Genomic DNA, 144179 nt, shown 5'->3' with positions numbered 1-144179 from the left:
GTGCACCGGTGTCCACTAAAGCCTTATATTCCTGTGGGTCTGATGTGCCAGGCCATCTAATCCACACAGTCCAATAAACTCGATTGTCCCTCTCCTCCGCCTGGCTGGAGGCAGGGCCCCTCTAATCCTGCTCATAGTACTCGTTACCCACTTCTTGTAAATAGGAATCAGAAGTCCCTTCAAGAGGATCAGAGGTGAGATCAGCTCTTCTATTCTTTCTGGGAAGCTGCCCACTGGAAAGTGGAGCGACGATTTTCCTCGAGGAACCTGAACCCCCTTTTGTAATTGTTTTTCCTTGCAGCTCGCGTACTCGTGCCTCTAGGGTCGAGGTAGGTTTTCCATCCCACCTTCTCATGTCCTCTCCGTAGTCACGCAATTGAAACCACAGGGTGGCTCGTGGTGTGTATCCTCTATATCTTCTCTCTTGAACAGAAGAGCGCTTACTCCTAATGGCTGAGACACTGGTCCGTATGGGTGGAGGGTAGGGCATATCCTCTTTGAATTGCCGGAACTCTCGGGACAGTTTCTCTATAGCAGAGACGCAGGCCCGTAGGGAGGAAGAGAGACTTTCTTCGTATTGCCGGAGTTGGCCAGCCAATTCATCCACCGTTGGTCTCTCTCCGTCCTTCCAGGCCATTACTGCTAATGAGTTGGCATATGATGATGGTGCACTCCGTACAAACTTCCGCCACATAGGTTGCGTGCAATTGACTTCATCTGGATCTTTGGATGATTGTCCATTGTCCAAGTCACCATAAATCACTTCCAGCACCGCTAGCTCCCTCAGGTACTGGATACCTTTCTCCATGGTGGTCCACTTGCCTGGGTGACATAGAACATCTTCCTTGAAGGGATACCTTTCCTTCACACCCGACAGGAGTCGTCTCCAGAGGCTGAGGACTCGTGCACCTTTTCCAATTGCTTTGTCAATGCCCCCTTCCCTAGAAAGGGATCCCAGCTGCTTGGCTTCCCTACCCTCTAATTCCAGGCTACTGGCCCCATTATCCCAGCATCGGAGCAGCCAGGTGACAATGTGCTCACCTGGACGACGGCTGAAATCCTTTCGCATATCTCGCAATTCACTCAGGGATAGAGATCGGGTAGTTACCGTCTCTTTTATAAGTTCTTCCTCTTCCTCCTCTTCAAGCGATGACTCGCTCTCTTCCCTCTTCCGTGCTTGTGATGGCCCTGCTTCAGAGCACTCTGCCTCCTCACTCTCTTCCTCTGGCTCCTTCTTAGCAGGATCTTCCTCCTCCCTTACTAAACGAGCTGACTTCCGCTTCCAAGATTTCTTCTTTTGTACAGGGGCAACTGATACCGGGATGGGCTGGTCCTCTGGTTCAGCTGCAACAGTCTGAGTAGCTACAGTGCCCGCCGTGGGGGTTGGAGTAGTGGCAGTGCCCGCCGTGGGGGTTGGAGTAGTGACAGTGCCTGCTACAGACGTTGGAGTAGTCACAGTGCCTGCCACATTGCCATCAGACCCAGAGAGCCCCTCTCCCCTTTGCACAGTGTTAAATAGGGTTCGGTAGGCATGGGCCAGGCCCCAGCACATGGCAATGATTTGTGTCTCCTTGGAGCTGCCAGGCTGACAGCATACTTCTTCCAGATATTCTGCTAGTTTATCAGGATTCTGCACTTGTTCGGGAGTGAAGCTCCAAAACACCGGAGGTGCCCACCGCCCCAGGCATTTGCCCATGCTGTTCCACACACCCTGCCATTCATAACTATCCAGCCTTGGGGCAGATCTCCGGGTGATATTCTTAAATTGCTTGCTAACCTTAGACAAAACTGAAACCATGTTCCCCAGAAGTAGCAATAGAGGTATTTTAACCAGCCAAGGGTGTTCAAAATACTGAAAAATTATTGTGATGAAGGAGGAAATGTTATGATAGAGGGTATCAAAGGTACCATTCTGCATTTCCTCCATAAAAAACCTTTCAGAGGCAGAAGTATAATTGCTAATCGTCTCCACAAGACTGTAGCCAAAATACAGTAACGGCTTTAGTACAGAGCTCAGATGATACCACATTAAGCTCAAGGTCACTGCTCTAAAAACAAAATTCACAGGCAAGACATTACTAATCATTGCAGAGTACAGCAGCCCGCAGAAACCAACACCGATCCTTAACATGTACAGCAAAGACGAGAGCATGATGCAAATCAAACTGATATTGTGACCTGCAACCGTTATTATCTCAAGCCTCGGGCCCCACGTTGGGCGCCAAAAAGGACTGTCGTGGTTTAGCCCCAGCCGGCAACTAAGCACCACGCAGCCGCTCGCTCACTCTCCCTCCCACAGCGGGACGGGGGAGAGAATTAGGAAAAACCTCGTGGGTTGAGATAAACACGGTTTAATAGGACAGAAAGAAAGAAGGGAACAATAATGATAATACCAACAAAGGAATGTACAAGAACAAGTGAGGCCCAATACAGAAATTGCTCACCACCCCGTGATCGACAGCCCGTCCCCGAGCAGCGATTTTCGCCCCCCCGGCCAACTCCAGTTTATGTACTGGGCATGACGTCGTATGGTAGGGAATATCTCTTTGGCCAGTCTGGGTCAGCTGTCCCGGCTGTGTCCCCTCCCAGCTCCCCGTGCACCCCCAGCCTGCTCGCTGGCAGGCCAGCACAAGAAGCTGGACTGTCCTTGACGGCTCAGCAACAACCCAAAACATCAGCACATTATCAACAGTTCCTCATCCCAAATCCAAAACACAGTCTCACACTAGCCTCTGTGAGGAAAACCAGCTCTATCCTGGCTGAAACCAGGACAGATGGGGAAAATGCCAAGTTGAACAAGCATTCTGAAGGAAAGAATTAGATGATATTCTTAAAAAGGGTCTCAATTTGATCAGAGTTTTCAAAATTAACTAAACACATATTCAGTTATAGACCATAAACATTTTTAAATGGCACAAACACACCAAGTATTTGTAACCTCAAGTCTTGCTTTATCATTGCTTTGTTCTCAGATGAATTTCTGGACACTAACACCTTTGAGAGCTTTGCAGACTATATAGAAATGTTCTATGGTCTGCCTGAGCTTGTGCTCTCAGAGTTGACATCCTTTCAAAAGACAGCAGAAAACATGGAAAGTGGCAGTAGACATTCAGATGTGAAATACTGAACTCATATTTCTGCTCACATAACAAATGGAAATGAAAAAAGTGGGTTCTTTCCAGTCCTAGCTGGTTATACGTCTTATAACAAACTGTCAAACAATTTGACTTATATGTCAGATTTTGCTTAGGTATAGTTCTCAGTTTCTTCCAAGTTGAACGGGTACCCTTCACTAACAGGCAATAGAATGAAGAGGTTTACCTGCACTTGGACCTTTCAGCTGTATAGGTTACTGTTCCAAAGTTCTACATATATGTAAATATATACACAAAGCTTTTTTTTTTTTTGCCCGCAATACACTTACTCTGAAACACTTCCTGCCAGTTAAATATCTCTTTCTGCCACCTTTTGGATCTGCATCCTGATCAGCATGGTCAGTGTGCCCTATGTTTAAAATGGCTTTCTGAAGTTACTCTTGTGATTCCGCCTGTATTTCCTGTCAATCCAGAGTCACCCCATGTTGCATCTCTTCCTCTCCTTTACTATTCTACACTATCTTGGAGAATTAAGTGTCAGCAGGTGTAAACAGGAAAAAGGAGACAAGTGGCGCCATTATAGCACTGCTGTCACTTGAGAGGGGCTACTTTTAGAAAAGAAAGCACTTGCAGCAACTCGTACTTGATTGGCATCATTGTCTAGTGAAGCTGGCACACCATCTTGTGAGCAGGCACAATGCCATCCTAACAGATGGGCATCTGGATAGGAAGCCAAAAGATAATGTATGAGTACCAAATGTGTGTATTGGAGGGCAAGTTTCCCAGTCAGGAACATCAGAATGGCAGTTTATAAGCTTCTGCACCTATGTTTAAGGGAGATAACGTACACATTGCATCGCTACAATAGATGCGTGGGTAACACGCTCTGAAACAGTAGACCCGTGAGCATGGAATTCAGTGACTGCAGAAGGAATTATCAAAATTGGAACTTCATGCAAGTAACAGAGCCATGTAAAACCCAAAGACGGTATCTTTATAGTTGCAAACGAGGATACTGTTTCTGGCTGTGACATTGACCGCGAGGGGATAACCGAAGACCAGGAACCAGGGACTGTAGGGAGGGACCCTCTCCAAGGTATACCTCCCAAGTAAAACTTTCTGAGCTGAAGTTTTTGTGTGGACCATCGTATTTAATAACAGCTGGACTTAATTCCTTGACTTTGTGTTACATCTTTATGAATCTGTTTATACTTTTTTGGCTTCCACAATATCTTAACGAGTTCTAAAAGTGGATTACTCGGCATAAAATGAGCGAGCACTCACTTTGATTTCTGTTAAACTTGCTACTTGATCCATGTTATGGGGTAGCAGCATAGTTCTTACATTGTCAAAACTAACTTCTCCTTATTCCTCTTTCCTATATTGCCTGTGAATATATGGACTTCTACAATAGTCCCCTACTGCACTAAGTTATGTTCGTATTTCACGGCTATCATTTCAGGCCTCCCAGAGTTCTCAAAATGGAAACAAGCATAGGCAATTTTTAAGATTTGGTCTGAAATCTTGTTTTGGCTAGGATTTGGTCTTTAGTTACTTTTGTCCTCACACCCACCGCCATAGCTAATCTGGTCAGCAGCAATGTTATGTGGAATACATGTATGGAAGAAACCAAATCAGTGGCATGATACATATTCATGGGTGACACCACTCAATTCAAGCTTGGCAGTATTACACGTCTTTAAATGGGCTTGAATCACAAGAAACAACAGGTCACATCAAATAATGACATATTGTACTTCAGTACAAAACCACACTCTTTGGTTCCCCAATAGCTCATGTGCTTCATGAAGCTTTAAAGCGTAGCAGTAGAATATAAAGGTAACAATGGACCAAGGAGATAGGACTTATACCAAGACCTGAGAACGTGTACTTCTCAGCAGACAGACACCACATCCTTCCCTCTCAGCCCATTGCATACCAACAGAACTACACAAAAGTATCCATTCATATTCTCAACTCATTGCTAAATACTCTCTTAACTGTAGCCTTTTTTTGCCCTATTACTAACCAAAGGATAAACAAGGATGTGATTATAATCTAGCTGTTTTCATACCACCATGGGCAATTTTAATACTTCTAACAGGTACACCCCTAGACACCTAAGGCAGGACACAGCAACGTTCCCTTTTATTCCCAAGGACAAGAAAAAAAAGGGATAACTGCTCTAAGTCTAAATGCTTAGTGTTTTCTACTAGTAAAACTTCAATGACCTCATACAGCACAATTTTTTTTTAATACAGATAGCATGTAACTGATACTCGCTTACCTGTACAAAAAGGACATCTCTCTGTCAATGTAGCATCGCTGTAGGATATTGCAACACAATAAGATCAAACTGAAAACCTAAACTTCATTTTTTTTACTCTTGTGTAATATTTTCTCCAGTAATGCCATTGGATTTAAAGACTCACAGCGTACTCACGTTATTACTTCAGTACTGCTGAATACATGCATACGAAAACTCTTTGTTTTAATACCTCCGACTTTTTTCAACACCTCTTTATCATACATTAAGACATTTAAGAGAAACATTATTAGGCTTCATCTCCTAAGCTTTTTTCCCTGAGACTAAATCCAGCCTGTTCCATTCCCTTTCTTTTATACATATTTCCATACAAACACACTGAAGCACATTTTATTCCCAGTCACAAAAACCTCAGAGAGAAAATCTATGATCCTTTTTGATATATGTTGGAACATTTTGCTATCTTCTTTAGTACTCACAGTACAATAAGCGATAATCAATAGTGATATTTGCTTGAATCTAGATGGTTTGATGGAAGTGCTTTTGAAACACATCATGGTGCCCGATTTGCTGTAACTTGGTCAGATCTTCCTACTCTGTAGCAGCACTGTATCTAAATTATACCAATTGTTAGTTGAAATCTATTAAAGGTTATTATTAGCATTTCAAAATGCAATTGTACCTAGCTGGTTTCTCTCTTGTTAAAATTGGCCAGCTGGTTTAGGTCTTTTAGCTTCAAATCTGAAACAAACCATCCGCAGAGGCCAGATGTAGGAGTCAATAGCAACACATGCAGCTACTGTTAACGTTTTCTTTCTGGGTTTTCACTGTAGGGAGACTCCCTCTGCTCACAGACTCTGCCAAACAGCCATGCGAGTCAGAGAAGTAAATTACAATTATGTTTGCATCAAATTATGCCAGAACACAGAGTTCTCCTCCAAGCCTGAAACAGGACCCGAACCCCGTGGTCCTTGCACTTACTTAGCTTGTTTGAATAGGATGCCTCCGAGACTATAGCTTATCATATATATTTCATTAGTCCTGGGTCTCTATGTTAGGAGGTGATTTTGATCACAGTTTAATGATACGAGATTTCACAAACTCACTAGGATGGTATTTCACTCTCTGGCCTAAAGATTGTAACAACTTTCTGACCCATTTTGTGTGCAGACACATTATTTTACCACTAAATCTACCAAACCCACTTCAAGAGTTTCTGAAAAAGAAGAAAAAAGGTTATTGCAGTAGCGATTTTACATGATTTATATATACAAATGCTTACATAATGCCCTTAGAAACATGTCAAATGTTGGCATATTTTAAAGCTCAGTGATCTAGTATACGTACGCAAAACACGGTTTCTGTCTGCTTCTCTTCTGCAATAGGTTCGCTTCTGCTGGAACACAGGAGTATTAATTAAAAATATTTTTAGCACTATTTTTTCCCCAGAAAAAGCCATATGTGAAATATAAAAACTGTTGGTTTTAGAGTTCTCATTTTGTTCCAAATTTATCACAGAGTATTCTTTTGTAATAATTCTAATTCTAATGCTTTTATGGGGAACCTGCTTGTAGCTAAGTCAATTTTAATTTAATGAGTATTTGGATCTAGGTAAAATGCTGCTTACAGACTATATCTGCCAGAGTATAAATTGCTCAGTACTAAAATGCCCACCCCCTAGAGAACAACTTCTGCAGGTACTTTATAAACAACTGCTGAGGTTACTCAACCTGTTAATTACCATTGAAAATGCAGCCTGGTATCCAAATTATGTACGTTACAAAGAATGCTTATGCCAGAGTTGTCAGCAGCAAGCTGCCTTCCACATCCCACCCCCACTGCCACTCTGAAATGCCCTTGAAACTAAGCAGATACAGTGTCAGTGAAGAATAAAACGAGGAATTCATGGGAACACTCGTATACTGTAGGTACACGCTCTGTAACGACACACTCCTGCTCTGTAAGCAGTTCTTTTACGTCAGATACTCACAACCTAAGTTACACACCTAAAAATAACTGCTTATGTCAGGAGGTTGTAAAGCAGGAGGAACAAGTACTACTTGCACCCAAGTCCCTAAAACCAAATAGACAAATACTCTAGCTTTAATAGTCGCAACAAGGACCGTTTCAGAGCACAATTACAATTGATCTCCTGATGAGATTGGGTTCAGAAAAGGCTATTGACAAAAATCCACACCTCAGGATAAAGTTAATGAGGCTGTCGAGGGAGCAGCAGGGCCAGATTTAGTGCCAAAAATGCACCAGTCATACTAGAGAGCTGAGGAGGGCGAAGAAAAAGCAGTGCTATGTGATAAGGAACAGTGCAGCTCAGTGACAGATAGATTTAGACCCCTTAAGTCCAATAAACAGATGACAAAGATTGTTAAATCAATTCATACGAATTATGTTGAATCCTGACCAAGATGCACCTCGGACAAATAGCACGGCATTTAGAGGTGGGAAATATAAGAAGCCAAGAAGGCAATCTATGTGTCACATGAAATATGAACAAGGAAAGGGCTCTCTTGGACTCCTTGTAAGCAGTTCAGTGCCTTCTTGCTGAGCTATAGAAATTTCCACCATCATGATGATGAAGACACCCTGGCATCCTTTCCCTGGCATTTCAAAGGCAAAATACAGAAACAACTGCAAAGGATCTTGAACTCAGAAAGGACCTTTAATCAGGACGCACTCAAAGCTCAACACAAAATCTCCAGTTGTGTTTCTTTGGGGTTTTGAATAAAATTTGCCAGCTGGGGTGGGTGGGGGGAGAATAAATCTTTCAGAATGTACAATAAATCACTAAGTTATAATGGCTTATTTATGTTACATGTAGTTCAGAAGTAAAGTCCACTCTAAGGTTATTCCATGAAATGGAAGATATGATGGCAGTGGACGACTGCTTACAAGCCTTCAGTCCGCTCCGAGTTAGCCAAACAAGATTGGAAAGTCCATCTTGGGATCTCGTCAGCATAATGCCAGGGAGAGATCTTTCATTTAGTCCCAAAATGCACGAGTCCAAATACCACGAAAGATTTCATTGTGTGCTTCAGTTAAACAGTTATGAATGAATGGAGATTTTTTCATAATTCTATCAAGCTTCAAATCTGTTTGGACTTCTTATTTTGACAAAACACTAATGGTGCCCAAGGATGACAAAATCTGGTGTTTGGTATGCTTAATGAACCAAAAATAAACAAGGCAGTAAAAGTTACAGAGAATAAAGTCATTTAGGTTTCTCAAGTCTTGTGGTAACTATAAGTATCTTTCAAACAGCTTGATAATCTAGGTCAAAGCCACTGCAGAAAAAATTCAATATTGATAAATGAAAACTAATGTACATTGTGGCAATAATGGAAATTAGTCAATCATCTTAGCATGTTCTGAGCTGCTATATTATGGGAGAGGCACCTAACAATATTATGAAGACCTGAAGGATGGCCTGGTGCAGGAACAAGAGCTCGTAAAAAGAAAAGAGTTTTACTATCTAAGGAAGTGAATGAAATAACGTGGACTAAGAAATCTATAGATTTTCTGCATCTCATAAGGGATATTGAAGAAATGGGGTTCACAGAAGCAGACATATATGATGGAAGCAAAGAAAAACTCTTAGATAAGGATAAATTGCTTTTTAAACTCTCATTTTGTTTATTTTCTTGAAAAGAAGACAAATAGGAACAGGCATGACAAAAAGTGTATTAAGAAGTAATGAAAGCTACAAAGAAGGTCAACTGGGAGCTTTTCTTCTTCTCTTCCATAATACAATAAAATGAGGTAGTTATTAAATTGAAATGGGGCAAATTAGGAACTGATAAAAGGAAAATAATTTTTCTCACACAACACATAATTAGATTTTGGAACTCCTTGCCACAGCATTTTGCTAAGGCCATAAATTTAACAAGATTCACAGAGGGATTAGATTTCACACAGATAAATTCTTGAGATACACAGTGGCTGAAACTAGGCATTTTACTTAATGTTGACAAAGAACTACTTGAAGTGATTTAAATCTTCATGTTTCAGATATTAAGACAAACTTAATGAGCGCTTCACAGATGACCCCTATTAGTCAGAATGTTGGACTAAGCCGTACTAGAGCTCTCCTTCAGGACAGTAATTCCCAGGTACTTATGTTTCAAACATTACTCTTCATGGCCGTAAAGCTGAAGGTATGAGTTTACGCTGCCAGGCAGATACAGACGAGTTTGGGGTCAGGGAGGTGAAGGGAAGGGGATAACTCAGGGAGCAAGCTAAGGGGCTTCCCAGTTACTCCTGTTTGAGGTTTACAGCCATGTAAACCACAGCTGAGGAGAGATTCCACATGGAAGAAACCTGCAGAGGTTTTTGTCTCTTCCATCTTTACCAGCTATTTTTACTGCCATAGGATCATTTTTTAAATGTGGAGCATAAAACAGTCCAATATGGCAGTTGTCATACTAGAAAGTACAGTATTTGCTTAGTTAAACACCTGGGAAAACGTGATCCTACGCATAAAGAGCCGAAGTAATTTCTTCCCCTAAACATGTTACATTTCTTCCCTAAATGTTGAAGTCACAGGGCCCAGAAATGTGACCGGATATCTCTCTTTTTCAGTGTCAGTGGTGCTCAAGAATGATATTTGGCCACTCTAACCAAATAATATGCACAATTTACATTGGTTAACCTAACAGAGCATTTTTCTGCTGAGTGGAAAAATAAAACACTACTCTATATAGAAGAGGCAGAAAGCGGCTTCTTGATCAATTTATCACAAAATATAAAAATGTTTGAATCAAAGTATTTCAGGTACTGAGAAGAATTCAGCCATTTATGAGGTCAACGGCAAGAGAATCGCATGAAAAATAAATGGAACGGAATCAGGAGAAGAAGAAAAAGGAAGAAGGTTGAGAATTTCAAGAACAGATCCAAAACTGGAGAGGAGAACCTGCAATTGACAGTTCGCCCTCGCAGGAACACAGAACTTCCACAAAATAAAAGAAACGTCTCCTCACGAGTGTACAGAATCTGTGTATTAGAAAACCTTTTCTGGCCTATACTCAGTCATAAGGTATATGTCAGGTGTTTTGGTCCATGGAATTTCATTTCTTTTTGCTCTTCTAACTTACAATTCTTTATTGAACTTCAGTATTGATTTACTTCCAAATCACATACTGTACCTTCTTGCACTATTGCTTTTTAGGTAAACACTAACAACACTACAAGATGGAGCTGATCCAAAGTGTTTGCTAATTCATCAGTAGTGGGAAACCTACGTGTTTTCAAGCAATGCAAATTGGTCTGGCTTCTGCACAGCTCCGACTTTTTTCAAACACTGATGGCAGAGAACATTTCCCAGGATTCATATCAAGTATTCATTTTAACAGCATTAATTTATGATGTGTGTTATTCCATTCTACCCTGTGCAACATAAGTTATTCAAAAAGCAAGCAATTTTCCAATGTAAATACTCATTTTCCATTCTAACAGTGATGCTCTTTGTCGATTTTAAGAGAAAGGGGCATAGTCTGGAAAATACCTTTTCTACACTGCTTGCTTGGGTACTGTTAGGGTATTTTAAATATCTATCCCTTCCTGCATAATTTTAAAATTGCCTGTCCCGCTGTATCTATCGTAAAAGTGGAATTACGAAGTAAAATTATGACTTTCCAAAAGAAAGCTCTTCATTTATTTTTACTGTTATTATTTTTGTCTGCTTCTCTAACCTCAAAACACTGTAGATAGATCATTATAGGATCACTCAGCTTAAAAAGAATAGTATTTATCAATACAATGTTGAAGTAATTGTCAGCAAGTCACTTAACCTCCCTAATGACTCAGGGAACACGTCAATGCGACTGTGTCCTTTGTGCAAGAGTGAACTTGTCTCCCCAATAGCCTTACTGTGATGTCGGTTAACTATACCTACTGTGCTCGCAGAGCTGCTGGGACTCTGGTTTTTGGTCCACGTACTCCCTTTTCTTCATGGTGTTAACAGGGAGGGCTGTCAAAAACCAACACTGACTAACTGGTAGAATTGATAGGAAGCCTGAGCTTTGTTGAAAGTCATGACACAGATACATGTTCACAGACCGGCATGCCCAGGCTAACATTAATACTGCAAGCCAGTTTTTCATTGTGATTATGATATATAATACAGGCGGTGGGATTTCTGGCCAAATTTGAAGTTCTAGACTTAAGCTCTGTCACTTGAAAGACCATTTAATTAAAATACATGCAACAATATTGGAATAAAATCACTAACTTGGGCAGGCTCTCAAAGACGCCGCGGATTTTGAGTGTAACACCGCAGGTTCAAGAACTGCTCAGACAATTAAACCTGGACAGGTGAAGATGCTGGGATGGCAAAGCAGAGCGTCTGAGGACAAATACAGTTGTGTTTTAGAAAACATGTTCTATGAAAATCTTCAGAAAAAAATGTTTATACTTCATTCCTGAAAAATCCTTTCAAAAATACCTTTTATCCCTAAATTGAACTTTTATCTCAAAATTATTAACTGCCAAAGAGAAGGTAAAATACAGTAATTCTGTAGTCACCAATACTCATTTTATACTGCTTTGATAACTAATAATGTAAGATCAGCTAATTAAACATCCTCTTAAATTGAAATTTGCATGAATTTTTAATTCACTGTTACTAGCATGGTTCTTAACAGAGCAGTGCTCTGTAGTTTGTATCTAAATGCAATTTTCAGAAACTGAGTCAAAATTATGCCTTCTATCAGGTAACAGGTAAAAACATGCGTGCATATGCATGTGTGTGAGTGAGGGGGAGGGAGCTCAGTATCAAATTGGTGCCTGTAAATTATCACCAAAACACATCTCAAAAATAAAGCAAGAATTTCAAGAAACTAACGATTTTTTCCTAGCTCATTGATAACACAAGATAATATGAGTATTTCTACTTAATATTTTATGCTAAAGAACTTCAAATACTAGGCAAGATAATTACATACATGAGCAGTGAAAACGTATTATCGTGACATGATGAGAAGCAAATCGTGCAGCTGCGGAAAGGCAGACGCCAGCATACCTCGACACATAAGAGAAACCAAGCAGGTGACAACGTCAAGCTCTGCTATCACACAGGCTATAGCGGGTAATGCTGTGGTAGCTGGCGTTATACGATAATTCTTCACACGAATGACGTCTTAAAATTGGAACACTTAAGCCTCCACTGCAGTTGCCACTGAAAAGAATTTCTGATTTTCTAATTTATTAACATAAATAGCATGCTAACAGAAACCAGTGAAGAAAAGCCTTGGCATGATTCGCATTTTGTGCGATAACACAGTGACGAAAGATACACTCCGCACAAGGAGGGGTAAAAATGTACTATAGGCATGAGGAATGAGTATGTTGTTACAACCGTTCTACTAAATCTGGAAGTAACTGATCACCTATGAGGCTTTTACAAAGATTAAGCCATTTACCATTTCTCTAACCTCATCGGTGAGGTCATAGCCATTAATACTACTGTGTTAGGAGTACTTGTCCATTAGGACCGAATACTCGGAAACATTCATGCTGCACTGCTACTACAAACTTACTCAGCGGTCCCGCAGGCCAACTGCCCGCATCTGTCAGCAATGCGGTCTGCAAACCTGAACCCCCACATGGGCAGCCTCTGTCTGAACTAACTAAACTGACAAAAAAAAACCCAACAAAAAAACCCTAAACACCAACACTAAAGGCATTTGGGATGGCAAAAATACGAATAAAAGACTACAAAAAAATCCAGAAAGGTCAGCAGATTAGAACATAGCGCTCCGTTTCAGTGCCACAGTAACTACGGCTTGTGTGAAGCTAACGATATTCAGCGCAAATAACGCTTGGAAAATTTCAGAAGGCAAACTGCTTCCTGCAATGTGACATCAAGGTGGTGTAATGAATTTCATATACAAATTTTACTTCTTCAAAATATATTTGAGGTGTAGGCCTGAATAGATACAGGAGATTTGTACTCAAAAGCAAAATCAAACTGAGCTTATGCATGAAATTATATATACATAAGATGAAGTTTTTGAGTGAAAGTGACGTTTCTTAATGACTACATAATCTTCTACTGATAAGTCAATTAGTGTGTCATGTATAAATAAATATCATGTGTAGTTTTAAATTATACTCCTTAGTCAAAAATTTAATTTCTGGACAATCCATACACGATAGCATTTTCAAATATTAATGGCAGCACCTTTCAATAGGTGTTCCTACTTTCTACTCGGCAAGAACAAATCTCTCAATATAAAAATTCTTTTCAACACAAACAACATCTATTTCATTCATTTCCAGTAAAAGAAAGATCAGACTAAGCAGCTTACAACTTTTTTGTTCTGTATACTTATTTTTCTGCTTTTAAAAATACTGTTTTAATTCTATAAAACAGAAGTAGATTTTGCTCAGCAGTGTTTGCAAAAGCGCACGCTGAAGGAACTGGTTTGGTTTTTGTCAGCTCTTAGCTTGTTTATCAAAAAAACTAAATGAGAAATGTACTGTTATCTTTCCTTTCAGAGCAAAATCTGAACTATTTAATAAAAAGTATTTTCAGTATTTTGAGTTATGTACAGATAGTATTTCAAACCACTTAGATGATCACCTTTTGAAATAACATCTAAGAAAAATCTCACTCTCTAGATATTTTTCTCTTTAGATTCAACCCCGACCTTGAAATAAACTGAATAAATTCTGTGCGGATCAAAAGGTTACTAAAATAACCCATTTATAAAGAGAAAGGTACATAGCCATAGAAATATTTATAAATAGATGGTGTATATAGAAATACAAAAACCGATTTTGCAGAAAAAGCATGATTTTAAGAGATCTGCAGCTGTTCTCAACCTTTAGCATTGCCTATGTGCGCCAAGAGATTTTTGTGTAGTACTGAAGCTAAATTAACTTCATGGCTTGTTTTTTATCCCCTTGGGTAAACCCCTGACGTACACAGTACTAGGCAAAAAGCTTACCCTCAATTTCATTTTCCCAAAATTGATATGCTTTAAAAAATAAGCATAAATGTATTTCAAAATCCAATTGCTTTGGCCCTAAATCTAGCTCTTCTTGGCAGAGTGCACTCGTTTTTAATCTGAATGCTAATATTTTGCAATGTGGCATCAGATATAAAATATGAATTTATATTGTGCCAGAGATGTATAGTATTTCAGTACTAGTCAATCAATAAATGATTAGTGGTTTTTTGTTTCAAGGGAACATCAAACTATAACATAATACTGCAAATTATTCTATAGATGATATGTACCAAAATGTCTAGAGCAGAACAACTGAATTTATTAAAACTGTTTCAAAGATATGGGAAGCAGGGTAGAAGAAAGAATTGGGTGATTTTAGATCAATCTGCTAAATACGTGTGAGATACGTTATGTGCAAAGGCTATACTGAAGGAGGACAAATTTCATGAAATTCTGAAATAAGATTCAGATCTTCATAAATACTTTGAAAAACTTTGATAATTGGAAGTATTTGTTGACTTGGACCTTCAATTCCAACTTTTATTCCTGCCAGCATACCTTGCTGTAAGTAGGGAAACAATTTAACTTGTTTCACTATTGTATGAAACGTATTATTTGTAAAGGTTGTCCATTTTTTATATGTAGACATAGGCAGAACTCCTAACTGGACTTTTTTTTTTTGTAAAACAAGCTGTAGTATTAGTTCTGGGTTGTTGGTTGTTTTTCTTTAATATATTGGATTGTATTTGATTTATCAGAAATACGTAACCCAACGTTACATATTACGCTAATAAGCCCTATGCAGTCAAAACTACAACCTGTGAAAACTAGAGAAATCGTCCCACTTACATCAGGTAAAAGTACAACTTCTAACCAGGCTTTTAGCTTCCTTACTAGGTGAGAAAAAGTAATGAGAAAGCTGAAGTTTTCTTGTATTTAAGCAAAATGGTTTTCCACACACTAACAGAATATTTGCACGTGTTTGAATCGCCAGTTAAGAAAATAACTTTGAGAAAATATTTGAGATCATTTTATACAAGGAAACCCTTTTAAAAGGGTTTACTGCCAATTTTTAAGCAGGTAAAAAATTTTAGCCGAGAAAGAGATATATAGTTGCAGTTTTTCAGCCAATAGGTTTTCTCCGAGTCCTTTAGGTTTTTGAATGCGGTGGAGAGACTTGTCTTTCACAGTGACCTAGCTGAACTACTGTGTAAGTGAACTGATACACCACTGCTTGGAGAAAGCTTTTTTTAAAAAAAAAATTAAACATTTTTCCTTCTTTCACTAGCGTAAGTATGATATTCCCAGCTACATTCTTTCATAAAATAATCAGCTGGGTACTTCCCCACTCTACTGGACAGGTGCATTTCCTGCCAATATAGATTTCCACCCCGCATCCTCCAGAACTAGTCTAGCCCAAAAAGATTCATTATTCCAAGCCAAAGCCTTTATTTTGTATTAATCCAAGTCTACTGCCTTTCCTATTATTATTTACCCCAATACATCCTCTGAGTTGGTACAGAGTTTCCACGAGATGTTTCATGGATCTGCCACACTGCTCATGAAGCCAGACCGCAACAATCTTTCGGGGCAAGTAAGGAGACTCATTTTTGCTGTTCCAAACCCTTCCTTTGCCTTGCCAAAAGCATGAGGCCCCACTCACCCATTCACAAAATGAGGTTGGTCAAGGGAGGATGTAGCTGAGGGAACGCTGAAGATAATACTCCAAGGGTTACATGACTCTCCTGTGTCCACCCAGGCAGTGAAGGAAAGGCGTCAGCTGAAGTCTGTAACAGAGAAAACACAGAAAGTAGTTCTTTCACAGAAGGGTATCCTCTTCCCTTTCAAATATTTTAGGTATTGGGAATAGCCAGCTCATGCTTTATAGAGAGAAAAGGGCCAAAGGGCTGTATTAAATACTGGTGTTACAGCATGGAAACACAAGATCAGCACAAACTGCACCTTTCCTTGACATCTACAACCATCATTATTTAAGAAACCTACTGAAAGGGGTGGGGGGGGGGGGTGTGTCTTAGTGGCTATGAAGCGTTTAAACATTTAACACTGCTACTGGACCCGAAGACCAAATTCCTCCAGAAGTAGGGGCTTGTTTTCTGTAAGTTCGATGGATAGCAGTTGTGCAGGCTTGAGGAATGGCTATTACATATGGATACAAATTTTAATACCAGAATATACATATTTTCCTATTTCAAGTATTATATTTGAATTTTTCTATTTATGTAGTCTTTCCATTTTGCTATGTAGGGATTGATTTACAGCATACTTTATAGTTACGATGACAGTGCTAGCTTACTGGATGTGTTTTATATGAAGTTTTAGAAAGCAGAAGCTTGTTTACTTCACGTCTTTTTACTGTGGTTTTTTATTTTAATACTGGGATTTGGTTTAAAAAAAACTAATGATCTTGTAAGCCCAAGTAGCTGACCAAGGATTACCGAGCACAGAAAGAAGAATATTATCAGTTCAGCGCAGGATCACAACTGAACAGGAAAAAATCTCTGGTTTAAAGTTTTAAAAGCTGTCTAATGCTATAACCATGAATCCACAAGCAAATACATCTTGCTGCACTCCATCTGTAGAATGCGCACAGAGAAACAGTTTTTTCAGTGGTTCTTTCATAAAAAAAGCCTTGCTAGTTTTAGTAGCGCAAGGAGTTAGCTTAACTTAGATTCCTATTTCTTCCTGCGGTATGTACACGTATCCAGCAAGCTGGTGTAGTTTTAATTCAAGCGCACAGCGAAACATCAGTAATATCTGGAGCCTTGCTTAGCTCCCTGTATTCTCTCTGCCCAGTATTCTTGTATTTGATATGTAGTTTGCTGATCATATGTTTAAACACCTGATTTACTTGAGTCTGAAAAGCAGTAGAAAAAGATGTGGATCGGTGATAGGTCAGGGGCCTGCCTCACTCGCCCTCCCACCATGGAGGAATAGCTGGTATCTTCTTGATAGCTGGGGTCTTTTTCTCTTCAAAATAGCACAGACATGGAGGATCAGGGACAAGATAGAGCGCACCTCTTGTGAGGTGTTTTGTAATGGAGTTGGAATTCCAGTTATTGATGGAAAGATCAAATCCCGAATCAGGGGAAATTTAAATAGCAAGACAATAATTTTTTACGTTATTTTTAGCTCCTATACCCAAAGCGTTTTTCTCTTTATTGACACAATTCTCAGGACAGCCCCAAGGAACAGCACCAACCACCGGGGCATAAAAGTTGGGAAACACAGTAGTCCTCGGAGAAACTTCAGCTGGAATGTTAAGGAGTATAACAGAATTTCTCCATGAAGCAGTGGCACTTTCCTCCCTGAGTTGTTTTTGATTCAGTTCTCCATTTGCTACTTTGACGATAAAAGTAGCTATTGGATCGAGCAATTGCTTTACCTGTATCTTTTACTTATTCTTTATTATTCATTCTGTTAGGATATGTATTATATAACATGTAAGTCGTCTCCATTCATAATTACATGCAGCACATGTTAGCATATGCTTAAGTTTTCCGTATATATCTCAGATAACAATAAACTCAAAGCCATTGTATATACGGAAAATCAAGGACGTGAAACAAAAACATAAGCTAAAAAAAGACATAGAAAATAGATTAAGCATCAATACTGCAAAATGGAGTGAGGTGTAAAAGCAGTCAAGCAAAATAAAGGTGGAAAATAAAAAGTGTTGTAACAGCAGTTGAGATAAATTATGACATTTTTAAGTACAAAGAAACCAGAGGTTATTATAGAAAACAGTATGACTTCTAATGGCACGGGTATCCTGGTGACAGAAGTAAACATACAGTAGACACTACTTCTAGAAAATGATATGAACCATTCCGTGAAGAAAGAATAAAATCTGCAGGAAATCAGGAGCACTGCAAAAACCGAACATCTGAAGACTGACAAAAATGACAACATCAGAAGGCTTCTGAAGAAAAATACTTCACAATCTTGGAATGATTTAATTTTAAGTGGCAAGTAACAGAAGAAACATTAAGAAATATCCTTGAAAGAAAGAAGACAGGTGACAATTTCTGGCTGATAATAATCATCTCTCAATTATCACATGCCGCCATAAATTACTTCTATTTCCTAATGAAGGTTTGTTTTAATATAAATAAAAGCAAAACCACTACTGCAGTGGATTATATATGCAAAACACTGTACAATCCACAATCAAGATAAATTAGTATTAGATTATCAAGATGATATGCAAGTTATCTCAGACCAATCGCTAAGTCAGTAGTGGAAACGAAAAATTCAAGAACTGATAGTTCATTTCTTCCAGTCAGTGAAGTTTAGCCTTCTCCATATGGTACCACCATCTTGCAACAAAGAAAATGTAGTATCTTGGTATAAACCATTGGAAGTAATTGCAATCTCCAAGTTACTATCCTATACTGTAAAGCTGATGAGCATTTTGGACCAGTATTCATAATGAGCAACTTAAACCGGCAGGAAGTGTGGAGAGGCTTGAATGCATACTCCAAACCTAAAGGCAGACCTATAGCTTACCTGTGGCAAGATCTTCCTATAAACCATGTTGCTGTAACAGAAAGGAAGCTAAACTGAAAAAAAAGTGGATTTTTATATACCTTTTGCTTTTATACTGCATTCTTATGCTCCAGCTGGTTTCTCTTACCACCTGCATCCTTAATGACAATTGACAGTTCAGGAATTTTATGATCTTGATTCTCATTTTTATAACGGACTTCTTGAGGAAAAAAAAAATGTTGTTTTGGGACAATCTAACTTGCCAAAGCATGGCAGACCCAATGTCTGAATCAAGCATTCCCTACATGCGATTTGTGTAATGTTATTACCAGTCAAGAGAATATTCTTCATACTTTCAGGCAAGACAGCACTTAAAGACTGCTTTCTGTGTTTAGAAAGAGAAGGATACCCTCTTTTTTGACCATCATTTATTCTATTGCATTAAAAACCTAAATCGGTGCCTCTCTCACTATTTGAATGCAGTGATTTCTGAACCACGTATGAACAAACCCCTCCTACATTCTTGCGACTTCATCGTAACCTATCTTACAGGCAAAAATAAGTCCGGCTCGTCGTTGTCATCTTGCTTGGGATATAGACATTAGCTATTCTCACATATCACTCGTAGAATTTAGTTTTTCATTGTCACATCTGGATATTTCCTGAACCAGCTTTCATCCTGCCTCTACTTATGATTTCATTCAGTGTTAAAAATCACCTTGATACAGAAAATATGCAGTTCCCTGCAGACCTAGTGCCCAAAATAAGGCGCAAATACATCCTTTTTATTGCTCCCACCTTTTGCTGTTACCTCACTGGAGACACCTAGAGCCGGAGCAAATCAGTTCCACCCTCGCTGAATTAGGCCCTTGCTTTGGCTCTACTACACTCATAATCAGTTTGTTGCCATTAATTACACAAAGCTAGGATTAGAAACCAACACATCTCAAGGTGCTTAAATATTTATAAAGCTCTATACCCAAAGATACACATGCTGTTCGCCCTACGTATAGGCAACGGAAATAGGTGCAGAGAACAGTCTGAGCTCACTAGGCATCTGAAAAGTAATGCGTTTTGTTTGTTTGTATTTTCTAAAAAAATCTATTGCATTATGTTAAATAACCTGAGGGCTTAGCATAAAACGTGACTGGAATGCACATAAAGAAACAAACTTTCTGTCTCATTAGATGGTCTTAGTTTCAAAATCTGTTCTAAAAGTGTTGTAAAGTGTGTAGTGTTTTAGATTAATGCACTGAATACATTTCCACAGTGCTTGATGTGTTTCATAAAAGGTCCATTTCAGAAGTGTGCTGTATTATAGGCGAACAGTCGCAGTAAATAATCTTGTTACAGAAACCTAAGCAATTTTTACAAGGCGTATTTCTGGCTGACTGAACAATTTATTCTCCAGATGTCACATTGTATTTTTCCAATATAAAATGAAACAGCTTTTTTTTCCCCCCCTTTTTTTTTAAGGCAGACTCTTTTGTTTGGTGAGACTGGATCAAAGGTACCTCCTTAAACGGAAAAATCTATTATTAAAAGCTGTTGTGGTATAAAATTTACACTGTATGTGATTATTAGATGTAATTTATAATTTAATTTGATTTAGAGGTATAAAAGACTGCATCAAAGTGTGAACATTGCTGAGGATAGCTGTGTGCATTTCAAAAATAGGAATTGTTAGCTCTCAGTCTGATCATCCATGTTGATCCTAAAGGTTGCAAGCATCTTGACTAGCTCTGTGTATACTTAAATCTGTGTCACTTCAGATGTTACGCACTAATAAACCCATATGCCATATTACAGGCCCTGGAAGATTACACGATAATGTGATATGATAAGCACTGCCTATCAGAAGGCAAGGGTAATTAAAAACATTTTCACTAGGCAGACATCATCAGTAGAGATAAACAGGGTAGTTTTTCCAGCATGTATTTACTTGGCTTCAGAAAGAAAATACTTTCACAGGAAGCTCTCACCCAGGAAAATTCAGAGAATATCAGCAACCTATTTTAGTGATGAAAAAAATCGGAAAAATAATCCTATGCACTACTGAGTATCACACATTTCTATTTTCTTGTCCTGTTTTCTTGATTATACACATGGAAAATTAGTATCAAGTGATAAATTGCTAGATTTAAAAAAAAAATTCCCCTTTTTACTCTTGTCTTTTAATTATATGTTTCTGTTTCTCTTTCTACCCACAAAGCTGTGTATATAGACCTGCATAAGAGTGCCAAACAGCTGAATCCTCGAAGTGTTTGTCTATTAATATGTGTGCTTTGAGAAAGCTGTGTCAGAACCAGCAGACACTAGCTCTAAAGGGCAATGGAGTTCCAAAAGTTTCTTCTTTAAACAAAGCTGGATTTTACAGGAAACAGACCTGAGATGAAAAGTCTGTGTTGGATTCAATCCCGTCTTCGGTACGTCAGTGCCTTTTTAGGAACACTACAGACATATCTGTCGTTCTGCTACGTCCAGGGTCACACTAGAAAAATACTATCTGACTTGTATCAAATGTTTTTCTGCCCTCCCACCCCATCCAACCTTTGGTGAACTATCCTTATTTAAAGCCTGCCAGTAGGCAACAACCCTAAAAAGCAAAGAAATGCCCAAAGGCATGTATAGATATAATACTTAAGCAAGCCGTTGGTGAAGTCTCTCTCTCTTTGAATAAAGTGTGTTGCATTGGTCTAATGTCCTTCCGTCCACATGTGCTTCAACGAGTCATTAAAAAACCTCTTTATGTAAAGATAGATAGATAGATAGAGTATATGTAACTAACATAAAAGTACAGCTAGGGATGAACGAATTCTGGATACAACAAACCTTTTAAATACAAATTTTGCCTACGGTATACTTCTGTGCCTAGCTCCTTGGCTAACACATTGTGTGTTTCTGTTTGAAAGTAGCAGTGATCTTTGTGCTCCCATGCTAGTCTTCCACACGTTCTGTATGTGCACGCATCTCCTAGGTGTTACACCGCTTTCATCTCCTAGGTGTGTAACACCACTTTCAGGAACTTGTGTTAAAACTAGTTTTAACCGAAGATTCTTGAAGATTTTAAAGGTTATTACAATAATTTTTACATGTAAATGGATGGCTAATAGAATTTTTAGAGACACTTACACATGTATTTACCTTCCAATTCCTGACATTGCTTTAAAAAATCAGGTCTTCCATGAAAAAATGCAGGTGGATTTTACCATTACCTAAATCCAATTCCACCAAAAATTTAGGCTATTGATTTTCCGGTGAGTGATTTCTTTGATCTGAGACCTAAAGCTCTATTCTGCATTTAGGTTTTTGAGGGGTATGGGCCTCACAGCTATGAATTTTAGATGGTGCAGAGGCAATAGATATCTGGCTTTCATAAGGGCCTTTACATGTGGTAACAGTAAAAATTGTTAGTTGTGATTGTGAACAAAGATTTAACTTGTAAATAATAAAATAAAAATTCTTGTCTGAAACTGCATGGACGTGTCAGACTTGCAAGACCTTGATTCTGGGTTCTTACCTCACAGCACTTAAGCAATACCTTAAATTGCAGCCCAAATGATTTAAAGGGGAAAAGAAGCAATCTGCAACATAATAGACCAGTACCGAAATCTGCTTGTAAAGAAAATTAATTTGTCTCTCTGTAGATTTTTCTATTATCAGAGGACCCTCCAGTGATACATTAAAATGCAACTAAACTTACTTCAGAAAATAATTGTTCATTGAGTCTTGATTTTTGTGCTCTCTGTTACTTCGTGAAGTTAAGGTCAAAAAACAATGTACCTTGCACTCTGGGTCGGTGGTAGGAGGTCTGGGCTAGTTTTTTTGCTTTGAGAGAGTTCACAGCATAGTGCAGACTAGCTCTTGAGAAAATGCAATCTTCTCCAACCGTCTACTTTAATCCTGATTGTGGAAAGTCCATCTGTTAAAGAAACATGGCACTGAAGACTTCAACTATATTCCTGCAATTCAGCTAAAAGGTGACAAAAGTATTGTAAGCCAAGGCAAGGTTTTTATATTCCAGGATAGGGTGGACTTTGGCTAACCAGTGATGACAGAAATGTTTCTGGAGCTGCTGCTCAGGGAAGAATCTAAGACCAAACTATGGACTGAGCTAGTTTGCTCTTGTGCACAACTGTGAACTCTTGCAGCTGCTCTTTTCTGCCATGGATCGCTTTTGGACCACTTAAGATAGTGCAGACACAGGATTTGGTATCAAGGACGTACTGAAAAGGATGAAATACAGGATCAATTTTTGAGGCCTCCACAGTTAAGAAATGTAGGGAAAGATGTGACCAGTTGCATCAAAGTTTGCGAGAAAGTATGTTTCCCACAGTTTGGAGCCCTATATCCTATATGATAGGGTTTCAGTTCCACAGCCCAGCGTAAAACAACGCATGCCAGGCTTGGGATATTTGCTTTAGTTATATCAGGTTAACTAGCTTCTCTCTAAGATTATTCAAAAATAGATTTAAAACTGGGTAGTAGTCAATTTGTAATGCTACCTCAGTATAGCCACTGGAGAAGGAATTCTTTGTTTAATCTGACTCCCACTAATTGTGTTTTTTCTTATTGTCACTTGAATTCCTACTCCTGCTTCTCATCTGGCAACAGGTCAGAAAAATTGAGAGAATCTATACAATATGGAGAGGATATTCATTTGAGAGCCAGAGTGTCGATCATAGTACTTATTGAGGGCCAGCGTGTGCGAAGGCCCATGTACAATGACGATGGCTCACTAACTCCTCAGCTTCTCTTTCACTTCTAGTGTCCTTTAACAGACTTTGGAATTCCAGTCAAGTCCATGCATTGTTGGGGCTCAATCGGGATAATTGGTCTGGACTCTCTTCTAGCCCGAGAGCTGAAAGGTCTCTGATAGTCATCTTATTAAGTTGATAACCCGTCAAACATGAATGTGCTACGATATCCTCAGCCTTGACAGACAGTCAAGTCCCCTTTGGGCTACAGTGGGGGTTGTATCAGAGTTTCCCCAAGTCCAAGGGAGATGAATGAGGAAAGGAGTTTGAGGCTTCTCCACACATGACCCATTCATTATTCATTTTCAGATAGCGCTAAACACCATGAAGAATCCTTTCACTGATAGCAAGCTATGAATGACTACAGAATTGGTATTTTGACTTTTGCTTTTTACATAAGTTCAAGTGGATTTGCATGAGTTTTTCTCACCTAAGACAGACCCAATTCATGATCAGAGGAAAGCAAAGCGGTACCTGCAAGATCTTTCCTGCTTAGGTGTTCAGTATGAATATCAGCACCAGCTGTGTGGCTTTGTATTCCCTGCTGCTGGTTTATCCCACATCTATCGGATATCTCAGATACAGTTACTTCGGATGGAATCCTTTTTTTTCTAAGGATACTCCCCTACACTGAGAACAGCACAGCTGAAGGAATCCTTTGGCCGAGGAAGGTGAGGTATCCAGCATGCTGCATGAAAGGAAGACCTGGACCCTGTGGGTCCTGAAACGAGGCAGAGCTTTGGAAGCCATGAAAGGCGCCAGAAACACAGGAGTTACACAGTAATGGACAGGACATCACAACAACACTCCCAAAGCACAAGCCAATGAAATTAAACATTCTTATCCTTAAAAGAGGCTCTCTGGGTTGTCTTCGCATGCCTTGCCTTCTTACTTGCTTTAGAATAGGTGTGGAAAAGAAGGCAGAAAGGCAAAATTATATCTGTAAAGTATACTACTCGCTAGCAGATGGCACAGAGGCCAAAAAGAGCAGCATTGTACAGCTGAGGGATCCAGGGACCAATATAGTGGTCTCACTTCAAAAAGCTTTTCGCTCTGCTTCCACGTTTTCAAGCATGAAAAAAATGAACCTGAGGCTCCTTCACTGCTGTTTCAGAAGCCCAAGAAACTGGGTGGACCACAAGGAACATGTTCCACCACTACTGCCATATCCCACTGGGGAGATGAATGTGCCAATGTGAGGGAGAGAATGCCAGTAAGAGACGGGGAACATGAGGATCAGGAAAAACCAGGTTTTTAAAACTTTAAAGTAATTAGCATCTTCTTGCCTTAAAAGTTTGCAATGAGCAATTACTGAAGCACAAATCAAGAGACTGCAATGTAAGATATAGTGGCACAAGTACTGAAACATACTTATTAATTAGTATGTCTAAGAGTATTCTTAAGGTACCAGCGAGCTTATAAAATAATAGAAAGCTTCACATTCAGGCAAATTGGAAGGGAAGCCTTTCACAAAAATACCTTTAATTGGCCATCATTTCCCATGCTCCCGTTTTCTTCAACTAAAGACACTTGTATTCCTGTTAACTCTACCTCCCCCACAGTCCAGTCTTTCTTTTCCCTGATCCTACAGTGAGGCAATAACACTGTGCTCATCAACTATCCTATTACCATAGAAATGATAGTAACGTCACAAATTCAGCAGTCTGATTCCTCGACAGGGTTGATTAGGAACAGATGATGAGCTGGAGAAAAGCTGAACCCTTGATTAAGCACAAATAGCTCTTATAATGAACAAATACAGGAATAAAATATACTTAAAATTGTATAAAGAATTAGTGTCGTCTTATTCTAGATGAGAAATATTTTTTGCATTTCATTGATTTTTTGCCAACAAATTCAAAAATGCTAAGTTCACTAATTTATTTTTAAATCCCACATATACATGTAATTAGTAATCATATGTGCTCCAGAATTCACTGAAAAATCAATGCAGGCACAGCTTATAAAACACTACTTAGGATTTTCCATTTCTTTCACAATAAATATGTTTAGTATTACAAATGCACTATAGCCAAGTATTCACATCCACATAAATACAGCTAAACCATACGCTTTTATTATTTTCAAGTAGATCTGGTTGAATTCAAAGGACGTGTTATTTAGAGGCCTTTCCGGTAAGTTCTGACCATTGCCTTAATAAAAACACCTCCCATGAGGTGCTCTGCATCTTGCATGAGTGTCAGAAAACCACTTTTCCTTATTCCCAGTGAAGACCTTGGCTCAGTAGGACACTGACACGCTCCTCTCCCACTGCTTCAATACCTTAATGAATGAATCAAAGCTAGATACTTTATTGTCTTCTGAATCAAGACCTGTATTGAGCCCGCAGCCACTAGAGATGGAAAAGGACTATTTGTATCGTTCAAACCATTCATCCCAAAGGAAGAAATATCTTATACGAAAATAGAAGTGTTCCAATACAGTTCATGTTCCAGAGACTGTCTTTTCATTTTAAATTCTCACACTAAGCCTAAGTGCTAAATCCTCAATTCATACTTTACCAGAGACTTGACAACTCCGATTTCAACCACAGTTTATTTTACCAGTAAAAGCGTGCAGTAGGGTGTGCATCCCCATTCCAGGCCAGCTCTATTCTCAGGCCTGCTGTAGCGCTGCTTCTACTTCAGACTATTTAGTCAATGCCATTAATCAAAATCCTATAGCAGAAAATGCATGCATAAGTCCTACACATTTATTGCCATGGCAACAATTCAGGCTCTTGTTCATATGTCAAGCTACATCAGTGGAGATAAATTCTATTGTTTTCACACTGACAGTTCTCTCTGTGTTGGACTTAATCCATGGAAAAATATAGCTTTGCCTCTTATTAAAATAAAACACAGACCACCCAACTCTCCAAATTCTCATTCTTCACATAACTGAACAACTGAATAGTTATAAAATTATAGTTTGATATTTAGGTTTATGATAGTAATTAAAGGGTAAAAAATGGCCCAGTCCTCATGATTGTTTTAATCTATGGGATTGGTTAGGAATTTAATTCTTCATGAAAAGATGAGCTCATTGCTTTGAAACTAAATAGCTACAATACCAGAGTACTGTGTTCTTCAATTAGACTGCAGTATTCTAAAATAAATGCCTTTAAGCTTTGAGTGAAGTTGGTGTCATTCATTTTCCAACTTAGCTGTAGATACTGTATTTTCATAACATAAAAATTAATGATTAATGCATAATATCCAGAGAAAGATTTTATATTTCATTTAGCTCGTGACAAAATACACTCTCATGTGGGTGATTCATAAGCGCGAAAGATAAGCATCATTTTTTGTGCGTAAGCCTCTGTAGATTTACTCCTATGTGCTGTATTATGAGTAAGTCTTAACGCCTGACATAGTTTTACAGGATTTTACTGTGTACCAGACCACAGTTTTGATCCCTATTATTTCCACAGCCACATCATCTTTCTCATTATCACAGACTAACGAGAAAACAGTCTCTCGTTGATAAAATACTTCTACTGCTTCACGCTCTCACTATTTCCCGTGTGCGGTGCATCACGCTTCCTGGGAAGGCACAAGCCTCCCATCACCACAAAGAGACACAGCCTTTGCGGTCTGGCCCTTTTTTCGCTTCCCCATGCAGATTTAAGTCCCTGCTTTTACAGCATGCCTCATATTGACAAAGCCTATTACCATGATATACTATACTGGAGTTCATTTCAACTAATATCCACCGCTACATCTGTTACTGTCAGTGCCCAATCTAAGTTCCTCTGCCAATGAAGATGAAGACAACCATTATATTTACTCCTTGTCACGCCGTGTTGTGCCAGTACCAGAAACTGCTTCACATACGCGCTGCGTGTGACTTGCATCAAATATATATATTTTTAAATGGGGGGCTTTGTGTAATTTGTAAATATCCTGCGAACTTCATTCATATTAATGAAGCAGCGTTTGCACTTTACTGGCATTTTTATGCAAATGACAGTAACTCCTTGCGTGCCGTGCCTCTATACGTGACGCAGGCCACAGCTTCTAAAGCAAGGCTGTTACTTCCCCGGCGGAGCAGCACGGGCCGGGTACAGAGCATGCCTTCTCTGGTCCCCCGAAAGAGGGAACCTGGGGATCTGAGGCGGTTAAGCACAGAATGTGTCAAATAACTTGTCAAAAATAAATTATTTGACACTTGCCACGTTCTTAAGGAGAAAGACTAAGAGAGTATCTTTCAGGGTGTGAGCAATTGAGAGCAAAATCTCTTTTTCTGAACTCCAACAAGTAATGTTTTATGGGTTTTTTCCTTGCTCCAATTAAAAGTGTCATGTTGCTCATTGCTTCTAAAACCAGACATACACTAGTTTCAATAAAATAAACGCATTTTTAAACAGCAATATTTGAAGCAGAACAAAAGCAGCTTTTTTCCATACACACGAATTAGACATTAAAATAAAATTTTAGTTCCCAGTTTAGCACTGCCCTCTGGTGATGCATATCTTGGATATGTATGTGACCCATTTCATCATAGGCCCAGATCTGGACAAGAACTAAAGGAAAACGTAGGTATTTAAATCTAAGACAGGGATTCTAAAAAGCCTTGTTTAACCCCTTTGGCTGGTAACATCTCAAAGACGCTGTATTTCTGTCCACCAAGTTCCCCAACCTGAAGCTTGCTTTGTGCACAGGCAGAATTACTGCCGTCCCGGTGGCTTTGGAACGGTTCTGCTATCTTGCAGATTCATCCTGTCGTCTCCTTCAGGAGACCCACAGAAGTAGGTCCTCAGCTTCCTAACATACATCCGCAGGAGTACTGACAAGCTCAGCTGTGCTTTGTCTTTGAAAGACTTAGGTATCTACTATCAAACAAGTGGTTTAAGTCATAAATCTGTCTCTAGGTGATTGTATCTGAGTTGCAGGGAGTCATCTTAATCCCAGAAGGCTGAAATTTATGAACTCTCCTTTCAGCAGATGGTTTCCTGCAACGTTTACTGGCTGTTTGTGTATCTCATTAGGAGGCACCAAACTAACATACTATTATAGTATAGGTCAATGTCTCTCAACCTTTTTAAAATCCATTAAGCTCTAAACATTTTGGAGAAGATTTCTTGTACCACAATGGCATTTACTTACAATTGCGTAACACTAGGTTAATTTTCAATATTCGTTTATTACTATTACAGAATATAACTCTCCAATCCTAACCTAGCACCCTGAAAAACATTAGTCCATTGTTCCTACCACGAAACTAATAAGCAATGCTCCACTTAGAAGTGGATATTGTGTCTATCTGGAATGAAAGGTTGTATGGAAAAGGTCTGCCACACACTTGTCATCTGTGTTAAAAATCCTTTTCAAGGCTCATTTAGAGAAGCTATCAGGTGCTGGGCTCCTTTGAAGATCTGGCCTTCCATATGGGTGGCTCCTGCTATTGTTGAACATGCACCAACAAGAAATGATACAAAGTGGTATTCTGAATATAATACTGTTGCAAGAACTGACAAATGTAAGATTCTTAATGAGATATCATTTTAAATATAGCAGGATTTTTGTTTTTTTAAATAAACCAACCTAAACAATTTGTGCATCCCAAGTCACGCTCATAGTTGTAGCTAAATGGAGGATGCCGCAAATATATGAGCCTGATTTGTCTCCTTAAATGATAATCAAAGCAAAAAGAATGAACTTTCCCTCCAAGTTCATTGTGCAATACTTCACATTATTAATCAGAATTATGTCACAGGATTATTGCTTTGCTTAATAATGTGTCTAATGTAAATTTAATGTAAAAGATCCATGATAGAGGCAGTCAAAGCTCTATTAAAATCCTTTTGCAAAGTTCAGCCACTGCATTAGTACCTTTAGGCTAATAGCCTAACGTTAATTTGGATTCTAATCTATTATTTTGCATGATATTTAATGTGGTTTTGTAATTAGATTTTTTTTTTTTCTTAGACAAAGTAAGAAGAAACCATATGGGTCAGAGTGCATGACTGTCATTAACTTCAGTGCATTTCTGGGACATGTATAATCATAATACAACTTCTGCAATGAAATAGCATAGATTATACTCCAGTCAACAACCCGTATCTCATCCTGTAAATGGAAAAAAATAGATGACAATCAAGTGATAAATACCTGTAGCTGTTCACACATACTGTTCCAATTTAAAAGGTTCCTACCCTCTTGGCTGGTCCAGAATGTTAATTCACATATTCATCCCTAACTCTGGTTCACTCAAAAATGAGTTAGACTAATACATCTCTGATAAACTTACTTCACTCCAGATGAGAGTTTGAGAACAATTACATGATTAACTGTTCTGGGAGAAGCGATGATACAGTAACCTCCAGGAAAAAGGGCACAAGTATATCCAGGACAGGACAGGAGAACACAGCATGCTTCAGAACTTAAAGACAGAAAAAAGGGCCATAATAATAGAGATGCATCTCCTTTCCTCAATTTCCTTCTAAATTCCCAACAGAATTACATTAATCTTAAAACAGTGATCTAGAATAATAAAGTATTCTTTATTCTCTCAAAATCTCTTAAGTTTTAAATTGGTTTTCAGTATGATAAATTACTATGAAGTAGAAAGAAAACTTTTTGATATAAAAATCATTCTTCAATTCAGATGAACACTTGGTATCCTTAAATAAAGATGAAAATAAACTTAGAAATATGAATTAAGGCAGCATTAGTTTGCTCTTATTTAACTAAATGGGGAATATGTACTCATTGCTTAATCTTTATCTTGCCTATTTGGCTATATGGCCAAATCTTGCTCTTGTGAGCAAATTCTAAAAAATTGTCTTTCTTCAGTGGATTGTCCTACTAAAAATACTGAAGAATTATTTCAGTTAGGCTCCCTGAGATAATCCACAGCCTAATCTGATACACCTTGAAAATTTATACAGCAAATAGTACAGAAAATTTAAAAAAGCTTCACTTTTGGGGAGCTCCAAAAGCACGTTTTTCAGTAAAAAAAAAGCCAAAACAAAACAAAAACCTACAAAAAATTTCTGAAGTTATAGGCTTGTGGCTCTAAACACTGTTTTCTTTTCATCAGGGACATAATCATACTCCAATATCTCGTAAAGAGAATTTTTGAGGAAAAAAAGTCTGGTTAAATGTTTATTAAATGAAATATGTAAGAAATCTAGACCACAGTAGATACCAGGAGTAACAATTTTGTATTCTTCATTTTAAAGTACTGAATACTCAGACTTTTTTTTACCCCCTAAAAGGGGTCTTTATTTTCTTACTACTTGCTTAGGGCTCAGTATGCTTTTTGCCTTGAGAAAGAAACTAGCTTTATCTGAACATCATATAACAGTCATATGTTGGCAAGCCTGAACATATCTGGGAAAAGAACAATACTGTCACTGTCATTCAGTAACAAAAAAATACCCTGACGGTACAGAATTTGGTGTTACAGAATTGAGATCTGGAATATCAGAAACATAGACTACTTCCAACTGATGATATATTTGAGCAACGTTTTTTATCAGTGCACCATGAAGCAGACAGCTGTTGATAAGAAGTCTGTATCACTCTCCAATTCATTTCTCAAATAATTCCCCCTATGCTAGTGTTGGTGGAATAGGTATGGGACGTTTAATTACTTCATCATCCTTCCCTTAAAATAGCCCTAGCGACAATGAAAATACTGGGCCTGGCTACGGCAGATATAGCGGCAGTGAGTTTTCTTCTCATAGGTCATTTGTACCATACCAAAATATCCAAGATTCAGCTCTTGTGTCTAAACACACAGTCTAGGTGGTGTCCTCACATTCACCTGTTTTTTTGCAAAAGGTCACAAAAAGTAGTAAATTTTATCATTTTATTTACATTTTCATTGACATTGAAAGTTACATAATGTGACCGAAACTTGATTAGAAATTAGCATCCTAGTCTCAGGTCTACTGTATCCACAACTTGGTTTAACTTAATACACTTTAGTTTACCACTAAAAGGCACTGATACTGTTTCCCCCCCAGTGAAAATTCATTTGTATCTGTGACGTACTGTTATACTTTATTAAAAAGGTCCATAAAAATGCCTATAAAGATAATATGTGATTATCCTGCAAACCACTTGCTAAAAAGGGGGGGAAAAAAAAATCACTTGCGTTTTTTCTCAGGGACTAGTAAAGCCAGCAGAGAGATAATGCATCTCAAGATAATTTTCATTAGACTCTTACGTTCTCTGCACATAATAAAACCCAAGTGATTAGGCTCTGTGTTAGGAGACTACCGAGAAAATAGGAAAAGAAACAATCCAAACCCATAGGACCTATGATGTTACACCAAATTGAAGTAGAATCCCTGTGCTGTTCAAAGTTTGCAGGCAGACTGTCAAAGAACAGACACCATTGACAGTACAAAAAAAAAATTCTAATGTGAGACTTTGAAAACTAAGTATTCCACTAATCACTCCAATAATAAAAATTATTATATTTGATCATAAGTCCTGTTGCTTGATGGCCACACTCTCCTTCAGCTATCAATGGTCCTAAGAAGTCGGGGGAAAAAACTTCTATCATACTCTGTCTCATTATGCAAATGTGACAAGTAATCAGTTAGGTCAGAAAGCCTCCAGAAGTACCTTTGGGATGGAACAGCAGTCTTGGATATTTTGTCTTCAGTGCTTTTAAATTCCACAATCATGGACTCACCTAGGTTTCTCTCTCCCCAGATTACCTTCTGGAGTTGCCGTTTCTTTGCTGGTGGCAGCAAAGGTAAAGATTCCCCCTTGTTCTGTGTTCCGTGCAATTGCAGCACTTCTGTTACTTTGGGAATCATCTGAAGTACTAATAACTCCCGGCAGTATTTCACCCATTAGAAATATGTTAAGTTCTCCTTTTAAGAGAGCTTGTAGGTTTTCTAAGTTTATCACTTCGAATTAAAACTGCACATTGTAAGTGTTTTGTATTGTACTTCTATGTAACACATCTGGTGGAAAACAACATCATCCAGGAAATGGTATTTCAGGTAAATACTTATATAAAATCTAAACCTGAACAATGTCCAAAGGCTGGGAAGAGGGGGAAATATTCCAGAGCTAACTGTGCAGTTTTTCATAAAACACAGTTAGCATGGATATAATGTAACTAAGTCAAGCAAGATATGATTGATTTGTTATATTGGAATCCATTAAAAGTATTCCACTGCAGTTTTAAAACCATATAGTCATTAAATAACTTTGAAAACACACATTCTCTACCATCATTATAAGATATTCTTGACAGCACATCATTTTTAATGGCACCATTATAAACAGGACTCGTAATGGCTCTGTTTAGCATGTAACAGAACTGGAAGTCAGTAATATACAGACTTGTATTCAACATAATCAGATAACAAAGAGCACTGGAGGAAACATAAGCACACAATTAATATATGAATAATTATTTTGTGTAAAATGAAACACGTTTTAAATACTGTGTCAAATAGGCATTAAGATGGAAAAATGAAACAGTAGAATAGACATGATGTATATTACTTACAAGTATGAACTACTGGTGCTGATATATGATTTAAATAGAAGAGGAAAGATTATGCCCAAGGGTAATTGAAGTGATAACACTGGTTTCCAATTGCAGAAAACTGTTTATATGTTTAAAACAACTCCCAGATCCAGTACATGTGCCTTAAAACATGGCTTCAACTTAACTCTTGCTTTTGTTTGTGATCCTTTTTAATAACAGGACATCTGAAGAACAATTATTGACAGCTTTAGTTAAGTTATAGTTTAGGGAGCTGGGCACTGGAAATGAAAACCAGGTCCTAAGTGAGGTACACAATAGGCAAGACAGATTTATAGGAGGAAAAAAGGAAACAAGAATTTTCCTAATGCAGTACAACCCCTCACTAACAGTGTTATCAAGAGAAGAGGTCTCCTGACTCACCCTAAAAAGTAATGGGATTGTAGCAACACTCACCAGCACAACCTGGGGTAGAATACTCATTCCAGGTACCTTCTCTGTACCAGGCCTGGCAGTTCAGGAAGAAAGATTAATAAGTGAAAACAAGATTCTGCAATTAAAGTCTCTAACCAACTTCTGCTGCAAGAAGAAGACACCTTAACTTAAAAGTCATAGAGTATTTGTAATCATTTCTTATGATGTATGAAGACATAAATTGACATCCAGGAAGATCCTAACCAGTCATGTAACTTGTCATAACTAAAAGAAGAAATAAAAACAGCCTATAAAGGATATATTTCAATATAAATTCTTGGCTGTAATGTCCTCTGGATAGTCTGCTCTAAACTCTAGTTTGTATAAGGCCATGTACAGCCCAACTTGTCTCTAGCTGATAGTCAAATTTTACAGGGAAAAAACCCTCTTAAGATAGAAAGGTCCCAATTTTTTGTACTGATGCTTAAAAGGAAGAGGTAAAAGACATTTTATGCCACCGTTCTATTTCTCCTTTTCTGGACTGGAACTTATTCACACCTCAGTGCAACTTAGAGCAGCTCCTTTACTGCCCTAAATTGATTGTCACAGTGGGACTAGCGCAAGTATGTGTATATACATATGTGTGTTTATGTACGAATATATACATGTGTATGCGTATACAGATACCACTCTTTCCACAGAAGCCCTAGTGCTTGGGAGGAAGCATAAGCAGAATTATTAAACCAGGCCTCCACAAGTTTCATTTCTTTCATTATGTCATTTGTGCCAGTGCCGCCCAAGAACAGCAGGTGCCTGCGTAAGGCAATAAACCATTCAAACTGACAGAATTTATTACAGACCTCTGTATTTGTAAAGAGCTGGTTTACAGCCATACTGAGATAATCAATTTAACAGTACATTTATCTGCAGGTATTAATGGCTGCATATATCTGCATGGTTTTCCGTGATCTGTTCTTAGGCAATCTACAATAAGGAAATACAGACTTACTTACAGAGCATCATTACCTTAACGAGTACTGATACTATCTTTCTCTTATTTTTGTAAAATAGAGAAGATGCTGGAATGTTTAAACTCATTGTAACATGTTGCAGCATTTAGTTTTTGGCATGTGAGCAGCATGTGACCATTAAGACTGAGTTTTTTGCCTTTTCTGCTATTAGAAAATTACCTTTCTATGTTATTAGAAAAATATCTTTTCCCCTTCCACCTTCGATGCTAATTATGTAGTAAGACAACATACAGGAAAAACATGTCAAACCTGAGACTAATGATGTTGGTAATAAGTATGTGAAAGTCTTTTCGTGGCAGTACCTTCCCCCAAACTGTAGTCAGGCGTAGGTCCACAAGTTCTGTTTGACGTGGCAGAAGGCAGAGAATGTTTGGGCAGCAAGGCCAGAATGGCAACCATAAGCCTAAACTTCATCTCTTGCATATGTGAGGATCTCTGCATTCTCACCGGTGTTATTACTTTGCACTACTGATCAATGTCCAACACAAATGAAAAAGCACTTTTCTATCTGTAGCACAAAAAGTATTAGAAGTATTTCTACTTTTCTAAAAGCAATGCAAAAATGACTGTACAATATAAAATATCATTGACCTTAGTAGTATACTTCTGTCAGTACCACCAAAACTTTATCGCTACCATAGCCAAGGGATAACAGCCAGTACCTAGTCTACCACAGCTGAAATGTATCCTACAAGTGAGAGGTATAGATCAGGTATGAAAGTCTTAAGAGTCGTATATTAGAAAGAACAGAGATTTTGATAGCGATGGACACGAAGATGGAATGGTAGTGAGGATGCAAGAGTTGAAGGGACAGGGAAGTAACTCAGTAAGAACTATGCTGTCCTGCTTCTGCCAAACAGGCCTGTACCTAACGAGCAAGGTTCTTCTAAACCAAATTCCCCAGAGGATATTGCTAACTGCATGGTCCTCAATGTCAGAGGCTCAATTCGCAGCATGAGCTCACCCTCTGAGACAGGTCTGCAAGAACAATGCTCTGAACAGTTCAAATACCATCCAAGGTCAAGTACTAGGAAAAATCAGGTCATGGAGGGCTCTAATTTTACAATCCACAAAACTATCAATCTTGCAACAATGATCTCCTAAAGTTTTAGAATCCTAGCTGTAAAATGGGAATATTACTATGCAGGGCTGTTGTGAAGAAACACTTAATCATGTGTGTAAAGATTTTAGCACTACAATGATAATTTCTACAGAAAAGCCAATCAGAATGATATTTTGTCAGAATTCTATCAGGCCAGAATTATTGTTTGTTAGAACAATCCAAAATAAATAAGGTATAGGAAACATACTTATCTGATTGAAGGCTGCATCGTGACATATATCAACAATATAGCCTGAATTTGGAAAATCTGTAATTGTTGAATGCTTGAGTTTTTAACTTTAATAGCACTCCTCTGGTTCATACCTTTGTTGCCTCTGTAGTATGTTACAGAATGACCTTCATCCATAGCGTCCTTGTAGTAAAACAGAAGCATTTACTATAGATTTTATTATAAATGCCTTAATGAAATTCTAATCAATAATACTTTAGAGAACGGTAAAGAAATTGAATACATTCATAGGTAAAAGGAGATGTTATTATCTCAGTTCAGTAACTATGAAATAGAAAGATGAAAAAAGTCTGTTTTTCATACTAGAACTGAGCACAGCTGTACAGTTATATAATAAAGTGTCACTTGTATCCATGGCAATAGGGAGTAATTGATGCACCACAGTTATTTTTATAAACCCAAACAAAAAAATTCAACTGGAAGTTTCTTTGCCAGTTTCTTGGCATTGTATGTTTTTTATCTGTACATAATGTACAAATTTATAGTCTGAATACACCCACTGATCGGACTCATTGAATAAAACATGCTGGGTTGTGCTGCATATTAAAGAAGGTGGGGATCATATACCCAACAACCAAGTCTCTCATGAAGGATTGCATGAAAAATATTTCTTGGAATAAGATATAATGTTAACTTAAATTCAGATTTCATTGGACTTAGGATCTATACACCCTAGTGATTTTTTTTTTTTAATGATTAAAATGTTTTCCAGATGTCTTACAGTGGTAAGTTTAAGAACATTTTAGTGAAAGTCACTAGACGGCTATAATATGAAAAAAAAACCAGCAGTAATGGAGACCCAAAAGCTCTATGTATTTTGTGTCTTGGACTTCCCTGATATGGTAAAATCTCTTGGCCCTCCTCGAGTAAAAATATGTCAAAGTATGTACTGTTTTAAAGGAAGACCCATACTTTCCAATAGCTTCATTTATTCCTTGAAACTATACCAGAAAAGGATATTGCTAATGTTTTGGTTTGTTTGGTTGGTTTTTTTAATCTAGGTATGCATCCACTAGACAACTCCAAAAAATAATCAGGTGCCCCCCATCACTCTAATAACAATCTTGTCTACAACAAAAGGGAAAGAAGTAACTTTAATTTCCTTTTTTTTTTTTTTTCCCCAAATGCAGAGCCATCTGCTCAGAACAGGGTTTGCATTTGCAGTCACTAGTGTTCACTTGACTTGTAAGGAACTACAGAGAGAGAGATGTTTTGCTGTAAAGACAAGTATTCTGTCAAATGCAAACCTCTTGTACTTTTTCCTTGACAGGTTCTGTTTCAGAACAATTTTCCAGTGTCAGTCAGATGACCATGACAACAGCTCTTGTTGTGAACTTTTTTGATTTTTGCTTTTTAATTTTAAATTTGTTCAAGTCAGAATCCTAATTGTTGTTTCAAAGTCAAGATGAAACATGCTACTCAGTTTCTGTTTTTATCCTTTACTGACTTCTGATAACAATTAAACGAACTGCATCTTCAAGGCAACGGACAGACAAAATCTCAGAACTTTTTTTGTTAAATGATAAAGCATTATACATACTCCCCCCGCCAAATATTCCCCAAAGTATATAGAACATTCAACTATGTATTCAGTACTGTATTTCCCTTCTTTATACAGCGTAGCATTATCTCTTTTTCTCATTTCTTTCAGTGTTTCTTTTCATTTTCCCCTTCCCCAGTACCTGTATGAATCCTTTGCCTGAATTATCAGATATATATGCCCACACGTCATTTGCTTTTTGGAGATTAAAAATGGGCTGTCTCTTAGAAATGCCAGCTGCTGTTGTTTATCAGGCATCCTATTGCTTTGGAAACTCTGCATCACCATTTGCTCGAGCAATAGACCCGTTACAAAATTTTTCATGAGACCAACCTGAGAGCGCCTTTAAACATTTAGAATGGAAGACGGCAAGGATGTACGTAAAATCCACATATCCACAAGTTTAGTTTGTTTCCTCCATCCTGGAATTTAGACATTTATCTGGCAACTCATGGTAAGTGGGCTTGACTTGCGTGCTTCACGCAGGACAGCATCAGGTACAAGCTACAGTGCGCACGCGTACAGGCACACTTTTACTTAATGTAATCTACTGTTAGCTACAACTTCCCTTCTGTGATTCAAAAATTACGGCCATTTTTAATATAAATCATCTCCTCGCCAGTTAGTGACTATTCTTAATTGAGTTTATATTTAATGAAAGCATCTAAAAATAGTCATTCTCCATTATTTTCTCTTTTTAGGCCATTTCTTCTCCTTTCCTCCACTACTATATCACAATGCCTTTTTGTCTAGGGATACTGAACAGGGGATTAAAATGCATTAACAAAAGAAAGGTTATGAACTGTGAGTCAGCAAGAACAAAAGAACCAAATACATCATGTAAAAGCTAATAATATTTAGGTAGGGAGCCCAGAATTTAGCATTTTCATTATATTTTTCAGTTAGCATTAAAGTTTAATCTTCCACTAATCATTTAAAATGTAAAATAAACAGGGCTCTCAGGATATCAGTGTATACTCGGGTCCCCAGGAGAGTGAAAACGACAGAAGAAACCTAACAATACGATGCTATATATTCTGAGATATTGCCATTCAATCTGATTTGCCACATGCCCATACATTTTAATGCTGACTTCATTATGAAATCTCTTCTTGATTAATCATTGGTGAACAATGACTAAATTGCACTCCAGCATCAGCTTGAACTGGGGCATTGTTAGCAGCAGCATTCGTTTGAAAAGCATACCAGATGGGCCGAGGAAAGGTCAGTGTGGTACTACCACAGAAACAATGGACAAAACTCGTAAACTGGTGGCAGAAATAGTTGAACTGAGACTTCAGTAGCTTTACAGAACATGCTGTAAGACTGTTTCATTTTTGTTTTTAAACTCATGTTGAAGAAATGTATTATCAAAATATTCCATAGTGTTCACTGCCTCACTATTGTCAACAAAAGGAATAAAAGGCACATAAAACTATTGCAACTTCTGAACTGTAAGTAATTATGGACAGACTTCAGTATGGACTTCTGCACATTAAGAACATTTAGCACATTTAGTTGTACCTTCTATGACTGTACAGTTTTCCATGATACTCACATAGCTGCTTAGCACGTGAACCAGTCCCAATCTGAAAGATTCTGGGGTCCTGTAAGACTCAGACTGTAACTTCCCTCTTGCGTTCCAGTTCTTTCCTCCAGCGCGTGTTAGCTTATTGCTCTTACAGTACAGACTTGCCTTTACAACCTCTAACAGATGTTTCTTTTTAACCGTCACCTACATAACCCTCACTGTTGTGAAACAAAAGGTGTACTATCATTTTCCCAATTTATAAAAAGACAATCTATCTCCAAACACAGACAAGCAACTTCCAAAATAAAGAATCCTGCTAAGGTGCTAGAGTACAAAATTGTCCTAACGCCTCCCACAACTGCCATTTCAACATTGGAAGTGCCACAGAACATTCCCAATCCACCTAAAATTTTGCCAAACCTCCCTTTGTTTTCAACCCGATCTCACACTTCAATTCGGTTACGATCCTCTGGGACAGCTCTCCCAAGCCCTTTAAGACTCTTCATTTGCTCAGCATACTCGGCGATCGCCTACTGCGCCGCTTCCTGTGCCCTGGTCAGCACGCCACGTCAGGCTCAGCAGCAGGGTAACGCAGGGGGACGGAAAACCTGTAGCGAATACGCGGAACACCACACAAGGTCTCCTCAGGCCTCCTTTAACTGCCCAGCAAGCCGCTGTCGTGAGTGATAAGCAGTCAGAAGTCCTTAGCCCAGGCATGCCATTAGCGAGGCTTAAGTGAGCAGCTACAATTGCTGTGTCTCGCCATGCTAAAACCACTATTACTGCAATGTCTCTGCATTTCCTTTAAGCTTACGTGCCCCCAAGTATCTGATGAATACTGCTCGTTTATTGACATTGATCTATCATTTGAGCAAATTTAAAACAAAGAGATCATTTTGTATTGGCTTTTTTTTTTTTTTTAAACCACAATGAGAATTTTCATAACATTATGGTAGTCTATACACTTTACTACACTAGACATATTTCAAGGTTAACAAGTTCTGGCAAATTGATATTTTGAAGTTACTAAAGAAAGTGTCATAAAATAACCTTATATTTGACATTTAAGATGAGAGAAAAGTTATGACAGGAAAACTGTAATCTGTGACTTCCTAACACCATTTCTTTCTTCTAATAAACAAATGTAAGTAAACATTTTCTTAACACTTAAAATTCCTTTGCTTCTGCAACTACCTTTCTTCATATCAAATTCTACTTCATATTACGGATGCATGACAAGTAGCTGGTAGACTGGAAATTAAATTTTTTTTAATGCTTGAAGTTGATGAAGACATATAGCCTGAGATGTTTTAGGAGTCTTGGGCTTGTTTCAGCAATACATGATAGACAAACTTCAGATAAACAGCCAAATTAGCTACTGGAGAGGTACAAAACCATGTGGAGCCAACTGGAAAGATGCATTTTTCAGCTAAGTTATGAAGTCCTCCCAGCTGAATCATGGCAATTACAGGACAAGAAAGATAAAGTTGCCCATCCCATAGCTTGCAATTTAACTCAGTAGATTCTATTTTTGTTACATATATTTACAGGTCTTAAAACAATGCAGAAAACAGTAAGTATTGTTGAGATACTCCTTTCTTGCTGGTTCAAGGGCTTCTAAACTAACAGCAGCACATAATATAAAACAATTGGTTTTGTTTTCAGCAAGGTTAATGTCCTTTCCTAAAGAATCACAAAAAGCATGTCAGATGTTGAATTCATAAGCAATATATAAGGGTCATCTGAAAGACTGTGATAATCAAAATCTTACAAAGGAAAGGCATAGCTATATGAACTTCATATCCAAGTGACATTCAAATTTTGCATATGAGAGTTTTTAATAATACATAAAGCCAGAAAGTGACTTTTAGGACCTATTTCGTATTAAGGAAGTATTGCAGTAGGTGTGGCAAGTATTATAATATAGAATTTCAAGAACACAGAGTCTAGGGCCACTGTACTCACCTTGCACTGACCAGAGAGCCACGCTGTACTTGCTTGAGGTTATGATATTCTTGTGGTAGCACTGCTAGCTGAATAAACCACCTTCACCTAGTACTCATAAGAAGAAAACACTTAGAGCCTTCCTACGCTGCTTACAAATGGATAAACCCACACTCCTCCTCCCTGCCTGACAAAAGAAACATTGTTCATGTCACATTGTGCTGAAACTACAAAAAGAGTGAGACAACCCTTCCCTGCAAGCTCACAAGCCAATGAAGATAACGCTATACAACCTTCCCATGCTTATTCAAAGTAGGGGTAGTTCGCCAAAGATCAACATATTTTTGTGAAATTCAGTTGTGGATCCCATACTGTTCATTATAATTTCTCTTTTCTCCTACATGATGATGGGGCTTCTGCTGTAGCTTGCTGAAGGGCAAATGCTAGGAAAGTTTGCTGTCAAGGGTGAATGACTTTCTTGCATTTGTTCTTCAGAGGAGACTGAAATATGACATACTCCTCAGAGGAATCTAACACATGGTCAAATTCCTGTAGCCCACACTTAGCTCCTCTGGTCTCTTTTAGCTGCTGAATCAATACTACAGAATCACGCCTTCTGCTTTCTGCGCTGGTTGTGCACTGGTGAATGGATTGTCTTCAAGGATATGCGTTCACTTACCCCTGAGTAGAAAGCATTCAGTTTTGGGCATTACTGCCCTTTAGTACAGTTTAAATTTACTTTTCAACGTGGTGTCCTCATGTCAGATAAGGGGACTCTGGATGAGGTATGGCAACATCATCTCTTTCCAGAGCTGCCAACTGAAGAGAGATAAGGACAGTCTTTCTTTCCACAGTGCTAGAGACCATAGCGAAGAAAGTATTTTAGTTTTACAGAAGAGTAAATGCTTAGGGTTTAATTAGATACTTATTGGTTTAAAAAAAAAAAAAAAAATCACTGACAAAATTGTGGAAGGTACTTGTGGCATAGAGAGTATTATTTGGACAGGGTGTTGCAGGAAAGGACAGGTTAAAGTGGCTTTCTCTAGAACAAAGAAGAAAAGTAATGTTTACCATCCGTGAAACATGATGACATTAGTTATTAAACCTATTTCTGAGTTTCTGTATTTTGTTATTAACTCAGATTAAAAGCTCTCCTTTTCAGTACCATCTCTAGGAAGCATTTTTTTTGGTGACTACCTGCAAACCTAAAGATCGGAGAAGTGACAAGTTTGTAAGGAATTCTTCCAGTAAGTAAGTCGATATTCTGCAGTTTTATCTACATCTGATGAGCTGTATTAGATCATTCTGGTGTGTAATGATTGTTTAATATCACCAGGGAGTTTTACACAATGGAAAAAGTATATAACGTTTCAGGGATTTTCATGGGTTTGTGCTGGCAGAGGCTACTTACTGTGGGCATAAGGAATGTGTCAACCATCTTTACGATTTTGCTCAGCTCTGGTTTTAGAATCATTTGGTTGGTAAATTTTAGACTGTGGGGAATTTATTTCTTACTATGACTTGAACAAGAGTCTCCCTGGTTAAAGGCTAGGTGAGGATATTATTGGAAGTTTCTTTCCAGGTCAAGTCTTGTTAATATACATTTTTATATAATATATATTTTATAAAGATAAAAATCAATTTTTTAATGATTTTTCCATGTGGGTTCCTAGTTACAATGAGATGTATATAATCAGTAGGGTTTCTTACTGGATTGAAGCAATTCCTTACAAAAATGTGTTTTGTTATATTTATATTTCTACATTTTTTGGCCTTTCAAAAATACATGTTGTTTTCCTAGGAGAATAGCCTTGTTGAATAACAGTCTTAATATGAATAAGATGGGTGTAAACACTCTGCTTGTGGCACATGCAGTGATGTCTGATGACTTGGTCATATATTAAAAACAGTTTGGTGTGTTTGGATTGACTGGTGTTTTTACAGACTTTGGGTCTATGTACTGTAGCTTGTAGGCTATTGGATTTTTTTTTTTTTTTTTTTTTTTTTTAAGATTTTACATAGTGCTTAAGTGAGCACTGTAGGTATAGAAGCATTTCAGAAAGAATCTGATGGCAGGTGAAAGTTATTGAACTTGTAAAAACCCTGTGAGCCTAGGTTTTCCATTCCTGGTAAGTATGTCATCTGCATAACTGCGTGGGCTTTGTGATAAGATGATTTAAAAATCTGCTCTTTGCAGCAGCTCTGTAAAAGGTGGACCATGCAAGGCTATGTGTGCTTCTAGTTTGGAAGTAACATTTTTCTCTGTAAAGCTGAAAAGGGTGAATGCTAAAATATCTTTGGGACAATGTGACAGAGTTGAATGTGAGCTTATGGCAGTGGCAGGCAGGTAAAAAACAGAGGTGCTAGACAAACTAAGTAGCAGTGACACATCCTCTGGAAAAATGGGGTGGGAATAGCTTTCTACATACGAAAAAAAATAAATCGCTGAATGAATACTACTCAGTCAGCTGAAATAATTCAAAGTTTTTTAATTACTGCCATTTTTTTAGGCTCAACTCTTGAGCCCAATAAAACCTGATGGAAGACTATCTTCAGATCATCTGCTATGTATTTTTAGTGGCCCTTTTAATATCATACAATATTGTATTTCCCACTAATACTTCAGACCCTACTACAGTGTTTCTAAGTAGAAACAGTATGTCCAGAGACACACCAACTAAAGAAATTCCTAATTTTAAAATTTTATTCCGCCCCCTTCCCGGCCCCCCAAAGGATTTGGTTTAACATAACCTTAGGGACAGGTGTCTACTTGGGTTAGCAAATGCAAATATGTGTTTGGTTCCTATCTACCATTAGTCAACAAGAATGCCACAGTCACAAGGCAATGTCCTACCCAAACTATGTGGCTGTCTTCAGGTGGAAAGAATGACTCACATACATAAATCTTTTTCTAGATATCACAATGGAACAAATACACGCAGGTGTCCCTGTACCCAGTACAGGGCAACGTTCCTCTCACTTAGAATTCCAGCCAGGAAACAGCAAACTTCACCCATGGAGAGACTCATAAATAGTTAAGTACCCTCTATCAACAGACGATAAAAGGGAAAAATAACCAATAAAACTACATAATGAACAACTACTGAACAAACAGAGCTACAGCACTGAAACACGGAGAAGTTATTGCCTAGGCTATTACGAGGATTTTACAGTAATATCATTTGATTTTCTAGCTTCATGGCAATTATATCAAAGGTCTTTTACTCTTTTCAGATGCGTATCATTGCTTTAAAATAAATTCTATTATGAGGTCCAGGGTGGGAAGGAAAAACAAGAAAAAGTTGTTCAAGGTCACAGATAACAGTGTTCAACAGCTTATTTGTAATTTTTGGGTCATCTTTAACTCCTGGAAGTTAACTGATGGTATATTCTGCTTCCTACCCAAAGAATGCTGTACAGTACAACTTCCCCACCACCACCACTATACATAAGGGAACTTCTTGATTCTGGATGCAAATTGGAATTTGCACAGTTCAGGTTAAATTGACTTTGGCTTCATCTCACAACATCTGAAATCATACTGCAGTCCTCCGGTGCTTTTAGGACATAATTAGATAAATTCATAGATTAAGCTTCTCCTGGCAGCACTTGCTCTTCTGTGAATAGTGAACCAATTCCACAGCACACTGAAATAGAAACTGTAGTTGCAATACCAAGTTGGCAATGCATCTTTGCTGTTGATTGTTGTGTGCCATATGGACCCACTTAAGCCTCTTCCTCTTTTGGCTCTTGAAGAGAAGGCAGCCATTGTGGCCAGTCATGAGGTCAGTTTGGAAACCAAATGGCCCAGGTGCAAAAACTTCAGCAGGGACATCTGCATCCATGACTGGTTTTTTGGCTAGATTTATTCCTGCCCGTATTTAGACATCATATCTGCCTTCTTGTGTAATGTTACCATTTTCTGCCAAATAGAACCCAGTAAGTCTGTTCTAATTTGTATTGTAAGTGATCACAAAATACAGCCAGTACATTGCTATTTTTTGTGTCCTATTCTACTCTTATACTTCAAACGTGAAAAGAGCTAACACTTTTTTTGCACTATTTCTTCTATCTATAACGCACATAGAAGTTCAGGTGAAAGTTCTCACAAACTCAGATGTGGATATTAATTATCTCTTTTTTTAAAAAGTTTGATGCCAGCCACCAAGGAAAGTTGAGATACTCAGAGGAAAGATTAGAAGTGTAATTATAGTGATATTGATATGGCTACAGCCTCACACTTTGTACAAAATGCGAATGCTTTATCCTTTGATACACAATGCTTTAAAAGGATAGATAGATGCATATTAATCAAGCTTATTTTGTGCTCAACAGTATCACAGTTAACAAATAGCTACTGAATATTTAAGTTACACTTACATTTCCTGCCAGAATTCTCTCTGAGGCCCAGATAATCACACTGGTCTCTTGTTTCTCACCTCAGAAAAATGCTATATATGAAAACAAATCAGACACTGATCCTTCCAGGGCTGCCATGCACTTGAAGAGCAAGCAAAATGCATTCTGAAGTAACCCACACATTAGAACAACACATCAAGTTTAACCTTCAGCTTGGAGAAAGCACAGGTAAAGAGTACCTGTGCAAAATTTCAACAGAGTCTGATCCACCACTGTATCATTCAACTTTTGTACTGTCCTAACAGCAGGCAATGCAAGATTCAAGGAACAATGAATCAAGGTCACAATATTTGACAAAGACTTTACAAAAGTACTATACAAAAGAAATCCCTCATAAAATATAAGAAACATATATATATAAATGTATTAGTTATGTCACATAACAGAGAACACTTCTATTCTCATTGCTGTAATATATAGCATACTTCCAGTTTCGTATTATGCTTTGTTATAGCTTTCTTAGTTTTAAATGGGATTAAACCAATCCTTTCTTTAGTCTGACCTGGGGAAAAACACATCTCTTCAACGCACTTCATCCTGGTTTGCTCTGTCTTTTGTGCCAAACTGTTACACAAAACCCTTCTGTCACTTTCAGTTATTTTTTCCTGAGGTAACTAAGTCTTCTGGACACAGCATCTACAGAAAATGCTGACTTGACCCAAAAGCACAAAGCTTACACAAATAAAAATTATAGGACTAAGGAGCTTTGCATCAAGCTCTTCAGGCTGGCACAAGCTGCACCAAAATGAAGTTCTGCTAGCAAATAAAAATGCCAATGGGGAGCTGCATCATGGTCAAAGTACCTTTCAATTTGTAATTTTAATTTACAAAAGCAAGTGCCACACTTCCTGCTTAGGGTTAGCTTTGAGGCTCTGCAGGAGTGGCCTTAGCTCTAGACACAGGCCTTCAAGAAATTAATGTTCAGCAGGAAAAAGATTTTGTAGTCTGCTGCCTCCAGGAAAAAAAAAAAAAAAAACAAAAAAATCCCAAACCAAAACAAAAACCCACACAAACAACCTGCAAGAATACTTTTCCTCCCAGGAAAGAAGTAAAATGAAGGTGGCAGTCTGGAATGCTAGTGAACTTGCAATTATTTGACATTGAGTATTTGTCAAATGACTGACAACAGATTTCAGAAATATGTGAGCAGTAGCAAATACATACAAGCCTTTGGAGAGCCCTAGAATTTATTTGTAGGTATTTTATACCAAGGATATGGAATAAGTGCTTCCAGAAAATGATTTAGAATTCCAGACACACATGCAGCACTCTGATTGGCATCTCAATAATGCCTAAGAAATACACAGGTTTCTTTGCTTGATTTTTATGTATGGATTCTGCCTCATATTTGTAATGAGCTATTCCATTCCAGCCAGCACATATCAAGGTTGCACAGCACCCCTTCAGTGATTAGTGTTACAACTTGAGCTTTGTGCTTTAAAACATCACCTAAACTATGCAGCAGTTACTTAATTTAGTACCTTATATGGACCATATATAAATGTATATTTGTGTATGCTGTATGTGTGTATGCTACTTGGATTCTTTTCCCCTTTGTGCTAATAAATAGCAAATCCAAAGTACTTGTAATTCCACAATTTTAAGGAATTGCTAAATGCCTCATTTGTATTATGTCATAAAAATAATATTTTTTTAATGTAGTCATCTATAGGTAACAATACTAATATAGAACCAGTGGGATCCTGATACCACAACATTTTGAAATGCAAAGAATACATTCGGCTTTGTTGAACTACTATCAATTGTAGCAAGCAAACGCAGCACAATTTTTCCAATATGGTATACAAACGTCAGAGTCCTCTCCTATGCTGTATACATGGAGATGTGCGTGATGGCTGTACCATCTCTACAATATGAGTCCTGCCAAAAGGTACTGGCTAGAAGCCAAAGTCACAGCCTGCGCTCTGATGAACATAGAAAAGATATGGTAAGACAAGCCACAGTCAACACCAAACATATCGGAATAAATCTTTAGAAATGCAATGTGAGTGCCATAGACTTGTTCATTCTGTTTACTCCTAAGGCTTTCAAGTAAGCCCTCTTGAATCCACCAATTTCACACTAGCTTCAGACACATCTCAAACTACTGTATTACATATTTTAAAAAAAGCAGAGATCACCGAAGTACTAGTGGCCTCCTTACATTTCCTAGAAAACTAAAGAAAGAAATTAAATGCCATACAGAATATATGACATAACGGGCTTTAGCTACAGCCAGATCCTTGAAGATGATCTATAAGGCTACTCCTTTTTCCTGTTGTTCTGTTGTTATCAAGTCATCACCTGGGACTTCTCACCCACACACAGTCAACCAGTTATAACTAGGAACTCTGCCTTCTCCTCCCCACAGAAAATGAACATTTAGCTGGCTTGCCTGTATCACGCTATTTGGAAAAACAAGATGTTTGTTCAAAGGTACAAAGCAAAGATCAACTTATATTATAAACTATGTCATGTTTAATTCTATGTTAAATTTGCATTTGTCAAATAACTACAATGCTCCTTTGAGTGTTTCAAGCTTACCTGTAATTGGGGAAACACAGATAAACATCAAGTTCTTCTAAGTCTTCGTGATCTCAGGGTTAATATGGTGTATTTACAAAAGTTATTTGATAGATGAATTCTTCCATCTGAAGAGAAAACCTGAGAGAAGTGACAATGAAACAACCTGTAAATTTATCCTTAAAATACTTACACAGACAGTACTGTATTTAACCGCATATATCAGAACAAAAGTGATTGTCATGTTCTTAATAAGACCAAATATATAACAAGCTTAAAGGAAATCTCTCTACACCAGACTCTGCAAAAGACTATGTCAGCACAAACATAAAGGATTTGGGGTTTTGAGATAAACCAGCCTTGAACAATAATCTTCTGATAAATCTCAAATTCCAGATGGTCTTTGTGGGTTTCGGACAACAGCTGTATTCATCCAGCATCACGATGATGTATCTGGCTTATTTTTAACAGTAAATATAGATAGTGCTACTGTTTTGATATTACTTAAAATAATATCCAGTATAAATACTATTTTTAAGAGAACAACTTGAGATCTCCTGTGAGGACTTATCACAATATCCTCACACAGCTCTCAGTAATTTTTTAAGGGTATTTGTTGAGCAATACAACAATTTAAAAGCAATTTTGTAATTTATTTAGTCTTCCACAAATGAACATGCACAAATGCATACTTCCACTTTACAACCTCTGTGATAATGTTCATGGCTAAACTGTTTTTAGTCCAATGCAAGTCTTCAAATACCCTTACACTAGCACTACCTTTTATTTTTTTGACACAAGTTCTTAATTAATTGACCTTCTTGATACTATAAGCTATAGAAGATCAACTACACAAAAATGAGATGTCAAATCTTCCCCATACATCAGGCATAATGCTATTTTCATCGTATCTTTACAAGACATCAGATATGTTAATATTTATGGAGTATACACTGAGGAATACTGCTAGAATTAATAAATAATAACGCTAATATTTTTTTCAAAAATAAATCATCAGATATCTCATTATAAACTGGATGTCTTCAGTTGTAGATAATTTAGTACAGTAATAAATAACAGGAGAACACAGTGCTGATGGAATTATATTCCATTATTTAAAAATATCACGCTACTCATATAAGAATGTATTCTTTCGTGTCCAGATTCATGGAAATAAACAGAACTGGTTTAGAATCAAGGGTACTTTCAAACAAATAAAAATGAGGTTGCCTCTAACATGCCAGCTAGACATTATTGAATAGGTGTATATAACACATACCGTCTCTCAAAGGTTCTTTGAGATCATCCGAGGACGCGTCTTTGGCAAGATGTAGCTCAGAGAAGTTTATCCCACTGTTCCTAGAGTCTGAACAAATAGACTTCTTCCATCTTGAACGAGGTGTTATCTTACAAATTCTATCGCTGCCACTTTGAGTCTTACCTGTAGAAGGGAAATAATCAACAAGGGGTGAGGGTTCGGGGTGGTTTTTTTGTGCATCTATTAATTAACAGAAATTCTTGGGTGAGACTTTACAAAGATCTTGCACCTAATGATTCACCAAAAACATATCGAAGAATTTGGTGTATGCTGGTACTTGCATTCAATACTGTGAATAAGTTCATCTCATTTCTGATGTAGCTAGCCTTACGGTTCAGTTTTGTAAAATCACTACCAAATTTGTGCTGTGCAGTCTTTCGAGACTACATGCCATAATCAGCATTCTGAGAGATGCTGTAGGATTGGCCCCTTCACTCTATTGCTACGATTTTCAAAGCATGCTAGAGAAAGCGGGTATCGAGTTCTCACTGACAGTCAAAGCGAACTGATGCTGAACTCCATTAGACCTCTTCATTTGTAAAATCCCAGCCTATTCTCCTTGACATGGGACGTGTCTTCATTCTCTTTCTAATCTATGCCTGGTATGCATTGTACAAGTGTTAATTAACTGATAGTAACATAATTAAGAAAATGTTGCTATGGAACTTTGTAATTCAGTTTCAGACACCAACAGTGAAATTGAAATACAATTTTAAAAGAGCAACTTGCTGGCAAGCACAATGGAAATAGGAATATCAACATGAGGTTATGATTAAAACTCCAGAACCTTCAAAAGTAGCTCATGGCTCTATCACTTTAATTTCTTACAGCGCTCTCCCTTTTTCTATGGAGTTCCTAATCTATACACAGTATATGACTATGAGATTTACATATGATTTCAGTAAATCACTAAGCCCATTCTGCTATTGAATTTCTCAGTATGTGACTTAGTGAACTGGTTTTATGTCAAAAGCACATTAAAAAAAGATAAGCCTAGACAGCATTTTCAGTCTACAACAGATAAGTTAACACTGTATTGTTTAGTCTTCTGTGTCTGCACCTAAATGACAAGCTGATGATTTGTTTAAATGTCAGTAGTTTTAAATATATACTGATCAAATATTATCTAAGAACACTTTAAAGGGAAGTGGTACATAAAATCAGTGTTTAATTGATTAATTTACTTTACAAGTCAGGGACTTACGAGACTAGAAGCTAATATAAAGTGGAAGGCATAAACTAAATTATACACCAGGTGGATTCCATTACATTTCTACGCCTGCAAAATTAAAAACCTGATAACACAAACAATAATGTTACAACAGATGGTAAAACACCACCTAGCCAGTAGGAAAGCAACAGAATGTTATTTACTTCAATTGCCATTGTCTTCAATAGTGCTGTGACGATTTACACACAGTGAGGATGTGGTTCTCCGAAACCTACACAATACCCCCCTTTATTTTTTTTCATCATTGTTTACTAGGTTCAGGTTTGTTCTTTTTAGACTATTGTAGTAACAGTGTTGAGAGGAAAAAAAACCACAGCACATAACACTGAATTTTAATTATTTTATTATGCATATGAGCCAAACTTCTATACCCAAGAAACAAAATTCTAAGCCAAATTCGCATTTAGCATGAAAGGAGCAAATCCTCACAGATATTTAGTTCCAAGGTCCTAGAGATACCCAATAGTGTCCTGCATATTAGTGTCCTATATAGACCTCTTCTCAAGAGTTCTCCTGGTACAGCGGCTATATGGTAATCAGGACAAGACAGACAGGGAGAACATCAGGGAAGCAGAAGAAAAATGGACAGAGTAACAATAAAAATGAGCATTTTGCTTATTCTGCTTATGCCATAAGCTGCAAATAATGGGATTACAGGAACTTCCAGAGCTACCTCCAGTGCTCAGTGAAGTAACAAAAGGGGTCCATAAACATGGCTCAGAGCCATCAGCTGTTTTCATCTTTCCCTTATTTGCCATTGGACTCAACCCAGCAAAGAGTGATGATGCAAAATATTGATTCCCACATCCAGAAGCTGAATGTGGCTTTCGGGATCTCTACCTTCTGTATCTTTCCACAATTGAGGCTCAAAGTTCTCTACACTGAAATATAAAGTCTATAGCAGAAACCACGATTCCTACAAGAGTCACAACAAGTTTGAACCCTGTCTTGCAAACACCTGCGCATGTAACAGTCCTGTCATGTTTTATACTGAGCACGACATTATATGGTCTGGAATATCCCTTTGGGCAGTTTGGGGCAGTTGTCCTGGCTGTGCTCGCTCCAGCTTCTTGTGCACCTCCTCACTGGAAGGGCATGGGAGGCTGAAAAGTCCTTGACTTAGTATAAACGCTATTTAGCTGCAACTAAAACATCGGTATGTTATTAACATTTTCTCATACTAAATCCAAAACACAATGCTATACCAGCTACTAGGAAGAAAATTAACTCTATCCCAGCCGAAACCGGGACAGTACGCACACAAAGAGTCCCACCGAAATTAACTGAGCAGGCAAAACGCAGAGTTACATGAATAACCGTTGCGGGGCTGGGGCTTTGAGCATTATACATCTGCTTCTCCCCAAAAGGTAAGATGAAGTACATCATTTTTTCCACCTGTACATTGTGTGAAAATATCGCTCGGGGGAGCAAACATCCTAAAAAGATAAGTGACAACATCAACAAGATGCCATTCCTGAGAAATACATTGTAAAGTTATTCAAGAGTTCCCCTATGACCGCACAGCTAACATCTAGAGATGACCAAGAGAAATTGTACCAAAAAAATTTCATTTGTTATAAACGCAATTTTTAAAGACGTTACAGAAAAGATGACAAATTTATCTTGATTTTGTTGTCACAAAGAGGTATTTTTTGCATTTTTTTAAATGTAGGAATTCATGCGTTTATCCAAGGTAAATATGCAAGCATTAATAACACAAGAACATGGACATTGTTTGGGATTAAATTAAAACCATTTGCCTTATGCATGCTCATTTCCTTTTTACTGCTCAATTCCCCTATGATGCCATCTGATCACTTCTTGAACGTCCCCTGTGCTTTTGCCTTAACAATCTTGCCTGGTAGGCCATTCTACACGTTTGTGATTCTCGGCATGAGAAAAATGCTTCCTGACATCTGTTCTGAATTTGTTTCTCTTTAATTTCCATTTATGCTTCCTTATCCTAACATCTGTGTCATTCTGAAAACAGTAATTCAGACTGACGTTATCTGTGCCATTTAAGATTTTACATTCCCTAGCTAAAAGCTACTCATAACCGTGTAGTGTTTTTGTAGTTCTTCGTGATAGTTAGTTTAGAGACATTTCCTAGTTGTAATTCATATGGTTTAGGCCATAAGTTGGCTTTGTTCTTGGGATTTTTTATTCTCTTTTCAGGCATACTTCTTTCAAATCGAGGGCTAGCACTGGATTCAGAGGGCCAATTTTAGTCCATAAGTCTTTCTCACAGCTTTTGTATATGAAGAAAAGAAGTAGAATTTGGCCCAATAAGCTTAATGGGGCTATCAAGAGGACTGTATATTAATGCTAATTGCTGCTGTGGGTTGACAGTGTGCCTTTTGTAGCTCTACAAATCTGGCACTTGGGAAACTTTTCAATTGTTTATCTCAATGTCTTAAATAGAGGGGCTGGGGTCCAGGTTGTACTCGGTGAATATTACGTTTTGATAATGTCACACCATTTTGGCCAGACAGCCAGAGAGGCAAAAATATGATAAAAACTACTCTTACAGTTCTCTCAAGTCTACAAAAGAATTTGGGACTATATTTTCTATTCCTTTAAATCCGTAAGACTGGGACTCAAGTATCTTCTTTTACCTGCCTTTAATGAAACAGATTAATTCCAAGAGATGAGCTGCCAGAGCCTAGACTCCCAACAAGTAAAGCAATTAACAGCATGTTTAACAGCAATTAGCAAACAGTCCCATTTTATATGGTTGGTAACTGTGATTCAGAGTTTAAAATGTACACTTTCTAACACGAGGGGAAAAAAAAAATAGAAGTAAAGCAATGTGGTAGCTGATTATGGAGTCTGAACTAAGGGCTCATGTTGAAGAACATAAAACATCAACTACTGATCCCTTTTTCGTGGTAGTAAAGAGGTGTAATCCACACAAAGCTGTGTCACAAGTCATAGCCAAGGTTTACTCTTTTGCTTCCAAAATACACAAATTAGATTATTTGAAATTATCAAATAATTAGTAGTACTTTAGTTTGTTTGTTTTTTATCTTACTAATTCAACAGTCAAGAACTAGCACGTGTCCTAAAGGTTCTACTGAACCGTGAAACTGGTACTGCCTAGAAAGGTTCACACAATAATTGCTAGCACTTAATTGCTCTCCATAATTTCCTCCCTAAGTATAACCTTTTACAGCAAATATTTCTGACAAGATTGAAAAAACGTTCTATTTTTTTCCACCATGCTAGTAGAGTGTTTTGGAACATACACCTAGATACCAAGAAGATTTTGATGCATAAGTTGCAGTTTTTCTCAAAGTTCTTAATTTTCTTTCTGGATATGAGCAGATAATACACTTAAAAGTATTATTATTCCATTTAGCTCTTACAACAGAGTAAGAAAATTAGAACAGTCTGTTTCTCTCTACTTAGAAAGAGTGCATGTTCAGTCTAACTAGGTTACCCAGGTTTCTGTAATGGAAAACTCCGTGTCCATCACTCAAAAACTGTTTATTCTATATGGTAAAAATGAAGCTAAAGGTGACATTAATCTTATTTTATAAAGGATTATCTTGATTCATTCATCTAGATGAAGCAGTGGGCTTTGAAATACCTAAATATGATCCATATGTCCAATGAGAATGAAAAAACAAAATCAGAAGATACTGTGCAAGTAAACATGGTGGAGGCGTGTGTGAACGTGTGTAGGAGGGGAGTCTGATTTAAAAAATGAGATGTTCAAGAAGTAACGTGTCACCTAAAACGTGTTTTACATCAAAGTAAAAATCCTACTCTCTATAGCCAGCAGAGAACTGCATATTGAGCACACTAACAGGGGAAAGGTGGAAGAGGAAGGAAGTGATATCAATATCTGTTTTAATTAAATGTGAGGGAGGAAGAATTTTTACATATTATTTACAGTTACTGCAGCAGTTTGAATCCTTTCCTTTAAACAGAGATTGCAAACAGTAAACATGGCATTCTAATTATTTCTGCTGAAGAGCGTGAAGGTTTTTTAACAGTACTCAATATTTTCTCCAGTAAAATGAGACAATTATTTTACATCACGTGTTTTAGGTTGCTTAATTTAGGCAGGGAAAAAAGGTATTTTCCCAAAATGCTTGATATTCTGGAACACAAGAGAAATTCCTGTACTTCCAAGTAATGCCTCCTCTCTTACAAAGCAGGCCTGGGTTACCGTCCTCTAACTAAGCTTCTTCCCTGATTAAAAGGTAAGTTTCTTTCATGGTTATATCATTTTAAAACCTATTCAGATGTGATAACATTTTTGCTCCTGTATCTTGGCAACATGATTTATTCCGTTAACACTGAGTGCCACAGTCTGAAAAAGCTGTACCATCTGGGTTGAATTAATAGCCTACCCAGAGAAATAAATGAGAATGGTCTGCTATAATTAACATGTAGGTAAAGTATATTTAACAGATTATTATAATTAATATGTCAGTTACCGATTTCATGCTAAAAAGAGTTGTGAACACAAGATATTAAGATCAGTTACCCTCTCTGTATGTGCCTAGTAAAAATGCAAGGGGAGAATAGATCCGAAGAATCAATAAAATTGACCTTAACAGTAAGAACATCAGATATGAAATTTCAAGCAAAGAGAGGCAATGGAGGGTATTATGGAATAGCAGTAGAAAATTACTAGTTTCATTAATTCAGAATTAACACCAGTAAAACTCAAATGTGACCTTAAAAAAACAAACCAAAACAAAAAATACCACCAAAATGCACGAGTGGTGAATTTAAACACTGCTAAAAGCATCACTCTATGAAGACTGACAGGGCAGGTCTGTTTCTTAAAGCTGTCTTGGTTTGCATTACACAAAACATAAGATACAGTAGAAAGCCAACAGAGAGACGTGGATTTGATCAAAATTCCATAGAGCGTTGTCATCCACACAACAAAAACCTGGTTCTGTTGGTAGGCTTTTCAAAAGACACAAACATTGGTTAGGTTTTCACAGGTTACCAAAAGTCCAGTGGTTGTTTAGCAACTTCTTCAAAACCTGTGTCCCGAGAATAGAAAGTTCAATGTCTTTAGCTACCCCACAAAATGTATTTGCCTTTTTTCAGGGTCTTAGATGTCTTTTCAGCTGAACTGATATGACACTGCCAAGAGATAGCGGAGAAACAACTACAACTTCACAATTAATATTTGTGCATCTTTAGGTTTCTTACTGTGTAGTAACAAATCCAGAGACTCACATACCATTTCAGATTAATATCTGAAATTAATGCTACTCTTGTTTTGCACATATATTAAATGTGTTTTTGGGGGGGTTTGTTTTTTTTTTTTAAGAAAAGAGGTTTCCAACTGCCTACTCCCGCTTGCATAATTAGGGCGTTTGTGTCTCCAGATTATCTTTATATTATTATAGATCTTATTTATTATTGAAAAGACTAAGGGTCATTTGACAATGGTGTTAGGCACATTACAAACAAAGTGTGTAGGAGAAACCATACCAAAAGGCTTGCAATTTAAATAGAGAAGACAACGAGGAGATGAAAGGGGAAAATTAAATTCAAATGCAGTTAGAGAGCCAGGGGAATTCCCTGCTTCTCTCCTGACTTTCACTTCATGTACAGACACAAAAGTTAAATGCAATACAATAGTAATATTTTTAAAAACAATTGGGATGACAAAATCATGAAATGCTTACAAACAAGGCTATAGATCGTAACACAAAGAAACCTAAGCCAGACACCGCTATTCAGCACATAGGTCTCGTAGAACAATAAGGAAAAACATAGTGAATTTAATAAGGTTTAAATTATTTTTAAAATTCAAATCATGTTTTTGGGGGAGAAAAAACCCATAACATTAATTGGCACAACTTCCTGCTAGAAGAATTCCTCTGGATATCAATAGGTTGTGGAAAACACTGAACACAAGACTGGCACATTGATCACAGGGAACATTTGGTGCTTACAGGGTTTCACAATTATATAGCTGAAGAAGAATGCTACAGTATTCTACATAAGAAATAAAATCAGCCACAGAGATAATTACAGGCATGGCAGAAAAAGTTTTGGGAGCTTCCATGTAGAAATTAAGATAAAGGGCCACACTTTTGCATTCCTTTCCACATTCATGTCAACTACAATGCTGCCATTAACATTCTCCAAGACTTTTAATTTCCAACTCCAAGAGATACTCCAAAGCAATTATACTCCTAGCTCAAACTTGCACTCTAATGTAAAACATTAACAGTATTGTCATATGTTATTATGTCAATAGCTGATCATATATAAGTTTTGCAAAATAATTTTACCTTAATGTTACTGAAGCACCTACTGGGATTTTGGAGACGTCAAATATATTATAGGATTTATGTCTTACTCTGGAACATCTGGTATTAGTCTGACACAATTCTAAACAAGGTGGATCTGCAATCTGTTCCAAATCCGTAAGTCCACATTTCTACAACCTGTCCAGACTCTTCTGAATTAGTAGAAAATAATATTCAGTAACATCCAAGTTAAAAGCAGTCTGCATCATTAGCAATTGTTCTTGTACATTCTAGAAGTATATTTAGGTTGCTAACAACTAGCATTGGATTTCTCCCTTTCTGCTATAGGTGAAGATTTACAACAAATATTTTAGAAACTTTTTTGTAGTATAAGTGTTTACAAGACCATTTTTTCCCCAAATTGGAAGGTAAAAGTTGGCATAATTGCCATAAATTATTATTTTTAATTGTCTCTCTATAGAAACGCTATCAGAAAGGTTTGATAAGAATACCACTTTGACACTGATGTGGACTGTTTGCCATTAATGACACAACATTTTCGTAGCACAGCCTACTAAAATCCGGGCATCTCTTTGCTGAGTGGTGATCACATGCATGAAATACAGGGGGGTGCACATATAACCCCATAAATGAGCTTATAAACAGATCTACAGAGGTCAGTTACTTCACCCTGTCTTTTGTGATGTTTCCTTTGGTGGTTGTACAACTTCTTATATTGACTGGTTGCTAGAAAAAGCTACAAAGATATTTGTTTGATTGTATGCATCTACCATGCTCTTAAAAATTCAGTGTTTCTTGGCCAAATAGGCTGCTTGAATTTTAAATAGAAAAGATGCACTGATTTATCTTTCTAAGAGTATTCCCAAATAGGTCACCTGTGTTTCCTACTGTATTTAACACATTGTGCTGGTTGTGGCTGGGATAGAGTTAATTTCTTCACAGTAGCTGGCATGGGGCTCTGTTTGGGATTTGTGCTGGAAATGGTGCTGATAACACAAGGATGTTTTCATCACTGCTGAGCAGTGCTGACACAAAGTCAAGGCCCTTTCTGCTTCTCGCCCCACCCCACCCACGAGCAGGCCGGGGGTGCACCAGAAGCTGGGAGGGGACACAGCGGGGACGCCGGCTGCCCAAAGGGATATCCCATACCGTATGGCGTCATGCGCGGCATATAAAGCTGGGGGAAGAAAGAGAAAGGGGGTTATGTTCAGTGTGATGGCGTTTGTCTTCCCAAGCACCCGTTACACGTGATGGAGCCCTGCTCTCCTGGAGATGGCTGAACACCCGCCTGCCGATGGGAAGCGGTGAATGAATCCCTTGTTTTGCTTTGCCTGCGTGCGTGGCTTTTGCTTTACCTATGCAACTGTCTTTATCTCAGCCCACGAGTTGTCTCACTTTTACCCTTCTGATTCTCTGCCCCATCCCACTGCGGGGAAGTGAGCAAGCTGCTGCGTGGGGCTTAGTTGCCGGCTGGGCTTAAACCATGACAGACATGGACTATAGGATTTTACAAACTTGCCACAAAATAAAAGCTTTTCTAGCTGACTGATACTTAGAGCATCACGAGTGTCTCGCATTCAGTGAAATATGCTAGACAACGAGTGTAATTGCTTTCCTGGACATATTACACATGGAGAACCACTAAATGGCAAAGAACAGCTACTCAAGAGTTCTCTCCAGTAAAGGAATGTCGGGAAAGCTTATAATATTGAGCAATATTGTTATGAAGTGCCTGAGTATTCTTTTGGGAAGTCAACCAGTTTACCTAAAGGAGAGACATTTGTCTTCTGTTCTGGTTTGAAATGAGTTTCAGCAGCCATGTCAGGAGGGTACAGTTCCATGTTGGCCACACACTGGAAAGTTATTCATAACACAGATACCTTTTGGACATTTAAAGAGTCCATACTGTTTGCCTGCTGTGCATTTTCGCTGCAGAAAGAGGCAAGAGAATGATAATTTCAACATGTGCTACCAGCTGAGCCATACTGTAAAGTTAAACTTCAGTAGTGTCTTTTTTTACTTTACCATAAGTTAAATACATGCAACTAATTAGTTTTTATGAAGCGAAAAAGTGTCATTACATGCTGCAATGCAGGCAATGATCCACGAGTGAACAGAGTTGTCTTTTCTCATTGTGTGAATTCCCATTGTAAATATTAAATTTCTTCAATCAAAACCTTCCCAGAAAATTTTAAGGCATTTTTTCTGTTGGGTCTTATTCTCCATTAGAAAGATAAGTATCTATGTAATACATACTAGGCGATATTTTTAGCCTTATTTTATTCTAGAAAAAAACCCAAGAGGCATATTAGTGATCTTAAAGGAACCACAGGCCGAAACTCAGAGATCTTAACCCGAGAACTTTATACAGATGAGTTGTGCTCGTTCCATGATCAGCACCTCCTTTTTAAGAAGTAGGGAAGTGTTATGCTAATTCAAGAACAGAGAGGCTGACATTACAATATGATCCATATAATGCACAGTTCCAGTATTACTAAAATAGAGTATGCCCTAACTTTGGCATTTCTAATAAAGAATCAGCGATAGTCCTTAAATTGGAACTGAAGCCCTGCTGGAGCAAGGACAATACACATCTAATGAAAGTAAGATTTATTCTTGAAGAGACATCAATCTAACCGAAAGATGAGAAGAGCAGGTGAACAAAATAAGGAAGCAAAGAATAACAATGAAAGATAAGAGAAGCAGCATGATTAACTGAGGTCACAGCACACAGCCTGCTTAAGTACCACCAGCTTATCAAGAGCTTAGACAGGCTTTGGTTAAACACCACCAAGTTTTAGGGTATTATTTTGGCCACTGGAGGGCTCTTGTATTTTTTCGAGGAATACCTTGGTAAAGAATCAACATTGGAAATGTTCATGTTAATAGTCCCCAGTTGCTACCATGACCAGCATGCCTGCACAATTCCATGCAAATCAGATTCAGTTTACAACGCTTTTACTTCATCTGCCATTAAAACTTGAAAAAAGGAAGAAGAAACCCTCTCAAGTAGAGGCTATCCATTTCTTCGTAAATAGGACACCTTTTCAGAGACTCTCTTTTGTATGCATTGTAGAGATGAGATCTGTACAAAATACAAAAGGAATAAAGTATCAGTGCTTGGTATTGTGAGGGCACTGCCCAGATTCTCTGTCAAGTTTCTATCCTGTATAGGCAATAATAACCATTTCTGGGCTTTTTGGTTTTCAGTCACTGCTGTGACTCTCAATACAATGAATATAACACAGAAAACATTTTAAAATTGCTGATAAAAATCCTTTATGTTTCCACCTTTGAAAAAGTGTTGGGAGAGTTTGTGACAAAAGGAGGAAGTAATTTCTATGAAAGGAATAATGGGAAGTATATTGAATGAGAAAGAGGATGGACGGCAGGAAATGCAACAATAAAGTTTAATTAAATTAAAGAACAAGCTCCAGCAGTGAAGTGTATGCTGGATTTTTTTTTTTTTTGCCTAAGAACCGATGGAAAAAGTTTAATGTAGGTTACTGAAGATAAAAATATAACCATTTTATATAATATATTGATCTTTGACTCAAAAGCTGATGTTCTACTGAATACCCCCCCCAACCCTTTTTATTTTCCGCAATTCACTTTCTGTAACATTGTTAAGGAAACCAAAAGGAATACATGGAGGAGCTAAAATAGCATCCTCAGACATATTACTTATTTCAGGTCATGGAAGCCAACCGATGCCAAAAAAGAATAAGGAGGTACCCTTATGAGTAACACAAGACACCGAAAGAGGTATTTGAAATAAGAGAGACACTTCCGACATCAGAAGCCACTTCAAGCCGTATCTTGTGTTTACAGCCAGATATCTTATTATTCTAATAACACTTTAGTTCCTCCAGATCTAAGAGAGCCTGGGAAGGAAGGATTTAACTACCCAGCATAGCCGAAAGAAATCACTGTTTGCTGGAGTTGCTTTTCACATTAGAAGTGCAAGTTTCTTGAAAAAAGGATCACAAAGTTTTGGATCTTACATTCGAGGCCCCTCCAGCACTCACCCAAAATCGTCCCTAATGCTTCACCTTCGCAAATCGCCATCTTAAACCTTAGAACCAATGTCCACGTTGCCATAATAGTGACACAATGGGATTTTGTCCTTAAATTCTCTCACCATGCACTGCTTGGGAGAGAGGCTGGCACTATAGTTCCCTGTGAAACTCATCAAGCTTCATACACTTTCACCTTTCCAATGGATGTTGCCCACATGGTGTGAAAGAAAAGTTCTTTAACTACTCATGATCTTGTGATGACAGTGTGACTTGCATTAGCCATGATAATACCAATACATAAATTAACTGCATGCAGAATGACACAAAGGGATAGAACAGGAGCTGGTAGGATGCTCTCTGCCTTGTGGACTTGCCACCAAAGAAAAAAACAAACAAAAAAAAGAAAACAGACATCAGTGTTCAGACCCCAGACTCCACTGAACATTGTCTAGAAGAGGAATAGGTAAGAGTCAGACTTGATACCCAGGACTAAGAGGCACAGAAGCAAACAGTACCTTCTACCAGCTTTGCCTGTCTGCCCTAGGGATTGACAGCAGGAGAGCTGCATTGCTAGTTGCCTGGCAATAGCTAAAAGCAGAGAAAGACAAGTCACTCGAGCTGCAATTCAACTTTGAAATTGACTGAAGACATTACTTTCCCCCTATATTTTAAATTTAATCTTTAAATCCATTTCCACACCAAGACTATCAGTTATAAATGGGGATGGAATTTCAAACTGATTCTAAGATTTGAGTCTGGTCTTGCTCCATTTTCTTGACATCACCCAAATTTGTATCATCTTCATTTCAGTAGTGGTATACGATACAGTATTTTAACTACCAGCACTCTGGGGCCAGCACTTAATGTTTTGAACTGCTGGTCAAACAAAAAAATTAACATTACGATTGAGCTCCTCTCAACAGAGAGCATCACAGACTGTTTACAGTGCACCTGACAGAAAATTAGTATTTTGTAGGACTACTGATTAGTTCATAGATATCTGTGTGATTTTACTGTCACTGTTTCCACTCATGCAACCAAAGGAGCGCTACTGACAGAGAGATTACCATACTATGGTTGAAAGGTAAAGCAGTGGTTAGGAGGATATTCCATATAAAGCATTAATCCTTTTGCACACCTAGCTTTTTTACAGCTGCTTTCATTACTTTTCCATTAGAGCAGAAGCAACTAATTAGCAAAATCCTATAAACTGACCTTTTAGGAGTGTATTACCTGCACTTACTGTTTACAAATAATAGAAATATTTGGGATATGAAATCTGGGAAAATATTTTTATATAGACATACATACATACCTTTCCCAGAATACAGGGGCAGACAATTTTATATCAATGCTAAATTCCACTAAACAAACTGAAAATAGCTTCTATCTTCAGCTGTCAAACTATAGAATTGTTTTATGCTAAGTATTTCTCCGTAAAAGGAATAATGGAAAGTGACAGAGTAATAGAATCCCAACATGTCATAAAGGACATAATTATCCTACAGAAACTAAAGCATCTTCAGTACTAGAGCGTCTAGGACCCATAAACAAGTATGGGGATGACACTGTGCAAAAAGTATACAAAACACCGTGTCCCCAAGCTGATAGCACTGACATATAAAAACAGAAAGGAAGAAAGCACCCTTTCTGCACCTCATCGTCAGGCTTTTAAAAGAATATATTTACTCATATTTGTGATTCTTATAAGAAAAATATAATAGAACACAGGAATATACGTATCTTTAAGCCTGTGGTGCAGAGTTTGAATTGTTGATCACACTTTTCTCTGCCCCCCCCAACTTGAGAACAATGACTGACAGCTATAGCAATAGCCTTCAGCTGTACTTACAAGTTAAATACCACATCCTGCTGTTTCATTCATTTCAAGAAATTAACTCTACTTCTCAAAATAAGCTGTTCTACTAAAACGTGTAAGTTGATTATTCTGTGTTTTATTAAGAAATCTGGGATCAGAGAACATCTCTGCCTGTCTCCCACTGGATACCCCCTGGCAAATCCGAATGCAGGTACAGAGCACCGGCATAATATGAAGCAGCATCATCTTGTAACCCAGGAGCAACACAGCTGCCTCGCGCGCCCCGCACCTTTCAAATTCGCTCTCAAGCACTGCTGTAGCATTTCTAGGTCCCAGCACGCTAGTTCCTTATGCTCTGCTGTGTGGTATTTATTTTAAACTTGATGTGATTTATTACCTTTTCCATGAAAGGGCTGCTCAGTGTTCCCCACCGCTAAGGCTAAGCAATCAGGCCCAAAAAATTCAGTTGTCACTCATAGCTTCAGTTCACAGCAACTCATGTGATTATAGCAAGCATGTTAAGCACTAATAAACTACAAGTGAACTTAATAAAAGGTCTAAACACTATTTAATATAAGACTAGAGCTATCCCAGATTAACAGCTACTCTCAAAACCTTTAGCTTTACTTTCCACAGTAGAAGTGTTCTGCTGCTTCCCCTCAAGGGACAGGGAGCTAAACGCAATCCTCCAGGCCAGCTCTTTCATGACGAGGATTGGTATTTCATTCAGGACACAGGCTCTAAGATTCTGAGATTGAAAAGCACTTCTTTTTCCTAAAATAGAATGCAAGTACTGCATTTCATAAGAAATTAAGGGTTAAAAGTTAGCATACAGAGGATAAATTGATGTCCTTCATTCTGTTCACTTAGACCATTTCTAGTTAACAGCACCAATGTCATTTTGGAAAACAAAACAAAAAAAAAAGCTGCAGTTGCACTCTGGATAAATGCAGCCTTGCAAAAAAGGTTTACATTTCGAAGGCCTCTGAAAACATACTCTTCAACTAGCATATAAAAGGGAAATGGAATATCCTGTGTACTTATGTTTTAGGAAGACTTTTTTTTGACGTTTTTTATGTTGAGTTTTGTGTGAGCAAACAGGTACAGCCAGGAATGTTTAGAAGATGTGTTTGAGAAACTGCCTTATTCAACACACTATATATTACAACAGGCCAAACCCATTAACGTATTAGCTTATGACTAAACTATGATACCTCTTTTTTCTTCTTGATGGAATTACCATGATGCACTTGAATTAGGATCCCTGGCTCCTTAAGTAGAGTGGGTATACCTAAAATTGTGTGCTCTAGGAAAGTCTTTGACAGATGTTCTAGATTAGATCAAGCGAAGTGCCTTCTGGCTGCCAGTGTGAAGGTAAATATTTAAAGCAGCATATATTCCAGGGTCACATAAAAATAAATATTATCTCTTGATACCTGTTAAACTTGAATAGAGTTCAAGTATGAAAGGTCTTTGATTCAATAAATTGGGTATTTTAATTTGTATGAATATGTAATATTTATAATTAATTTTATATTGTTAGAAATGATAAATGGACTTTAAACATGTATATCATGAAAAGACATTATTAACAGTACTATAACTGTTTGTCAGGCAGTAATTTGCATTTAATCATTTCAGTCATTTTGCTATTCAGAATTTGTATTTTCCCTTTTGGGCTCTTTTACTCCTCTTTTCCTCTGAGCTTAGGTTACTCTTTCAATGCAGCAAACTGTTGGGATATAATGGTTAAATAATGTGAAATTGCACTGATGCCAGTGAAATAAAAGTGAGTTTTACAAAACCAAGTTCCTTCCCTGAACATAATAACAGTAAATTTCTAGTGTCCTGTAGTGCAATATCCATTAGATTTATTATGTTGCAATTCCCAATCCCACTAGTTCTGCCTGAGGGTGAGTATATTACATTTCATCACGGTTTCATTTTCTCCTACAGATGAGAAATGGGAATGCTATTGCAGTTATGTAGCATGCATGTGTTAAATCTGATCTCTAATAAAATCAAACACATCACAACTCACAGCACTTTAGCACAGCGTCGGCAAAATGAAACACCATCTGTCATCATGTAGAGACTGCCTTATTGTAACACAAAATCAAACTGCTCAGTGTGAACATTGTTATTTAATAAATGGGTAAATGGAAACTGATAATTATGATCTTATTTATTTTAAATGACTGGTTAAAGCTACAAAAAAATGTGTTATAACTTATCAATTAGATGTATGGACATTACACTAACACCGAGAGCAAACATCCATAAGCCACGTCAAATTTTTAAATGCATTTAGCAAAAGAGCGAGATAAATATGCAACACATACACTTAGAACAAAGACCTGCCAAAATGTAGGCTAAGGATAGGAACTGATGAAACAAAAATTCATTGTCTGTACTAATGAGACAATTGTAGCTTCTGATACAAAATCAGCTGGAGGCTATGTTGTTAAAGAACAGCTACTTGTAGCAAGCTGGAAGGTTTAAAGACAAAAAGATCATGCTCTGGTGTGAATGGATGCCGATGCGAAAGGTTACTCGTCATCCCAATATAAGCTGGACTTCTAGGAGCTTCTAGTTTGGCCATTTTAATTCGTATCAGAGTAAAGAATGACGCAACATATTTGCTGTTAGTATGAATTAATTGCCTTAACGAAAAAAAGCATTTGTCAGCTAAACTGTTCCTTTGGTAACAACAGATAAAACAAGATTTCAGGTTTATAATTACAAGAACCTGGATTTGACAATTTCAATGCCAACTTCCAGTTATATAGGTTTGTTTTGCTATTATAACAAAAACCTGAGTCATTTATCTTCAGAAGGGGATCTTCACACACAGAATACATAGTTTTCAGAAAGCTATTACTGCATCTGCAAAGACAATAACATGTTCTGACAAAATCTTAATAGTCCCATTGCCCTCATATCATATTTAAAGGACCCATGAGCCTGGTAAGATGTCAACAGAAGTGTCCAAAGCAGAAGCACTGACATTGTCTGATGTCTAAGGGAGCAAACAGAATGCCAGTAAAGTCTCACGTGTTTATGAACATGAGAATTTTCTCCATTCCACTGATATTGTATTGTGACTTGAACAACCATTAGCAGTTCAGCAGAAATGCCCCATACTGTGAATGCATTTATGATTATTTTGCTGATATCTGCCTCAGAGATTATTATGTAAAACTTAAATATATCACAGAATTTATTATCTGTTTAGTTTCAGATTTTGCTTCTTCAAGGTTTTTTTTTTTTAACATTTAAAAATAATGTTTACCTGAAAAAAAAAATTTAAAAAAAAAAAAAAAATCACAGTCCCCTGTTCTGAATATGTCATTTTTGGAGCTAGTATGTAAAATGGGTGCAGGCCATGCACAGAAATACATGATTTTTATAATAAAAATTTTACCTATATGCAGGGTTTTATTTTATGACCCATTGACGAGGATTGCAAATACAGTTTTATAAAAAATTGACACACACACACACACACACACACATATATATATATATATATAGTCTTAAATAAAATTCTCAACATTTAGGACATTAAGAATCAAGGCAGTTATTTCTTCTTTGTCTTGCCTTGTTGTTCTTAGGCCTTGAAACATATAGGTGTGTCATACAGAAAGACCTACCAGGCAAGACCCCAATGAAACTTGGGCACCAAGCGGTAAACTAAAAACAGTAAGTGTCCTTTATCCTGCAAATTCTCGAGGCACTGTACGACACAGTCATTTACCTACCACTGAAATGCAGCCACTTGCAGTGAGAAGCACAGCAGCTGTTTAACAGCCCACATTAACACGACACAGCAGTCTAGGACAGGCGGCAAGGAAGAATACCCTATTGAGATGGAAGTGGAAAGAGAAATTACAAAATCTAACTATAATTACCAGGGTTGGATTTGGGCCAGGAAGCAGTCACTACAGCATCTTGAATAACCACAATAAGTCTGAAACTTGGTTTTATAGCTCAGCCAGGAGATAGCATCTCAATCAGCGTAGAGCTCTCCAAGACCATATTGGGACACTGCTTTTAGTGTAGAGCAAAAGGGAAATTAAGGATGGAGTAGCAGCTTTATGTGTAGTTGTCATGGTTCTTGTTGGCTAAAATTAGATCTTGAACATTAATTTAATGTAGAGTTTTTGTGTTGATTGTATCAGATTAGGAAATTATACAATCATATGAGGCTTTTGAGAATACTGAAATATTCTGCACACAGGGAACACTGATATACTTTCCGTATGTGCTTCATTTATTAAAGCACTTATACAAGGGAGCCTTTAGAGAAGGAACATCTTTCCAGGGAGACTCTGGAGGTTTGGTTGCTAGGAAGTTACACATGCTTCTGTTTTTAATGAGATTTAAAGTATCATGCATTATATACTATTTTCTACATTTAGGATGTTCACCATTATTTGGCTTATTTTCTACTTCATTTTGCATTTCTGGCATGTAATCTCTTTGCATACAAAACATCTTTTATAAAGAATTCCCTGAGAAATTGCAGAGAGATTACATTCCACATTTTTTCCTCAAAAAAGAAAGCTCATATAGCTCATATAGCTTTTTCCTTTATTGACATGTCTGCTGCAGGCATTCATTCATCGAGAACTTGTTTCTACAAACTTAAAAGAGAATTAGTCTTGGCCCATAACACAGTAACTATTAATGTGGATACTGTGTCCCTTCTACGCAGTCTCTTCTGTTGTATATAAGAAGAATCACGCTAGCTTTACTTTCAGAAGAGATGTTTAAAATCTGCAGGTTCTCTTTCACTGAAAATTACAGAGGTAGTGTTTAAAGGTAATTTTTATAAGAATAAAATACTCAACTCCTCTTAGCTTTAAACATTAAATAAAGGGACAGCCATTACACAAATCTTAAAAGTATGTAGTTCTAACTGCCCATCTTAGGAAAGCAAATCATTATGTAAATGCACAGCAGAGCTAGCTTTTTACATGGCCTTCTCTTCATTTACATAATAAGAGATGCTAATCAAAGGTCAAAAGATGGTAGCAAACATTTCTGTTGAAATTAGAGATTGATAAGGCAAACTATGACGTTAGCTTTACTTTAAGAAACTGTTTTGATCTGCAAATAGTTTTCAATAGTTTTCAAAACTGCATATTTAATATTCATCAAAGATGACACGATCTGCTTTTCACCAGCTTCTTGTACTAGTATTCGATTTCTACTAGGCTTGGATCACATGGAGAAACAAGTACAGCTATTTCAGTATTCTAACTTTAAACACAATTTGCAAGGTAGTTGATCAGTTGTACTACAAGTTGTATTAATATTCAAATATTCAAATAAATATTCAAATCACTGTACTATGGGCATAACTATTATTTATAAATGAAATCCTATTACCCTTCTCTCTAGTAGTTCCTGTCCTTCTCCACACTTCCCCAAAAAATTGCAGTTTCTCCTTTCTCTCCGCTACCTGAGGCTGTGAAGAATGTATCTATGCTGCTAAACTAAGGATCATTCATGTCTAGTTACCAAGATCTAAAAGCCAAGTGAAATTTCTGCGACAGGGGTTTGGCAGGATGAAATTTCTATGCCTGTACCTTTGCGAGTTCTCCATAAATCGGATTCTTGAGCAAAACATCATAAGGCATGCAAGCTTTGGGGCTTACAGCTTAACATACGTGAGGCCACATCTTTAAACTGTTAGGTATCTAATGATGCAGGTATGAACCATACTGTGGTTTTCCCAAATTCTCGAAGGGAATGTCCAAGTAATTTGCCAGGTAACTAATGAAGCTAAACTGTTTTTTAACTAATGGCAGAGGAAGATGACTGGAAGAAGACTAGCCTAAACAAATCACGTGCATTAATACTGTTTGCAGATCAGCTGTAATGTTATACCTAAAGGAGCTATAAATATTGGACTAGTAATAAATTCTTTAAGGACTGGGTTGAGGCTTTTTTTGGGTTTTGGCTTTTGTTGTGCATTGGGAGGGATACCGGAGGGGTTGTTGCTTTGTTTTTTGTTTTGCAGAGAATACACATATTTGTACAGTGATTGTTTCTTGCTTCATTCCTTTAAGGAAAGTCAGACAGAAACATATAGGAATTTCTCCTACTATAGAGCAACTCAGGTGAATAGCAACACTGAAAGCTCAGGAGATCATATCCAGCACTTTAAATGTACTTACCTGTTTAAGATGAAGATGAGACTAAGTGGGAAGCACAAGCCTTCTCTGAATTTCAGGAGAAGTTTAGATATGAATCATGTAATCCAAACCTATTTCTACAGTTTTGTCCCAATTCAGGGAAGAATCTAATTTCCACTTAGCAGATACATGGTTGAAATTTCTACAAAATACTATATTTTGTATCCAAGTGGAGAAAATAAAATCCTATAAAGTATTTGCATGATATTTCCACTGAAATGCAACCAGCATTCTATCACTTTGTTTTACTCCGTTTCTTGGAAAAAATACAAAAAATCACCACTATGATCTGGCAGCTACCCAGATATTTGACAAAATGGATCTATTTCACAATTATAACCTGATAATATCACATTACAATTATCTAGATCACCCCATTTACCCTTTTTTAAAATATTGGAAGAACACTGTCCTTCTTGCACTCGTATGAAATGTCCTTTCCATTACAAGACTTACTGAAAATCAAAATTTATGATCTGGAAAGCTTCCCAGATGGTTTTAAAACTCTGAGCTGATTTTAAGATATCCAGCTTTAGTAGCTGTTCATTATCCTTTGTAGTTCTTCCTCAAACCAAATCAAACAGTATTTCGTTATCACCATATGATGAATACATTATCTTTTTCTTCCTAAGTAGAAAAATTCTGATCAACAGTAGTTCTATCACTTCCACCTCATAGTGGTTCAATGCCTTTTGTTGGAACCTTGATTATTCCCAATTCATCCTTTCTTATGGCCTATAACTTATCGTCTCTACTATCTTAGAATCATCTGTCAATTTGCTTTCCTTATAGTTTCACTGCACTTATCTTCATATTTGTCATATTATTTGTTATACCTTTATACTTGCTGTCACATCTTAGAGACAGGTTAATACTGTAGCTAGCACTGCCATGTCTCTTGAATGCAGCTTTTGGACATCCTAGAAACAAGTCTTAAGGAACTCACGACTACAATTCCATGTTTTATTTAAAGTAGATCATTCCCAGTAATTTACCTTACAATTGTTTTGGGAAATCAATCATTTTGAGCCACCAGATATGTGCTACCTGCTACCTGTTTACATGTTGTTTATAGTTATGAAGTTGTTGTTAGAAGAAGTTGTTGGTAAGAAGTTGTTATGACAACTTATTTTTCATTTTAAAATTTTAATTCTTAGTTTTAGTTGTGCAACCAGCCAGGTTTTTATTTGTTTTAATCGTCATGAAACTAAATATAGATTTGTTTCTTTTTCTGAATGAACAATGAGTTGCTTCAGACTTATTATGACTTACAGGGTTTCCTCTTTTCTATGCAGCACATTTCTACTTTATTTACTAACTATTATTATTCACTTAAAAAGCACACTTGTTTCTTTTACAACCTTGTAAATCTCCCCAACAACTCACATAAACTTTCAGCATTCACAGAACCCTTTTGCAAAGGATTCCACAGCTCAACTGTCTTGTGAAAACCCTCATTTGTTTTGAGCCCTTACTCATTGCGTTTGACACCCATCAGTTCTAGTAACAGGAGGGCATGAGGAGGGAATGACGGAAATGCAGTCTTCCTATGCACAGTAGCTGCATGTTTAAGGAACATCCTGCTCCCCAAACACGGCACATCTCTCTACTAGACACTGACCAAAATCCCGACTTGTGCTTTACTTGTTTAAAAACATCAATCCACAATTTATTATTTTTTTTTAAATAAATCATTTGACTCTGAACTGGCAGTCACAAGGACAAAAAGCTAACACTATTTTTAATAGAACATCAGACACACTACTTCCCTTTTGGCCACTGGCTCTTCCTTAATAATGTATAGCAATTGATTTGACACACCAGTCACCTGGATCTTCCCAGCTAGGTTGAACATATGTCCACATATGAACAACTGTATGTCTGGAATACCATGCTGGCTCATAACACTGCTAGTCTGAGGGATTGGGGAGTTTGTTTTCTGGTTGTTGGTTGTTTGTATGTTTTGGGGTTGTGTGTTGTGTTTTTTATGGGGGTTTTTGGTATGGTGGGGGGTTTTTTTGTTTTGTTTTCTTGGGGTTTTTTTGGTTTTGGGTTTTTTTGGTTTTTTTACATCCTGTGCTCTCACAACTTCCCTTCCCAGCCCCCCTAATATGCCTGCTAAACTAGTGCTCATTTTACTTTCCCTCCCTCTCCGTTTGTCACTATAGACTGTTCTGACCAACCCAGGCAGGTTGCCACCTAGATGACAACAGTTCAGTTTGGGAGGGCCTTATCTTCTTGCAAAACAAACAGTTTCTCAGTCTGAAACTCAACCATTTATATAACTTTCCGTTAACTCCCAGAATGTTCTGCTGCCAGTCTAGCTAATGGGCTACAGAAAGATCACTCAGATGCACTTTTTTTTCCAGCTATTCCAGATTTCTGGAGTCATGAGAGAGACATACTTTTTCATGATACAATAGGTTAGGATGACATATATAGGATATATCATCCTGTATCACTGCAAACTCTTCTCAAGCAAATTGAGGTCATTATCCAAAACTGCAGTCAAATCTTACGCCCCAGTTTTAATAAGAGAGCATGCTAGTGTGTTTTAGGAAGAGAAAATTTATTTGTATTCATAACAAAATCCCTTTTGGGAACAGGGAGGAAAACAATAAAAATTGGAAACTTAAAGACATGACAAGTCTCTATCTGGTCTGTGTATTCTATAACAGTGTCCAATATTGCTTTATCCTTTGGCTGCTGAGAAGCAGAACTAGCCAAGCAATAGCCCCTTTGTCTTTCTCCTTGCTCCTCTCTGGTTAACTACGGGTTCCTATTCTTTCAACTAAGGTGTGCAATGCTTCCCAAACCTGATTACCCGGCCTTCCTTACCAGCTCTGCTGCACCTGCCTGCTTCCATTTTGCATTTAAAAACCATATTTTTCTAATAAGATAGGCCACTTTTACAGTCTTTTTTCTTTTTTTTTTTCTTCACAGTGAAACACACAACAAAAAAACATGGCATATTCAGTGAACACCCCAACACTGATTTACTGACAATTATTAAGGTAACAAGTATAAAATTACATGGAGAAAAGGTTCTGACACTTTCCTCTAAATTCTAGTGTCTACCACTCCTGATCATCTATCTCAAAAACACATGTAAAACAATATGCAAATTTGAACTTTAAAACGTGGTTTATACCTGGCCTGGAATATATTCAAATGCTGGGCCCTACCTTCCATTTTATAGCAGTTAAGAGGGCACAATTATAGCATCTAGGTATTACAACACCCGAGGTACTAAAATCTCCTGTTACAAACATCTCATGGGCAATTTGGTATCTTAATTGCTTGATATGGCAGGCATCACAGTGAGAAGGAAAAACTTTAAAGCGTTTTAAACCAGCACCTGCTCCTGCCTCTGCTACAACACTGAAAGAAGACGATACAAGTCAAGGAAAATATCTGAAGTGGCTTTTGATTATCAGATTTCTGTTCTGAGAAACAGAAGCTTAATAAAATTTAACACCAAAAGCTGGCATCAGCTTCACTTAGTCTCAGTTACACAGCCATACTCTTCATTTGCCCAGGCTGATGGGTTTTTTTACATCCTTGATGAGAAAATATTTATGGTTATTCCATTAGAGAGACTGATTAAGATCAGTCTATGTGAGCAATCCCTACAAATATATTTGTAGTTGCAGGATCCTTGTGTCCTATTCCCAGAGTTCAACACCATTCCTTGGCAGTGCAGTTTCTATGAAATTACTAGATAAAAAGCTTAAAGGAAAGTAGCGCTACCTCTGCTTATTTCTTATGAAGTCTCAATAAATTACTTCCCCCCGCACCCCCTATAGTAAAGCATTAAAAAAAAAAAGTTCTTTTTCTTGCATGTGGTGAATAGAAAAATAGTCAGTTTGGGCCACAGGAGTGAAGAGAATGACCCAACAGTAAGAACTGCTACAGTGTAAGCCGAGCCTTGCTAATGATGTCTAAGTATCTTACTTGAGAATTTATGTCTCATGATTGCTTTTACTGGAATTGTCAAGTGTGCTTAAAGCAGTCTAAAAACTTTGCATAATACCCTAATTTTAAGTCTATGACTACCTACAGTGTTTTCCTCTTCATTTCTTAGTCCCTTAAAATGCTTGATATTACAATGGACAAGTTTGTTGTGCGGTTGGAGTTGCATCAAAATGATTTCTACTTTTGATTGATTCAAATGAAGGAAATTTACAAAAAATACAGTGCTTTAGTGCACACTTTTATAGGGTAAAACACAGGCAATAGCTCTACAGGTTTGAGAGTACAGAAAATACTGTTGAAAAATATAGTATCATAACGCTACTTTTAAAATGTCTGCTTAGTTGCAAGTCTAGCTTTCGGAAACTGTTTGAAAATAAGTCTATTGGGAAAAGCAAAGCTTAATTTAGTAACTTTATCCAGTATGAATTATCCCTGGAAGTTTTCATGTGTTCAATTTTAGAAGTTTAGCACTAATAAAAGAGACATAAGACACCAGAGCCTTAGAAATTCTGTCTTAGAAATTCTGCTGAAGTTGTTTCTACCACCACAGACATGAATGCTGCCGATAGATAAATCCTTGGGTTTCCCCACAATACCCACTTCAGCTATTGGGAATTTCAGGATATTCAAGGATGAGACTGAGTCATCAATAGAGACTTGGATAATTCCTAATTACTGTAAATTAATGACAACCAGAGATGGCTTAATGCATGACTGAGAAGGTTTGATGGTCTGGAAGACAGGAGTACTAGCATTGCAATTCCTGTACATGAGGTTTCTCAAATAAGCAGCCTTGAAGCAAAAGGAGATACACAGAATCTGTGACCATATTTTGACTTTTGAAGACCGATTCAGAATATGTAAGCCCAATGCCACTTTACAGAATAAACACTCAGCAAAACTTAATGAGAAAGCAAAAGCAATGTGCTCTCCAGTCAGTTAAACCGGGATTAACCGTAGCATTTATGAACTGATTCCTTCCCTACTCCCTGTAATCCCTCTTCCATGCCTGCCTCTACATCTTCTACGTGCTCGTACAGACAGAAAGTCTTCCCTGATGTGGACAAAATATATCATGTTATATTTTGAATTGTTACTGAGGATAAGATTTTGGAAAAAGCGGAACACTGCAACATTCACTGAACTGTGGAGTCAATCTGATGTCAAGGGGGTGAGCTGTTCAGATGTATGTCCTAGCACTGATAAAGCTCAGCTGAGCAGTACCAGTATCACTGGTACTACTGGTACTACTACTATCACTGGCATTGTGAACTCAGGTTGTTCCTGACAGACATACTTGTCAGCTGCTATCAATACACGAAAATCTAGACAAGACATACAAAATAACTTGAGGATCAAAACTCTAACTAGGTCAGTATCCTGGGGGGGGGGGGGGGGGGGAGGGGAGAGAGAGAGAGTGTGTGTAAGAGCATTTAGATATTAGGAAGAATTTCTTTACGGAGAGAGTGGTCAAGCATTGGAACAGGCTGCCCAGGGAGGTGGTGGAGTCACCATCACTGGAAGTGTTCAAAAAATGTGTAGACGTGGCATTTCAGGATATGGTTTAGTGGGCATGGTGGTGTTGGATTGATGGTTGGACTTGATGATCTTAAAGGTCTTTTCCAACTTTAATAATTCTGTGATTCTGTGATGTAAGAACAGGTAATAAATTTGGCTGGGGTGATTGTTAGCATTTACTGCTGGTTTACAGTCAGTGGGCAAACCCGAAAATCTCAGAGTTGCCTTCACTTGAGCTCTGAGTATCTTCATCAGCAGAATGACCGCTCTGATAAAATACCAAGAGTCACAAATCACTTAAGAGAAACCATACACAGCATTCTAACTTAGGGGGGGAAAAAGTCAACAATAGGAACAATGATGAGGTTTGGTTTGTTGCTTTATTTGAGCTTTTTTTTTCCCCTTGGAAACCCTCAACTTTCCTTTTAACTTGGAGGCAGAGCAACTTACTTTGGTACAGCTGCTGCCTAAAGCGTAACATCGTTCCAATAGCAAACCAAATTATGAAATGTGATATGATCTGCAAAGTTAAAACTAAAACGTATCCCATGGTATCAGAACCTTTCCATTAGAGTTTAAAGGAAATTTTCCCATGCCAGTATTCCTTCCACCATGGCATTTTAATATGTTGTTATTGTCTGATTACAATACAAACAGAAGTAAAACTTATTTATGGCTACTGCCATTATGAACTGTCTCCTATTTAGAACTTCCCAGCGGTAGCAGGAGACAATTCAAATTGTATAAGCATTCACAGAAACATCAACCAACCAGCATATGATGTATACAAATTATGCTTTTTCTTGTTGCATTCCAGTTTCTTTTTCAATTCAAGCTTAATTGTTAAACTAAAGTTTAAATTACAATAGCAACTGCTCTCATTGCTTTTTATCCTGTTAGCATTTACAAAGCTCAGTCTCAGTAACTTCGGTGTTGGCTCTCTGTCACTTATTTCTCCTGCAACACTGACAAATATGAACTTTGCACTCCTGACACCCTCTAACATATAGAAATATTATCTAAATTTAACAACTGGGAAACTGAAGCTGAAAGATTTTAAACTAAAAGTCACCCTGAAAAATCTACATTAATACCAGAAATTAAACCAAATGCGCAGAAAACATAGTATGGGGACCATATCAGAACACAGATAAATAAAAAGATAATGCTATAAAAACCATCCTAGCTGCAGGTAGAATATTTACCGTTTGACCTGCAGCTCACACACTCCACTGTCACAAATAAATCACATTTTTGCGATGCAGGGGGATTTCACTTGCAATTGCAGCAAAACCTCATTAAAAAGAACTGGCAGACACAGAATATTTCTATCTTACAGAAAATTGGTGAAAAGCCAAGAAAAAATTCCTTGCTTACACTTTATATTCAAAAATTTTCAACCACTCTAGCTGTAATATTTATGCTGTACATATAGATAGATAGATCTATCCAAGCTGTAGAACACAAAGTCAATATCTTTCCCACATACAACAAAATAAGCCATGTCTTCAGATGCCTGCATGCACTTTTGCACACTGATTTACGGTTAAACTGCCACCACAGAAAACTGAAATAATAACTCCTGAAGCACTGCTTACATTTTTCCAAGCAGCTTCTTGAAAGGTGGCTATTAATTCCCCTCAGAGAATATTTGATGGAAAGCAAACTGGTTACTGGTTATTTTTATAAGTTGATAAACTCATGATAAACTATCTTCTCTCAATCACCAGGATCGTGTACCATAACTGCGTTAAATATAGCAACCGCAACTACCTTCCACATAAGTTTATTACTCAGCAAAACAATTCATTTTTTTCTAGTACCACAATCCCAGCAGCTTTCACAAACACCAAGTCAGTTTTAATTAAAACAAAGTTGACTATTCCAGCAAGGAAAGCCTTTTTAGCCAGTGTTCAGCTTCAATCTGTCCCTGGCAGGAAGGATGCTTTTTGCAGAAAATAGTGTGTTTCCTTTCTCATAAGAAAACACCTTTTGGGGATTAAATTACAGATTTTGAACAACTGAAAACTTGACATTGGTGCTCTGTCCTCATTATGCCTGTGAGCATGGTACTGTTCAGGGACTACGAACACACAAGGGAAACGGTGACGGCAGGATGTTCTAAGAAGACACTATCAACCTGTGGAAATTTCTTTCTTCTGTAAGCAGTAACTGCTTTCCCTCTCTGAATGTCCCCAGTAGAAGATCAACATCTGAAAAACCACAATCTGCACACTTACATTCTTAAAATGTATCTTAAAATGAATACTTAGCACCCCTTACCGGTTTGCTGTCAGAACAGCCCTCTCAGCCTGCAGCAGACGCCGGGCGCTCAGCTGTGAGGGGCTTAGCTGCCAGCTGGGGTTAAACCAGGACACTGGATTAAAGACTTCGTCCTCAGTGGACAGGCTGAATTTTAGAACATTTCAGGAAAAGTATGTTTTGTGACTACATCTGCAGAAATTATTCCATCGTGTTAATTATTGGCTAATAATCTCAATGGTTTCATAATCCATTTACTGGAGGTTTTTGACAAATGAAAGCAGTTTGAGACTCGGTTGAGTATTTAGCCAGTGAGAAACCTCTACATCAGCTACGCTGCTGCCCAGTGAAGGAAAAACTGGCACAAATATTTTATGTCCTTAAAACTCATCGCAGTTGGAGACACGATACTTGGGGTACGCAGAGTTCAGCTTCTGAAGGCCCTTTTTAACAGCCAACGCTCTCCTGCCAGCAGCTACCATCAGGCCTAACACACAGTGAGAGCCAAAAATCAGCAAGCCGCAAGCCAGCTTTCCCCAGAGGAGGGACTTCTGATTGTGCCCGTTGTGTGAAGGCTCCACAGGAGCCTCACTTCAGTGTCACCTGCCCTAAACAAGTCAAGAAAAGTGCACTTACCCTGAAATTGGGAAAAGCCGCTCGCAGCTCTCTGCACATCCAAGCCAGAGCAGAGACAGGTTTCAGTCAGTACCAGCTAACTCCCGAGTGAGCAGAAAGGGTTCAGAGAAGGATGCTGTCTTCCAGTACACGCTGAAGCCTGAAACTACATCCGCACCGCAGCTCATACACAGCAATCTAGTTCAGAGACACATATACATGTTGCCAGACCCTTTTTCTTAAGAACTGGGAGGGGGGTGTGTGGTATTTGCTTCTTTGGTTGTTGGTTGTTTTGTGGTTTGGGTTTTTTTTTTAAGAACCCATTAAAAAAACCTATTAAATATGCTACGATTTCCAAAACATCATTCTAATAAACCTAAATGGGATTACATCATGAGTGTCCAGTTTAAATCTGCACGCTTCAAGATCACTGTAGGCCAATAAGTGTATTGAATATCTAACTCATTTTCAATAAACCCTAAATAGGGCTACAAAATTGTGAGCAGATAAAATTTTATTATCATCTCTATGACAAGAAGAATGATTGATTGTACAGACATTCAGAGTTTGAAGAACGAGATAAAAAGCACAAACTAAAATTACAAACTAGCTAATAAGTGATGAAATAAATGCTCCCAAAGAGAAGGTGAGACTTTATTATCTGTTACCTGGAGAAAAGAAATGAACCTTCATCCAGCTACAGAGGGGATTTTTAATTCCAGATAAGTGTTCTGATTCATTTAATACTCTTAGAAATATGGGAGGAAAAGTAGGTGAGGAAAAGTAGGAAAGTAAAGACACTTGAGGCCTAGGCACAGGTGCTTTACAGTCTGGAGGGGCACGGGGGAGAGAGAAAGGGGAGAGAATTAGAACATTTCGGTATAGGTACAAGAAAAATTGCAATATTCTGTCAAGGAAAGAAGCTTTTCCTAGTGTTAAACTGCGCTACACAATCTAGGAAAGGGAAGGGTTTGTCTTTCAAAGGGGATTTTAAGCAAATTGTGCTGACACCACAATTCCTCTTTATACAATTCAAGGGTGGTTTCTGAACACATAAATTATTTAATGTTAGGATTTTGAGATGTCTGAGATTTTCTTAGATACTCAAAGTGCAGGATGACAGCCCCAGAAACAAACTGAACTGATGACAGAAGCAAGAGAGAAGTTAATTTCTTCCTTTGGGACACTGAGGCCTATTAGAAATCTTTTCCTAACTTTTGTTAGAACTAAAGCAAACTAAAATATTATATACTCACACTAGACATAAAAATTATTCTAAACGTCTACAAAAGACAAAATACAAAGACTACAAAATGAAGTCATAACAAGAAATGATTTGTTCAGAAGGTTCGCAATGAACCAGGGAGCCCAGAGGCTAGGCCTCTCCGCACACTGAGTGTCACTCACGCCAGCCGCGACATCTTCCTGTTCTTTAATCAGTTTATATTCATTATGCTTGTTTTTGAAGTAACACTGGGTAGAAACATGGGTTAAACCCTGTGCTGTGTTTCTAGGCAGTATGTCACCTAATAAATTCATAGCTGGCATGGATAGCCATACATCACCTTTTGTCTGACATAGGACCCAGGTCACCCATTCAGCGTAAGACCACATTCGCCTCAGATGGTGTTAAAAAAAAAAAAAAAAAAAAATTTCCACTCTAGGATCATTAACTCCTTTCCTAATCCCTATACCAGCTTTGGCACTGGAACAGGAGTGAATGGTTCCCAGCAACATTACTGTTCAAAATTTAGTTTCCCTTAAACTGTTCATTGTAATACTTCAACACCCATGAATAACAAACTTAATTACACACCTAAGACAGCCACGTAATTCATTATAGCTCTTCCGTTAGGAGATGAGGTATGTTGTTATTTACTGGAAAACACTCACAGTGACAAGTCAAAATATGCAGAACTCACCTGCTCAGTTCAGATACAGCACTCAGACCAGATTCATCCCAAGTTCCTCTGAAGACTACCTCACCATGCTCACGAGAGCTACAGGACATATGCAGTACAGGACATATGCAGTAATCCATGGTATGAGATGAAACGAGGTAAATATTAAACAGTTTCCACCACATTATTCTCCTGCAGAATCCAAATGACCCATTTAGTATATAGCGTGTTTAGTAATCAGAGAAAGAGGAACACGTTTCAATATTTTCTTCTCTTCCTCATTCATTGCAGAAGCCCTTACACTATTTACTTCACACCATATAAACCCTGCACTGATTAGAGAAGTATTAATATTGTAGCCTTCTTGCCTATATAATTTATAAACCAAGTACCAGAATACCTCAAAACCTCCAAAACAATTGTTTTTCAAACTCCTTCATTTTACATGTAAGAAAAGCAAGACAAAGAAAAGCAACTTGCCTTAAAACACACAGCAAATCAGTGGTGGACTCAAGATTACACCTTGAGACCACCTTACTCACAAATGCAATACTTATTGATTCAGACTGTATCACGTCTGTAATAAAGGACAAGAAATTAACAGCTTCTATATACTTCACATTTACTTCTAAGTACTTGCCATTCCACCAGTAACAATACAGCTTCCTCAAGTGATACCTGCCTGAATTTGCAGAATCTGCAATACTCGATCTATACAAATTTAGCCTCTATTTAAAAAGAACGTGGAACTCTAAACTTCCACAAAAGCAATCGGCAGCATTAAGAATGATGAGGATAGTGCCACCAATATTTACAGTGAATCATGCATTCACAGCCCATTCTAAAACCAGTAAACAGGCTAAATAAAGAGTTCATCTTTTCCTCCATGAACCTTTAAATTAAGGGGGACCAGATCCAAATGGCCTCAATTTTTGTGCTGTGTCAGGAAAGAGTGAAGCTACATTTGTAAATCCCAGAGAGAAAGCTAAGCATGAGGATCTCAGAGGTAATAGGAGTATTTGGATTGTGTTGAAGGGCATTACAGAGCAATTATGATCAGATTTTGGCCATGAATTATTTGCATTGACTGTATGTAATAGATGGAATTTGGAAAGGAGCTGTGTATAGTGAGGACCCAAGTAGTATGAAATGAGCCACACTTAAATGAGATAAAAATAATAGCTAATGAAGAAAACTTGAGAAGAACAAAGTCAGAAAGAATGCAAACAGGGCTGGGTGAAATATAATAAAATATACTACTGAACAAAGTGGACAATATGAAGAAAAAAAGTTCTCAGGGAAAGAAAAACACACACTTGTAGCAGTGAGGACCACAAGATCAACATAGGAGATAGAACTACCACAGAACCACCATAGGAAAGAAAATAATTTATTGAACTAATGATTATAGATTACTAAAAAGCTCAAATCATTGTCCATAAAGGAGTTCCACAAAGGAACCAGCAGACACATAACTTCCAGAGAACGAGAAGGTAGCCCAGAGATCTTGAAAAAACCAGAAAAAATTTGAACAACTTTGAAAAGAGAAAGGTCACATAAAACATATACAACAAGTTTACCTAGAAGCATAGAAAGAAATTTTATAACTATTTGGTATAAAACTTTTCATTGATGAGATTAGAGCTGGTTGTAACACGAGAAACACTTTTATTGTACGCTGTCCCCTTTTCAGCTTAAATTCCAAAAAACCTGACTTCCTTCTTTTCTTGCCTTACTAACCAGGGCTAATTTACATGCTTTCAGGATAGATGGTTTAAAAAGTATAAGTGAAATAGTAACCAAAAGTCATGAAATCAAAATAATATGTCTAAACAAATAACTAAGTTGTAATCTTGAGCCAACAAGTTGAGGGTTTACCTTCAAGAGTAAAAACAGAAGCACTTTCCACAAACCACCTGAAAAAAGTAAATTTTAATTGAGGGGAGACAGCAGAAGCAATTTCAGTTGCATGGATCTTAGAAAGGTCACTAAGTCTGTGCTTCCCCCTCCATTCCCTTTCTGCCCTTCTTTCAGTCTTTTATTTCCCTCTGCAGCACACAGTTGAAAAGAGCATTTGGTCTGAAGTCATTAAGTACGGTATTGGGGCAAGCCACATATGTGGATAGGGAACTGGCTTAAATGTCACAGACAGAAGCTGTTTATGAGACAGAACAGTTTGGGAGAGAGGGATTAGTGGAATGCCATAAGAATCAGTATTAGGCCCATTTTTGTTCATTTTATATATCGGTGACCTAGGACATGAAATATGTATGAAGGTGAAGAAATTTGCTGATGAAACAAAACCAGAGAACGGAGCTTGTAAAGACAAAAAGAGAATGGCAATAAAATTCTGAATGACAAATAGACTAGGATCACAGGCTGATACTGTTAGTGGTTTCACTGGCATCTGCAATTCATTGTAAAGAAAGATAAGGTTATGAGATGACAAAAAAAAAAAAAAAAGGTAGTATTCTCTCAATGGCCATATGCCACAGAACATTTAACTGGAGTTGAATATGGTCCTGGTACTGGAAAGAACTTTAAAACCATCTGCATGAGTATTAACAGTATTTAAATTAATAAGGCGAGAGAGATTCCAGGATAGATATGGTAAACAAAAGACCTGGAATAAATCATTCTAATACTACATAGGGGACTTGAAGCCACATTTGGAATGCAGCCATGGTTCTTGTCCCTTTAGTATAAGAAGATTATTGTAAGAGTGAAGATATTAAAAGGGCAATCAGAATGTTACAGAAACTCTAAAAATTTATTTCACAAAGGAGTGAGCAGCTAGTATTCTTTGAAAAATGATCCTAGGAGATGAAAATATTTTTGAAATATACAGAATATTGAGAACATAATGGAAAGAATACATCCACCTAGTGAAAGAAGTATAGTGTGTTGAAGGGAATTTCAGAGAGCTATTTGCCTCAATAAATATATTTACCGATTACATAAAGCGGAGAGAGAAAAACCTAAGTATCATGATGACCAGCATTCTCAGAATGGCTATATCAACTGATGGTCAGAAGTGCTGCGTGTCATACAGTGGTACTGCTGCATCAAAAGTAATTTCAGATCATGGTATATGGGTGACCTGGCAGATGGTCAGCATCACAGTTACCCAGAGGGGAAAAAAAAAAAAAAAATTTGAGACATCAGAATTACTAACTTACCTACTCCTACTGCATGCTTGTCCAAGCCCATAATAATGGCACAAATTCTCCATGAACAAGGCCCTGTTAAGGAGTTTGTGAAATTGCAAGCAACTATGACTCAAATAACGTACCATGTCACAGCACATCCTTTTAAATCATACATTATTCCACAAGAACTACACAATATGCCAGGCCATCACTCATTTCCTCGGCTTGCTGGCTGTCTTTGTAAGATACTCTTGGTTATTTTATCCAGGTCTGGTTGAACCCTCCTTGGAAATGAGCAAAAATTCTTACCGACTTCAGAGAAAAACAGATTGACCCTCAGCATATTCTCAATATATGGAATGTCTTCAGAATTACCACATGGCATGACTGTTTTAAGTGACCAGATCTATAAAACTTTATATGGTTTCTGATGCAATGCTGCTAATTTTTTTTAATTTACTATTTTTGTAGTCTGAATGGTCTTTTCATACCAGCCTTAGTAACTACCAAAACCAGCTTAATATTATTATTAGTATTGTCAACTTTCATTATGTTTGAGAATCCAACAAGAGATAATTTTAAATACATTTGCACCAAAATTAAAATCACAAATTGTAAAATTAATCCTAGAAGTGTCAGTTGTAATGTAAGGTAATTTCAGTCTCCTTAAAGTGACTCTTTATTAACTGCTATAGATTGGAATCCCCCCCCCAATATAATTTAAATACCACACTAGCTACCAACCAAAGTGAATTGGGAGAGATGAGTTCACTTGATTTGATAACCACCTGCAAATATACAGGTTGTGTTCCTGCCCTCTGCATTACTTACCCAAACATGACTGGCTCCCATTAGCTCTAATACGGTCTCTTTTTGTTAGCTTCTATCTTTTATTGTATTTCCTAGTTAGAACACAAAAAGTTTAGGGTATAAACCTCTTAAATCAACATGCTAGATGAGACAAGCATACGTATTTGGATTTTGGGGGGGTGTGTGGACATGCACACATGTGTGATGATCAGTATGTTGGAACAGATGCAGAAACTTTTTAAAAAACAGAATCAATTGACCAATCACAGTTGGTATTCAGACTACCTATGTATGGGACCCGCTTAGAGAGAGAAGAATTCTTAGTAGAACAGGATAGTAACAATTTTAGTAATTCCAAAAAACAAACAAAATAGAAGAAAACCAAGCCAATGACCTTATCTAAGGCCTAAGAAATACTTGCTATGTAAAAATTGTATAGCAGTGGTAAACTGAACTTGCTCAATGGTATTGCCCATTACAGAGGATCACATTATTCCCTAAATAAGCTACTCAGTTGTACTCCGAAGGAGCAAGAATATTTTGCTATCACTGATTCTCATTTATATTGCAGTTCTGTTATGATTCTTGCACAATTACAGCATTATTTAACAAGTTAGTTACTGCAATGCCTGCCTGCCTTTCTATATAGAGTTTGGATTTCCAAGTGAGAGTTATAAATATTATCTATCTGATAAACAGAATCATGTGATAATACCTTGTAGCATTACCTCTGGCTTTGTAAAATAATTTAAATCAGTAGAGTATCAGGGCTTTAAGTAGTGGAATGGATGAGGTCCTTCTAAAGAATGCATTTCGTGTGCATTTGTGCTCTTAAGCATGGACATTACTGCATTACATACGTGCCTAAAAGGGAATTAAAAGAAGGCTTCCTTACAGTCTAGAGTGATTTCTGCTCGCTTTGCATTGTCATAAATTCTTCATAAAGTGCAAAGGTTTGGAGATTCATTAAGTTTACTGATATTTGTCCACATGTAAACTTATAAAAATCCTGCCTACTGTGTCAGTAGGGAGAAAGTATCGCTACTGATTGCAAATAACTTTATACAGATGTTTGCTTTCAGGCAAGCAAGCCTAAGAGACTAGAGCAGAGCATAATGATACAGACCAGACTTGTCAAAAACCAATTCAGTCGTTTTTGATCAGAAAGTAGATGACAACTGATGACTTTATGCAAGCTGTTCTGAAACGCATCATGAGATGCCAAATAAAGTACAAAAGGAATGTTTCCAAAAAATAGAGTACATGCCCTGAAAACCTTTGCAGTTTTAACACAGATGTTATTTTCATCTTTTCAGTCTTCCTTGCAGTTTACTTACAGTTCCTGCAAGACAGCAAAAAACTACTCAATCTTTTGCAGCAGATCCTGAAGTGAATAAGCCATTTCCCTGGCTCTCTGCCTATGTATTACAGCCTTCAAATATTTTAAATGCCTATCATCATGGGTATCAACTTCAAAGTATTCATTATCTGATTAATTTCTAAATGGACAAACCTTCATATTTGTCTTAAGTCTCTAAAAAACAAACAAAAAACAAAACAAGCAAAAAAAACCCCCACAAAACACATCCCACCCTAATATCTGCCTTTAGTTTCCTCCCTTTAACTGCTGCTCCTGCTCTCTCGTTTCTTCTCTCTCCATAAGCGAGTAATAGCTTCTCAGTAACTCCCTCACCTTTTCCCTGTACCATGCAGGTGGGGCAGGGGAGCGCAGTGCAAGATTGCAAAAGGAGCTGCCCTCTTTAGGTGCAGCATCAGGCTGCTGAGGGATATGTTTGCCTTTATCCTACTTCACCAGCCTTGGACCACAAGACTGGATCTGGACTGAAGGAGAGAGAAGTTCATTGCTCCACTGCCTTATTGCTTTCTACAGAAGTCACAGCAGCACCTCCTTTTTCCCCTGTCCTCATGTTGTTGCTGCCTCATCCTACAGCTTGTTTTCCTCCAATTTCTTTAAGAGACGTCTGAACGTCAAACCTGCAAACCCCTGGTGGCACAGCTGTCTCCTTCCCCTCATTAAGTCATCCATGAGTTCTTCTACAGATAACTCTTATGTACATGTCCTTGCAATGAACTGCACACAACCAAGAAAAGTTTCATACCTCACACATGAAAATTCTTAGCTAAAGCAAGTGATTTTTTTTTCTTTTAGGGAGAAAAAATGTATTTTGTCAGCTTAAGGATGACTTTACAAGATACCGTTTAATCCTCTACAGTAGAGAGAAATAGCACAAATCTGTTCCATATTACAGTTACAAGAAGACTGTCACCTCTTAACAGAAATTCAAGTTTTACCTAGGATTCACTAAACATTACAAGAAAGATCTGCCAACAGGAAAGTGACTTGCCTTACAAATACGGTCCACAGTGCTGCAGGGCTAATAAAATTACCCTCCACATAAAGGCCAGTATTGACCCCGATGCTAAAAGTGACACCACTGAAAAGCAAGCAACATCTGAAAGGTAAGAGAAGAAAAGACAAAACCCACTGAAACATGTTCATTTACTGACTGTTTTGCACCATTTCCAGAGATAATCCTCATGTCAGAGTTAACTAGTCAACTAGCTATTAGTCAGCTGGAAGCAATTTTAGCTGCTTTCAGTATCCTTGATAAACTAGTGATTCAGTATGCCAGTGTATGAGTGATGAATTTCAGTAGTTTCAGAATGAATCCTACAGTATATTATACATGTCATAACAATCCCACACTCTCCAGAAGTTAGTAGTCATGGAATATATCACACAGTTTGACAAGCAAATCTCTCAACAAGATCTACGTTTATCTCCTATGACCTACAAAGCAACTCTTATCACAACAAATGGAGCAAGCCCAGCACATCTTAACGTAAAGACAGATTGAGACAAATCTATGTACTTTAAAGAACAGCCTCAGAGGACTATCAAAGTAAGCTAAAGATATATGTGCTCTCCCACAGCAAGATTTTTAAATCTATCTTAACTCAAACTAATATGTTCACAGCTGGGGGGGGAAGGAAGAAAAAAAAAGCCTGAAAAGTGCCAGGAACTAATTAGGAAACAGATAAGACCTGAGGTCTTCCATTCCATGTATTGTACTAAATAGCATCCTAACAGCGTGTTATGGTCAACTGTAACCTCTGCCAGAAGTAACCAAGGAAAGCACTTATCTAAGCGCATATGGGGGGGGGGGGGGGGGCGGTGTGAGGCAGCAAAGGAAAGGGACTCAAACCCAAACTCAGAAAACTTGCAGAGCTAGCTGCAACAAGCCTCCAAAAGATACAGCTGTTTGGAGAAACAGCTTATACATATTTATTGAAACATTTTCTTGGTCTGAAAATCACCATGAAGACGGAGCAGATTCTCATACAGTGCTAAGAATAGGGCAGCAATCAATATGGATCAGGGTGCAGTGGTGGTAACGTATACCAAGTCAAGATTCACGTTTCGGTAACTTGTGGATCTTTGCTAAGTCTTGTTTATGAGGTCTGAAAGACTTAGCAACGCTTAGGCAGTCAGTCTCAAGTAGGCAGCAGCTATGTCTACACTAGTCCGAAAGATCAGCGTTTTGGAAAGATTGTAAATGGAGCAAACATCTGCTTCTATATCCACCTCAAGAAGGCACAAAACCAGCCTGTCTGGCAGCACGGTAACCCACTTGGTATGCACATCTCTGGGCAACAGACTCCAGTTGCCATTGTGTAAGACTTCTGCCTCGGATGAGTGTGCTGTTGAGAGCAGCCTCGAAAGAGATGTTTGAAATATGGGGTTGAGACTGGCCAGAAAACCTCAAAGCAGCAGCATTGCAGGGTGACTTTTTGTTTACTTGCAGCACTGCATTGCAAGCTTTCTTTGCAGATCTCTGAATGGCAACATGTTGGGTTTTTTTTAATAACCTCGAAAATTAATACTGTGCATGCCTTTTTAGAGCTATCTTTGAAAACTGCCCAGAAACTTTGTTGATATAGAGCACGTACATCACTAAGACATGATCCAAATTCTTTGAAGTCAAGACATGCATAACCCCCTGTAGTATTTTGTCTATGTGTTTTACAGAGCATTAACTGCTACCTGTTCATTTGCAAGATAAAAATTACTGGATTTAACTTACAGAATCACATATAGTACCTATCTCCATCCATGCTCCAATACCACTACTGGCAACTGAAAATATTCTGATTATTTTCCATAGGAATTTGAGGATGTCTAGATGAAAGGATCATGCACTCATTTCTTGCTAAAAATCAATGAGAATTTAGAAACTACCTGCCTTTAAAAAGTGCAAGATTGTCTTGATTATCAAGAATTTCTTATCACTGATATATGAAGGCTATTAATGAGTGGCTCAGAACAAAATCAGCAGAAAGAGTTGTGAGATTTTGTTTTTCTTAGTGTCAGCTACAGTACTTTTTTGGTCAGTTCTTCCTTAGGTTACCACCCTCACTTTATTATTTATTTACTCTACAAAATTACTTAAAGCTTGCAGGGTAGTCTGAATTAATTAATTTGTATGTGTATAAATAATGAATATACTAGTGACAGAATATAGACCAAAATACTGTTAAAATGTTCTGATGTCTGCTTGGTAATGAGTAATTAAATTAGCCACTGTATGATTGGTTACACCATAATTAGGTTTTGGTTGGTTGAGAGGGTTTTTGTGGGTTTGAGTTTTTTGGGTTTTTTGTTTCATTTTTTTTTTAAACTTTAAAAAAACCCAGTTAGATGAAAATAGATTACAGCACTGCAGCTGTACTGGAATAGAGAGGAGAAAGAGGGATGTCTTCATGCAAATTCACTAGCAGAGGGAACAGTTTTCAATAACTTAAAACCCAGCTGCACAGCTAATTTGCCAAAACACTGGGGTTTTTTTCTTTTAAAAAAGAAAAAATAAATAAAAAATACTCCGTTTTATAGCCATATGTGACCGTCTCCCAACTTCTATCTGCCTGATAGTCTGGAATGGGATGCTACTGTCTCTGTGCATTTATCTATTTAGATGAAGTGGAAAAAAGTCAAACCACAACAAAGATGGAGTGGAAATGTGTGTGGATCCATGTGTAATTCAGGACATGATGCCACAGACAGGAAGAGAAAAAAAGAGATATTGATGTAGCAGAAGAAAAATGAAGGAAGATGGTTGCAAATATATTTCTGGAGGGTAAGGGGAAAGAGACAGAGATTGCTCATTTTTTGGCCTAATGAATAAATCATTTTCGTTTCCCCCCTCCCCTTATGCACCTGCTGCTTTGAAAGCCCCTTCCACAACCAACAACTGAACAGCAAATGCTGCACAATGACTCAAATGTTGCTGGAGCCATGCCAGCAAAAATTACCACTCTTCAACCAAGATAAACATCATATTACTTCATTACCCTTTTAAAACATATGCAAATTAAATCCATTATTCTTTTTTCTTACAGAAATGAAGTTCCTTTGGCTGGAATTCAACAGCTCCCTTTGTCATCGTTGACCATGAATGGATGAACTTCATGTAGATGATGCCCATTTCCCATCTTTGAATCAAACATTAATACCATTTGACAGTAATAAATAACATTTATCACAATAGGGATCTACTAATGATTTTCCCACTAAGCTGGCTCATCAGAACCTATCAGCTGACAACTGCATAAATGAGATTAGCATAACAGCTGCCTATGACAAATGTATCTAAATCATTTTAATGCCAGCTAGCTCTTTGATCTCCCTATCACGTTGTTGCCAAAACTAAATCCATTTCTTCAAGATACATGTTGTTTATTGCAGATACATGTGTATATTCCACACCATTATGTACTCTAGAGATTTCAGTAATTAAAAGAATTAAAAATAGTGATTGGATACCGCCACTATAATGTAAACTTGCAAGACTACACTTCAGAATAGCATTCCACTGCCTGCTTAATTCCCCTCCTCCCAGCCCAAATTGTAGGATTCAGTGTTTAATAGCTGTGCGGTTCTCTGGCACAAAATACATGTTTTAATGTAAATATGTGTATTAGCTTCTCTCTGCAAGTATTGCTTACAGAAGCACCACTTTCATACAATTTAAATTAATTCCCAGTAATATGGGACTTGGTTCCATGCACACATCAAAGCAGCGCATCATTTTGTTTGTATAAATGCAAGAGTGACAGGGAAAGAAAAACTCAGTGGTAGAGCAATGTATTTGTGTTTTAATTATTATTACAAGGGAGGCCTATGAGAGTGTCATACAAACTCACGAAAACAGATTTCAGCCCAAACCCAAACAAAGCCAACAGCTCTCTTTGTATCTCTAGAAGAGTTTTTAAAAGCACTTTAGCTTCTAAATACTTCTTAAGATGAAAGTCAATGCACCCCTCTACCTAAATTCAGACTGTCAGTTCTTCAGGTCCTTAAGGATGAAGATTACTTCCTTGATATCTAAAAGACAGAGGAAAAGATGCCCTCAGGTGCTTCAGAAAATTCCGGTAAGAGTCACAACTCTTAGATTAACCCATGGTGCTTCAGAAACTAACAAACCGGACAAAACATAGCACAGGAAAGAGCGAAAGGAAAAAAAAAAAAAAAAAGAAAGAAAGAAAAAAGAAAAAAAAAAAAGGAGGAAAAAGAAAAAAGTACTAAAAATGGAGTTTTGCCCAGAATTTTCCCCAAGCTATTTTATGGCACATTAAATTATAACTTCCAAAAATATTTGTTTTCTTAACTAAAGATATTTTAAAAATATGTCTATTTGGCTCTGTTGGTTCCTAGATATCTCCATTGATTTACTTAGGCGTGGATTAAGCTTTTGATGACTTCACATATGAAGTAATATCAGACAGGCCTACACTTGAGTGCCCTGGATATAAAACCAAAGTGTGTGTGTACCTTTCCTGGACTGTGTATCTTCACACGCATCTATTCTGTAGTTTTGTAGAGATTAGCATTTGTTTTCCCATTAGTGTTTTAAGGCAAGTTCTAAACAGAAAAAATAATTTTTTTTATACGTGAACCATCTTAATGGCTACTCTGAAGAGATAGAAGGCAAACTAGGTATCCGTGCTGCATTTAAAATTAAAAACCACATCCATCTACCCAGTTGGCTAAGTAAATTCTGGAACCTGAATCTTTTGACTTCCACTGAGAACCGATATCAAGTGGCACCAGAGCTCAGTTCTCCCAGAAGTAGCATCAATCCATAGTGGAACAGGTTTCTAAATTAATGTTTCTAAATTAAAAGTTTGAACGGTTTTGCATAAGCATGGGAAACGTGCAAGTATGAGAACTAATGAGATTGCAGGCTGAGAACCGTTAAAAGTATTCCACTTATAGTGCTCTGTAGCAAATATCTTTTCCTCAGTGCTGTTACATTCCCAAGCATTTTGTTCTTTCTTGCATGTCAATTAAAATTCATGGGATGTTTTCTCCACATATTTTTCAAGTCTGCCTGCATTTTCCATATCTTAGAAAAATTTATGGCCATTATTTTTCATGTAAAATGAACAGAATGTATGGTCTTTTGTCCAAGCCTTTTGTCTTGTGAAGCAGGCCATTTTTCATGGATGAAACTGAGGCACACACTTCCAGTTCTGACAGCATTTCTTATCATTCCCCCCAGTTAGCATTGTCACCTTTCATTATTTAATTTTGAAGTACAAGGAAAGCTGATTTATACCCACAATGTATAATTACAGGCAGATAGAGGCCTTGGAAAGTAGAAACACTGAATTAGGGCTGTAGTAAGTGCCTCTTTCACTTCCTGTGAAAAGTCCTCTCTGTGCCACCAGCTAAAAACAAAAAGCCAAACAATTTAAACTAAATGAATTCATGCTGTTGTAAGCACTGAGTTAATGAAAGTGAACACAAAACTAATAAAGCACATTGGTTGTGGTTGCAAGGTAATTTAAAATGTTTTCAAGCACAAATGATGAAATGTGCTTGTATTAATCAAAATCATCTTTGAATGTGCCCATGGTCAAAAAGGCTTTTTTTTTTTAAAACCTCCACTTCACTTGAAATCACTTTGACACAAGTCCAGTCTGCATTTTGAAGAAAAGCGCTTTCTGCAGTTCTTTCATATGATAATGTACAGTATATTTTCAGCTGCCTTTTTAAAGTTTAAACAAATGGAAGGGTTATTAAGAAGATATCATAATTACATGCAGCTATTTTACTAGCTCTTATCTGAAGCAAAAGCAAGCAATTAGCTGAGAACATAAATTCATTCAAGACACTTACTGAACAGGAGGGAATAGACCAGTGGGAGAAAATAGGCCTATTTTACTGTTTCATCTTCCCTGTAGAAAGACAGTAAACTTATTCTAGTAGGTTTAAGACCACCTACGAAATAGCTTTTATATTTGAATAATTAACTAATATTTCAGAAGGCTTTAAGACTGTTTAGCAAATGGCTAAACATACCAAAAAAAAGTCACCCTCGTAGTCTTAGGTGCAGGACAGCCGCTTTGACAAATACTAAGGAGATACTGTTGTAATAGCTAGAAAAACCATTACTGGTGCAAGTAGTCACTGGTTCAGTTCCAGCAGAAACATAAGCCCACTGCTGTCTTAAAACCCCATTTTACTTTCAAATTATCAATCACTGCAACGTAATCACTAATAAATCAAAATAATGAGATTTTTGCTTCATGCTGAATGCAAACACCAAATGGAAAATATTAGTGCTTATTCTGTTTGATTCTTCTCTGCTTTTTAAGCATTCCGTTCTCTAGAGTGCCGATCCCCCATCCCCAAGCACACAAAACATTTCACGTATGTTCAACATTAAGCGCACGAATAGTTGTATAGAAGACTATGGAAACATTCACAAGCTTTAAGGTTAAGCACCTGCTTGAAGGTGACAGCATGGAAGGGATGACTTCAGATCTACAGCTGCCACTTGAGTTGTCACAACGACGGTGATGACATGCACCAGAACATGATTCCCAACCACAGCAATCACTCCCAGCACGTCAGAAACATCTACCCAGATGAAACTCCACTGAGAGGAGGCAGCTGTCCAGATTTAAGGCGCACAGGGGCCTGGACAAATTGCTGACCTCCAAGGGGAAGGAGCTGAAGAGGGCAGAAGGGAGAAGACTGCACAGCAGCAGAGAGGATGAACAGGTTCTTTGTGGGGACACTACTTCTCTATTTCAAACTTGATGCTTAGGACATCAACATTTCTGTCATGAGGAAAAGCTTTATTTAAGACGGGGAGGGTTATTTTCAAGGGTTACTCCATTATAGTTAGATTCCAGAATGACTTTAATCCTTCACTGGAGTTCCTAGATCATCCGAGATAATTCTTCAGGTTCAGGAAAATGATCACTTTGGTAATAGGGAGCTCGCAGGATTCATTTTTAAGTCCTGGGAATCCAAATGCAGTTAATACGTAATGGTTACTTTGTATCCTAGCTTTACTTTTTATATCCCCATTTGATGAAAGCCAATTAAAAATAATTCAAAACATACACAGTAAAAGCATTCATGCCTCCACTTTTGTTATGGGGGTAACCAGGAAAGAAAAAAAAAAAAAAAAAAGTAAGAGAGTACTGAAAACAAGGTTTTTCCACTTATACTGAGAGTATATGCATAGAAATTTCTCACATATTTAAGACAATACCTACATGCAAATCCTCTTTCTCTAGAAAGAATGCTGGAATACTTGTGCTGAAATCTGTTAATGTTTGCTAAACTAGTAGAAAAGTAGACCTGTAGAACTGTTTTTCTAGCAGAAGCATTTGGCAGGCACATAGGCAAACTAATATTTCATCTTCCTGCAGTTGTCTTTGCTTCCAAATCTCAGTAATATTAATTCATTTTGGAGAAACAGTCTAATGATATTTTTTTCCTCGTCATCAGTTGGGCTCTGAATGTTTCTTTTAATGAATGCAACATAATTCATGCACAGTCACTACTGAACCCAGCAAATTCATAATTAGTGACAATTTTGCACCTGCTGTTATGGGTAGATGCTGTTCACTTTAATTTAACTTGATACCTTGATTATTCATTGGAAACCGCAGGAGATGCCGGTTATCTTACATGTTTCCTGAAAAGAACATAGCAGTCACAACTGGAAAAATAGAAAAGAGAAATTCATTTTCAAGAATTTTCTAGTAATCAAGACCCCAACCCTGCAACACACACATATTGAGTACCTATGTACACACATTTCATTCATGAACATCACCCTCAAGATGATGGTAGTATTTCATATGCTTAAAATTAAACATGATAATAAGTTAAACCATATTTTTAAGTTAAGCTACTAGCTAAAGTTGGAAATATTATGCATATTTTTATGCAAGAGGCAATCCTGCTGGAATGCGCACCTGACAGTCTCCAATATCAATCCTACTACAAAGACATATTTGAATTTTAAATGAAAAAATGTCATGGGGTACGTGGAAAATTTCTTTGTGATTGAAAGAAGGGACGTATTACACTTGGAAGAATTGAGCACAGTCATGCTGGATGCATGTGTGCACAGATTTCTTCTTCCTACCCCTCCATGTCCTACAATGCTCAAGGGTATTATAGGTATCTGACCATTTAAACATGCTTTTGTTCTCTAAACCTGTCCCCAAATAGACTTACCAGGTGGGTCTTTTTCTATAAGCCTAAGCACAAGCATACTCAAAAAGTAGAGGGAGAAGATAAGTCTCATGTGTGTGGACACACAAAGCTTAACATACCAAAACCAAAACAAATCCTCTGCTACCCCTTCAATACTCCACAAACCCAGAAAGCCAGAGGGCTAGCAAGATTTCTGCACTGGTACTACAAGACGGAACAGACTATATTTGGAGCAGTGTTGATGGGCCTGCTTTATCCTCAGAGAAGAGCTGAAAAGGCACCAGAGATTCTCTTCCCAAGGATGGGCTGGCATGTGGGAGTTTCTAGAGTCAATCCTGGATCAGCCATGAAACTGTGGTACATTTTAACATATGACTCTCTCTCAAGGCATTTTCAATTCTGCCTTATGCTCCAGCATTCAGAAACCTTTACATGCACACGGAGGCCACTACTTGCTGATGATACTAGTGTTTCCTGCCTTATCAAAGCATCTTTTGTTTCCCTCTAGAAGCGAACAACATTGCATGGTATTATTAAAGAATCATCCTTCCCTCCCCACCCCCCACATCCCCCCTCTTTTTTCAAGTTTTTGAAGTTTGGAAGTGCTGCTGCACTTGCTGAACCCTTTAGAAAACCTTGTTCCATTTATATTGTATGACTTTGCCTAGCCAATAATTATCAGAAATTACTTTTCCATTAGGCAAAAAGATTAGAAAAACTAGAAACATTCTTGTCACTTCAGCTCCCGACATTCCCAGACATTATTCCATAGAAAACAAAATATTCAGCACCATTAACTTGAACAGCATCTTGCTACAGAAAAAAAAAAAAAAAAAAAAATTTCTCATAGTGTCCTACTGATGTTAAAGTCTGGTTTCTGCATTCTGAAACATTCCAGTACGATCGCCATAGACGAGAAGCGTATGGTTCTGAATCACCACATTTTCATTCAGTCAAATCACAACCTCGTGCATTTTTTCAGAACTCTAGAATTTCCATCCACATAAATCATTGACTATTGACGTTGAGAGCAAGCAGGACACTGCCTGTTATTTAAGATACTCTTATAGTGCAGAAAATGTGATTTCAGTATTTTAAATCATGACCCTTTCCCAACTACAACCAAAAAGCAGAAGGAACAGAGCGTTTCTACCCTACTTTATCTGGCAGATGGACACATGTGGAACCAAAATAATGCAAGGAATAAGGTGCTCACTTGACAACTGAGCATGATCTTTCAGAATAAAAATTACATTTAAGACTTTTTCTGGGTGTTATGGTAGGGTTTTTATTATAATTAATATGCTAGATGCTCTTCATTCTACTCCAAAATCAAGGCACCAAAATCAACCAACGCAGGACTGATAAGGTTATTCTTTCATTTGACCAAGGAAACCATGCAGTGTATACAGATATTGTTTCAGCTGCACTATTTTGTCTCTTCTCTTCTTTGGGGGATAAAACTCTTCATGACAAGAGATAATGTAATAAACTCTGCAGAGCCAAAAAATACAGAACCAAGTAGATATTTAAAACTAAATCCAATTTTCCTGACTCAGCTTATATCCTTAATAAGCAGTCTAATGACTCTCTAGATGATTGACATTGCAATTATCATAAACTGAGCTCACTGTTAGAATATTCATGGAAAATGCTATCATTTCATAATTATGCAAATATAATAGGAATTAGACAATAAAGAACTGCATATTCAAGAGTTTCTTCAAATACTAAGGAAAAGTATTTAAGTAGATACAGAACTATCAGCATACATGAGCACTCTATGATCTTTTTCATAAATTATCAGTTCTGGGATCTCTAACTTAGAAGAGTATATAATGCCTGAAGAGATAATGGCATCAGCATCAATAATGGACATTCCTCAGGACCACCGCCTCCCAGTAAACTAGTACCAGGAACTTAATGTAGGCCATTAAATTCACCTAGTATGTTATTTTAAACAAAAGGCAATCCTTTCCGTGACAATACAGTCATATGAAGACAAACTGAATTTGTTCTCAACAGCTGTCTATATGTTGCAGGCAGTTACGGAAGCCCTCGTACACCACTGAGATACACACTGTGTATGCTAGAGGGCTACAGAGGTCTTAATATAGAGTGTATTAGCACAAGAGGACATTTACCCTGGGGCTTCTTACAGCCAGAATAAAGTTGAGTTTGGCATGCAAGCTAGGGCCCAGCCAGCTGCTCATGGCAGCTTGCTTTCTTCACCAGCCCTTGTACCAACTTAAACCTCCTCCTGGTCATGAAGACAAGCCATAACATGAGATTTACACTGTAACATATATTCAATAGGTAAATCTAGGTCAAGAATCCTAGATTAGCAATCCTCGTACATATACTCCGATCTATGAAGATGGTTTCTTCTACAAGAAAATGCTCTCTTTAGCAAGAAAAGTCACAGGCACTACAATCAGACAGTCATGATATCCATTGTACGAACTGTGCTTGAGAATTTTACTTTTTTTGCTCAGAACGGTATTTGGGACCTTAATATAACATATTTAGAACTTGATGGAAGAAGGAGCTATGCATACAGGGTATCAATCTAACAAGGAGTCTTGATAGCAGGTTGTGCCTGCATGCTGTCTCAGCATTAGGAATTCAAGTGTCACACAAAGTAAATTTGCATTCTTGAGTATTCCATTTCAATGGGTGACTATAATGAACACAGACTAACAGAATACAAAAGAAAACACTAGAGAACAGGACACTTGCTCTTCAAGCTTCTAATAAATCTATTTAAAAGTGTTTCCTGCTGACTCGAGGACTGATGATGTGGATTAGAATTCAGTTTTACCAGACATCAAAAAAAGCTATGAATGTCACATCTTAAATTCCATCAAGATGCTAAAATTTAAGCTCACTTCATTTCTGATCTGGATTATAGACAATTTGAAAGGATTAAGAAACTCCTCAGGACACAGAGAAATCACCATCTCTGTTGCTGTAGTATAGCCATGAGTATGTCCTCATGAGAAATGTCTCCAGCCATTTTCAATCATGTAAACATGTGTCAATTGTTCAAAGCTACGGGATAAAGAAAAGTTGCTTCTCCTACTTCATCTGTGTTCAGAATGTTGCCACTTTGTCTTTAGAGCTCTGCTGATGCTGCTTTCAGCAAGCCAGGACTCCATTGTTATAGCCTGTCTTTTCATATATGCCTCTAGGGACTGAAAGGATGGTGCAGATGGTAAACAAATGTCCTTTATGGTCTTTGAGCTTAGACCGAGAAATTCAGATTTGCTTTTCATTTCTGGAATGCAACTAAGCAAAGAAACCACTCAGATTTATTATCAAGCTGGTTCCCAGTCCTGTGCAACTCCTCTGTGATTGTATTATCTGGCATAGATATTCCCCCTCAGTCTCAGAAAGCTGACTAACAAGTTTAAAAAAATTCACTAGGTACTTAAATTTCACCAGGGTATTTCATTCTGCTTACATGGTGTAGATACAAGCCAGAGTTCTAATTAATTTAATTTTTAAAACTGGAAGCTTTATATCATACACGTCCTATTCACATAAGGGCCATGGTATACAGCTTCTGAATTTGCATATACCAGTCCAGTTCACAACTTGAGCAAAGACAGAAAAGATGTATGCTTCATTCATTGCATTCTGTAGCTAGCTCATTTGAGACAGTTTATTCCTGATGCTGTTCTCAGTCCTATGAGACATCCAGATCACCTTCAAAGGCAATGAAAAACAACTAGTTTGAATTCTACCAACAACTACATACCTATCTGACCAACATAGATCTAAGTAGTAGCATGCAATTAGAAAGAAATGGAGTTTTTGGTCAAGTATAACATTTTACAGAAAGATATAACAATGAAAAAAGAAAGCACTCAATTCATTTAAACCATCAGTAGCATGATAACTGATTTTAAGTAATTACTACAACATTTTACATGCTTGATACTTGCTATATGGTGTAATAAGAAGCACTGAAATCAAGAAGTTTCCTGGAAGGGTTGCTGATCCTTGTCAACAGAGCGCTGGTATAGAATTCACCTTTAACTCTGCCTTTGGAAAACCATTCATTTCAAACAGATTCACAAATGTAACATGGAGCAAGGTCATGACCCTAGATCCTTGTACTTTAGGATGTGAGAAGGACACAGCCTAGAAAAATAAGACGCATTTGCTGAAAAAAATATTACAACAGTATTCCAGATGCAATGTACATATCCCTGCAGAGTGAATTAGCTTGGTCCCCTTTACCCTTTGCAGTCTTTAGCAGCAGTCCAGAAGCCTACACACAACAGTTAAAAGCTAGAGAAGCTGGAGAAATTACTTTCAGCAGATTTTTTACCTATTTTTCCTCATACGGAATTCCTCCATGAGCCTCTGGAGACTATAAATTTGCACACAGTTGCTCACTGTGCAAAGTTGGTATCATTTGCAATACACACAGCTTTTTGCTTATACGGATTTTCTCTTTTTATATCCAGGTAATCTAGAAGTGTCTTCAGATTAATAAATGTCCAAAACAAACTCCTTTTATTCAGTCATGGCACTGGAGTACTCTTATATGAAAAAATGGTAAGGTTTTCGTTGTACTATTGTTAGCTTTCATCTTATATTTATCACCACATCTTCAATTTCATCTCTAAATTACAGAGCTAGGACTTTCTGATAGGCACAATTGCTGCTGCTCAGTTTACTACCTCCTGTCAGTCCCTGATCACTTCATGACTTTTATTCATCACAGCTTCAATTTATTCCTTGTACAGAGTGACCAGAGCCCGGGGGGGGGGTGGGGGGGTGGGTGGGGGGGTGGGAAGAGAAGATTGCTATGGTTAACTCTTTAGTTAAAGAAAAGAAGTACTTACATTTAAAACACATTCATCTAGCACAGGCCATAATAGTTAAATAAGTAGTACATAGAAGTTGATCAAGTTACTTTTCTCCCTGACACGTTATCCTGCAAACATTCATCTTCTATTTGGTCCTTTTACAAAACCTGCTTTCCTGTAAAACCATACAGAAATTCACCACGTTTCTGCTTACCTTCTACAATACAGACAGCTTACACAAGGTTATGCCTGTATCAATGTGTTTTTGTAATACATATTTATATGGGCTAAAGCCATTCCCTCTACCTCCATGAAACCCATCTCAGCATTTACACTATTTGAGCAGAAACTTTAGGAAAACCCATGAACAGGATGGCCCTGAAGTGCCCATAACAGCAGAGTTACTCCTGGGCAGCTACCCACCGTCTCATTCCCTTGTAACCAAGTGAAGAAAGATTTTTCAGACTGGTTCTGCACAAAAAGGATCATGCACAAACACTCAACTCTCTGAAAGACAGAGTGATTAAAGCTGTCTCTAAATCTTCATAGCAGACATGACTGAGCAACCTAATATAAGTCAACATTTTAAAAGATCATAGAATCATAGAATCTGTGGGTTGGAAGGGACCTTTAAAGATCATCTAGTCCAGCCACCCCCCAAGGGAGTCATGGCCTTTATTGCCTAATACATGTATATTTCTGGTCTGAATTTAACTCCCCTTAGCTTCTCATCTTCAGATCTCGTTAAGTATTACTCACTAAAGAACACAAGTGCCAGGCACAACTAAAGATTCAAGTTACGCATTAATGTAGCAATACTATGTAATAAGTACGACGTATACAAGAGTTCATCCATCTCAAGAATGACGCATACATACCGCCATGGTTACTGTGTGTAACACAGAAGCAAGCTTGCAAGTTTTTGCTAAATTGATTAAAATTTCTAGCATGCTCAGCTGCTCCTTCTGCACTAATAAAAACTCCAAATCAAATATCTTCCATTAATTTGGGCTAACAGCAGTGACGTAAAAGGAGCTGGCCCTTGTTATGAAGCTTCCTACAAAAGATGAGTCCTTTAATGAATATGTCACTCACAAGTCACAAAAATGACAATGCCAAGCAGACATCACCTGTGCAAACATCACAAGGAAAAGAAACAGAAAGAAAACCAAAATATAAACTTTACAACTCTACAAACACACTACAGAAATAAGCTGCAATACACTTGGCCACATTTCTTATTCTCAAGAAACAGACATTGTTTTCCTTTAAATTGATGATTAAAACCTCTGCTTTTTCACTATTACACGATCAGCAATTCTTCTGTTTCCTAGAAATACAAAGAATCTTACACTATCCACAACTTAAATGCAACCCACGACAGTAACAATGAAAAAATGCAATTCATCATGCAGAAAGCTTATGCCCCCAAATATATGAGAAGTTCAATGGATCAGGAAATCAGTGCCTGTACATGGTGGTTACAGTACTTACACTAGAGACTTTTCCTGTCAAAGTTGTTTCACTTTATCCAAGCTGTAAAACGGCTGCAAGCATTAGGCCCTGTAGGTATTTTAAGTAAAGCTGAGCAACCAATGAAAAAAAAAAACAACTAGTATTGAGAAACATGTTCTCATTACCACTACAAAGAGACAGAAACTTTAGCAGAAAGTGGCTTCCACATGTTTTTTAGAAGTCCTGACTGGGAGCCAGTCCTTTCACACATGCCTCTGCAACATTCACTCTCCAGAGCCAAAGACTTCAGTGTGAAAAATCCTACATGCATACAAGGCTGAAACAGGGAAATCCCCACAGGTATATACCTCTTTTTTTTTTTTTTAAATGGTGACAGGAGGTGGGAATGTACCTAATAATTTGAACCTTCTGCTACTCAGAAGTTGGAACAAGCCTGTTAATGTAAACTTCACTTGATTGGACTCAGTAGCAAACACTAGCCTCCATGAGGATGGAGCTGCTTTCAGCGGAATACTGAACAGCAGCTATTGCAAATGAGAAGGCAAGCAGTAGGATGTTACCCTACTTAAGTCCATCTTGGGTTGCTGGGGCATAAACTCCTTTCCTCCAGTCCCATGACATGGGAACTGCATTTCTTCAGTCTGAAATTAGTCTTTTATTGATGATGCCACAATCATTGGCATCAATTGGAGAGCGAGTTATCGTTGTCTCCTGTTGACTATTTTCTTTTGCCTTTGGAGGTTTACTGGGCCCTCATGTGCCTAAAGGTAGTTACTAAGATTTTCTCTTGCTTTTCTTTATGATAATTATCTATTGATTCAGTTTAACTGCTTATTATGGATTTCCCCGGGAAATGTATATAACTCTAGTTTTCCTGTAACAACACACAGAGCATTTACGTAAAGCCCTCCTGGCATGTATTTTTTCTCCTGCTGAACTGTTTTTGTTAGATGACTATTTCTATTACTTTTGAACTTCGAGACAAGTCTAGGGTTGATATTTTTCTCTGATCTTCTGACATTTAGCAGCATCAGAGTCTCCTTACTCCTCCCCTTAAGGAAAATATCAACACTTAAAGCCTTCTCCACAACACTGAGGTGGATAGAAGTCAGAAGAGAAATTGCCAGGAAAGTCACTACCAACTCTAGTTAGGAGAGCTAAAGATTTAAGATAGTGACTATAGGTCTTCTGCACTTGACACAATAGGGCAATAAGAAAAGCCCGTGAACAGTGTTTCCTTCAGAATGGATGATTTCTAAGCGCTCAGGAGTTTTGAACTAACTGCTTTTGGGCAATTTCTGAATTCTAATTCCTAATACAGGATTGAAGACTTTACAGACTAAAGGTCCTTATTCCCACTCAATTAATTTTGAAAAAGAGGGCCTCACAGAGACCTTCAATGTATCCAATGTTTAAGGCCTTATCAATAGAGAAAACTCTGCAGGTCCTCCCCTCCTGGATAAATCATATGGTCACTGAAAGACTGAATTCAGCCTGACTCAGAACAGTACCCAGAGCCCAAAACACAGGGCATTCAGCTGCTCCGAGTATTTAATTTCATGTATACATGAGGAGCTCAGAGCTGTCCTAGGAACAAGTACAAAAATATATACAAGTTAGGCAGGTATGTATATCCAGTTGCATTCAGAAATGGTGAAGTGTAAAGTTTTTCTAGACTGCAGACATAGGAAAGCTGTCTCACCCTTCTTAACAGAAATCTTACAGGCTGTGCACTTGCAGACATCAGTCAAGAGCATGCTTTCCTAATGAAGGATCCACCAAGTTAGAAAATAAGACATAAAAATGTGGGGCTGCGGGGACAGTGAAGAAACGGACTAAAATATCTACAACACTTCAGTTCTACAAGTAGTTTTACTCAGCCAACATATAACCCACCACATTTGCAAATATGCAACTTGGAATGGAAGCATCGCTGAAACAGTGGTTGGTGTGACAACCACCAGTATCAGACACCATTGAAATAGCCGTTTTTCCAGCCACGTACCACATAACCTGCAGCTCACCCACCCCACAAACAGGCCCTGTCAGATGTGCATATCCCATCACCACGCCTGCCTCAGTCTCCTTCTGCTTTGCTGGGTTTATATATATATAGATACACACACACAGAGTTTTTAATATGTATATTTATATATATGTAAAACAAAACACACACATTGAAACACTACACTTCTACCACACAACCACCTTCCTTCCCATCTCCTAGAACCTATTCACCTTATGAATAAACAAAAAGGGCTTACGAATTTCACCTTATGAATATTCACCTTATGAATAAAACAAAGGGCTGCTTTTTCATCTCTGTGTCCTCTTAAATTGAAACTACCGCTTCAAAATTTCAGTCTTCAAAACACTCATTCTCTTTGGGAACTGGGGAAGAAGCAACTTGCTCTCAGAAGCCCCCAGTCTTTGCACACAACTTCGGTGCTACCACTCAGTCTCACCAGGCTAATGAGGAGACACTTTGGGGACAGAGAGGCTACACTGAGTGCCGCTTCACCCTCTGCACAGCCAGCAGTTAAACTTTTCTCTAGACAGAGCTGTGAGGCTGTAGTTTACCAACTGCGGTTGGTGATACACTGGAAATCAAAGGGAATTTGAGGAGGGCAGAGCTCTGCAGTTGTGTTTAAGTATCATTAACACCTCATTAAAAGTAGGTGGGCAAGAAGAAGCTTGTTAACCTTAACCAAAACTTTCATCAAGATGGCATTGGTAGGATCCAAACTTAAAATAAAAATGCCTTTGGGCACGTGAAGGGTTTTATTCCTATAAGTATTCCTATAAGTACTGCCCTACACACACAGACATACACTAAAGAGACTAACAAAAATGGACATCTTTCTTTTGTAACACAACACCACCAAAATGAAATAGTAGCATTTCAAAAACATAATTAGGTGTTCCAAAAAGCACCCCTCTGGAGCCCTATAAAAACACTACAGGCATATAGATTTATGTTTCCTTCAGGAAACAGTTTACTCATTGTTTGTTTTTCTCCCCACCCCCTCCTTAAGTTCTGTTTAAGGACAATTTGTGTGTAATACAATTTCTTGTTCACCATTACTTCTGAAGCAAATCTAATCACAGACATTCATTTGTACCAGTTAAATTTCTGAACATGTACCCTTCTTGCATTCTTTAATAGTTACGTAAAATAGCACAAATAGCCATCTTAAATGCGCTTAAATGAGTGGGTATTTTTCTGTTGTCCTACACGGTGAGACATGCACTGTTTCTGCAATTCCACTCTACCATATATTTTTTTTGTCTGTCACCATGCAGTGGTTCATACAGGTTCAAATCCACATATGAGTACATCACAATATTCATATTTTGAAAGCTTTTTTTTTTTTTACTATACTATCTGCAGTGATGTAAATTACACTGAAAGTTAGCAAAATGAGGATAAACCCCTGCCTATTAGGTATATTGACAGAACTGGAATACAATTGACAGTAGGCAGTTGGTATTACCTATTACTTCCATCTAAACACAGAATAGTTACTGTGCTCAATCATCCCACAGGCAACATTCTAGAACACACAACGTAGGGATACATTGCAGTAAGCCCAGTTAGGACAAAGAAGTGATTCTCTAGATTGAAGGAAAGCACAGAAGAGGAATTGAGCAAATAAATACGGTTAGTTTTGTGTATGCACTATTATCTTGTGCTATTGCTCAATAGATTTGGAAGATAACATCAGATATTATACACCAAATATGTGCTATATCACTGAACAGCTATGTAGAGAAAGTTGATGTTAATTGGAAAGGTAAATTAATTGGTAAAATACACAACTAAAATGTTTTTGAGGGCAACTTCCTACAGGGATGAATAACAGGCACAGTAACAATGAATAGTTTGCGTCTGTTTACCTAAGCTGAATTCTACCATTAAGGTGGCATTGCCCTGTGTTGGGGATAATGCAGGATCTCTTCATCCCAACGGAACCTCCAGAGGCACTGACTCTCAGAAAGCTCACACAAGCTAGAAGAAATCAAAACTACACCCCGCCACACCTTCTTCGGAAAGCTTTGCTTTCTTTGCAAAGCAAATGGCATCTCTCTAGAAGCTCATCCAAGATTTTGCAAGTATGTAGACCTACCCATTGCTTGACAAAAGTGTTCTTGAAATGGTAAAAACTCAATTTAGATTACATTTGAATACATTTAACCTCAGAAAGAACACTAGCTATAAGATTAGAACATCTTCACTACCCAGACCTGCAACCCATCCTGTCATCCCCATATTTATGACTGTCATCTTTTCAGCTTCACTTGTTTTAAGGGGTTCCCAGTGCTTGCTCACAAGTGCCTGATTTCAGGTTGTGACCTGAATAATGCATCTCTAAAGCATACTTTTGTTATGATTTTACACTTACTTGAATTCTTACTAAAAACAGTATTTAAAAGGGCACCTTTTCTATTCCCATAGAGGAGTTGGCAGCAATTATTTTAGGTCCAGCTTGCCTTTAATACTAGCCTCATGTTTGAAAGAAGGACAAAGGTAACTTGCAAAAGGTTATTTCAATAACAAAAAAATAATTTCATGATTGCTCATTATACATATCATACTGCAGCATGGGGTCACACATAATACCAGCATGAGAGAGCCTGTAATAGCAATATGAGGGCACTGCTCAGGAGTTTAGCGTGTAGAGGAATAACTGCAATGAAAAAGGAGGAGGGGGGGAACCACAGAAAAAAGGCCACAATTAGGAATACCTTTTGAAATCACAGAATAAAGACGCAGAAAGTGGTATATTTAAGCACTTTTAAACATGTTTGAAACTTTTATAACCTGCACAACTCCCAGTTTTTAATGAGACACCACAGATGAAGAGGGGACAGAAATAATTTTAAATGAACAATCAAGGGAGTACTTGAAAATCAGGAACATTTCAGGGGATTTAGGGAAAAGCATTCAACAGAACTCTTGGCTACAGAGGTTGAAAATGGCTTTCACATATAGTAACAGTGTTGAAATAGCTGTAATTTTATCGGTATCTTTCATAAAAAAACCCATGCAGAGAAAGTGCTATTGATCTAATAGCTAAAATATATACATCTCACTAGAAATACGTGCACAATATTTGCATTAAACTCATTTAACATCATAAGAAAGTGCTACAATTAGTCGTAGCAATTATACAACAGATACTGCAATTTCAAGTTACAGTGAAATAACATACACCTATTTATCAGTTCAGCTTCAAATATTGTCCCACTTATTTGCTTCATAAAGACTATAGTTTCAATATTGTATGTGCCCGCATTTTTTGACAGTTATTTCATTTGAAATGTGCCTCGCCATCATTAGAATACAGCAGAGGCATGAAGTGCATAATCTACAATTCTTATAAGGCAAAGGGCATCTCAGAAAGAGATATTTCAATAGCAAATTGAGCTGGAAGAAAATGTGTCAGTTCAATTCACAAAAGTGAAGAGATTTCATTTTAACCTACTTATCTCAATGCTCCATGAGCAAGATTTAAGAATGGATGGGACATAATTTTACAGATATAACAATAAACCTACCAGGAAAAAAACTAGATTCTCAACGGCTAAGCATTCAAAACCAGCTCTCAGGACATTATTTATCAGGAAATTTTAGAAGATCTGGGCTCTTTGTAGTTGTGCCCCTACTGTAAATTACAACATCTTAAAGAAAACTTCACAGACCTCAGGATCTTGGAAATAGTTAGTATCAAATTTGAAAACTTTACCAGTAAAGCAAGCAGCAATTTCCAGTGGTGATATCCAGCATTGTTGATGGTACCACTCTCCTGTTTAAAATAAAAAAAGAAAGAAAAAAATCAAGTATGAGTGACAGCAAGCAAAAAGAATAATATTTTAACTTGAGTTAAAAGAAACACTATCCAACTTAAGCTCCTAAATAAGATTCCTCCTTTTGCATAAACAGCTCATCATGTAAGTTCCCTAAAGCACCAAAACCAGTCAACTAAGAAGCAAAATTCAGTAATATTTCAGAAAATAATCCTGTGATGAACTGATTTCTCCCATATCTATCATCTCTACACTGACCTGTAGATTTCACATGTTGCAGACTGGCTGCTAAAAGTCATCTCCCCAACTCTTTGTAGTTACCCCTCAGCCAGAAGAACAGATGCAGTTGTGACCAACAACTGCTGCAAAACAGGGTTCTTCTGTCTCTGACACTGCAAATCCACTTCAACTTGTTACAGAGATCTAATACATTTTGTCTATTGAATCAGTACCTTTGGAAATGAATGCCTAGATCTAAGCAGTTTGTTAGAAAGTTCTGTCTGCTTTTTAGCAGAAACAAATCCAGTATGATTTCAAAGCATAAAAGAAAATAGATCAGTAACAAATATGGTTTTTATCATATTGAAAACTGATTTACTATATGGGCTATTTAAACAGTCTGTATTTGTGTTGTATTTAAATTAGGTATTATTCCCATTCCCAGTATAGTAGAATGAAATATAACCCTTCGTGACTGCACAAAATGCATTCAAAACATGTAAGAAATATGGTTTGCAGCTGTGATGCTCATCTTGCATTTACTGCTCTGTGATTTTACTGTACATGCTTCTGTAGGCTATCAGTTGCCACTCTTCACTGACTGAATGAACTGTTTAGTTCACCGAATCTCTCGTTTGATCAGTTATAAGGCCTTGAAAGACATAAGCAGGACTACCCTGACATTAAACATAGGAAGGCAAGGAAAAAAAAAAAAAAAAATCACTACACTGCACTCACAGCTCTTCAGTACAATCAGGGGTGGTGGCGGATGAAAAGCTGCACGTAAGCCAGCAGTGTGCACTTGCAGCCCAGAAGGCCAACCATATCCTGGGCTGCACCAAAGGCAGCGTGGCCGGCAGGTCGAGGGATGCAATTCTGCCCCTCTGCTCTGCTCCGGTGAGACCCCAGCTGGAGCACTGCATCCAGCTCTGGAGCCCTCAGCACAGGAAAGACATGGACCTGTTGGTCCAGAGGAGGGACACAAAAATGATCAGGGGGATGGAACACCTCTCTGATGAGGACAGGCTGAGAAAGTTGAGGTTCTTTGGCCTGGAGAAGAGAAGGCTCTGGGGAGACCTTATTGTAGCCTTCCAGTACTTAAAGGGAGCCTACAAGAAAGGTGGGGACAGATTTTTTAGCAGGGCCAGGAGTGATACGACAGGATGTAACGGTTTGAAACTAAAAGAAGGTCGATTTAGACTAGAGGTGAGGAAGACGTTTTTCACAAAGAGGGTGGTGAAACACTGGCCCAGATTGCCCAGAGAGGTGGTAGATGCCTCATCCCTGGAAACATCCCAGGTCAGGTTGGACGGGGCTCTGAGCAACCTGATTTAGTTGAAGGTGTCCCTGCTCATGGCAGAGGGGTTGGACAGGATGGCCTTTAAAGGTCCCTTCCAACCCAAAGATTCTATGATATTCACCTACAGTCTCTCTCGGATAAATATGCACAATGTACTCTGAGCTATTCTGACATATCCTGTCTGAAAACTAATCTTTCCTGGAGTGATTTTACAGTATCTGATAATTAACTTCTCAGTGCTTAACCTTCATGCTGTCCTATCTTTCAGGTGTTATGCTTTCAAAAATGACATTAAACTTGGAGAACGGAGCATCAGTGACTACACAAACGCCACGCTGCTCCTCTTAGGCTGGCAAGCAGATACAGGCCTACATTTGGAAGCAATGGATTTTCTTGCTCCATGGTAGGTATAATTCTGCGATAGGAAATACTGTTAACACAGCCTGAAGAAAGTTTGGAAGGGTACTGAAACCTAAACCAGGGAAGACTTAGAAATACAGAATTTTCTCAACTGAAGACCTTAAAAAGTTTTTGCCTTGTTTTTGGTAGATAAGTAAAGATTGCACGAGCTATGGAAACAAAACTTTACAATGTGTGACCTAAGGTGGAAAGAGGTTCTCTGAAACTGATTGGAAAAAGGATATTAAGCAGGGATTAAAAGATATGAGATTTGAAGACGAGACAGAACAAAATATACAGAACACCACAACCGTAATCCTATCTCTGCCAGTATTATCATGTGGCCTTCACGAAGTTATTTAACCCCCACTTGGAGAAGCAGCTTTACTCTCTGTGGATTACATTTCTGGGTACCAATATAAGTTTTTAACTCAGCGTGAATTTGTGCAAAGTACACACAATGTATCTGGTATGTTGTTATACTGTCCCAGAGTTTCAACCAGTGTTATTTTGTGCACATTCTGACTGTTGGAACAATGCAAGAAAAAAGCAGTCCCAAAAGACTAAGATTTTAAATGCATATTTAGCACTACTAGATACACATACTATAAAAAACATCCCACAAGGATCAGCTTTTTTGAAATTCTAGTCACAGTTCACATTAAGCCAGCTTATTGTTTGCTATTTAATAAAGGAATTATTTGAACTCAGGAACTGTTTGTAAATTTAAATACTATTCCTTTACAGAAGCTTTTATAATTATTATTACAAGTGTTGGTCTTGACAAAGACTAAATTGCAGGTTTTTTTCCCCTCCTTCCGCTGGGAACAACGGAGAGTGCTACGGGAAAGGCGGACACAAGAGTTATTAGAAAAGCCTGCAACTGTGTCACTCCAGAATTGTTTTTATCTCTATTCTCCAAGCTGTGTCTTTTTAATGTAACATTAATTATATGCCTATACGATCATGACTGCATGACATGACATTTTCTTCCAAGAGAGAGACCACATAGCCCACTGAAGACACCTGTATAGCCTATCACTTGCTTATGAAAACCAGACTTTGTTTCCAATGCTGCCAGGTTAGTGAAAACAGGTACAGATTTAAGAAAAACAAATATTCATTCTCTTCACAGAAGAAGAAACACAAAATTTACCAAGTATCAGGAATACTGGAACAGATTTAGCTCCTTCTACAGCTTAAAAAAATAAATGTGATACAACCTCTGTAAAGATTTATAAGGGTCTTTCAAAACCAGTGGAAACCCATGACATAAATATTCATTTACGCAAAGTCTAGTAGACAAACTTTCCCCTCCCTATAACTATTAAAAGCTGAACAGGTTAATGCATTGCATCACGTGTTATGTGCATCTTTTTTTACTCTTTCAAGAACAAAAAGAAAAGCTGAAGGACAGATTCAAACAATTCCTGTGTAATTCACAAGCCTGGAAACATGAGCATGCATTGTCCATCCCTCATGAAGAACAGATTTCAACGCAACAATTCTGTAACATATTACAAGAAATATGATGAACTGAATTGCCTTTTATAAGCTATATCTTTATTTATGAATTTATGGATTCATATTTTATTACCTGAAAGTAAACCATAGCTCAGAAAGGTGACAGAAAAGAGAATAAGTCTAGGAGTAAAGGAAGAATCTGCAAAGGTGCTACTGGTTCATCAACACAGAATAAACTAGTAAATTATGTTACGTAAAAACAATCTCTGCAACTTCAGCTCACAACAAACTAAATACAGAATCCCAAGGGAGCCAGAGGGACCATCCTACTGAATTTGATATGAATCTTACGTTTTCCATGGTATTCTCTGAAGGGGAAACTGTTTTCAGTAACACTTACCATGTAACTTAGCATTTAGCAATAATGCCAGCTAATGGAAAACAGTGTAAAATATTTAAGCACACAGAAGTTAAAAACATTGTCTTTGTATTGAAAGCTTTTATATATTTTTACACCCATCCTTCATCAGAGAGGTGCAACACATGCATCAAATTACCATTAAAAAAGGAGTATGAAGTAAAAAACAGAACATACGACATGCTAGTATTTTGTTGTATCTAGTTGGGGTGGGGGCCGTATGTTTGCTTTTTTTAAGATCCAGTAATGGAATAACAAAGATACAAAGTTTAAATATAGCATCTTTGTTCAAAAATACTCACAACTGCTATCGTGATAACACAAAATGCAAATATGATGGCTGGCTGGCGGCAGGAGATGTAGTTTTCCCAAACCTGTAGTTTTCCCATAACTCGTTCAAATGTATGTTCTTAGTTCCACAGAGTTCACATAGGTAGCTCACCTCTTAAAATCAGAACAATAATATAATTTAATTATACTGTAAGTCTTATCATGAGGACAAGGTGCAACTTTATCTGGGGAGAAAAAAGCTTTTGAAAATGGTATTTAAGGTTCCTTGTGAAATACAGCCTTATTACGAAATCCTTTTTGTTCTCAAGATGTAGAACATTGTGCCAACTCAAATGTTCAGAATTATAGCCCACAATTCCATTCTGTTTGTAGTACAGACTTTCTGGCACATTCAATTTTTATTTTAATTATTTTATTCTGAGGAAGAGAGTGGTCAGATTTATTACCAAGGTGGACTCCAAAGGCAATATTATTACAGTTCTAACAGGTGAATAAACCAATACATTTCTTCAAACCATAAAGCAACTAACTGCACTCAGAGAAAATAGATTTGAAAAGCTGAAGCAGAAGAGTTCAGCGGGGAGTAACAGCCTCATTCTAAGAGCAAAAAGGCTGTATAATGTAGAAAGAAAACAGATTACTAGTTCTAAATGTCTGCTCAGGTTCTAGAACATACCAGTAACCTGAATTAGGTAAGATTATATTCTAGTCTTGATCCATCAAATAATTTTAGTACTCTTACCCTCAATTTTTTTAATCTTCATTTTCTCCCAGTAACATAGGAGTACAGCCTTAAATGGCTGGTCAAAAGGGTTGGTCAAAATTATAAGCGACAGCAAATATTCCTTGCTCAAGTTATTTAATAACTTGAGTGAAAAAGGAGGAGAAGGAGGATAAGCTGGTAAAAAAAAATCTATGTGGTTTTATGACATTCTTGTATGATTTAGTTGAAATAAGCGAAGATATCATCAGAAAAAACAGCGTGAGATCAATGTTTCATATGTTATGACATCTCAACATTTTATACATCACAAATTCAAAATACACTCTCAGAACCTCAAAAAAGGCAGATACAATGTAATTCTACACACAGAGCCACTTCTAGATTGGAATACAGCAGCAATTCAGCAGCACACATCAGGTTTTATGACAGGACATTAAAAATTACTGTTATTCATTTCAAATTGCTGTAGATAATTACAGAACTTAATTGCAGAGCTGGAAATACTCCAGATATGAAAGGTGCTAATACCTTTCATGTTACAGAAAGTGACGTGCTCTCTAATGATTCCAAGTATTATCCACAAGGCTTATCATACAGTACCTTCTAGCACTATGATACAGCACAAATTTATGGCCAGTTTGGAGAAAAGAGCAAGGCACCTTATAACAGTTATCATTACCAGCTAGATAATGAATTTACCTTAAGATGTTCCACTTAAGTGTATGGAACTTCTAAACACTTGTGTGGATAACGGAATTGCAGCCTGGACTATGTGGCTAGGTTACAATGCCGCTCTACCAAGAGAGGCATATATCAAGCAAATATAGCCTTAAACTGAGCAAGCAAAATGCCACTACAATAATGGAATTACATGCAACTTTTCTCATTTGTTTTTGGTTTGTTGTGGTTTGGTTTTTTAGTTGGTTATGGGGTTTTTGTTTGTTTGTTTTTTAATTAAATTAATCCCACAAATTTCCAAATCGCTCAGCATATTCATTAGACCCCATCAAAATATAGTATGAAACATAGTGTGAAAAGGACAGATATTGTAGATATTATAAAATATTAAGTCCAAGAATAAGATAATACCTCAGATTTGCTCTTTCAGTCCTAGCTGCACAACCCCAGCCAAGGTACTCAGCCTGGAAATATGCAACTTAAAATAGCCTTTATACCGCCTATCAGACAGGAAAACCATTTATGTCTATTTATCCTTTGGGGGGGGGGGGGGGGGGGGAGAAGAAAAAGAAAGAAAGAAACAAACAAAAAAATATTATAAGTACCAAAAGTCATGATTCTCCTGTGCTTCCTTCAAACTTGTCTCATAACTCTGAACCATATCATCCAAACAGTAACTTGCTGGTATCTTTCCCTAGTACAGTCTTTCTTTGGACACGTTCTTTGGAACTGTAATAGCAGTAAATGGCTACAAAGATATTCTGATGGTAAGAAAGCCACAACTGGTAAGAAAACCCAGAAAGAAACAACACACTAAAACCAAACAGTGACAGAAAAATACTTTCTGATTTCATGAGGTTTTGGAATTCAAACCAGTTGTTACATAAATAAGAAAAATTAAGCTTTATACTTAAAGGTAGTTAGTCTCCCACTGAGTTTTTCCAAGTAGCTATCAGATATATCAAATTTAAGCAAAGAAGTTTGCCTCCTTCAGCATTACTTTCAAACACCAAACAGAAGTTTGAGGCAGAACATTCTAACATTTAGAAGAACTGAAATGTAGACAGTACACAAAAATGCAAAAAATAATAGGTTGCAAACTCAAGCCCTTAAATTAGGAAACAACTGAGTTAATGAATATCCTGGCTCATTCAATGCAGAGAATGGCAGTTTGCTTAATGAGCAGCTCTTCAGCATTTTGGTTCATTGACGTTGAACCAAAATGACTCCTGCTTTATTTATTGCACACTATTTAAAACAGTATTCTGGCAGTAGTTAATTTTTCCACTTAATTTTTCTTTAGCACTTATCAGTATTCTGTCCCACAATTTCACGAGCATGGATTAGTATTGAATTCTCGTAATTTTCCCATGAGGTGAGGGTTTGGTATTTAATATGACACTATTCTTTGACTTCTCATCCCATTCATTATAACTTTTCAGGTAAGTTTTCAGAGAGAAAAGGCTTTCTAACTATCCAGCCAGGATTGATCATCAAAGGAGACATACTGTGAATAACGCACAGGTCTCAGTGAAAAAAAAAGTATGGGATTTTGTAATTAGAATAGTCCATGCTGCAGTCACACCAACACTCACCAGGGATGTTAGCAAGGCTGGAATTCTGACCGTAGCCTCACAGAGAAACCAAAGAACAATGGAAAACCATCACAGCAGGGAAGCTAGAACACCATTCAGAGAATTTCACAGATCTTTTACTTACACCATTTTTCTACTACCATCCATCTCAAAACTCATACTTATCTCCCAGTTCCAGTATGATCTCCATCTCATCCAATCCTTACTGCTTCCCATTCTATTGCTTATCCATATCAACAGCCCGATTCTGATCGCCATTGGATTTGTCATATGAGTCCTCAGCCTTCTTCCTAAACCTGTTTCCGTTCCCCTTTTCAGGGTTTTCTCCTTTCTTTCCTCCTCAGGCTCATTACCTGCCACCATTCTTGTACTATGTCTTTTTCCTTGTGGCTCTGATCACAATTTTCTCTTTTTAGCCTCTTTTTTAATGTCAGTATCCAGTCTTAACAGGAAAGACTGACAGCAGCAACTATAACTTTTTCTATTACGGAGCAGAAAAGCCACAGGTTATGCTGGTTAGAGTTTCCATAGTCTCCCCCACCGCACCAGAGGCTGAAAACTTTGTCTTTATCAAGATGGAATTATATTCTTATATACTAGTGAATTCATTTTGGAAATCACTGTGGAAACAATTGTATCAGAAATAGTGTGGCCAGCAGGACTAGGGAAAGGATCATCCCCCTGTACTCAGCACTGGTGAGGCTGAAATGTAGTTACACGCCAGTGATGTCAAAGTTCTCTCAGCAACTTTTAAGGAAAACAAACATGTTACTAGAACTTCACACCCCGATACATGTAATTTTTTTTATTAAAATCAATGAATGTTATGTATGTGGATCTAAGGGCAGATCTAAGCTCTTTATAGTTCAAAAAGCTGGTGTTAATCAAAGAGCATGCAAATAGATGCCAGAATTAGATGCAACATAAGCACTCTTTGCAGGAAGCACACATTTTAACAATATTAGTAACAGTTAGATTATGCCTTACTTCATTAGCGTTGCTCCAGATTATTTAACACTTCTCTGACCAACAACTCAGCCAATCTTCTGTTAGGATTCTTATACAGATGGTAAATCCACAGTACCCAGTCATACTGTTATGAACTCCATAATTTTTTTTTTTTTTTAATAGAAAGTGACTGGAACAAATCATGATTTTATTTTCTTTTGCTCTATCACCATACAATTGAAATACTGACTTATGCAAGACATCAGGTAGAGATGGAAGACCAATGTGAGGATTTCAGTTCTAAAACAGGGAAACTCATCTCTGACAAAGCAGGAAACAGTCTAGTCAGCAGAGTAACTCTTCAAACATCTATCTATAAAAATAGAATGATCAACTATATTTCCAATCCAACTATTAATAATGCTGTTAGAATGATTTTTGTTCCAAAAAGCCCGTTTTCACACTTTTTGAAATTTCAAATAGTGGTCTCATAATGTATTCTCTATTAAATGGCATAATGTTTTACTACTATGCATGCCTCTGCTTGATATGCAACTCATTTAGCATTGCATACAGATTTCTATGGAGTGGCTGAATTTACTGCTATGTTCTTTTTTTTACATTTTTTGAAAAACAATGTATGTTTCACATGCTTATTATTGATACTTAAGTCTGATTTATCTGATCAAATCAGCTTGAGGCTGGATGCGGACGGAGAAGAAAAAAAAAACAAACAAGAATCATGAGGTGCAACTGCAATTTCTCTATGCTGCTTAGACAAGGCCTCCCAGGACAACTCAAGCCCATGTATTGGATGATACACAGCATTCATATTCATACATCCAGTCACATCTTCCCTGTAAAGCTTCAAAAAAGAGAGACTGTTTTGAAAAAAGACGTTGTGTGTCCTGTCTGGCCAATAGAAATGGAATCATGTTGAACAGGTAGAACCATAGCTTTAAAAATAGAAGAAATAAAATGTACAATAAAATCTCATGTACACTTCTATCTACCACTTAAAACTCACTGAATAGTAACAGTGATCTCCAAAAGGCCAAAGTAGGAAAAAAAACAGCTCTGAGATTGAATCTGCTACTCCTTTATGTTGAAATAAATGGTCAATATCTTAGCTTCACTGACATGAGTAGAAAAGCTCCTACCGACCTATGCAGAGCATGGATTTTAACCAATGAGTCCAATAGTGCGTTAGGTCCCATTTGTCTTTAAGAACTTCACTGAAAGGATTATCAAAAACAATTAAAAGTAGCCTCACTACAAGCACGTTAAAGATGAAGCATGGATGTATCTGACATGTCTGCAAAGCTAGATAAAGCCTAGTGTTGTAGGAACTAAAACCAGCAGAAGTGAACAATAATATCACAGAGATAAGAGCATAATTTGAGTATCAACACTTTCAGGGAAGAAGCAATTTAAAAAAAAAAATACTTAATTGCCTATAAAACAGCTTTGTGAATCCTTACATCAGAGTTCTGAAAAAAAGAAAAAAAAAAGAGAAAAATAGCTTTTACTCTGCACAGACAAGAGCAGTTTAGATAGGAAACTAGCTATTAATAAAAATTAAAAAAAAATGTAAAAAAAAGTGTATTGACATTTTCTTAGCTATCTGAATACTGCTCTGGATAATATTTCAGAGAACTAACTCATGCTATGCTCTTTATCATAGAAAACACCAAGTTCTGAGAAACTAAAACATATCCCACTCCTTTTATCTGTCATTGTTTTTTGTTTAAATGACAACATGTCAGTTATTTATAGCAAAGTATATATTCTTTTCAGGGTGCTGCTTATTAAAGTATGCCTAGCTGAGTGCTGGCACAAAAAGGGGCTAAGAATTACATCAACTGAATTAAAGTTTGCAATTTATTCAAAACAATGTACTGTACAGCTTTCTCAGACTTGTCCCCTGCAAAATTAGTTGTGAGTTGCTTTCATATTTTGGTAACTTGGTTGTTTTGTTTTGGCTAGTTTGTTTTGTTGGGTTTGGGGCTTTTTTGTTCTTGGTGTTTTGTTTTGGTTGGTTGGGGGAGTTTGTGGGTTTTTAAAATAAATTAGTCACCTTCATCATCCTGAAAACAGTATCATGATCTCCTCACTACTTGAAAACATAACTTTTGTGTAAAACACATTATTGTGGGATTTCGTGTAAGAATCAAAATATTATTAATTGCCTCAATAGAATGTGCATTTACTTGCATGATCTCAGTGGAAACAGGCTGAACATTTAACAACTGAAGACAAAATTAAATTCTAACTTTCAACTGAGCCAACAAGCGTATCGTAACACATCGTAACTGTAAATAACATATCTTAGACAATCCATCACAAATATACTATCAGATTCAGCAAGCTGCAGTTAAGGTGATTTCTATAGACGACTGCATGCGTTCACTAAGAAATGCAGTGCAAGGTCACTGAATGCTGGCAACAATTTAGTAGAACATAAAAAATATTTACAGATTATGTGTTCTAAAAGGGAAAAGGATTTCATTATGCCATACTACCACACTTTTATAAATACTTCTATCACTTCAATTAGGACTATTTCTTTTCATGAGAGGTTATGCTCCAAGCCAGTGTTGCTACAGTAGCTAAATTTACCATAGAAAAGATTTCTACCTTAGTACTTAAAAGCACTTTTATACATTCAGAGTGCTAACTGGTTAAGAATGTAAGAACATTCCTACAAACTGCAGTTGCTTACTTAAGTACTCCTGTTTTTACTTGTTCTCTATGAGCATGCCCAAATGAAGATATTATAGATAACTAAAGGCTGCAACTATATCATTTACCTACACCAATTTATTCAAGGTTTCATCATCATGCTGCTTTGAAGCTGAAAATGAAAGAGTTTACATTTAATGAAGACCATCTGAAGTGTCCCCATTGCAGCTGCAGGCTCTGTAGAAATTGTCGTGCAGGAGGCAATATGCTGTATTGTAATGCAGATTTGCTTAAGAGTGCATCTGCAGCAACAAGATCATTTCCCATGGTCTTCACTGTATTTCTTCTATTATTCATAGAACACAATGTAAATGAAGCTATAAATTTTACCACATTCTAAATGTAGGATGAAGATAATGGAAATTGTGAATTATGAATGAATCACCGTTATTGTGATTCCTCAAGGACTCTGATGTAGATGATTACATGCATGCAAAGACACTGTAGCTAAACTTCTTTATATTGATCTTGAAAAATGATTCTAAGAATATTACAATATACAGAATTCATAGGTTTGTTTTTCATGACAATGCCAAATATAACTTACCATCAAAGGCAATTACATATCAATACTACCTAGGGGCAGGCAAGCATACTTGTATTTGGAATTGCTGAATTGGGGAGAGAAAGATAATAGCTTGCAAAAATGTGTTTCCCAGCTACCCACATGTGTTCTTTCACATTTAAATAAGCCACAGGCAAACTTTGTTGCATATTCTGTAGTGAGTACATTCAAATTCCAAGTAATAAGCAGCAAGATAGGGGCTTTTCTTCTTTTTTGTAGGATGGCTGAAAGAAAATAGTTTCTTTAAATGATAGAAGTACTCTTCTACAAATCGCACAATCAAAAAACCCTACAAGTATGAACCTGTCTTTGCCAGTTTTATCATGATAGCAAGAGACACTAATTATTATTCTTACCCATTAAGAATAATACTCGTAGTGATATGATCAAAGCCAGGAATGGTTCAGGTTTGATAGTGTTTAGAAATTAGTAAAATTATTCACTAAAATTGCTCTAGCTGTAATCACCATCAGCAAAACACTTATTAAACCTTGGGGCAAGTCTAAATCCCACAAGATATAGAGAATAGCAAATGTACATTAAAATGAATTGGATCCTGAAATGCTTACCCACCCTGAAAGCTCTGGAACTTTGTTCGTTTCCCATAACCACCTTTGCTGTTTGTAGCTACAGAGTAATTGACTGGCTCTGCCACTGCTTTAAGGGGACTTGTTGACTTGAATACTCATACAGGAAAAGGATGAGAAAGACATCTCTTCATTTATTATTGCATACACCTATGGTGTGTACCAATCATATCTGCACGGTTTTGTGCATTTTTGGGTCACAGATTTTAGTTGTCAGGCAATATAGGCATCTCACACATTCCTAGATTCATTAGTTGGGCATCACGAGCAGGGCCCCCAAGTCCCTGCCCATTTTTTCCACCTTAGAATCCATACCAAAAAAGTCAACTCTGAAGTAGTGAAAGAGCGATAATAATGAATTTACACATCCTCTTTATATTCAATGAAGTCTCTTTAAGTTTGTGCCAAGGCATATGGTGTCAACACAAAAAAAAGTCTTTGACATATTATTACTCACCTATAGGAAAAAAACCTAAGATATGAAATAATGAGGGCTCTTAACCTGAGTTCATTTCAAAGGACTGAAAAAAACCCAAACCAACCAACAAAACCACCATAAAACCAGAATAAACAACTAGCAGTACTCAATTACTCGATTATTTCTAACCAACCTGAAAATATTGTAATGGACAAGAGAGAAAAACTTGGTAGTGACCTAGTGAATAGACTCAGAATATGTTTTTGGCAAAAACATTCTGCATTTCCATACAGAACAGCATCTACCTATTGTAATTAGTTCTTTGAGGATACAAGCAGATTTTTATAATTTCTGTGATTCCTAACCTATATTGTTTGTTCATTAGAACACCATATTACTTGTGTGTTTATGCTCCTGTAGAAACTTTGTTCCACTTTAAACCAATACGATGTTCATTACCTTAGTACATTAAAAAAACCCAAACCTATGTTAACACACTTACGATAACACAAGTTACTACAAAAGTCTAAAAAAATTAAAACAAGCAGAATTTCAGGATGAGTTATTACAGGATTCCTGTTGTGGCATGAAAGACTTCAGTATGTAGCGTATGTTTGTTAGTATAGCACCATTAAACTGAAAAATAGAAGTGATTAAATAGATTTAAGAGCCTTATATATAACAACACAGAACCACAAGTTACTACTCTGCTGCAGGATCTCACTCAAAGATATCATAAAATGCACCCAGCCAGCTGTGATATTCAGAATCCACAGGCTTTCACTGTAATAGATTTATCTGCTTAAAAAAAAGCGCCACCCCCCCCCCCCAAGTTCAAGATTCATCAGCTCTAAACTGCCCTGTTCCCCTTGGTATGTAGAATTTGTAAAGCATGTCAGCTACAAATCTAAATCCATTCAAAATAATCCACATAGTTAGTGTTCATGACAAAGTACTATGCAAAAACTGCTCCACCACAAGGGCAATTTATGTATTATTCTCATTTCACAGGTGGCAAAACTGAGAGCTGAGTGAAGCTACTGATTCAAGATAACAACAAAACAATATCTTAAGTGACTAAGAAATCACAGGTTCTCGGGCTCCCAATATTATCGTCACTCTGATGTAGTCTTTTTAAAAAAAAAAAAACATATTAAGATGAGGATTCATTTTGCCTACTTTTGTATAAACAAGAATATCCTAAATACATGAGAGCAAACAATCATATAAACAAACATCACATTATAATGCATTATTCATAAGGTTTAAATATACATCTAATTTACTAAGAATTAATCAGTTAAAATGTATGAATCTTGCACAATTAATTATAAAACATGTAATATGAACTTGTAGAATTAAATATAAACCTAGGTTTTGATTGACCAGCTAACTTGATTATTAATGATTTCTGATATTTGGAGAGATAGATTTGTAATATAGACTTTGTTTGCATTTATTAAATTAATATTTGCGTAATTCATATTACTTCATGTTTGAAAGTTACATTTTTATTTATAGAGAAAGTCAGTTTCACTATTCTTGTGCACTGCAGTTTTGGAAATCCTCAGTAGTATTAAGTGTAATTATCTATTTTTGCTTCTCTTAAAAATACCTACTTTTGACCAGAGTTGCTCTACGATTGTAACAACCTGCAATATGCAACATGCAACTCCTCGTCCCCAGCTTCTGACAACGTTCTGTGAGGTCAGACATTAAGGCCTGATTCTCGATGTACTGGGACAGAAGAATATGCACACAGCATGAAGAGTTGGTATCATCAAATCCTCCCCAGAGAATTCAGAAGTCTGCTCACTCCTGTGGACATCTATCCAATTCTGCGAACCATTTGTAGGCCTTAGCTGCTGCTGTTGGCACACATGCATCTTCTACAAAGCCCTGCACTCAACTCCCTCCCTACTCTGATAGGTCTTCAGAGGGCATGGGTGAGGGTGCCACACCGTCTGTCAAGGCTAAGACACAGAAGTGAGTCATTAAGGAGGGTTGCGCTGCCAGCATCAACAAGCTCAGCACCGCAGCGCTGGCTTCACGTGAGCTTCGCTCTACTGGAAAGCCATGTCCTTTCCCAATAAATGTAGCCATTTTGGTAGCCCTTCTGTACAAGATTCCAACAACCCATATGGTTTGGAAGCCTAGTATACCAGAGAAAATTAAATGACGGCTTCTAAGCATCTTTAATACCATTTAATCGATCGAAAGGGAACTTCCTAAGTAGCAAAATAAAAGAAGCAGCAAGTCCTCATTATTTCCTCCCCATGGCATTGATTACAGTTATAGAGGAAATGACTACATAGAACATGGATTATGTATCACTGTATAAACTTGTCCTTTGATCTGGTATAGTTGTACATACATTAGCTTTCACAAGGAACACTTTTAAAAATGTTTGTTTACTTGCATGGGCTCTTCTGAAGTTAAACTAGGATGAACAGGCAATTAAAGTTCAAGAAGCATCAGATATAATTAAAAACATTGCCAAGTAGTTCTGTACGTGGTTAAGTGATTCTCACCATATGAACTTTACAACCGTTGTGCGGAATGAAGAGAGACTAGTTCTCTCTTCAAAAGAAACATTGGATTTCCTGTGTCTCTATCAAACAGTATTTTGTTATTCTAGAACTGACTGTCCTGATGGCACAGTTGCTTTTTGTTTCCATTCCCATCACTAGGTATGGCAGGATTTAGAGAAATGCTTAACCTTGTTTGAAAAAAGAATCTGACATTTTAATGAAGTCTAAGCTGTACTCATGTTACTCAAAAATCAGAATCCTAGCACCAAACAGTGAACTCAGTTTTCAGTCTGAAGTGACAGTCAACTCAACCACCAGATAGACCAAATCCTCAAATACAGACACTCTTCAGCTCTGGCAAAAATCTTGTTTTCCTCCCAGTTTTGCTACTCATGCTGTTCCATGCAACTGATCAATAGCAAGCTTCAACACATAAACCAGGTTTCAATTAAAGGCTCACGGGTGTACAGAAGTGTCTCCAGATTTAAACACAAACAAACAAAAAGTCAACCCACAGGCAAATACTCAGCCTGGTTCTTGGCAAGGAATGCAGAAACTTTTGGAATCTAGTCTCTTAAGAAAACAGAAGGTTAAATAAAATTCTTTAACTGTGTCAATTGCCGTCCACTCAGTCAGATAACATGTATTTGTTTTGTTTTGTTGGTTTGGGGTTTTTTTAAAGAAATCACATCATCAACAGATGTAAATATGAAGCTACTTGCTACCGCTCTTGGAAATTTTCCATCCAAGCTTCAATTTATCAAGACAGAAAAAAATTTCAAAGAATTAAACCAGGGATATTTATTTGAATCTGAAGTGCAATTGCCAAAAATCGTTCCTCGGATACCATCCAGATTGATGATTTTTTATATACCAGTTGTGTTTAAGTCAGATAAATTAAATGCCAAAAAATTAAATCCAATAGAGAGAGTTACACAGCCCTCATCAGTTAAGCAGTCACAACGACTTTACACACCGGGTAAAGTTCTAGACATCCAGTAATGATAATTTTTGGTTATTGCACCTACAAGAGTGCAGCTTCCAAAGGAGTCTGAAGCTACGATTTGATTATTCCATACTACAGAAAACTTAAATACCTCTCCTGGGGAAACCCTCCAGAAGATAATGCTCTCCAGAAGCCTATGTGTTAGGCATTACCCTCTCTAGTGGCTTAGGAGGAAGGCAAATGACAAAACCTCGACGATACGTCAAAGATCATGTGACACACTGATGACTACACTAGCAGCAGAGCATGGGAGTCCTGCCTCCCTCCTGCTTAAACACTACTTTCCATCTGTTGAACTTAAGAGAGTGAAATTAAAGAAGGTGGCACATGCCTCCAATGGTGCTTCAAAACTAGGCCTCTGCTCCAGCAGTAGTCTGTTTTATGAATGCAACTATGTATTTACAAATAACGAGTCACAAATGATGATTAAGAGCTTTGTTTTGCTGAGGCAGATGTCCATTTGCACCAAAATAAGTCTCTAAAGGAGATTTATTTTTACTAGAATTAAAAAGAAAAACAAACCCAAAACCACAAACCCAAACATGCAGTACTATCACAGGGCTGCTGTTACTAAGACTTCATTTTATAGTTCTCTCAAGTTTAAATTACAACACGTACTGCTGTAAAGATGCTGTTCTATTACTGCCATTTTCACAGTGTGTTCCTTTGTTTTACATTTTTCTCCATTTGTCCATAGAAATCCATTTTGCAAAACATATTGGCAGTCTTCTAAAGTGTGATTTATAGTACCATTTAAGCACTTATCACTTGCTATTCGTTCTTCCAGCTACATTATTCTTTTGGGCTACAAAATACTAAGTACCTCAGCAAAGCAAACTTTTTTTTATTATTTTTCAGACAAAATGCAATATTTTTACTGGCCTGTTTATTAATCATAAAGCAAAATAAATTTACTAACGATTTAGATGTCAAAATCTCTTGTTATTCATCAGCATTATGAAGCCTTAGGCCTTAATATTGGAAAAAAACCAACCCAAACAACCAGCCACTTCTGTAATTTTAAACATGAAAGTAGCCTCAGTTTTCTCTAAGGACTTACAGAACTGTAAACTAATTAGGCTCCCCACTCCCCCACCCCCCCGATAATGAGAAGTGATAGCTATTACTACATCAACTAGTACATCTAGAAAAAGCAGACAGGTTTTTGGAAACAACTCTTCCCTAGGTGCCAAAGCTCTGTATTCCAGAGAGCAGTTTTGCTTTTTCTACCTATACCAGATAGCCTGATTAATAATATTCTTTACCTTTTAAAGCCCTTCCTCATTTTTATGCATAGACCATAGCAGCTGAAAGAAGCCAACAATTACCTTTCTACAACATAAACAACCAGATTAATTCTCTAATGATGCTAACTAGCAAAGTGACAAGCAGACTGCACACCCCCAGCATAACAACCTCTCTAAAATACAAGCAGACAGTGCTTTGAAAATAATTATTACACATACTAAACTCTGCAGTCAATATTAAAAGGCTTGCAGAGTGCAGAACATAGGTTCTTCCCAGTACTTCCAAGCCTACTGCCATCTAGAAAAATAAGACACCAACTCAGCAAGATTCACTGTGCGTATTAAAAACTTTTCTTCTGTTCAATCACACAACATTATACAGAACCCTCTGCAAATACAGCCTATGACCTGCTCTGTGAAACACAGGACCTGAAGAGCAAACAGGTAAAAAGCAAGCGGAAGCTTCCCGATTAGGACCTGCACATTGGAATTAGAGATGGCATGAGGCTTCTGTTGGAATTAAGCTGGTTAATTCACATAATTGAGCATAATAGTCTGCCATCATTTCAGACAAACATTGATGACACATCAGAAGACAATTCCAACTGTACTGGCAAGAAAATCAGTTTGGCTTACGGGAAAAGAAACTACTTATGAAAAATGTGAGATTACAGATCTTTCTCTCTCTCCTTCTAACTTTTTTTTTTTTGATCTGTCATGCAGGTATTAAGTTCTATAAGCAAACACATTTCCAAAATTATTTGAGGTTGCTGAGTCACAACACACTAAACTAGTACATTCTTTAACAATTGTCTACTTAGAAACAAGGAAATGAATGGGTTAGGGACACCATCAATGATTAACTGTTAACATAAATGTTACACTAACCAAGCATAAGTAAATGTACATATCACAAAAAACAACTTCAAAGCTATAAAACAGAATTTTAAAAGCCTTTTTTTATAGCAAATAAAATACTACTTTTTATATAAGTAGCAAATCAAAATATGCGGATCAACAAGCACTAATAACGGTCACCAGCCCACACTGACTTTTTTAATAATTTAAAATTATTAAATTTAATAACTCTACAGGGTGTGTGGAGTGGGGGAGGCAGTTACTGAAACCTACTATCAAATAAGCACATGATCTGTTTTGTACCAGGAACCAACAGCCACTCAGTAAAATCAGTAGTCACTAACCCCTTTCTTCTGGGCATAGAATACAAGATGATCATGACAACTTTTAAATATCTTAAATTGCAATACCTTTTCATCAAATGCAAATTGAGTTTTCAAAGATATCGAAGGCTAAAAGGTTTGCACAAAAAGTGTCAAGACAGTTAAAAAAATATAAATACAGAAGCAAAAAGAAGTGACAGGTAGAAGAAAACTTCTTTGACACAGCAAGTATTTTTAACAGCATGTAATAGAAGCCAGTTCTGAGATCCTTCTTTTCTCCTCCTCTGTGGTAGCCTCCAAAGCTCTTGATTTTCAAGCCAAATAAAACATCAGTCCAGCACTCAACCAGAGAATAAATACAAAAACCGGGAAGGCGAAAGTCTAAGTGTACAGAATACATTTTTAAAATTTATTTATTTTAAATTAGTTTCATCTTGATAATGCCATCAAGGTAAGTGTCCCAGAAAACAAATGTTCACTCTATAGAGCTCTGAAGCAAAGCAGAAAGCTAGCATAACATAAATTGTCTGATAAATTTTTCATGTTGATGGACAGAAGATGAGCAACTGGGATTACTGGGAAATAACCAGCTATCTTAAGAGTTTGTTTCTGACACAGTCCAGCATTTGGACCTCCCAGTCTAAAAGGATGAAAAGACTGTAGAAGATGGAAAGTTTTTACTCCCTGTCTTATATAGTTGAAAAAAACACCTGGCTGCGAAAGGACTCAGCATATGTAGGCAGTGTAACAGGTGAGAAAAAGTGCAATTATGTGTGTATTAAAGTATGTACAACAAAAGCACATGAAAGAAAAGGTCCCATATTCTCACATATTTTAAACTCCACATCAAAACTCAAATATTTGAAGTAATCATATACAATTCAAGTACCAAGGCTTTTTTATATTTTTTGTTTACTAAAATTGAATTTGGAAGTAGAATACTGACAGGAGATGATGCAGCAGACTAGATCCAAGGAGGAGGTTTTAAGTATTCCTTCTAAAAGGATTCATTGTTCTGACATGAAATATTTGGTGTTTTTTTATTAAAACACTGGGAAAATTAATAAACTAAACTTTGCTATTTTCTGCACAATTATTTTGTAACTTACTAAAAAAACCCCACGGGCCTCTGTAGATCCACTCTCGTACTTTATAAGCTTCACCACTGTTTCTTTGTTATCCTGGTGATTTGATGAATTTGCTTGTTTAAATCAATATGAAGTATCCAAGTAAAAGTAAGTGCACGTTATTAGTTTAATTTCAGTGATACTAACTTCACTTTGGTTGCGTGTTTCTGATTTTACACGGTGAACATAAGACATTAGCATCAGATACTGTGTCCCTTTTTTCCAATAAGCAGTTCAAGTCTAGTTACATGAAGACACAAATGGTTATTAAAAGTCCAATCCAAACCCTGATCTGTTCGCCTTTATTAGCTTTTGCTTCTCACATGTCATAACAGAATCCACTTTGAATTTTAACTACAGATAATATTTGCACTTACAGTGAGGGAACCTATAACCCATACTGTTCTCGTCAACGGCTATCTGCTACATGATACTAGTAGTATACACACTTTAACTGAGTTTATAGACAGGAAGCTTTGTTCCTTCAAATACTGCTTAAATTTTAGAACTTGTGATTTCTGGAGCTTATTCATATTCTATTCTTTTCTGTTTGTCAAACTGAAAGCTGAGAAAGACAGGAAGTATGCACGCAGAAAGAAGCATCACACCTGGAAAATGATATGCTAAAGCTATTAAAAACCTCAAAACACTGGAGTTAGAGAACATGGAGAACATGATTAAAATTTAGATGTGGCTACCTTCTCTGCAAGGAATTCTTTCTTTGGGAAAGATCCACTTCTACACACCAGAGGTGGACCCCTCTGGAAAGAAACGCTGGACCCCTCTTTCTTCTTTATACTACTTTAACAAACCTTGTTCCTCTGACTTTAGCAAAGGCAGCTTAACAGTGGGAAGCCTGTGCAGAGCCACTGCCCCACATGACATGGGACTAATAATGAGTTAATATATCATTTAGGTCACATCCTACACAATCAGGATTACAGCACCAAAACTCGCACGCTGTTCTTTAGTAACGCACCAGATCTTTTCCCCATTTCCCCAGTCATAACTTACATGCCAACTTCTTGCTTAATGACTACCATCTCTGGATTGTTAGTCCTTATTTGATCGGATTCATTTCTGACCCTGACTCTACTGTTGGCTTTCCTGGAAATTGCCCCAGTCTGTTTTTATGAGAAACAGAGGGTACGAATACGCTTATGATGAGGAAACTTCTCTAGAGAAAACTTATATAAGAAATACTTACGTGCCTTTTTTATCTTGTATATATGTCAAATAGCAATATCTCTGAAGATGCTCTAGCTTGGCAATAATTGCCGAATGACTGAGTGACTGCTAGAGAACTTCTGGAACCTTGTAAAAAACTTACGATTGTTGCTTTGGAAACAAACAGCTTCCTTTACAAGGTTTACAATTTTCTCTATCCTATTGCACACTATGCAAAGTAGCTACAAGCCTATGCTATCACACCATCCAATGTATTCTTTGTGAAAAAAAGATTTTCTACTTCTCCTGGTTTTAAACCAAGTCTCAGCAAATGTATTCTAATATCTGGCTCAACATACTTTTTTGCAATGTTACTCATTGCTGACAAATTACTTAACTGGGAGGATTAGAAAAACACTTCATCTCCATATTCCAGTTTTCCTGTTCTTGAGAAGGGTTGTCAGGTTCAGAAATAACTATGGGGAGTCCTCTGTTAAAATGCTAGCAGTGATAATGCACATTAATTTTCACCACTGTCTCTTGAAGATCTTCATGCTGAGAAGGGAATCATAGTTTACATATTGATGAGAACAGCATAAAGATACTTCCCTGTAGTTTCACATAGGCAGTACACAAGAATAGGACTGCAGGGTTCCAAAACTCTCACCTGAAGTTTCTGTACAAAGAGGACACATTTATAACCCCCTACTGCTATACAAAGAAGAAGAAAGTAATCTGTTCTCCATGCCCGTAGTGAACAGGGCTAGTAATGGTTTTAAATTACAATGAGAAAGCTTCAGCTTAAACATAAACAAAAGCCCTTCTATTAGTAGAGACTCAAAGGGATTGCTTGGGGAGACTGCAGAGTCTCTATAATTTCAAAATCTTTAACAGTAGCTTAGACAAACATCTGTCCTAAATCTTGAGCTTGGTGAGGTTTGAACTGTCCGGTACACTAAGCATTGTCAAGGTTCCAAACAAACTCTCCAAGATGATGAGCTCTCCAACAACTTACATGTGCAATGCTATTCAAGCAACATTAAGAGCTATGTAGCAGCAGGTATGATATCAAAATCCACATTTCATTCCACTCTCTTTCCTAAGAAGTGAGAAATAAAATAGTGCTGTGTTTGACTAGAACCAGGCAGAAGAAAGTAATCCATCATTACTGTAATTTCCAAAATTGTACCTACGAACTCCGTAAACTGAAGAATACTTTGGTCTCAGTTTACAAAACCTGAGTTCAACCTACAACAGTATAATTGTTATGATCTGACCGTTATATTGAATACTCAACAAATATACACACCGGGTAAGAGAAAGAAATAAGATGAACTCACTGATCTTTAGCTTAAATTAATATGGGGAAAAAGACAGATTTCTTCTTTACACATGCTTCTGACCTCCTGTCTTCTACTTTATGCTCTCTAGCTGACCACACCAATTGTTTAGACAGACACACAGCGCAAGAGGAGTTTGGGACAGCAGAAAGTAAACTCTTGGGTGGAATGTTGGCTTGTATTCTTACTCTTTCAAGTAACACAGGAGTTTCTTTAGGTAAGAAACATGTGAGAGAAGTTCAATTAAAAGATGTGTTTTCCAGCTATTCTTAGCACTTTCTGAACCTTGTCCAAGTCATCAACATGCTTTTTAAAGTTTTAACATCGGAACTGGACACCAGCATCCCTGTTTTGGTTTCAGTAATGCCATCTAGAATGGTAATATTAGCTAGGTACTTGTTTTCAGTACACCTCTGCTTACACATTCAAGAGTATCTTATTCACTTCCTTAACGTGCTGTTTTATTCATGGTTTAAGACCATTTAAAACTGAACTTCTGGCCCCTCACATTCCCTCCCTTTCTACTCACACCGGCACTGGCATTTTTGATATCAGTAACATAATAGGACCGAAAACCTATTTTCCTGGGAAGCTGGGAAAGGCACAGCTAGAGAATGACAGAACATTTTAGGCACAAGTGCAGCCTTCGCCTGGTTTATGTTAGTCCTGACAGTGCACCTTTCACAACAGGATACTGGTTTATTCCATTGCCAATAATATCACAGTCTGCTAAAGTATTTAAATATTAAAAAAGCAAAAGTATTACTTGAACTTACTTATTTTAACACATGCACATACACCAAATATTTTAAAATATTTTTAACTTATTACATGATCTTTGAGAGAAAAAAGTCATTTTACTTGATTTTGCATTATCATTACAGTCAAATTCTACCACCATGCTGCTTTTACCTAAACTTTCTGAGCAAAGGGTCATGGCAACCTGATAAATGATAAATCTGTCTTAGCTAGTAAACAGTATAGAAAGTCACTCACAGGGTGCAAGGAAGGTGGACATCCAAGACTGTTCAAAGAGACTTCATGAAGACTTACTAACATGGGTATGTCCTGTGGTTGCATTCGGCCACTCAGTTTTGCTCGGGGTAGGCTTCATTTGGAAAGACGCACAGGGACATCTTTTAGCATTACGTTTGGTCCTCAGCAAGCAGTAAAGACTGGAGTGGAGTTCATTGAGACAGCTGACAATCTTTCAGGAAACTTTTCATTCACCTTTCTACTCACCACAAAAGCAACACCCAAAGAAAGAGAACAAGCCTAGTATTTCAGTTTTAAATTTGTGTGCCTCTTTTTATGAGCTCCACTGAGGTTCGTGTTCTGTTGCCGAGATCATATCTGAAATCCCTACAGATCTTCAGACTTATTTAAATTATTTGACACATCCCTTTAAATGTGTCTCTCATTCCACTTCAGCTCATTATTTAATTACTCATACACATACGTGCGCAACTAACTGAACATGCCTATTACTTAACAGCCTAGAATTTAAGCTTCTAAAATAATCCTACTGTTACATTCTAATAATAAGAACACAGGGAAGAGCAGTAAAGTCAGTAACATACATCAGCAAATGCTTCTTAAGGTAATCCACTGTAAACATAAAACCATACGGAACTGCACTTCTGTAGGATAGTTCATAGACAGCATGAAGATTTGGAAAAAATATTAACTTGTTCACCATTATAAATGTATGAACTATCAAAGATCAGAAGTTGTATATGTTTAGAGTACAGTGCTACTTTTTCATCCTTTCCACTTTGGAATTTAGGAAGTTGAGAAGGATTGGTCAAAAAAATATCCACAAAGACACCTTCGTTATTAGAACAAATCCTTCATGACAGAGTTTCCAGACACAGGATAGCATCCTGGTCACTTCTATTGAAATTGTACTTTGTCATCAATTTAAAATGGAGAAACACTTCTGTTCCATCATCACTGCAGATACCAACAGTTTAAATAAATTACTACAGTTCACCACTGCATTGTATCCTTTTGGAAAAGTTGCCATCATTCTTAGTATACAAAGCACAAGTTGTTGTAAGATTAGTTCTGTCTTAGTTGTTACACAATACTTGAAATGGCCTTCTTCCTAAAATGGGCTTTTTCCCCAGCTATGGTCTAGATGCAGCTCTCATTCTGCATTTAAGCAGGGTTTCAGGTGAATTAAAAAGGACAGATATGGCAGCCCTAAAGTAATATATGAAAGTCTTATTGTATTAGTCATTTTTCCTGTCATTTTGTATTAGTGTCATATTAGTCTAATGCAATACTAACATGATACTGAAATGGTAGCATATCACAGATTACTCAGTGTGTCAAGCTCGAGTCTGATCATATTACTTTGCTGTGTGTATTCCAGTGATGAAACCTTTACCTTCCAACCCTTTAAACTATGCAGACCTACCAGAAAACACGAGGCACAGACTGCAAGAGTCCAAGACTTGCATATTAGATATTAACATCTCTTGTGCCAAATGAAAGAACCCAACTGTAGCACAGCAGACAATACCCGTTCACTCTAGGAATTCGTTAATACAAGTAAGGTATTCCTTTTCACTTTAAGGTGCTTTTGAGTCTCTTCATGCAAACTGAAAAACTCCTACCATCAAACTAACAGCATTTGGAAGTGTTCGAATGATAGGGGAAATCCAAGTAGAAAAAGAAAAGCATTGGATATACCCTTTAAGTCGTCTTTGCATTTGACCAGGAACTATTAAATTAGGTAATTAAAAAAAAAGCATCAAACAGGAAGTCAACTACATAAAACTGAGGGCAAGGAGGTGTGGCTGGGCTTGCCTGGCTGCACCCCAGAGAACCCAGCTGAAATGCAAGGAGTAATTCCTGGCCTGGAGAGTCATCATACTTAGGTAGTAGCATGTAAAAAAAACCAAACAGAAAATAAAAACCACATCCAATGAATCCGTATTACTGTTCTCCTTGGTGATAACTTAAAATACTTGTTTGTTGAACCGGTATTTGAATGTTTCCAGTCTAGGCACAGGTAGGACTGTGGATGAAGACAACAGCTATTACAAAGTGTGACATTTCCTCTTCAGATGAAGTAGTATTTTAAATAAATATTTAAATAATTGTAAGCAAAATATTTAAATAAATTGTTCATTGGAAACAAACACTTACAGAACCAAAAAAACCAAACCAAAGCCACATAAGGCCTTAGTAAGGCCTTATGCTTGACAGACATTTACAGAGGAACAAGAAACATTCAGCATTTGAAAAGTTCCCACATGAAAACAGATGTTGCTAAGAATGAGAAACAGTTTGACAAAAATGATATACAATTACCTAGGTGACCACATTAACTACTTTGATTTATTCTAAAGCTATTGTTAACTAAGGAAGGATTCAGAAAAAACAACTTTTCTTGGTCTTTGCCTACTACGTCGATTACCCTGTATTGCTTTCACAATAATTAACTATGCATTACATTTCAGTGAAGTTACACAGCTTCTTTGGCTCATTAAGTTTTTACATAATTTTTCTCTACATGACCTTAGTAACTACTATGAGGTTCACAAATAGCACCGCATAACTCTGTCTACTAGATGACCATAGAGTAAAGAACCATTATGTGAGGCTTATATGTACACACTCAGACACATACAAGTACTCTGACAAGAAGCACAAGAGCAAGCAGTATTTCTGTGTTTGGTTTTTTTGGTTGGTTTTTTTTTTTTTAAGTGGAAAATTACGGACCCAAAAAACAGTAATTAAGGACAAAACCAAAACCAGAGCCATAACAACCTATACGTACAGAGTTCTAGTACAATATTTAACTACATGTTGCGGTTGATTTTTTTTTTGTATTTTGAAGTTTAGGCATGCATACCACACCTACCTCTGTTCAACTACAGTAGAATGATATAAAAAGAGTTCTCTTCACAGTTTATACTAGACAGGTATCGGCATAGGCCGATTTACTGCTTTAATCCTTTAATTTGCACTTCCTCACAAATACAAACATGCAGCTCTCTGTATATGTGCAAGAATGAACCTCACACACACAGTTTCTCAGCCATCCCAGACACAGAGAGGCTTTTGTATAAAAAGACGTTCACAAATACCAAGTACAAGACAACATGACAAAACTGTGCTATTTAGTCTTTAGAGGTTTTTTAAGTGATATTAGACTCCCTAAGTTTACTGCAAAGAATGGTAAAGTTTCAGCCTGGTTTTACGTGTTTGAGTCAAAACTCGAAATACCAGCTTTAATATAATCAAACACTATAGGAAACTAGACCACCAGTTTAATGACATTTCGATGTACTGAAAGAACTGTAAGCATATGATTTGGTGACCAGAGTTTTATTGAATTTGGATAAATATTTAAAGCTTTAAATGAGTCCCATGTAAATCCAATGAACACATACTTGATCAAACTGCCATCTGCTGGGTATTCCTGGGATTTAAGTGGTTTGGTTAAACACACATTAATTTCGGTGTCTGAAACTATCTTAACAAGAACTATGAAAAATCTTTCCATCACATGTTTTTTGAAGTTTGGTTGGCAATAACCAATTGCCCCTGTTCCAGCAGAAATGCTGACACCAGTAGCAGCCTTAGGACTAGGCCATGCTACAGATGTCCTATGACCCTGCATAACCTAATTCATCCTGCTCACATGAACGCTCACATGAACACTCATATTCAGCTCGCTGGGCACAGCTCGGTTAGCTTCACCTGCACAGCCCCTGAAGAGAAGCGGGCACACAACAGAATCCACAGTGCCCGAAGGTGAGGGCAAAGTATAATTATGAAATGCAAGCACAGAGTCATCAGTTGGGCATTGGGCTGATCTGAGAGGCTGTTACACAGGGGTTCATTGAGAGGTGTCTTACAACTTCACCAAATCATCTTTGTTCTAGGCACTCAGGCTTATCTGTTTCGCAAACCCAGTATGCCACCAGCTGTTTCTTTCCTTGAGTCCCTGATAACATTTTAAATATCCTAAGTCATCTTTCTGAACACTTACTTCTGGGACATTCAGAGGCAGAACTCCAGGTACACAAGTTTTAACTAAAAGAAAAAAATCACCTCTAGGGCATGGGAAGATAATGGTACATTGCTATGTAAAGAGAAGCACTGCTTGGGGATTCAGTTTAGAATCTCTGGTTGGAAGACACCAGTGCAGCTCATACAGTCCAACCTCCCACTCAAAGCAGGACTACTCAAATCAGGTCAGCTGTGGCTTCACCTAGCTGAGAAATCTGAGGTTAAACACATGCATATGCACCAAAGTGTGCAAAAAAATCTCCATGGAAAAGAAATACAGCTAGTCATTATATCTGATGGAATCTTTCAAAGGCAGGGGCTCTAATCTTTAAAAGTCAGGATGCCTGCCAAGATGAAGTACTTGTGATGGATCCATACTGAAAAATAATCGTCTGCAAGTTTATTTAAAGCACATTCTTAGAAAAGCTTTGTTTCAATTTACTGTAAGGTTCTCTTTTGGGGTTTGTGTGGATTATTTAGAAGAGATGCAAGTTACCTCACAAGAACACTTACAGAAAGAAAATTAATATTACTTGCATATGCACTGACCCTGATGGCAGGGGTGGGACCTCAAGCTTGAGAGGTTTTCCCATAAGGCTAATCTTCCATGTGAATAAGGCAGTTGGAAGGGGGAAGAGAAATGAACATGAATTCAGTTGTGTGTCATCATTTCCTTTTGGAGCACAGGCAGGATTTAGGCATGCTAGAGGAAGGTTGAAGAAAACCTGGGCTCAAGCATATAGCCCATGCTCTCAAGACAGAAGGACGCTGTCTTTCCTTATCTAGGCTTTAAAGTTATGCTACTTTAACTGCATTTGAACCGTATTAGGTATAAGCCTAAATGAAGCTAGAGTTTGCAGTCATTCTGTTCACTGTTACAATAAACAAGTTGTGCGTTTAGCTTTCCTGTACAGCAAGAAAAAAAGAAGAAATATATACTAGCTTATCACACTTTCATACAGATGAAACTTCCTTCACAAGAACTGGGACTGACAGATGTATACTACATTAAAAATGTCATCTCCGTAGTCTGAGTTAAGAACAATGTTCCTATTACTACAATTTAGAAATCAAGTGTAAACTGAACCAAAGCAATTTAGCAGAATTCGGAATGTAAAATCAGGTTACACTGTACTCTAATCCTATTCAGAACAAAGTCAGCTATGCATAATTGCTGTTTTCCAATGAGAATGAAACAATCTGTAAACGTTGTGTAAAACACCATGAAATGCTCAGGGATCCTGATGGGTGGAAAGTACTATACAGAGGCATGTTATTGTGATTTTATATTTAATTCTATAGCAGTTTTATTTTAAATCCAGATATTCGACAAAATTAAAAATAAATGAGTGGCGTACATTCAGAGAGATTCTCCCTAATTTTATATTTCCCCCTGCCCCTGCTATCGGTGGGTATGGTTTACAAGGTGTAATGTTGGATTGCTAGTCCTATATAACACCTTGTACGCTGTCTGAAACTGCACACGCTAGCATTTCCCAAGAATTACAAGATCACCACCTCATGACAGATGCTTGCAAAACCTGTAGCCATTTTAGTCAGTAAGGGCCCATTAAGTTCTTCGGGTACTACAGCAGGAGAAAATGCACAAACTGTAACTAAAAATGCTAACTCTAGAAAATCAGTGCACAAGAAGCCAGCCATGCATACATGCAACTATATCTGGCCTTTGAAATATAAGTGGTGTTCTGGCTTTCTAGCAACGAGATTTTCAAAGTACCTGGGTCAAAATTCTTTATCGCTTAGGGAGGATTGTCTGTGCTGTCAAGGCAAATGATACTGGAAGCAGTGAAACATACCCACCACCAGTCTGCTGGAGAAATAGGATGATGTCATACCTGCATTAAGGTATCAAGTGGAGGATTAGAGTTCGCTTATTGACCACAATTTCTCACTCTCAAGACTTAAATTCACCTGTATGAGATGCATGATAGGTTTCCCATTTGATTTTGAATGTGCAGGCAAAGCACTTAGCAGGGCTCCTAAAGGCTTTAAAACATTTTGATTTCTTGGCAGGAGTATATGATAGAAGAAATTTACATTGATATTACTTGTTTATACACACTTTGATCATTTGCTTCTCATCTGAAACCTTCACTGTTACACAAAACGTAACTTTTAGGTTTAGAGCAGAGGGACTTGGTTTATTCAGGTGTTTGGGGCTTTTTTTTGTTTGTTTTTTAATGCCCCTGCTCATCAGTGACGCTATGAAATTTCAGAATGATATTACTACATGCATACTCTATGTGAAGTAAATTACACAAACTCTTTAAGTACACTTACACACTAGAAAGTCAGAGACACTCAAATCTTTATATAAAAAGATAAAAAATATCACTTCATATAGGACAAGCCTTCAAGTCTATGCAAAACCTAAATATGTTTTTCATGGTTTGGCTAAGAATACTTTATTCAGGATATTTTAATGCACAAAACATCTTAAAAATGTTCTAACAATCACGTTGTGTATTCCATACACTTCTAAGTGTAAACTGTTTATAGTATGCGGGTGAGCAGTAAGCTTTTGTCTAAGTAAATGGTGAAAACACATGACTTTGTAAACAATATATGAATCTATTTTCTAATGATACTGTCATGAGAAAGTTGGTAAACGTTTTTCTTGTATTTCAGTTCCCAACCAATCAGCCAATACTACAGCAAGACTAAAGCAAATAATGAGACAGTACGACCCTAATACTCTCTCTACATGGTGTATTTGCATTCCAGGACAGTTGCATAACTTGACTTGAAAGTGATAATTCTATCTTTCTGGGTCTTATCTGGATTAAAGAATACTTAAAGTAAATAGAAAGCACCAGCATTCTTCACAGAAGAGTAAGTGCTAAGATTACCTGCAAAATGCTAATGTTCCATTTTTATTACTATTATAATTGTTGATGTTTGGGGTTTTTTTCTAACACACCATGCACCTAGGAAGAGCATTTGGTCACCATTGATAAAAGGTGCTAGAAAAATGATACTATACACTGTGTCCAGATGTATTGCAATACACATATTCATCTCATCACATTGCTGTACTAATAGATGAACTAAAAGAACATAATAATTGTTGTACCTCAGTTAACTTTTATTTAACATTTCACATGAAGGTAACAAATCGTAATTTTTCCTATTTCCTCCCTTGAATCACCAAAGATGGGCTTGTCCTGAAAAAACATTAATCTTTCTTTTAAACAGCAGTATGTACAAGATACGTTTTGAGTTACTGAACTAGACTCTATCCTTTCTCACCTACAAACACATTAATTCTAGCTGTAACTGGCTTCATGCATATCCAAAAGTCTCAGGTACCAGGGAGCCAGAAGCAGACATCCTGTTACCTCCTCCTTAGGATAAGCTGGTCAAGCCAAATGTTGTCAGGGCTCCATCCCTCAAGGCTCAGGGGATGCCTCTTACAGAAGAGATGACCTTCAGCCTGGTAAGACATCTAAGACTGAGGGCATGCAAAAAATCTGCTTCACCTCGGGCATAAGTTACTTAAGCATCGGACCACTGAGAGAAAGTATTTCAAGACATCTCTTCCTACCCAAACCATTCTACATGGATTTTGGAGGTAAGGGCACAGGCAGGGAGAACAGAAAGAAGAAATGAAGGGTAGGGGGATATTTTGTTTTTCTGTTTCTGTTTTCCACACGGAAATTAATTTTCCATATATGAAAATGAAGGGGCAAAATGGAAGAGTTGTCATGGAGATCACAAGTTTCTCATTAGTGAACACACACAGAAATTAGTTGGAAGAGCTAGAGAGAGGACAGATGCTAAACATACGTTCTTCCTGATCTCACATTCATACTACTGTTGTATTTTTTGCTCATATTCCCTTCTGACTTACACATGCATAGATCCTTTCAAAATGTAAGAGGGAATTACTCTGATCAAATACAGGCCATGAGGATTATTTAAAACTTTTTAAAAAATGAAGTCCATATAAAAATCACACACCTAGGAAATCTCTCATCATTTGTTAGTCTACAAGCTAACTGCAACTTACAAAGCCACACCGTTTATGTAAAATTTAGGTAGGGAGCTGCATATTAGAAGTCATGTAGGTGAAATCCAACACATCGAACACATGCAGGATTAATACAGAGAATAAATTGGAGTTAGACCCTGAAATAATGTAAATTGGAGTTAGACCCTGAAATAATGCTCTGACTGTTTCTGACTGGCGCAAATCAATGAAATACCACAAATCCAGCAGTCAAAATTTGCACCATAGAAACAGTGTGGGCTCTAGAATGAAAGTCTAATAGAAACCCAAAGATGCCAATTTCCTGCATCCAAGCAGTGTCTGAACTCATCATACTAACTTAAATATATGTATTACCTGAAGCTGAACTGAAAGGCAATGAGACAGTACAACAGAAATATGTCTTTATTTCCCAGTAAATTCCCCTAATTTGATTCTGCAGAATTGTTTCCTTTCAAATATACTGAAAGCTTAGCTTCATGTAAGTTGTTAAACAAAGGGACCATGCTATACCCTGTGATTTCTATTTTGCCTTAATGTAATGATATGAAAACATTTCTTGACAAGAAACAAGGAAAACATGCTGCAGTGCAAGATTCTTTAAAAATCTGTAATGTAATACAGCACATATTACAAATTCAGAAACAGCTCCACAAAACATATTTGAAAAACAGGAGACTTAAGTATTCCCGAGAATCATGATCTGTTTCTGAAGGAAAAAAAAAAATCAACAATCATATGGCCTCTTAAGTGTTTAATAATAGAAAATAATTTATTCAAACACAAACAGCTAAATTTTGCACAGTGTAAATTGTGAAAGAGAATTCACATACAGTGCTATAATCTGGTAGGATTTCCATTGAACTGCTTTTCTTACAAATCCCTATTTCACCACCTTTACATTGTGACCAGCTACTGAAACTAACATTAGATTGACAATAACTGAATTAAAAATAAAAAAAAAAAAAAAAATTGGAATCTGTCCCCTAAGTTCCGTTAGTATGAACCAGATGTTTGTTTACAACACAAACTTACACATTAGAGCAAGTACAAGAGTCCTGATTATTTAAGCATATGGCTGAAAGGGAAAATGAGCTAACACCTTCCTACATTATCTTTTACTTCTTTGGTCATCGGCAAAACAACGAAAACAGTTTAGAAACCAAAAGACAATCTTAACATGATACCATAAGGAGGCCTTCAAAAGGTGAAGAAACCTAGACTGCACTGATCTCCACTCTTAGAAGAGCCTCTCTTTGCCAAAAGCACTCACATGCCATGCATCAGACACTACATAAAATATTTAACCCTAAGCTTGACCAATAGATGGCCAGTAATACACCCACTCCTGCTAGGATACTTTGAGTTGTGTCCAAATGTGTATAAGAAAAGGAAGACAATGTTAGAAGTATTAGAACTCGGGTAACTGTGAGTATCTATAACTAATCCCACAGCATGCATGTTTATCACTTCTTTCTCATTTTAGCATCACTGTGCCCTTTCAATTCCAGGATATTGTGAAACTGCTTTTAAGAACATTAAGAGCTAAAAGTAATGGGCAAAAGCAATGACTGAAGCCAATTGAAAACTCACCTGGACCAGTATATAAACTGTCTGACAACGTACATGAATGCCATCGTAAGATGAATGCAGAGTGGTTTTAAATGTTGCTTTTGCCTGTAATTTGGGAACTCCTTGAAAGCGTTTGCCAAAACTCAAGTTCATGTTAACTTCCAAAGTTTTATTCTAGAAAGCCTGCAAACCAGAAAAAAATTCTCCTTAAGAACAAAAATATCCCTGGCACTTTTAACTGTGAATGGAAGTGGAGCAAAAACAACCTAAAATAATTTGTGTAGCAGTGGAGGCAAAGTGCTAACTGAACTCTGGGGCATTCTATTGCTCAAAAAATGATAGTACAGTACCTGTCTTTTCAAGTCCAGAAAGCATGATACTCAATAGTTTTCTCCAGACTGGACAATACGTTAAGGAACATCTTGAATATAGCTAATGTAATATTTTTCAAAGACGTGTATTGTATAGGATATGCCCTAGAAATATAGATATTACTTGTTAGGGAACTTCCCTCTCCTCCCCCTGCAAAGTAAAGAACAGCTGTGGTGGCAAACTTGGTATGAAAGTTATGAATATTGAAGTAAAAAGAGAAATTATAACATTAATAGTCAGCAAGTTATTATTTCATAGGAACAATTTGGTGAATAGTATTTACACACAACCAAATTTCATCTTTTGCAGAGTAAGATGAAAAGAGGAAACACACACCAAAATTTTAATTACGTAGTCTATAAGCTAACAGTATCCAAGGTGGAAAAAAACAAACAAAAAACTTCACAAAGCAGTATTTTCTTTTAGCAGCAGCACCACCAGTGGAAGAGAAGTTTGGGACATTGCTCCCTGAAGGACTATCTCTGTCCACGACCTATTCCTAATTTAAGGTCACTTGTTACCACCTTTTATAACTAAGGAAGCAGGGCTGCCATTTTGTTCAAGGAGGAAAGGCTTTTACTTCCTCCCTCCTACTTAGGAGAATATAGATCTTAATTTTTTAAAAAAATAATAAACAAGTTACATGCACTTTTCTAGAAAACATTAGAAACAGTTACATTGATAAAACAATATCATTTATATTAAAAGACTTAATATACTACAGCATCTTTAACACCTGTCAGCAAAAAGGGAATGACTTCTCCGTTCTTTTTTTTTATCCTTGGATAATTAATCACAGTCTATGATAAATGTGTGCCTCAAAGTATGTTTATATATAATCTAAATAGAGGTATCATTACCTCATTCATCTTTGTTCCCTGCACTTTAATAGTATTTCTCTTCCACTTACTGTACTGCAATTAGAAAAAAGACCAAAAAACAAACCATGATTAGCACCAACACATAGTTTTTCCTGCCTACTAGAAATATTCTATCTGTCCCAAAAATATAATAAATTTTTAAAAAGTACAACTGATGCAAAATACAGTAATCTGCCAATACACAAGGATATTATGAAATTGCTATGAAATACATTTTTAAAAAATTAAAACAAAGAACAATTTTTCAGGTCTCATGCATAGAATATCCAAGTATTCAGTGGTCCTTAAAATATATAATTAGTATTCTTCCCTTACAGTATGATTAGCATATAAGTGTTTAAGGGAAATGATATGTTTGGAATAAGTATTTGGAGAAATAGACACAAAGACAATTTAATATCCTGTCTCAATTACTGAGTTAAGGACAGAGATTATGCTGGAGGGTGGTAATCGTACCTTCAAGTTATGGTTAGAATTCTACTAAAAAAAACCAAGTCGTCAAAAATAGTTTTAATAAGAACCTAAATTTTAGAAAACACTTATAGCTTTGAGAAACACTTCTGAATATCTACATACTAAATCATAAGGCTCTTACCAGTTAAGTTACAAACAAGACGACGGTTGGTTTCATTGAATTAATACAGTTAATCTAGGCTAAAGCCACTGTTATTCTGTGCAAAGCAATAGGGATAGTTTACAGAAAATATTCTATTGATGTTTATATTAGACGTAGAAAAAAATTAAATTGAGGTGATAAGTGCCACCTTTTTAAAATTGGTATACGAATTTATACAGAAAGGGTATACACAGTTGGCATTCAAAGCCTTAGACAGTCATAGCAACCAACAAAATGAGTGTTTAAAACATTAAGAAACCCAAACCTAACTTTCTAAAAGGAGTCCAAAAATGTAAATGTATTGTGAATAGCTGCATCCTGTTTGATTACGCATGTGTGACCTTAAAATGCCATCTTATCCACTTTAATACAAGGATGGTTTCTCAAGATACCAAATAACGTATATAAAAGAGTACGTAATTTTTTTCACATATATTTTTCACACATACCTGTAAGCACATACATACACATTCTATATATTGTATATGGAACCACTGAAAAAATAGCACAAAATATTTACATTGTCATGCCTGAAGCAAACTACAATAAAGATGGGGAGAAGCGGTTTTGACAACTAACTTTGGGACCCTTAGATAAAGCCTAGTCCACCATCCTACTCCATCACAGAAAGTTTAGGTACTTTACAGAGCAGATTTTTTCCACCACAGTTTCTTAATAAGCAACGCATAGGGATTACACACAAAAATGATCCATATGGAAGTCTGACACTGCACAGAAAATAACATTACCTCTGGCCCCAAGCCTGGCAGCAAAGTGCTGGCACAAATACCTCCGCTACCAAATTAAGTAAATGCACTGCTCCTCAAGCTGTACTAATACTTCACACTTTCACATTGCTTTTCATCCTTGTCAAACTAGTGCATTTCTAGAAAAGTCACTGGAACTCACAAAGTTACATTTATGGGCTTTTCTGCTCAACTATTAAGTACATTCCATCCTGAAAAGATAAACACAGTGTTCTTCAGCCAACTCTTCACATCCTGACGTTTGCTTCCATCACTGGAATTTTCCAACTGTGGTCTAATGTATTTCTTTGGCTAATCAGTAATATAACCTGACAGGCACTACAGAATAGTTCCACTAACTATTGCCAAGAATATCTATTTGGTTTTATATTTATAAAGACTGAAACATTGTCTCAAGACAGTCTAACAGGCAAGAGTGGAAGTTATTTCAAGCCTGTAATACTTTTTTTAGTCATCTTTTTACGTTGAGAAAAAATGCATATAGGAGAAACATGAAAAAATCTGAAGATTTATAAGCTACATATGAATATACAACAAATTGTATGGACTTTCAAGCTATTTGCAAATTTACATCTGACTCATCAGAAAGGGTCAAGATTATTATAAAAGAGCCTAGAAAGGTAAATCTGCAGGAGAACAATAAATATTATAATTATTTATTATTCTAATATATTACTCTCTGAAATAACATTCTGCGCATAAAGCACCAACGTTACACAAGATTCCGAGAGATATGGATGTTAGTACTTAAAATTAACATTGTCAAAAAATTTAAAGCAAAAAATATATTCCATTTTAGGAAGTAATGACTACTATTTAGATATTAAATACTTAAAACTCAGATGCCACTCTTTATAAACACTAGCTCATACATAGTAATGACTCATTTGCTCTCAATATAAAAATACAAATATAGGAAAAAGGAGGGAAATTTTTTCCCCATTGGCATGAGCACACAACTTAAATCCAAGACACGGACAGTTAAAGCAGTTTTGTAAAGCCAAAGATGTTGTTCGTGTTATTTTTCTTTCAAGAAAAAGAAACCTCAGGAAATAAAGCTAGTGAAGTCCATAACTTAAAAAGGTTCCTTTTCAGACTACCGAGACCCTACATATAGTGACCAAGAGAGAGAATCGTTTAACCTTACATAAGCTTTCCGATTTTTTTTTTTTCCCCAGATACCCAGAAGCCTCTTAATTACATTTAATTTATTTCAGTTTATGGGGAAAAAAAAAAAAATCTCTCCCCTAAGGAAACATCAGCAAAACTCAAATGGCCAAATTATTTACAAAAAAGTACAAAATTCTGTAATTTGAAAATAAATTAAATACTGGAGACGAATTCTTATGTAAAGCAGTAATAACCTGTTAAATGTCAGAAACTCAAGAGCAATAATTACATATAATTAAGTTTGTGAATATTTGGACACAAAGCTGACATCAATATCTACTCTTCAAAACAGAAAACAAAAGCAGAAAAACAATGAAAGACTCATCATAAGCTAAATAACATATACTTTGCATTTTAGAGCCCTGCTACAACTTCTTAATAAAACAATTTGAGTAGGCACTTCTTATTCTGAGGAAAACTGCCTAATGGTTTATGGAATTTCTGCTTTTCTAGACAATTTTACTGAGATTCTTCAAGAAAATAAGTAGTATAGGTTCCTTATAAGAAAAAGCAAGAATAACGGATTTTAGCTATAAATCAAAATGCTTTGGTGAATACTTTCATTTAAAAACCTGATTTTACTCCATCTGCCAATCAAGACTGGATGGAATGCTGGATCCCCAGCCTTCTCCACTTCTAGTACCTCTAAAATGAAGACTGTCTCAACTTAAAGATAACAGAAAAACAACAGTATTCTAGATGTGATCCTTTGGTTATGTTTGTGTAACAATGTAGAAGTAGAGGTATCAATTTATAATCTCCTTCCGTGTAAACAGTGAATGCTGAGTGCTTGGCCTTTCATTCTTCATACACATTGAATTTGCATGCAGTTATCTACAAGGTACAATCCAGTTTCAGAATATCATATATTGTTAAATCATGCTCAGTTTCAGAAGACTGTACCGGCATTATATTTTCCAAGTGTCAATTTAAGACATATAACATATAAGTATTCCTAACCACTGATTTTAATATGTCATTTTATTTTTTCTCGGTTTGAATGGGAGATGGAACAGTTCATTACTGTATAGATATCAGCTTATGGAACATTCAAGAATCTGAAAGCTGTGGCTCTTGAATTAAAAAATTACTAAAGCTCTAAAAAGTAAAAATCTAATGGCTGATGTTTATTAGGAGATTATCTTGCATCCATTTTTCATGTTTAATATATACCAATCTGAACCCAGTATTATGTCAGTTAAATCAAAATTTTCCTTCAAGTCTGTCAAACAGCATCACCAATGAAGTTGGCCAGAAACTACTTCCAATCACTACAAAATAGCATTCTCTTCCTACTCTGTATCATTTTTACCGTCATTCAATTTTCCTCAAATGATCATCCTTGTACACATTTTTCTTCAATTATTACAACAAAAGCTCCTTTCAAGTCATATAAAGTAACACTATTTTCTTCTTGCAGCAAGCAGCACTAACAGAAAGTAGCACCGATACTAAACGTTGTCTACAATTGTTAAGGAGATGTACTTATCTGTATCCTGTTGTCATGGAAGCTAAAGATCAAGGCATACAAGCTACGTACCATAATTCATACCGATTTGAAAGAAACATTCAAATGTATAATTTGATAAAAATCAGACTAGTTTCAAAGGCACTGGTTACCCAAGTCATGATTGCGAGACAGTTGTATTTCAATCTGTTTAATGCATTACTTACATCCTCTAGGTTCTATTAATATCCAAAGTACCTCTAATTTAATAGCTCAGGCACTCTCAAACTTCCAGCAATTTATCATCTTGGCATTAGGCCAATTTTAGCAATGTTCCAAACTACACCAAAGGACATTTGCTAACATTCCACATTTGTTCCCTTTTTGTAAGGCAAGGCTGTTTACTGAAGTCTGTTGTTTTGCAGCTGACCAATTTTCTAAAATGGCAAATTTGTGTACAAGTTTTACTTCCCTCAGCATGAAGCTACTACTCTTATGAGTTACATTCAGTTTGTTCCATTTTTAATTCTACAAAAAAAACCAAACACCACTACATCACAAATAAATTGCCCTTTTTTACACAGATGTGAAACACAGCTTTACCTGTTCATATGCTTAACCACTGTCACTGGAGAAATACTGAGTGCCATGTAGCATTTTATTTTAGAATTCTTCACAATACTGAACAATCTCATTATTAGTACTCTTTTTAGGAATGTATGCAGAGGTTGATTTTTTAAATTACAGCAGATTTCAGAATAGTGACTACTGGCTTTTGTTGATTTCAGCTTCACTCAATTTTATATCATTTAAACAGTGGAGAAACTGCTTTCACTGCTACTTTACTTA

This window comes from Phaethon aethereus (genome assembly GCF_964289735.1).
Source record: "Phaethon aethereus genome assembly, chromosome: 13".
NCBI lineage: Eukaryota > Metazoa > Chordata > Aves > Phaethontiformes > Phaethontidae > Phaethon > Phaethon aethereus.
This window is presented reverse-complemented; position numbering follows the sequence as displayed.